Source organism: Phocoena sinus, chromosome 14 (assembly GCF_008692025.1).
Source record: "Phocoena sinus isolate mPhoSin1 chromosome 14, mPhoSin1.pri, whole genome shotgun sequence".
NCBI classification, from domain to species: domain Eukaryota; kingdom Metazoa; phylum Chordata; class Mammalia; order Artiodactyla; family Phocoenidae; genus Phocoena; species Phocoena sinus.
The window spans coordinates 614,922-734,716 of record NC_045776.1 but is presented as its reverse complement, the minus strand read 5'-3'; the positions used below and the strand labels follow the sequence as shown (position 1 = coordinate 734,716).

Sequence of the window (119,795 nt, the reverse complement as noted above, 5' to 3'; positions counted from 1 at the left end):
CCCGGCCTGAGCACCTGCCCTGCGGCAGGTCCCGAGGAGGTCCTGGAGCAGGTCAGCTCGGGACACCGTCATCACCCTCCAGCCACACGTCTCACTGACGTCCTCGGAGCAGCTCCTGTTTTTCTCTAAGGATCTGTGGTTTTCAGTCCCCGAAGGTCGTGAGGCTGCGTCACTGTCACGGTGCCGAGGCCACTCGGGAAGAGCCACCAGCTTCCTGAGGGAGGCGATGGCCCACAGGTGGTGGGTGCGTCCCGCGCGGCCACCGGCTCGAGCTCAGCGCTCCCACTTCCAGGCGCCACTTGGCGGGATGTGAGGCGCTCGTGCCCAGCAGACTGGATGGGCCCCTTGGTTCAGGCGCCACCGCCCCGATGCCGAGGACCCTGGGAGCCTGGCGGGGGCTCCGGGGGCGAACCTCCCACTCCCCGGCCACCCTGTGTCCTCGGCCCAGCCCTGAGGTCCCGCTGCCCGGCCGCCTGGAGCCCGTGCTGACGGCGGGGCTGTGAGGTCCCCAGCTGGCCGTCCCACACCCCGCCACCTCTGGGCGTGAAGCCTGTGGCGGGAGCCTCTCGGCAGGGGTGAGGGGCTCCCCCCGCGACCTGAGGGTGGCCACCTCCTAGCAGCAGGGCGTCCTGGGGGTGCCGGGGACCCCTCCTGCCCACCGCCTGCCACCCCACGTGGGCACACATGCAGGGCTGTGGATTCCGCCCCCCTGAAATCGCTGGAACATTCTGACTGATGCCACCCCGCCCCTCAGGAGTTCTCTCTGCCCCCTGACCATCCCCCCAGTTTGTGACAAAATGAGAAGAAGCTGAAATGGCAGCAAGGAGGAGGCAGGTGACCCGGGCAAGCCGAGCTCCGTGTGCCGTGCGGGTCGGGGTTCGGGCAGTTGGCGGCCGAGCCGGGTCTCCAGGTGCAGGCTGGAGGGTGTGGGCCCGGGGGTGGAGCCCACGGGGGGCGGGGCAGGTGACGGGCGCGGGGTTGGGGGGGGCGGGGCGGGGCGGGGCGGCTGCCCGGTGCCGGGACCCGGGGCCAGGCTCAGGCTGGTTGGATCCAGACGCAGTGCTCACAGGGTGACAGGCCACCAGGATGCGAGGGACGCCAGGCGTGGCCAGCGTTGCTAACCCTCCCTGGGGGCTCCCCACCCTCCCACCCCAGCACGTGGCCCTAGCGGTCTGCAGGACGTGCTGCCCTCGGCCCAGGGACCCTGCTCCCGGAACCTCCAGCTCGGGGCACCCACGTGGGTCCTCAGGAGGAAACTGGGGAAGGTGGACGGCGGGTGGACACCCAGCTGGTGAGCTTGGGGGGAACCTGCAGCCATTTCAGTAACCGTATCCCCCAGGCTGGTGGGTGAGCCACTCAGCCGCAGACCCCTCGCCCGGGACACCGGGGCCATCGAGGGCCCCTGTCACACTGCCCAGTAGGGGCAACCAAGGCCCAGCCCACCCGGCAGCCTGGTGCCCAGCGTGACCAGATCAGGAGGACACCCTGTGAGGACCACAGCTGAGAGCATGGCTACGTTCATCATTAAAGATCAGTGATGGGGGCTTCCTTGGCGGCGCAGTGGTTAGGAATCCGCCTGCCAACGCAGGGGACACGGGTTCGAGCCCTGGTCTGGGAGGATCCCACATGCCGCGGAGCAACTAAGCCTGTGCGCCACAACTGCTAAGCCCGTGAACCACAACTGCTGAGCCTGTGCTTTAGAGCCTGCGAGCCGCAACTACTGAGCCTGCGCACCTAGAGCCCATGCTCTGCAACAAGAGAAGCCACCGCAACGAGAAGCCCGTGCACCACAACGAAGAGTAGCCCCATTCACCACAACTAGAGAAAAGCCCACGCGCAGCAACAGAGACCCAACGCAGCCAAAAATAAAAATAATATAAATAAAAAATAAATTGAAAAAAAAACGACGATGACGAGGGAGGGACAGGGACAGGGAGACAGAGGGGGGCCCAGCCACAGAGCCACTCCTGACGGGGACGAGAGAACCCCCGGGTTACTTCTTCGCTCCCCCAGGCCCAGAGCCCACGAGGCTGTGGCCATGCCCTTTGTCCTTGGGCCCCAGAGGCCTTGGTTCTCCACCTGCACTGGGACGGGCGCTGTGTCTTCTTTGGAGCACCTCCAGCCTGGAGCTGACTGCACCCCAGGTGCCAGGCCTGGAGGCCCCCCGCCACCCTCCCCGCTGCCCCAGGCCCTGCCGAGGTCCGGCCACCAGCCTGGAGGGCTCACCGGAGCGCAGATCCTCGGAGGGGAAGTTGTTGAGAACCTGTCCAGAGCGGCCACCGCGACGCCACCTACAAACCAAGCACAAGCCGCTGGTCCCTCGAAGAGCCCAACTCAGAAGCACCGTAGGATCCAGAAACCCCACGTCTGGGCGTGCCGCCCAGAGACTGAAGGCAGGGTCTCAGGGGGAGTCCGCACCCACGGTCAGGCCAGCACCGCTCCCACAGCGGAAAGGTGGACACGACCCAAACACCCGTCCACGGACGAGCACGGAGGACAGCGTGGCCCCTGCACACGACAGAATCTGATTTAGCCTCCAGGGGAGGGAACGCTAAGCCTGGTACAGCCCGCTTGGACCTTGAGGACACGATGCTGAGTGAAATAAGCCGTCCCGAAAGGACGGATCCTGTGCGATTCCACTTACACGGGGGGCCTGGGCTAAGCAGGCGAGTTCACGGACCGGGTGACGGTGGGGGAGGGGCGGGGAGCCGGAGCCGCTCGGAGACCGAGCGTCAGTTTGGGAGGATGAGGAGGCTCTGGAGACGGATGCTGGTGACACTGTGAAGGTACTTAACGCCAGTGAACTATACACTTAAAAATGGTTACGCTGGTAAATTTTTGTTACGAGTATTGACACAAGTTTTAAAGGGACAAGCACAGTACAGGCTCTCTTGCTGTCTGGGTACCTGAGGCCCAAATGGGGGACAGCCAGAGGGCTGTGCGGGGGTGTCAGCCCCATTCCCCCATCTGCCTGGGGACCCAGCAGCCCAGGGCCCTGCGACAGCCCCAGGCTCTTGGGTGTGGGTTTGAAACAGCGTCGTCACTGAGGGATCACGTCCATTGACACTCTGGCAAGATGCCACTTCCTGTTTCCAAGAAGGAAAAAAGGCCAAGCAGGCTTGTAGAAAGCTGTCTCTGCTCCAACATCAAACAGCTCACCACGGCGTCTCAGTGAGTTCAGTGTAGATGAACCAGAAGCACGTGGGTTAAATTTCCCTTGAAATTCACTCCGGTTTAAAATTTAATGGAAAAAGTGGCTGGCAAAACTTGTTTAGAGCTTTATTGAACCAAAAACGCTTTAAAAATAGTTTGGGAAGCCCGGCAGCCCCAAGCCATGGGCAGATTCCACCTCGCCGCGGGGTCGGGTCGGAGCCCTGGGCCCGGGAGTGGCGGCTGGCCTGTGCACCCACCCTGAAAACTGCGCCGCCTGTAAAACGAAAGCCAATCAGAGCAGAGACGGGGACTCAGCAGCCTCCCCGTCTAAGGCTGGGGTGAAAGCGGCACGCCCTGGGTTGCTGCTTAATTGAGCAAATTTGCCGCCAGAAAACTGTTACTATCATTCCTCTTACTCTTTCACGAAAGGAAAGCTTGTGAGCTCACAGATGCAGACCCCGACACTCGCCAGAAACAAGAGGTGGGACCTAGTCCCCTCCGGCCGGGTCGGTGGCCAGAGCAGACGCCGCGACGGCCAAACCAGGGAGCTGAGTGCCCTTCTCTTCCGCACATCCTCCGACTTCTCAGAAATAAAGGACAGGGCTCACCAAGCCCGCAGCTGGCCTGAGGCTGGCAGGGAGGGCGCGAGGCAGCCGCCCGGGGCTCAGGGCAGGGGGAGCTCCAGCAGGTTTCCCAAGAGAACCGACGTGAAGCTCGAGGACTCTGCTGGCTGGGCGCTCGCAGCCTCCGCCCTCACCCATCCTTCTGCATCCGCTCCGAAGCTGCCGGTCCCTCTCGGGCCTTGCAGAGCAGGGGCAGAGCCCGGGTGCCAGCGGCGGCTCCTGTGTGACCTGGGGTTCTAGCTGAGGCCGAATCCCACAGCAAAATAGACGGAGGCAGCGAGAGAGGGAAGGGGTCTCCTCCCCTCGTGAGGAAACCAGAGTTGGGCTTTCAGGTGCCTCTGGATCCAGGTGATCAAACCGCCCAGGAATCTGCCTCTGGCCGCGCCTTCCTCACGGGCCCAGTGGGCACGGCTTCCCGGGGGGGCCTCAGAGCCGGGGGCTCACCCCCCCACGGCCCCCAGGAGCTGAGTCCCAAGGGGAGCAGGGCAGCCCACGAACCACACGGAGGGGTCCCCGGGCGAAGTTGCCTGACGGGGGTACCGTGGGGAGAAGAGGGGCCTGGGGTGGCACCATGGCCACCAGCCCGGCAGTGGGTCAGGAGTGCCCCCAGCGGGCTGTCAGCCGGGCTCCTCGGCGGGTCCTTTGGAGGGAGCGCTGGGTGGGTGCTTCCCGGGCACCCGAGGGAGGGAGACTGCAGGACATGACGTGGCCTGGGCTCCCGGAAGGAAATACACACCACCCAGCCTTTGAGTTTGTTCCCTGGAGCCGCCGAGCAAAGTACCACGAACTGGGGCCTCAAAGTGACAGAACGATATTCTCTCACAACCCCGGAAGTGCAGGGTCAGGGCACCGGCAGGGTCGCGCTCCCTCCTAGGCTCCAGGGCAGGGTCCTCCTGCCTCTCCCAGGGGCCGGTGGTGCTGGCGTCCTCAGGGGCACTCCTGTGTCGCTGCCCCGTCACCTTCTCTCTCATGAGGACGACGGCCACGTTGGGTCAGGCCACGTAATGACCCCCTCTGCAAGGACCCTGTTTTCACATACGGTCCGCTCACGGGTACCAGGGGTCAGGGCTCCAGCGCCTCCTTGGAAGATGCAATCCGGCCCAGGACGCTCTGGCTCTGAGATGTTCATCACGTTCGTTGAGCGGCTGGGGGCCGGTCACCGAGGAAAGCGGGCAGGGCCTGCTTTAACCCTCACCACAGCCCACAAGCTGAAGGCCTCGAGGACGGCTCCCCTGGGTGCCGCGCGGGGCTGCAGTGCAGACGCCACGTTAACTTCTGCGCTGCAAGCGTGAGCTCAGCTGACCTGCTTCACAGTGAAAACGCAGAAAATCATCTCACAGAAAACAACCATTTAAAGCCTCTGCAAATGCTCCTAAGGACAAAATGGCAAGTGAAACTTCTATTCAAGGAAATCTACGGAAACTGCTTTAGAAAGGAGAGTCTTTGGTGTTTGAACCGAGACTCCCCCAGCGTCCCAGCTCAGCGGGGAGGCGGCTCCAGTCCAGAGGCTGCAGCCACCAACGCGGGGCTCCCTGTCCCCGTGGGCTGAGTCCCCGGGGAGTGCGGCTGGGAAGAGGGGCACCTGCTCCCACGCAACCCCCACCCCTGCAGTGGAACGGAGGCTGTACCTTGAGAACGCCGGGAGCCCCAGAGCCCTCGCCCCCGCTTGTGAGGGTGGTTCCACGCCAGGAGAGACCTGCATCACAGTGAAGGCGCTGAGAACCACAGCGAGGAGAACACCCTGAGGGCAGCAAGAGGAGAGTGTGGTCCCTTCAAGGGGCGCCCGGTAGGACTGACCCCAGACGAGACTGGCCTTCCGCAGAGACACCGCAGGCCGGAAGGCAGCGGCTGGCACATCCCAAGTGCTCAAAGGAAACAAAGAAGCCGTCAACCAAGAATCCCATACTCAGCAAAGCTATCTTTCAAACATGAGGGTGAGATGAAGATCCAGATACACAAAAACTGAGAAGTGGCTGCTGGCAGATCCGCCTTACGAGAAGTAAAGGAAGTTCTTCAGGCTGAAAGCACACGACCCCAGACGGAAACTGAATCCGCACGAGGAAAAACAGAGTGCTGTTAAGGTAAGCAGGTCGTTGTATAAAGCAGCGCAAATGTATCGTTTCCTCCTGTGTTCTAATAACTGATTTAAAAAGCAATCGTATAAAATTACATAGATATAATGTAATGGCAGGCCTATTACCAGTGGAAATGTAATACATGTGTGATATTTTCATCAATAACAGTACCAAGGAAGTGGGTGGAGCAGAGCTGGGCTGGAGGAATTGACTACAGGTGGTAAGGGAAGCACGGCTGCAGAGTCCCCTGAGTTTGCAGCATTACTATTGGTCATGTAAGTAACATAATGCCATAAACAGGGGAAAAAGGAATAAGCCCGCATAAGATTAATGCTTATGTATATCACTGGAATTAAGCTAGTATAAATCTGAACCTGACTGTGATGTTAAAACGTAAGTGGTAAACCCTAGAACAACCGCTGAGGAAATAACTTTAGAAAGGGTGAAAGTCATTAAAGAATTCATAATGCTACATGAGACAACATTCCCTTGACATAAAGAAAGCAATCAAGGGAGAACAGAGGAACAAAACAGACACGAGAAACACAGGAAACAGGAAAGATGGGATGGCAGATGTGAATCCAACGATACCAACGATAACGTCAAGTGTGAGAGATTGTCAAGCTGGACGGAGAAAAGGTGATCCGACCTGCAGCTGGCCATACGAGGCACACTTCAGATTCAAAGGCACGAATGGACCAAAGGGGCGGGAAATGTACTGCGCAAAGAACAAGTACGGGAAGGCTGGAACGGCTGCACCGATGTCAGACAAAATAGGCTTTAACACAACAGGTGTTATTACAAGCAAAGGGGCATGTTTCGTAATGATAACAGGGCCAATCCATCAGGAAGACATAACAATTAGAAACATGTGTGCATCTAACAACCGAGCTCCAAAATACATGAAGCAAACGCCGATGGAGGGAAGGGAGAAATAGATGGTCCTACAGCAGTAGGTGGAGGCGTCGATACCCCACTTTCGATAACGGATGTACCAACCAGACGAAAGTCAACCAGCAAGCAGAAGGCTTGAGCCACACCGTAAAGCAACGAGGCCTAGAAACGTGCTCAGGATGGGCCACCCCGCCACAGCAGGACACACATTCCTCTCAAGGTCACGTGGAACGTTCTCCAGGCAGGATGTTTTAGGCTATAAAGCAGACTCATCTGTCCAAGGCCACCACACTGGACGGCGGTGCGAGGGGCTACGGAGGTGGGCAAAGATGTTTCGGACCCGGGGAGCGGGGGCAGGTAGACTGGAGGAGGGCTCTGGGCGTTGGTGGGGGTGAGGCTGAGACTCAGGGTGGGTGGCAGCGAGGTGGGGGAGGGGGAGGGACAGCAGGAGCCACGCTGAGAGCGGTGCTCAGGGGAGGTGACTGACTGATGACTGCGGCTTTAGACCCGGTGGTGGTGCTTGGAGTGTGTGCTCGGGAGACGAAGGAGGCCCCTGCACCGTTCCAGGGAAGAGGGGTGGATTAAAGAGCGATTTCACAAGTAAACGCACAGTGCAAACTTCCAAGCCCTAAATCCACGGACCTCTAAGGACACGTCAGACCGAAGCCGGACGTCCGGAGGGGCTGACACAGGTGTGCAGCCCCGTCTTTCTCAACTTCAGCCACGACCTGGAGATGCACTGCCACTGGCTTTTTGAAAACCACCTCAGCTAAGTTTACTTAGAAGTAAATACCCTCTTCACAATTCTGATTTTTAACTTCCTGCCGGTCTCCACCCTCTGGCTAGCTGCCCCCGTCCCCAAGCACACCTGCCAGCGCCTCTGTTCAGTCCGTGTGCTTCTTGCTGGCTGCAGGAAGAACGCACACCTGCCCCTTATAGAGGATTCAGATGCCCAAAGTGTTTCCAAATGGGAGGACGTTAAGCTGGCCACTGCCGGGCTCACCACGTGGACCTGGCGAGCACAAAGCATTCACGTGCAACCCGCAGACGTTTGAGGTGATTTTCACCAGCAAGAAGTGGCACCTGGGTGTGCGACTGAGGAACAGGAAGAAAGGGTGGGCCGTGGCCCAGCACCTGCCCAGGAGCCCCTGCCAGTGCAGTGTGTGCATGGAAGCTGCCTCCCTGGAGGCTGGAAAGCCCCAGGCCAGGTGGGCCAGACGGTCCCCAGCGGGGCTCCCAGGGCGGGGGACAGAGCATCCCCTTCAGGGCAGCTCCAGCCAGGCCAGGGCTTCCCAGGTCCTCCTGACCAGGTCCCGGACCGCCCACGTCACTGAGGGTGGCGTCTCCATAGCAGTTGTGCTCAAACACAAAAGCCCGAGCAACTGCAGAGTCTATAGGAAATATTAGGCAGGGTGGATGGATTACCCAAGTGTGCGCCAAGAGAGGATTTGGCATCCGAAGCGACTTTGAAAATGGTAAGCTTCTTTGGGTGTATTTGCCCCCAATAATCCACAGAAACAACAGTAATCTAAAAATAGTCTTGTTTTCTGTCCTAAGCTCCTTTTAACTTCGTTAGTCATCACCCATCCTTAAAATAAAATCCGTGTAACGTCTCTCCTAGTAGCAGCTATAAACACACTTCGAGAGGAGGCCCGAGGAGCCGGAGAGGCGGAAGGGGAGCGCGGGGGGCCGCGGCCGCGGGGACGGAGGCCCGTGGTCCCGCGGTGGCCGCAGGACCGGCCCGAGGCGGACACGGGGGCGCGCTGGCCGCCGAGCTGCGCCGCCGCCCCCGGAACTCCCTGCGCCCTGGCGCGCGGCCACCGTGGTCCCGGCAACGGAATTAAACAGAGGGAAACAGACGGGGATTCCGTCACCCGGGCGGGGGAATAAGGGGCGCGTTGAGAGCAGACAGGAAAAGAGCTTTTCTGGATGGAGTGAAAATTATTTATTGGAGGAAGAGGAGGAGGGGCAGTGGCGGCCAACAGCCCCCGGCTCGGCCCCTCTGCAACCCAGGGGCGCCCCCGGCCCCAGGCGGTCCCGCGGGCTCCAGGACCGGGAGACGGTCCCGCGCGCGTGTGAAAGCGCGAGAGGGGCGGACGGGAGGGGGTGAGAGTCTTTATTTTAATACAACTTTCCACACCCCCCTTCGCCCCCCGCAAGGACTCGGCCCCCTCCTCCTGGCCCGTCCCGGTAGTGGGGCGGGACCTCTCCACGCACACTCTCCTGGCAGAACCCTGGCACTCAGGTCTGGGGACACCAGAACGTACAGCGGCCAGATCATTTTAAAGGGAGGGGCGAGGGAGGGGCGTGGGCGGCCCGACCCTAGCGCCCCCTGGCGGCTTCCGGCTCTGTTGCCCCGGCCCCCGGCCCCCCGCCCCGCCCCGCCCCGCCCCTCCCCGCCTCCGCCCCCGCCCCCGCCCCGCGTCCAGCATCCTTGAGGGGTCCCCCCCCAGCCTCGTCGTCCTCGCGGGGTCCCTCCAGCCTCGGTGTCCTGGCGACTCCCCCGAGCCTCAGCATCCTCGCGAGGTCCCACTCTTAGGCCTCCAGCCTCCTCGTGGGGTCCCCCACCCCCAGCCCCGGTGTCCACGCGGGGTCCCCCCTCCCTTTGCCTGGGGCACAAGGCGCGTGCCAGGCCCGGCTCTCGCGGTGGGAGCAGACCCACAGGTAGTGGCACCCGAAAAGTGTCCTGACACCCACCAGACACCCGAGGGGAGACCTGAGCCGGAAGAAGGGATTTCAGCCCTGTCGGGTCGACGCCGCTGCGATGAACCGATAACCGGCAGCGGTGACGCGGGTATCGCCCCCTCCGGGCACCTTCTTACTGTTTAATATCGCGCCCAAGGGGCAGCGAAACACACAGATGGGGGTCAAATGTCGCACCCCACTTTCCCCAGGTCCCGGGCGTGAAGTCGTTGAGGGTGCCCACCCGCGCGACCTGCAGGCCTCCCGGTCCCCGCGGCAGACAAGTCTTTTGCTTTGGGTTTATTTTAAACCACATAGGGTGTCGTGCAATAGATTTATTGTTTTTATACACCAGACATTTTAACCGCCCGAACAAACACTCCAGTCCCTTCCCTCCAAGGCCAACACGAAACTACGGTCCCGTTTTGGCCGCTGAGCCGCCAAGGAGGAGAAGCAGCAGGGTCTGAAAGAGGAAAGTGTAAAGTGAAACGGGCCGGTTGGAGAGGTTTCCCCGAGCGCCGGCTCTCGGTTCTCAGACCAGCCCCCGTCGGTTGGAAACCCCGAGGTCGCGCCCGTAAACCGCCCCTGGCCCTCTGGGGCGGGCCGGGTGCCGGCGGCTGGGAGCCCGGGGAGGGGCTCGCGGTTCTCCAAGACACCCCCTCCCCCCAGCCCGCCATGCAACAGGCAATCTGGGTCGCTCAGATATTTACAGAAGAAAAATGACAATAACTCCACGTCCCGGGACTGCCGTGCAATCTGTTAGTAATTTAGCGGGATGGGAATTTCCTTTCTCGGGCCTGCCAGTGGAAGCGCTTTTCCAAATTTCCACAGCAGGGAAAGCCTGCGATTTTACATAATGACTTCAGCATGCAGGGCCCTCTCGGCACCCCCCTCGTCTCCGGCCCCCCTCCCCGCCCCCTCATTAAAGCAGAGTGAGGCTCTCTCAGGACACCCGCGTGGACGCAGGCGTCCGGGCCGGGCCGTGCGCCGGGTGCGCCCCCGCCCGCCCCCCGTTGCGCCCCGCGGGCCGGTCGAGCGGCTGCCCGGCGCGGGGAGGGGCGGGCGCTCGGCCACTGGTCCCCCGGGCCCAGCGCTGGCTCGGGCGGGCTGGGGCGTGATGTCACGGCAGGGAGGGGGCGCGGGAGCGGCCGGGCCGGCGGGGAGGCGGGGGAGGTGTTTTCCAGCTTTAAAAAGGCAGCAGGCAGAGCGCTGCCCTGCGTCAGAGCGAGACTCGGAGGCTCCGAACTCGCCGGCACAGTCAGTCACCGCGCCGGGGAGGGCGGCCGGGCGCGGGGACCGGGGCGCGGGCGCACACCTCCGAACCCCCGCCGCCCGTCAGCCTGCCGGGCTCCCGGGGCCGCCGCAGTCCGGACCCGCCACGCGCGCACACGCCCCTCACAACGCTTCTCTGGGGCGCGCGGCGCTGAGCCCGGGCCGGCGCGCGTCCGCCGGGGGAGAGGCGTCCTTCCTCGGGAGACCCGGCCCCGCGCGGCGGCGCAAGACGCCCGCTCCTCCTCCCGCTCCTCCCGCCGCCGCCGCCGCCGCCGCCGCCGCCGCCGCCGCCGCCGCCGCCGCGTGGATGCCAAGTACCAGTTTTCCAGTCCCTTCCAAGTTTCCACTCGGCCCTCCGGCTGCAGTCTGCGGGAGCGGAGAAACTTTGGGGCCCTCTGCGCCCGCCGGCGGCACCATGAAGTCGGCAGAGGAAGGTAAGCCGGAGCGGCCGCAGACCCCCGCCGCGGCCCCCGGGGGCCCCCGGTCCCGCGCCCTGAGCCCGGCGCCCGTGCGGCCCGCGCCCGTCCGACCCACGCCCGGCGGGGTCCCGGCCCGCGGAGGGGCGAGCAGGCCGGTCCAGGGTCCGCGCGCAGGGAGGGGCGCGGGCGGCCGGGCGCGCGGCGGGCGCGCTGCACAGATTGGGAAGCGGTGTCCCCCTGGTGTTTCCCCAGAGCAGCCCTGATTTCGTGCGCGCCTTCTTGCCAATAGGTGTCTCCTCTTCTCTAGCGCTGAGTGCGCGCACTTGGCCTTCGCTGGTGCAGCCTCGCGGCTGCTCCGGCTATAGAAACTCAGTTCAAATGCAGGCGGCTGGGGGACGGGGCGAGGTTAGGGCCGTCAGAACCACGAAGGAAGGACACTTTGGAAAGCAGCGAGGTTTCTCTGGGAAAGAGGGATGGCCGGTTTCTTCCCCCGTGGGGCAAGGCCCCAGGAAGACCAGCCGTACAGTGAGTTTGCGGGGGGGGGGGGGGGGGGGGGGGGCGGTGTTCTGCGCCCCTCCACGAGCTCAGTCGGTGGCAGATTCCTTCCAGGCGCTGGGCCCCGCGAACCGCTTCGTGTGGCGCTGCCCCGCCAGTGGCTCGACCCGCAGGACTAAAAGCCATCAAAGGAGCGGTCGGGCACAGCCCCTGATTCAAGACAGTTTGCAGCCTTAGAGACTTGAGAGTTCCAACCGTAGATGTTCCAGGACAGTTGGGAAAGAGACCGCCGAGTTTCAAGCTACTTGTTCATAGTCACGAAGATGGCATAAGTGTCTGCCCTGCCCTGAAGGCTGGTGATGGCGAGGCCGCCACTACTGACGGTGCGCTTGCGGCCCTCCCGCGTGCGGTCTTAGGTCCACAGTCCCCTCACCCGCACCCTCTCAACACCCCTCCCACCCCTGACCAAAGCAGCCCAGAGTTCCTACGGCGTTCCTGAAGGTGTCTGAAGATAGCCTCCGAAAGGGGTGAGAGCATCCTCGTCAGGGACCACGATGGAAGCTGGAGACACCTTTCCGAACGCCGTATCAACCCTGAAGTACTCTGTCTAAACTATTTTAAGAAAACTGCCTAGCCTGCCAGCGCACGATGAGTGCTTATACTTCGTAGGGCAGACACCCCCGTGGGGAGTGCTAGGAAGTAAATGCTGCTGTCTCCTGCACGATCTAATAAATGTGACGGCCCCTCTTGCATTACAACTGCACTTTTCAAAGACTGCCGGCTCGGGAGAACTTCCTTCTCTTTAGCAAACGTGAGCTCAAGACCATACATTCAATATAAGAACATCGGTATGGGGTCAGTGTCTTGATGTCTTATGTTATTTCTACGTATTTTCATCAAGGGAGGAAGATGTATCTCACGTTTCTCACCATTTCATCCCGGTTTAGAATATGTTGAAATGTAAACAGCAGGTAACGTTTACAGGACAAGCTCTTACTGTTAAAAAAGTTTTAAAAGTTGTCGAGATTTTGATTTTACATCCTTGACACTTATTTCAAAGTTTATTATCACTGCTTTTTAAAAATGTGGGTCTTTCAAAGTTTAGGTTTCTTTACTTCAACAGTCGGTGGTCTGTCTGCGATAGAGCATCTTTTTTCTCTTACGAGAGGAAAAGGCATCTGTGGGGGCGGTGGTTATCTTTCAGGTCTCCAGCTTAAGAAAATACGTTTGAAGGTGTCCCTGCTAAGAGGCAGCACGCCAGGCAAGATGATGGCCTTTGACTAAACAGATATTGGTGTATTTATAAGGACCGCAGAATTAGGCTAAACAGAAAGTATGATCTAATCCTTCACATAGCCAGGCACAGGGTGAGAGGCAGGGCCTGCAGGTCCACGCCTGCCGTGCTGAGGCCCTCCCCCGCAGGCCCAGCTGGGCTTTGGTGGCCCATGTGAGAATCTCAGGGATTCCCTCCAGTGTGGTGAGCGTGCGGTCAAAGCTCGCTGGGCACTGCTGTTTGGGAAGGCCCTGTGCTCCTCCTTCTGCGTGCGCAACGCAGAGAGATGCAGGCCTCGTAGGTACACCCACCCACCCATCGGGAGGTCGTTCCACACAGAGTTCCCCGGGGCTCTCCAGAACGGAACGAAGCCCGCGCTGTTCTCCTGCCACTTAACTTCGCGGCGTTGTTTCCTAATCCAGATTAGAAAAGGCCCTGCTGCTCTGTCACACCCAGGGCTGGAGTTCTGGGCCCGGTGCACACCGGCAGCCTCTGACAGGAAGCGCCAGCTAAACGTTTCCATCAAGACGGGAGTGTCTGCTGAATTAGCAGATAGCTCCAAACCATTTACAAGACGAAAGGCACGGGGGTGCAGGGAAGAGGAGCAGTCAAAACACGGCCACCCTATCCGGTTACCTCGGTGGGGGATCTGCAAGTAGGTGGGGATCAGCTCGGCCTTAGGATAAAGCAGACCCAAGTCCTGACCCCAGGGGCTCGGGTGCACCCGGAAGGGTAAACCCACTTTCTCCTGGACAGAACAGTTGAGCGAGAAGTTTTAGTCTAAACAGATGGTAGAGGCTGTTGTTTGTGTGTACATTTTTGGTGGGGGTGAGAAGGTGGCTGAACTTAAAAAAAAAAAAAAAAAACCCGAAAAGAGAGAAAATGAAATGTTGTGGCTTCTGAACGGAAAACAGAACTTCCATTTGCCTGAAGGTCAGCAAAAAAAGCAAACTAAAACGAAACAGCCCTCCAACATACATCGCAAAGATAGAACTATTATTAGAAACTAAATCAGGCCAAAGTGAACTATAGTTTATCACTGGAGAAAACCAGCGATTTGGAAAGGGTCATGAGAGGGAAAAGGTTTGGGGGAGGGGTCACGTGATTCCCAGGTTATCTGCTTCCGAAAAAAGCAATCCCCACGGGGCCAGAGGGCCTGCGGGGCAGAGAGCAGGACTCGTTTGATTAGCAGCGGAGTTGCAGAAACGCAGAAACGGACACTTGTGCACCCTCCTCCTTTCCCACTCGACCCCCCCCCCCCCCCCCCCCCGCGCGGGTCATCCTCAGCCTCTCACACCGCCGTCTTGGCCACCATTCCCTTGCTCTTCCAGATGCTGGTGTCACAGGGTGCCAAGATTCTCGGGCAGTTAGAACAAACACCTGGGAGAAAGTCCTGGGGAGAGGTGGTGCTCAGGCGGGCCTAGCTTCTTATACTGCTGTTGTGCGGACGGGCTGCTCTGTGTCCCGGCCTTGGGTTTCACACCCCCGCCCCCCCCCCCCCCCCCCCCGGGAGCTCTCCCTCAACCTGGGAAAGTTTTGGAGTCACTCACGGGCGGCTGGCAGGCTACTTGTGCGCACACAGGCGTGTGCACGCGTGTTTCAGGAATCTGAGGGACTAACGTGAACGGGGTCCCAAAAAGGAAGGGGTGCCAGCTGGGCATCAGCCTGCGAGTGGAAGGCCGCGTAAAGCAGCCTGGCCTCAAGGTGCGAAGGAGAGCGCGCTCCCAGCCCCGACCAACCTCCCACCTTCCTCTTTCGGGCTCTGGGGGCTGGAAAGCGGTGTTCCCTGTGTTCGTTGCTCTTCCGCAGCGGGTTGGGGAAGAAAGCTGCTGCTTTGAAAGCGAGCCCTGCGGTCCAGGGAACTCTACTCCGGGCCCTGGCTGCGGGGCTTCGGCTGGACGTGCGCGTTGTAGACTCGGAAACAACCGAGACGGGCTGATCCTCGTCCTACGAGGGGCCAGGCAGCTGGGAGGCCCCTCTAGGCATGTTCAGTAGGTTGGTGCGGCGTCAGTAGCAACTCGGGACGCAGGTATTGATCTTCGCGACCCGCTGCCTCCGGGTGCAGCCAGCCGGCACCGCTAGCGGTGCCCGCCTCCCCGGAGTGAGGCTGCAGGCGGGCGGGGGTCCACCGCCGGCTCCCGTCCTCGTCCGCCCCCAGCCTCTGCCCACCCGGCTCCGGCCGCAGGGGCGCTCGGGCGGCGGGGCGGACGGAGGTGGCCGGACCGACCCCGTGTCCCCTCCCCCCAGTCCCCGGCGCACGCGTATCCCCCCGAGTGCGGACCCGGGGGACACTCGGGGGTCTCGCTCGCGCGGAGGGGCGGACCCCGAGAGCCTCCTGGGGGCCCCGGGCGCGGGCGTGGGCGCCGGGAGCCGGGACACCAGTGAAAGGCGTGCGCTCCAGCTCGCGGGGAGAGTTTATTTAAAACTCGGAAGCCGGCGGCCGGCAAGCTGCTTGTTTATGTAAACCCGGAAACAGCGGGGGGAGGGGCGCGGCGGGGGAGGGCCGGGGGGAGGGGCGCGAGCGGGAGTCACGTTACCCGAGGACGCGCGGCCGAGCGCAGGGCGCAGCCGAGCCCCGGGCGCCTCGACCACAGGTGCCCGCGGCCGGGGCCCCGACCCTGGACCCCGACCGGACCCCCTCCAGGCCCCTAACCCCGACCCCGACCCCAACCTGGCATCCCGACCCCGACCCCGACCCCGGACCCCAGCCTGACTCCAGTCCAGCACCCCGACCCAGGCCTTGACTCCAGACACCGGACCCCGCCCGACTCCAGCTTAGATCCCGACCCCGGACCCCGACCCGGGACCCCAACCAGGTCCCCGACCCCCGACCAGACCCGAACCCCGAATCCGATCCCACCCCTGACCTCCGACCCCGACCCCGGACCCCTGACCTCGGACCCCGACCCTCTGATCTCTGACCCCCGACCCAACATGACGGGGCTGGAGGAGGACCAGGAGTTCGACTTTGATTTCCTCTTCGAGTTTAACCAGAGCGACGAGGGCGCCGCCGCGGCCACCGCAGGTGGGTCCGCGCGGGGCCGGGGCGCAGGGAGGGGGCGCGGGGCCGGGCGGGCCGGATCCGTGGCGGGAGGGGCGGGCCCGGAGGCGCGCCGCGGCTCCCGCCCCTCTGCCCCGGGGCGCCCCCCAGTCTCCCTTCCCCGACCCCCCCGCGGCGCCAGGGGCGGGGGCAGCGCCCATAGCCTCCCCAGCGGGTCCAGTTGAGGGTCGAGCGGGGTAGCGAGGGAGGCCCCTTTGGAGTAGGCAGATCCCCCGGCCAAGTGTGCTAGGCTAGGGGCCGCACTCCAGCTGAGCCCTGAGCGCATTCCCGCTGGAGGGGCCTCCTCTTTAGGGCGGGGCGCCGCTCCCGCCAGGGGACCGTGTGCCAGGCCCTGGACTTGGACGTCCCGGCGGGGCGGGGGCCACGAGCTCCCCGAGTCTGCCCGCCCGCTCCCTGTGCCCTCAGCGCTGAAGCCTCCCTTCCCCACCCCACCCCGCCACCAGGAAAAGTTCCAATGGAACTAGCCTCCGGTACCTCGGACCACCACGTTCCCCGGGCCTTGCCTTTCTTTCGTTTTCTCTTCTCGGTCAAAAGTAAAGGTTCTACTTAAACAGAAGATAAAGGAACCCTCCAGCCCCCTGGGGTGTGTCTCCTGGATAAGAGTAAGCCCTTGAATGATCACGTCCCCTTTCACTGGAAGACCCAGTCTGTGCCTCGGGTCGCCCTGCGTGGAGGGAACCGAGAGCCCCCTCCTTGCAGCCTGGCTCTCCCCGACCTGTCTTTCTGCCCCCTGTCGGCCCTCTTTCTGTGTCTGTCTTCAAGATGTTCTCTCTGTCCCTGCCCACGTGGCGGTGAAGTGGTGAAGCTGAGCCCAGCACACTTGGCACTGGCGGGCGCCCGTCTCTGCAATGACTGTATAATATTTTCCGTATCATTCACTGCCCCTCTTTTAAAAGTGCAACGTCCTGCTCGTTTTTGTTTTTGTTTTTGTTTTTTTTCCGGTACGTGGGCCTCTCACTGTTGTGGCCTCTCCCGTTGCGGAGCACAAGCTCCGGACACGCAGGCTCAGCGGCCATGGCTCATGGTCTCAGCCACTCCACGGCATGTGGGATCTTCCCGGACCGGGGCACGAACCCGTGTCCCCTGCATCGGGCAGGCGGACTCTCGACCACTGCGTCACCAGGGAAGCCCCCTGCTCGTTTTTTTAGAAAATAAATGTTCCAACCAGGCCAAGGCTGCTTGGATCTGTCCTCCCTAAACGTCTTCTCTTTTCCACTTCCTCGGCTGTGCCATCTCCAGGCCTTTGGGTCAGGGGGTGACAAGGCAGGCGCGGGTGGGAGAGCGAGGCAATTGTCTGAACAGATCTGGGGCCGGAAGTGGAGAAACAGGCCCTGAAGGCCTTCTGCACTTGCTGGGGTTCGGCTGTCTGTGCGCAGGTCCTGGCTGGGCTTCCTGGGTTGTTTCCAGCAGAAGACTTTCTCCCTTGGTATCCAACCCCCTTTTCAGTCTATTTAGCAAATATCTTTGATGAGAGTCTTGGTGATGCGTGGACCACGCTCCTGACCTCTTCAGGGTGTGAAAGCCAGTCCAGGACAGGGACTGCCACGCTCGTCCTGTGTCCTCAGGGGCTCTGCTGCCCGCTGGGTGCTTGGGAAGCTCCCAGAGTTGGGGAAGGCCTCACGGCCTCCCCCTGTCTCTGCATGTCTGCTCCCCGCCGACAGCAAGCTGAGTAACACTCTCAAGGTGCGTTTTCAGCCTCACTGCCAAGCATACAGCCCCCACCCCAACCATCCAGGGACCACAGTCCCATTAAAGCCTCCTGCAGGAAGGCCTCTGGGGTGCTGGCAGCTGGGGCCCAGCGTTCACCAGGCTTTGGGGGAAGGGCAGCTGGAGAGAGCTCTGGGCAGAGATGGAAAGGGCTCCTTCCCCTTGTCATGGTGTCAGGAAGAAGTTGATAGAAAACATTCCTTCTTATCTATTTATGTGAGAAACACGCATACTTTTTTCTTTTTTATTAAGACTTTTTGAGAACAGTGTTAGCTTCACGACAGAACTGGGTGGAAGGTTTAGAGATTTCCCCCTCCTCCCACAGGGACGGTCTCCCCCACTATCAACATCCCTACCAGATGGTACCTTTGTTACAGTCGATGAACCTACACTGACACATCATCACCTAAAGTCTGTAGTTTACATAGGGTTCACTCTGGGTGTTGTACATTCTATGGGTTTGGACAGATGTGTAATGACACGTGTCCATCATCATGGGGTCATACGGAGTGTTTTCACTGCCGTAAACATCCTCTGTGCTCCCCCTGTATCTCCCCCCCTCCCCCAGCCCCCGGCACCACTGATCTGCTCCCCGGGTCCACAGTTTTGTCTTTTCCAGAATGTCCCGTAGTTGGACACACAGTGCTCAGCCGTGTCATATGGGCTTTTTCCACTTAGCAACACGCGTTTACGTCTCCTGCATGTCTCTTCGTGACTTGCTGGCTCTAGTGCTAAATAATATTCCCTTGTCTGGATGGACCCCGATTTATTTATCCATTCACCTTACCAAAGGACATCTTGGTTGCTTCTGAGTTTTGGCAATTATGAATAAAGTACTTTCTTCTTGTTCTTATTAGTTACTGACATTATATTGTAACTATTAATTATTAAGTTCATGATTAAATTCTTCAGGGTGACGGGAGTGACTTCACATTATTTCCGGAATGAACCTGGATAGAAATAAATGAATGAATGACTAATTCTGAGATCGATTGTGAAGCGAGCTGACGCAGAGCCTTAGAGATGATACTAAACCAAAAGTGGGCACTTTCTCAAAAGGACACGGCCAGCCCTGACCTTGGGGTCCCTCGTCCCTGTCACGATTTTCTCTGAGTTGAGAGCGGCATCTTCTCACCTGTCACCCTGTCACTCCCGCCACCTCTTGCGCTGGGAAGCGTGGCACCCGGGTGTTCGAGGGACCATGGGTCCTGGGGTTCTTTATTTCCAGAGCGCTCGGCAGGTGCGGATAGACAGTCAGCCACCATTTGTTGGGAGAAAGAAAAGAGAATTTTAAAAATAATCTGCCCTGGGCTGGGCTGGGCAGGGTGTTGCTTGCCCTCCCAGGGCGCTCCCGGCCCCTCTAGGGAGGAGGCTGGGCGGTGGGCTTCCGTCTCTGGGGAGCAGGCAGAGGGCCTCCTGCTTCTCTCTGGGTCTCAGGAAATAGCTGCTCTGCTGTCAGCCGGGCGGCGGGCGTGGCCCTGCTTCCCGCCCGCCCGGGGCTCCTGTTTTCTAAGTTATTTTGGCCGCCGGGCTGGGGACTGTTGCCCTGGCAACTGAGGAGGAAATGGGCCTGGCCTCGGCCTCCTGGCCTCGAGGGCAGGTCCCTGGCCGCCACCTTGACTGTGCAAGACGGCGTTTCACGGCTCCCGTGTGAAAGGGGGCATCTTCTGATGACGTGAAGACTTGGGGGCGTTTTTATTCTCAGTTCCCTCCTCAGCGGTGGTGATGGTGATGGCGAGGACGCCCCAGAGGCCCGCGTGTCTGCGCAGGAGGGCGCGGGGCCCGGCACCCAGAGCGCAGGCGGCCCCTTGGCCTCTTAGCACAGGTGACTGCCCTTGCACCTTCAGCTCAGCGGCCCCAAAGTTCCAGAGATGTTTCCACCAGCGGGCTGCTTTGTCCCAGAGGACGTTTTAATTCTCTGTGATGTTTGTCAGAGGAAGGCCACAGCGACTCATGGCCACGGGGTGTTTTTAATTCCTTAAACGCGGGGCCTGGGAAGGTGAAGACCTAAGGCAGTGAGGCTGGGGCGTCGGAGCCCATCCCCGTCAGGATGCAGGGGGCCCCTGTGAGGACGACTGCTTGTTGCCTCTGGAAGTCATCTCCCTGGCAGGCAGTGGGGTGACCGGTGCCCTCAGAGCTGTGTCTGTCTGTCACCCACGGGCCTGGCTCCTGCCCTGCCCAGTAAACAGCTCCCGACAGAAAGGTCCTGGCGTGGAGCGTCTCTTTTGTTTTGTGTTTTGTTTTGTTTTTTTTCCACTACCTGCGGAGTATAATCTTGCCGCGAGGGCAGTGCCCACGGCTGGGGAGAGGAGGCCTGGCGGGGCGTTTGGAGGCCTGGCTGCCAGGCTGCTTCCAGTTCTATTTCTAGCTTCGTGTCCTACGGCTCAACCCCAGCAAATGCTGAAGGGGGTGTTCCGTACAATGAAAAACAAAGTCGCCATGACGGGCTTCCTCTCAGGGTCTGTGACGGACGGGGGACGCGGGCAGGGGCAAGGTGGCTCCCCCTGTCTCTGGTGAGACGGCCGCCGTGTGCGGGGCGAGGGCGCAGCCAGCAGTGCGCTCTGCGTCCCCCTTGAGGCCCCGGACGGCGCTGGGCAGGGGTCTGAGCGCTCGGGCACCTGCCGAGATGCAGTCGGCCGTGGTGGAAGGACACGGATCGACTTCTTCGGGGTTGTGCAGAGATGACGCGTTTGTGTGGTTCTGAAATACACGAGCTTTCAGAATGAGAGGAAATACTTCCGCCCCCTCTGGCCTTTTGAACGAGCTGAGGATGGAGCTCGCAGTGGGCGCTGGACCCACTGGGAGCTGATGCGCGGTCCGCGGGCTCCAGGCGCCCCTACTCCCCACGCTGGCGTCCATCTCTGCGCCTGCCCCCGCCGGGACCTGGAGGCGGCATGGCTTCGGAGATGAGCCGCGCTTTCATGGACGTCCACTATATTAAGCCGTCTCGAATAAGCTCTCCCCAATATTTGCTTGGACGCCTGCGCTGTGAGGTGCTGAATCTCCTGGGCAGGCAGCCAGGCTCTGGAGGCAGCAGCAGAAACTGGGAGTCATGGGTGCGGAGCTCCCCAGTGGCCGCCGATGTGCCAGGCATCAGCCTGAGCGTCTCAGGGCTGTCGGGAAAGTCACTGGAAATGTGTTCATTCCAGGTAAATGTAATCCCTTTGAGTAGTTAAAGAATTCAGATTTGAATTACGGTTTAGGTAGGAAATTGAGTGGAAGCTGGGAGGGATGAGGGGAGGGGAGAGATGCCCCCCCTCAACCCCGGCAGGAAGGCAGGCCCTGGGCAGGCCGGGACCTACCTGTCCACGTTTTGTCCGAAAAGGGAGAACTTCTCTCACCAGACTGTGGCTGAGGTCAGAATCAAGTTCAGGCGCTTAAGGCTTTTGCTGTGTAATTCCTTTAATTAAGGAAAACTCACGCTTAGGTGGTCTTTTTTGTGTTTTAATAAAGGCTTATAAAGTCTTATGTTTTTCTCTTCCTCGTTGCATCGCGCTTATTGACAGACTTTGGTTAAATAAAGGCCCCCCTTCGGAATGCCCTGGGAGTCAGCGGACCCCCTGTTCCCCATCTCCCTCGGGGGGCCGGGGGCAGGGGCGGGCACGCTCTCAGATCCCCGCCATGACTCGGGCTCGGGACCACGAATGTGGCTGAGCCCCGTGGGCAGGTGGTGGGGAGGCCCCACGCTGATTGCTAGGATTTTTTTGAATTCTTGGAATTACCTTCCTGCCAGCAAATGGTAGTTCAGTGGTGGGATCAGCTGTATCTTTTAAAATAAATGACAGATTTGCATAATATTCTCTAGCTGGGCGGGAAGTATGGGATCTGTCCACTAACCCCCCTGCAAGGCCCCCCAAGGCCTCCGGGTGCTGGGGAAGGGGCCTGGCAGGCCCGTTGAGGGTGTGTGCGGACCCGGGCCTGGGCTCTGTGCACAGTTTGTATGTTTGCCGTCGTGTCCTGCCTGGGCTTCCCTCCTGGAGTCGTGACTTGTCTTTAAAATGAAGTCCGTTCTTCGTCGAATGCCGGATGGCCTGTGCACTTCACGTGGAGGAAAGGGCTCAAAGCACACGGTGACCACAGAAGCGAGGGTGCAGGCCTGGGGCACCTTCACTGCTCCCAGGATCGGCCGGTTCTGGGGCCCTCTTTCAGCTGGGGGGGGGGGGGGGGGGGGCTGGCGCGTTGTCCCCTTGCGGACAGAACGTCAGGGAGGCACGGGGCTCGTGCCGCATCATGGCTGCTGCCCGGGGCTCTTTGTCCGCAGGAGCTGGGATGGGCCTCCTCCGTGGGCCGGGGAAGGCGCGCGTCCAGGCTGGTTCAGGCCGGCGAGTACCCTCTGGTGTCAGGGTGCAGGCAGAGGCGGGGCCCATGTGTTGGGCTGCGGACCTGCGGGGGAGTCAGGGCGGGCGGGGTGAAGACCCCACTCGCTGAGGTGGAGCTGGAGAGCCGGTTATGAGAAGCCGCCTGAGAAATGCCAGAAATGCTGGTTCCGATGCTTTAGCTCACATGGCACCTGGATGGTGGGGGGCGGAGGGTGGGGCAGGGAGCCAGGGTCTCTGTAACTCACACTTGACCTTGGAACACGTCAAACGTAATACAGCTACTGGCTGAAGTGTCGTTACTGGAATTCCTGCCCTGGACGTATGGAATACGATTGGTTCATGTTCTGCTTACTGACCACGCAGCCCTCATCACAATCACACAACAGGTGGTGCTGGACACTCCAGCCCGTCCAGCCTGCTTTTGGTCGACATCTGACTTACCTGAAGCCACACAGGTACTGGGAACGGTTTTTTGTTTCTCAAGCTGGCAGTTCTGGTTAGAATGGTTTGGAAAGTGTTGGGCCAGCGGTGAAGGGAGACCCTCTTAGTGGGAGGTCTGTGGATGTGGCTGTAATGTCCGTGTAACGTACCACCGCGCTGTGGCCTGAAGGGGACCTTGGTTCTGCCCGGCGCATCGGCCAGGTGCCTCTGGGAAGAAACACACAGCAGCATTTAGGCTCCCACGGTAACTGAGAGAAGACTGATTCCGTGTTGACACCACTGCCGCCCCTGATGGGTCCTGCCCTCGCAGAGACCCCGGGGCCTCCTGTGGGATCCGCACCAGCCCGCTGCCGGGGTCCCTCTGGACAGCACTGGCCCGGCCTCCTCTGCGTCCAGGACCTCTGCTCACCCAGGCACAGGGTGGGGCTGAGGCAGGGGTGTCCGCACCTGTCCCGAGGGGCCACCGCGTGGCGGGCGGGGCCTCAGCGGCCTGGCCTGCAGCCCCCGTGCCCCCCTCCTTCTGAGCAGTCTTGACTGTCTCCTCTGGCCATGCCTTTCCAGGCTTATTAACCTCCTGTGTGATTTTTGCAAAGACTGTCCTCCGATTTTTAACATTCTAGTACGGTTTTGGTGCTAAATGTGTCCGTGGGCCTGCGAGGGTGTTGGTGTGAGCGGGGGACCCGGCAGTCGAGGGGAGCTTCGCCCAGCAGCCCCAGGTGGGTCGGGCGCTGGCGTCGGGGTCCGGCCCCTGGTCGCGCCGCCCGTCCTTCCCTCTCGGGCTGAGGGGGTGACGAGGCTTGCAGGGGGCATATCCGCGGACCCGCCTGGCCCCCCTCCGCCCAGGCGCCGCCTCCCACTCAGAGCTTCTGGTTCCCTCCGCTGCAGTTTCGCTTCTCTCCCCCTCACGGCTCAGTCTCTCCCTGGGGCCGTTTGCAATCTGGACGACACTGATGCTTTCTCCCTAGAAGCCAGCCCGGCCTTGACCCCCGGGGCCTGTGTTCCCTCTGGGCCACTCTTCTGGGGAGCGGCAGAGAGCAGGGTTTTATGGGGCAGGGGGTTCAGAGTGTAAAAGCCAGAGCTTCTCGATAGCAAAGACGTAAGGGTCTGGGTTACCGGAGGGAGGTTGTACGCTCCTTCTGAAATAAGCCATAATGGAAATAGATATCCCCCTACTGGGGGAGCTGGACCCACTTCTGTTAACAAATCCGATGGGATGTGAACCTGTACTTTGAGGCCCTTGATTCTCTGGGGTCCGCCCAGGTGGGTTTCTGAAGCCCAGCGGAAGGGCGGCACTGTCAGTGGATGAAGCGTCTCCGGGCTGGTGCGCTTGGCCCGGGAGGTGGTGTAGGGTTTCCACGAGCAGCTCCATTATTCAGAGACCTGGGGAGCCTCAGCTCTAGGCACACGATAATGAGGTACCCACATGTTACAAAGGGTCTGTTCAAATTGGAAATCCAGACGTGTGGCTTTGCTGCTAAAAATGACTAATTACACTAGTAGTGACTTTTTTAAAACATATTTTACTGAGACTATAATCAATATCTGATGATTTAGTGTACGGCTGTACCTCAGTATCGTCTGCTTCGTTTTTCCTGTAAAAGAAGGATTCTTAGGCCATGAGCCACCATCAGAAGGTACACGAGAGATCCCGGAACCGATGTGTTCGTCCAAAACCCTTGGGGTGTTTTCTCTGTCGCTGGCGATGAGTCTGTCACAGCGTCTTTAAACGTCCAGGGCCCCGTGTCTAAAACCCGCCCGCCCGTCTCTTGGTTGGACAGATGGAGCACCATTGTGGACCAGGCACAGGCCTGGGCCCTGGAGGCAGGGGTGGACCAGGGTAGACCTGGGCGGGCCCGACGCTGCCCTCAGAGGCATGGGTTCTGCTGGTGCAGGACGTGATGGGGGAGATGGTGAACGTGAGGAACAGAAAGAAAGTGGGGGAGGGTGACACGCCTGTTGGGCTGGGGGCTGCGACTGGGGTAGGGCAGGTGGGAGATGTGATTTTTGAGAAAAAGCAGAAAAAAGTAAGGGGACCGGCGCTGCGGCTCTGCGGGAAGGATGTTTGCGCAGAGGGAAGCCCCGGTGGGCGCGTGTCCAAGTGAGAGGGCGGTGGCTGGAGTGGAGAAAGGAGGGGCCCGGGAGGGGCGCAGGGACCCTGCTGGAGCAGCAGTAGCGAGCCCATCTCGGAGGCCAGGCCCGCGGGGTGAGGGGTGAGGCCGGTCCCGGATCGCGGGGTCCCTGAGCGTGTGGGTGGCGGTTCCGTGGCCAGCGCCTCACCCGTCTCCCCCTCCCTTCCAGAGCACTACAGTTACGTCACCTCCGGCATCGGCTCCGGCCTGCCCCTCTCCTCCGCCCACCCCTCGCTGCCAGCCCCGTGCCACGGCCTGCAGACCTCGGCCCCGGGCGTCTCCACCGCAGGCTACGGGGCCGCCCTGGACGGCGGGCCCTCGAGCTACTTCCTCTCCTCCGGCGGAGTCAGGCCCAACGGGGCCCCGGCCCTGGAGAGCCCTCGCATCGAGATCACCTCCTACCTGGGGCTGCACCACGGCAACGGCCAGTTCTTCCATGACGCGGACGCGGAAGACGTCCTTCCCAGCTCCAAGCGGTCCCCGTCCACGGCCACCCTGAACCTGCCCAGCCTGGAGGCCTACCGCGACCCCTCGTGCCTGAGCCCGGCCAGCAGCCTGTCGTCCCGCAGCTGCAACTCCGAGGCCTCGTCCTACGAGTCCAGCTTCTCGTACCCGTACGCGTCCCCGCAGACGTCCCCGTGGCAGTCCCCCTGCGTGTCCCCCAAGACCACAGACCCCGAGGAGGGCTTCCCCCGTGGCCTGGGGGCCTGCGGCCTGCTCGGGTCCCCGAGGCACTCGCCCTCCACGTCGCCGCGCACCAGCGTCACTGAGGAGAGCTGGCTGGGGGCCCGCACGTCCAGGCCCTCGTCCCCCTGCAACAAGCGGAAGTACGGCCTCAACGGCCGGCAGCTGTCCTGCTCCCCCCACCCCTCGCCCACGCCGTCCCCGCAAGGATCGCCACGGGTCAGCGTCACCGACGACACCTGGCTGGGCAACACCACGCAGTACACCAGCTCGGCCATCGTGGCCGCCATCAACGCCCTGAGCACCGACGGCAGCCTGGACCTGGGCGACGGCGTCCCCGTCAAGGCCCGCAAGACCGCCCTGGACCACTCGCCCTCAGTGGCGCTCAAGGTGGAGCCAGCCGGGGAGGACCTGGGGGCCACGCCGCCCACGTCTGATTTCCCACCCGAGGAGTTCCCATCCTTCCAGCACATCCGCAAGGGCGCCTTCTGCGACCAGTACCTGTCGGTACCGCAGCACCTGTACCCGTGGGCCCGGCCGAGGTCCCCGACGTCCTACACCAGGTAAGCGGGTCCAGGCGGGCGTGGGCCGCGGCAGCGGGTTCCCGAGGCCCGGGTGCCGGCAGGGCTGGTTCCTTCCGAGGCTCAGGGAGGATCTCCCGCTCTCCACGCCGGGTCTGCTGCTGTCCTGGCGTCCCTCTGCCTTCACACCCCTCGGCCTTCTCCCGGCCTGTGTCTGTGTCCGAAACTCCCTCTGTCGGGACCCAGTCGTGTTGGTCGAGGGACCACCCCGAAGACCTCACCTTCACGAATTCTCTCCTTTTTAAAGGCCTGTCTCCAGGTGAGGTCATATCCGAGGTGCTGGAGGCGGCAGCGGGGTCAGACCTTTGGGGATAGGAGTCAGCCCGTCACAAGGGTTTACCGACACGTGGGCTCAGTTTTTGTTTTGTTTCCTATAAAACCAAGTGACGCCCGTGTCTGTGTTTTTGGCTTCCCTGCTCACACCTAACTGCCGTCACTGCACTGTCGGTGCAGATGGGACCTCGGCTCCGCGATTCCCCGGAGTAGCGCGCCCGCACCAGCCCCGCCCGCCGGCGTTTGGAAACAGCGCAGCCTTCTCCTCCCAGGAGGCGGGCTGCCTGGCGGGAGCCTCAGCTCCTCCGAGCGTCGGGGCTGCCGGTGCTCTGTTGGGTCCACTTACTCAGCCCGGGGTTTTTATTTTTAACTAAACAGCTTTCCCAACAGGTGGGCCGCTAATGACCCCTGGCAGAGTGCTTTCTGCTCCAGGATTTTTATCAGGCGTAGACTGTGCACACGGGCCTTCCCAGGAGGTGCACGGCCTTTGCCGTGGGGGCTGCGGGGGCCTCTCCAGGAAGAGGCGTGTGTGACAGGCATGCAGGCTTCTGCCTGTAGATTCAGGTATTCGAGGCTCAGTGTTTTCTTGTCCCTGCTCCCTTTTTTGTTCCGGCGGCAAGACTGCATGGTAGGGCCCAGTGCCTTCCAGCCATTGTGCCCGTTAGATGAGGAGAGCAAATCGGTAGGGTTTCATTTGTTTCAGAATTTTCTCTGTTGTGCTCAGACCCTCTTTTTCTCCACGACTAAAGCACATGAGTTAGTTAGAGCGCCAGTGGGTAATGTAGTTCCAGGCGCCAAATGAACACAGCTGAACCTTTTTGGAAGTTTGTGGCAAAGAAACAGTATGAGAGATGAACGTTTCTAAAGCGTCGGACGGTGAATACTTCCTTTCTGGTGGCACATTTAGGAGTCGAGAGGTAGAGAAGCAAGGATTACCGTGGACTGGGAATCAGAACCTGGATTTAATTCATAAATGTGGGAATTTTAAAAGCCCATTTGGAGGCATTTTAAAATATAAAAACTGTTTATGCAAGCTGTCCTCTCTTTATAATTATTACTTAAGAAGAAGAAGGTTTTGAAGCTCACCTGCTCAAGCACACAGGCCCACACACAGTTTAGGACCTTCTCATTTTCATGGACCGTGACGGGGCGTCAGTTAACCCACATCATCACTGCAGGTGCAAAGGTAGCTACCGTGTCTCCAGGAGCTGCTGTGACCAAACCCCACAGACGGGGCGGCTTAAACAGCAGGCCTTTATCCCTCAGGGTTCTGGGGCCTGGAGTCTACGATCCAGGCACCGGCGTTGAAGTCCTTGGACCAGGACCACCCAGGGGCCTTGCCCTACCTTCACGGCCCCTGTAAAGACCCCACATCCAAGCGCGGTGGCCTTCTGAGGTCCTGGGGTTAGGACTCCAACCTGGGACTTTTGGAGGGACCAGCTCAGCCTGTGACCCCCGGTGGCAGATGGGGTGGCTTCCTCAGGACCTCAGCAACGGGGAACCTGCGGGAACGCGGGTGTTTCTGGGGGGTCGTCCTGCGTCAGGACGCAGAGCTGCTGCCTGCTGTCTGCTCCGGGGTCTCGGTGATGATTCCCTGGTTGAGTGCCCTGCTCCATTTATCTCTTGGTCCCAGAGCTCCGGGTGAGGTGTGACGCCCCCGGCGTTGCTGTGAGTTCACGCCAACAAACGCTGTGAAGGCACCACACTTCCCCCCCGAGGGTCTGAAGTCAACTTTTCCCTCTGTTTTGGTTCCACATCAAAATATGTTTCCTGGTCCCTGGCGATGTGTTTCCGTGTGATCCCGTCAGCTGGTGCAGGGGGTGGGCGGCTGGAGGCCACGGGAGAAGAGAGAGGTCGAGGCACTCACCTGCCGGGAAGGTGGCCAGACTTCCTGCCCACGGGGTCTCGGGCTGCCCAGCTGGGGTGCCCAGTGCTGCCAGGCTCCGACGTCTGGGGTGGACGGCTTATTGGGGCAGATCCACTTCCCAGCCTGTGGTGCGGCACCTCTGGGCACTTCTGCTCCTGTCTTGCCAGTGAAAGGACCTTTTTAACGAGAAGCGTGCAGTGTTATTCTCTTCCCAAGGAATTTGGGGGCCGTGGGCTCACTGCCCTTTTGGGGTCTTTTTGTCTGTGCAGCATGCGTGGCTCGCCCTGTGTGCAGAGCCTTCTGATGGGCCCACGGGGTCACGGAATGATGCTAACTTCTTTCCACAGAAGGTTTGTGAAACCAACAACAGTGTTGGATAGAAGTTCATGGGTTTTAACTAAGAGTTTAGACTTATTTTAGAGCCTCAGAGAATGACGCTTCTGCTCTTAAAGCTTTTGGGAAACGCAGGCGGCTAGTTTTAGGTGTCCCCTGCGCTCACGTCCGACAGGCCATGAGCCTCTTCAGGAAGGGGACGGTCTTCCCACCTCGCTTCTTTCTGCGGACGAGAAAGCGATTCCGCCAAGGAGGGTGCCACGCGGCTCCCACGATCGGCCGTGGCAGTGAGGGTGGAGGTGACCGGCCGATTCCCGCTCCCGGTGGATTGCTTCTCCGTGGTGGCTTTCAGAGGACGTTGTATTGTCCCAAAGGAGCTAAAGTTTAAACGTCCGTTGGTTCAAGCGAACGTACTTGAGCGTCTGCCCTGGGCGAGGGTCCATATCCAGGGTCCTCGCTGTGTGTGTCCAGTGAACTTGTGTTTCCTTTAGAATAGGCTCGGGGAAAGCCCCAACTTTTGAGGTCTTAATGTCTCTGTTTGTGCCCGGCATAACCTCTGGATTTGCCTTTAAAGGGGCAAAGTTACACGAGGAATGTATAATACTTAAAAGGAAACTAGTTTTGGGAGTGTGGAGCATTTTAAGGTGAGTCTTTTGTGACATCAACAGCACACGTGTTGAATTAAACTCCTGTAGACAGACTTTGCTTTTGTGATTTGAGTACTTAAAGAGTAGACTTTCTTCAGGGGCGAGGGCACGCGATGAACAGGGTTACTTGGGGCTACTGGGTTCAGTGACCCGAGGGGCTGCGTGTCCAAATCAGTATTTCAGACGGGGTTTCTTTTAGGTTGTTGGGTCCGATCGATGATTTTAATAGCATCCATAACCTTTCTGCTGTGTCTAACTGTTAGTTTCCAAAAGTCCCATGAAACTACTGCTGACTCTGACTGCATTTTATAAGTTGTTTGAATATTTCAGAGTGTATCCTAATTTGGAATAAGATTAAATGAAGCTGGAGGCTGGTAACAAATCCAACTACACGTCGTTCCGCTGGGGCACCCGTGGCCCCGGCCCGTCTGCACTCGGTGGTCTCCATCGGGCCAGCCCACTCGGGCTTTTGGACCAGTCAGTCACTTCTGGGTTATCTTCTCTTTTCTGACCTGGCAAAGGATCCCCAGCCACATCATCTGAAGATCACAAGAGGAAGCTCACTGGGGACTCCCCTGGTGGTCCAGCGGTTAAGACTCTGCGCCTCCACTGCAGGGGGCTCAGGTTCAATTCCTGGTTGGGGAACTAAGATCCCATATGTGGCACGGCCGGAAAGTTAAAAAAAATTTTTTAAAGATTACCAAAAAAAAAAAAGGAAGCTCACTGATAGTGAGCTTTAAAAAGAAGACAGTTTGTGGGGAGGTCTCTGCACGGTCCCCCTGAGCACTTGCTTACAAGACCCAGCGCCAGGGTCACGTGTTCAGGCCCCACTAATAAGGGGTAGAGCTGGACTCACGCCGTGATTAGCTCACCCCAGAGGCGCCCCTGGCTGGGCCCCTGCTCCCCGTAGCCCTGACGAGTTTTCCCTCTAATCGGGGGGCGTTGGGGAGCCTGGGACCTTTCTCTGACGTCCGCGTCCTGCTCCCAGGATGCTGGTGGCGCTCGGGGAGGGTGGGAGCCCCGCAGTCAGAGGTCCTCACGAGGCCAGAGGCTGACCTTGGCCACAGGCCTGCAGAGGCTCCTGCAGGTGAATTTGGAGTCTGAGTGCAGGACCCGGGCTGTGTGTTTCTGCAGTTGTGCTTTCTTGCCGCAGGACTATGTGGTCTCAGAGGCCCAAACCCTCATCCCCGCGGGGCAGGCTCTTTCTGGTTTCCCAGAGTTCAGAGCTGACGCCAGAAAAGGTGCTCTGTGTACTGACTTCCAACTGGAAAAATTAGCCTTGCAGATTCAGCTGTGATTTGTGGATTTGTGGCAGAGGGAGAGGCTTCTGCTCCACCTTTAGGGCCCTTCCCCTAAGGTGTACATGGAGGATGTAGGCCCTGATTTCTTTTTTTTTTGCGGTACGCGGGCCTCTCACCGCTGCGGCCTCTCCCGCTGCGGAGCACAGGCTCCGGACGCGCAGGCTCAGCGGCCGTGGCTCACGGGCCCAGCCGCTCCGCGGCATGTGGGATCCTCCCGGACCGGGGCACGAACCCGCGTCCCCTGCATCGGCAGGCGGACTCTCAACCACTGCGCCACCAGGGAAGCCCTGATTTCTCTTTTTGATGTTGTTCTATGAATGTCTATTTTTAGCCATGAAAAGGAGAAAGAGGATCTCAAGTACTTCTGCGTTCCTGGAGAGGATAAAATAATTTGAATCTTTGTGGCTTTACACACAGATGTTTAAGTCTAGCCATTGAGATCTACCATGTTGGCTGATTTTGTAGATAATCCGAATGCCCGCAGAGTTTCGGCTACGAAACCGGTCAGCTCCTGGCCTGGTCCTGCTCCCGCCGGGCCGTCCACCCATGTGCGTGTGAAGGCGGGGCTGCTGCGCTCAGGGGTCTCCTATCCCGGGGCCCCTTCCCGGGTCTCCAGTCTTGAGATTTTCCAAACCGTGAGGAGACTCGACCAGGAGCAAGTGTCCAGTGACGACACGCACGAGTGACCACAGACACAACAGAATTGCTTTCTGCTCAGACATTTTCCCCCGAGGAGAGTGTGGGGTGCTCGTCGGGGACCCCGGGCACCTGCAGCACACCTGGGCCGGGCCTCCGGGGAAACAAGGGAACAGTCCTGCCGGAGACTGAAATGTAATCGTGAGGCAGCTTTAAAACTCGGCCTTCCGTGAAAATTAATGAGCAAAATTGTATTTATATGTCATGATGGGCTTTGCTTTCTAAATAAATGCTTCTAAAATACCTTCTGGGGCTTCCCTGGTGGCGCAGTGGTTGGGAGTCCGCCTGCCGATGCAGGGGACGCGGGTTCGTGCCCCGGTCCGGGAAGATCCCACGTGCCGCGGAGCGGCTGGGCCCGTGAGCCAAGGCCGCTGAGCCTGCGCGTCCGGAGCAACGGGAGAGGCCACAACAGCGAGAGGCCCGCGTACCGCAAAAAAATAAAATAATAAAATAAAATACCTTCTGGAAGCTGGGGCTTGACCCACAGCATTGAGCTAGCTGGTTTTCGGTAAAGAAAGCGGCCCACATGTTGTTTTTCCCTCTGAGGTTTCCCGTCCAGGTTCGTCTGTGCTCTGAGCGCCCAACAGGCACCGGCTGCGAAAGCCCTCACGACTGGAGCACGGAAGCGGTGCGTTAATTACGCGCTGCGTTCCAGTGCTCTCAGCGACGGTGCCTTTGTCCCTCTGGCCACGTTGTTTTACAGGCTTGTTGAGGTGGACGGTTCTGTCCTCTCCCTGCTCAGGCTTCATGTAGCGGGCTGCTTCCAGTATCTGACCGTTCTGCTCAAGCCTTGGAAGCCCCGGGGCCCCTGGGAACGCCTGATTTTCTTCCGGGAGTCACTTCCCACAGGCGAGCGTACCCCACCTGCAGGGCAATCACACCGTGATGATGCCTGTTTCCCCTGAGCCCAGAGCTCTGCAGGGCTGTCGGGACGTGCGTGCACTGTGGCCTCAGCATCCCTACCCGGGGACCTGGGCTCGGGGCCAGCGAGCTCACGGGAGGCGTGGTTGGGTCTCACTTTACAGATGGGGAAACTGAGGCACTTGGAAATTGCTAGACACAAAACGAAAGACAAAAGGCTGCAAGGCTCCAGTTGCCGAGTCTGGGGGTGCGGGACGTGTGTGGTCACTGCAGGGCTCGAGGCTGGGAGGATCCAGTGATGGCTGTGAGTCCCCCACTGCGGGGGCACGTCTCGGGGCTGGACATGCACCTGTAGGTGGTACTGGCGTCCCACTGTTTTATTTCAAGTCGGATGTTACGGGGGGTGGGGGGAGGCGGAGTCCGGGGTGCTGCGGTCACTCGCTCTTGGTGTCCAGAGAGCACGGCAACGGGCGCAACGCCCAGCGGGCTGTGCCTGTTGGGCACGGGGTCTCCTCTGGCCTGACCACAGGCTGAGCTCTGTTTCAGCGAGACCCTCGCTGGGGCCGTGATCTTCTCTAGTCCTCAGGGAGCAACGTGCCTGATACAGGTACATTCCTGTAGATGGTCTGAGAAGCTTATTTATTACGTCCTGAGCCCCTGAAGTCTGTTTTAAACTTAGAGTTTGGAAATGGAATGGTTACTAGTTCATGACTGTCCAGGTTTTCCTGTGGGTCCCCTATTAAAACAGATTAAGGGTGAACTCTGGGAGCTGCCCCCTGACGGTCCTGGCATCTCTGGGTAGAAATCAAATCCCAGTGTCAGTTTCATGGCTTATTTATGCCCCATCCTACACTAGCTTGGCGATTCTGTTTCTCGGTTTTTATAAGCAGTGTGGCAGGTATCATCTGAGCTTTCTCAAGCTCTGTAATGACTGGTTAGCAGCAGGCTCTAGCGGCATCTGAAAAGGCATTTGGGGCCCAGGAGCAGTCACAAACTCGCTGGCATCAGCCCCCTGTAACAAACATGAGGGTCAGTGGAGAAGCAGAAGGACCACCTAGAGCTCAGCTTCCCACGGGGGTCCTCACCAAGTAAACATTCCTCCACCCACCCACCCACCCTTCTTTCCATCCACCCATCTATCCACCCATCTACCCAGACATCCATCCACCCATCCAAGGCATGGGCCCTCCCTGTGCCCTTTGTTCCACTCCAATAGTGGACGTGAGGGAAAGGCGGCGTCCTCCCTTGTCTAGACAGTTCTGGTCCCCGGGGACGGAGGAGCTGGGTGCAAATGCAGTTGTCTAGTCTTGGGTCAGGAGGAGAAGCCCCAGTAGTTTGAGAAATTCCTCCAAAGTAGCTTATTTTCCACCTCAGCTGGATTTCTGGACAAGAGCTCTTTGTGTCCCACTGGGCTGCCCCCACATTGAGTTGTAGAAGCATCTGGTGTTCTTAGACATGTCTTCTCTCGGGAGAGGTTTTAGGAGTTGGAGGGCGTGTTTTCCTGGAGAACAGAGGGCCGGCTCTGTAAGAGGAGGGCCCCGCAGCGATGCTGCCCTCTCGCGAGCCGAGGAGGAGACCCCAGGTGGCTGTCCGCCCGGGAGAGGGGCCAGGTCCAGTCTGCCTGGGGGTCCTGGAGGCTGCCTGGCTCCCCCCGTGCAGGTGCAGGGCGGTGGGAACTGTCGGGATGCAAGTCTGGACGGCAGGGCCTGAGAGGCTTACGTGAAACTGGCCTGTTTTGGGGGGGGGCGGCGTGGGGATGAGTGGTGCAGAGTAAGGATGACGGCAGTTTTCCGGAAAGCTGGAAGGAAGTCTTAGCCCCTTGGACTTCTCCACACCCTGTTCGGTGGAGCCACTGAAAGCAACGCATTCTTACGAAATTCCTGAATTGATCATTACGAAAACAAAAAGAATCTCTCCACGGTGGCCTTGCTGTCCTTGTTCTGAAAGTGCCAGGTCCATGACTGAGTTTGAATTGGATTTCTGAGCAGACCTGGGCCTGGCAGAGCCTCCGAGAGGGTGGAGAGCAAGCAGGTGGCCCTTCCTGGGCTGCCCGCCTCCCAGCACGCACCAGGCGCTACACCCCGTCCGTGCCCCCAGTCCCCGGGGCGTGGGGACAAGTTGGGGACCGGCCGGGAACAAGTCAGGGCCGAGGTGGCAGCAAGGAGGCATCTGGCACTGGTGTGACCCAGACAGGGCCTCTTGCGGGGGGGGGGGGGGGGGGGGGGGATCCTGGGCCTCAGGACAGGTCACTGGCCGCAGAATCTCGGGGTACGGGGGCGCTGCCTACAGCACCCGACGGGGGGCTCCCTCCTCTCGCCTCACCCGCCTCCTTGCATTGTACTGCCCGGCTCTATCTCTCGGGCCCCTGTTCACCCACCAACGTCTTTGTAAAAGCACTTTTCCAGCCTCCAGGAGTGGTCAGGGCATCTCCTCCAGGCCACCATCCTCCTCGTGGCCAGTCCTGTCCCCGAGTCCCCTCAGTGCCATCTGAGTGACAGTGCAGAGGAAGCCGGTCCCAACAGCTGGGGGTGACCACCCAGGACCGCCGGGGCGTGAGTTCCTGTCTGAGGCCCGCCCCCCAGTCCCATCCCTTCCAGACCCATCAGACGTGCGAGGCCAGCCCCGAAGGACTTTGGCCTTCCGTGGATCACAGCCAGCCCCTCCCCAAGGGCTGTTCCCTGGGAGGGTAGGTGGGTGGGTGAGGATGCCACCCACGGCCCGCGAACCTCTGGGGGGTCATCAGCGGAGAGGTCGGCTTCTCCAGGGCGCCCTCCAGGAAGGCCGACCTTTCTGGCATGGGAGGAGCTTTCTCACCCATGCCTCTCGGGGGCCCCGGGGGGAGCCGGGTGGACCTTGGGGCGAGGTGTGTGGTCCCGGCCAAGCCTTGGCCCGCGGAGCCTTTGGCGGCCCGGAGACCCTGCTTGATTAAACAGCCAAGAACTGAGCTGATAACCTTTTTTAAAATTAGAGGGGAAAAGACAAAACAAAGCTAGTAAGTTAGGCGGCCATGGGCTCCCGACCCTGGGAAGACGTGTTACTTTAAAGTTGGGGTGATGTCCCTCCCCTTCTTCTCTGGTTCTCTCTCTCATTCGGGCGGACTTCAGTCCTGCCAAGTTCCGAGTTTGTAGCTTCAGCTCTTTTAGAAACAGAAGAGTCCTGAAAGCTTTTACAGTTTTCTTCTAAGTGATAATTCCATGTGAGCCTTAGGTCTCAGAAAATTCAGAATTGAAAGGATTCTACCCAAACCATCTGAACCAAAGAGCAGCCACCCTTCCCGGGTGTCTACACGGAAGGAGAACTCCACAGCACAGGGGCTTTGCTGAGGCTCTCGTATGCGGCACCTTGCGGTGGGATGTCCAGTGCACGGTGGTTCTCTGACGTTGAGTGGACAAGGCCTTTTTTCCGGGAGAAGGTTCCAGAAGGGCTCCAGGCTCAAGTGCGGCCAGTTTAGGGAAGTCGCTGCCTCTGACTCAGTCTCCGAGCTCGCCAGGGCGAGAACAGGAAGGTGAGAAAGTAGACGATTTGGGGAGTTTACAGTCCACATCCTTCAGGGTGGAGACTCTTCAATGCCGATAAACAGAGGGAAGTGAATCCCTGACAGCTCCCGGCCCTGGAACGTCACCGTGGTAGCTTGAGTGCCTGTGTCTCAGCTTTGCTCTTTCGCTCTGTATCACAGAAAACCAAACTGTACACGAGTCAGAGACTAGTCGTGGGCCGCCACGCCCACACCCAACTGACTGATTACTTGTGGTCCTCTTGCCTCACCTCATCACCCACACCCGTTACTTGGCGGTAAATCCCAGACCTCGTGAAGTCTTACCCATCGATATTCAGCGTGTCTTTCAGAGATGGGGGCTCAGTTTTAGAAACGAATCATGACACCGGTAGATACCGTACCCGACACTGATACATGATTTAAGAGAATCCCTTGGTATCACCGAGCAAGTGTCCAGACTCCCCTGACGTACTTTCTCCGAGGTGGTCAGATTCCAACTCCGGGCCTCCCGACCGGCTCAGGTGCAGAAATCTCTGTTTCCCGCACTCAGCTGCGGGGGGCTCGGCAGGCCCCAGTCCGGGGCGCCTGACGCACTCCTCTGTCCCTGGCGTTCGCGGTTTTTCCTTGAATTGCTGCAGAATCGGGGCCTTGCTGGGGTCTGGCTCCGAGTTTTGGCGAAGTGGTGCGTGCCGTTCCCTCAGAGGCGGGTTCTGGCGTCTCCGTGGTGGTAGCAGTGGCCGATGAAGTGGTTTAAATGGAGAGGTCTGGGGTGAGCAGGTCCGGCCCGAGCCCCGCCCCGCTGGCCATCAGGAGCACAGAGGGGTGGCGGGGACTGACCGAGGCTCTCCGGAGCCCTGAGCCCTGCGATGACCTTGGTTTCGAATCAGTGCGAATGGCCTCCGTCCGTCTGTGTCCCCGCGGTCAGCCGTGCTCCAAGCCGGGTCTCCTGTGCTGGAGAAACATGTCATTGGCAGGCTGCACCCGCGGAGACTGGCAGGTCGGCTGGTGTCCCTGGGTCCTGCTCAGGGGCGGGTTTGGTTGGTATCGAGGCGTGTGCAGGCGGTCGGTGGTGCCGAGGTCAGGGCTGCGGTCTCATAAACACCTGCTCCGGGGCGGCACAGCTTTTGCTGAAGCGCGGGAGGCTGTCTGTGAAATCCTTTGTGTGCTGGAAAGACTGCCCCGGACTCGCAGGTACCCAGGGAAGCCCCGAGCAGGTGACCACAGTGGCCGGGCAGGGAGGAGGGGCCCCGGGAAGCTGGGGCAGGGCCTGGATGGGGGCGGGAGACACGGGCTGAGAGAAGTTCGGGTTCGTCTCGGGCTCTGCATGCCCGTGGGGAGGTGGGCTCCAGGCTCCAGGCCGTGAACTAAGCGTCAGAAAAGATCCTTCACCCTTTTCCCGCATGAAGGAAGCACAGAGATTCAATAGGACACGAAAGGCTTTCTGGTGGGAAGTGGATGGTGGCAGCAGCTCCAAGAGCAGGGGATTCAGATTGGGGCCCAGGGGGCTCCCCGATGGAGGTCGCATGACTCCCTTCCTTGTGTCACACGAGCCGGCGTCTCCAGCCTGGAGGCCAGGCCAAGCCAAGCCGCTTAACACCTACTCACAGTGGGGCTCCTGGTGGCTCGGGGGGGCCGTGGGCCTGGTCCACCCCTCGGCCCTGGGGGCGGGGTGATGGTGCCAGTGGTAACGGGTGGAAACCGCAGGCACTCAGCGCCGACGCGGCACCAGCGTCGCTCCTCGGTGGGCGGGGGGGTGGGGGCGTGAGACGCGGCCTCCAGCCTCTTCTTTAAACGGGAGCAAAAGGAACGTGATTCAGGTCCTTACGTACCAAGTGCACAACAGCCATTTAGAAAAGCCTTCTATTTGCAAGAATTCCAGACTCACAGAGAGTTGCAGAGAGATCTGTGTCCTCTTCAGCCAGTGTCCCCAGCAACGACAAGTTGATATTAAGGACAGTGGCCGTCATCCCGGAGTGGCCTTTGGAGACCCCGAAGGAGCCAGAGTTGGGGTGTGGGAGGCCTGGAGTCCCACGTTGCCATTAGTCAAATGCGTGTAAGAGGTCAGGGGACGTTTGAGAGGCCTGGAGGCTTTCAGAGATGTTACCACTGGGGGTTCAGAGTGTCTCAGTTTATCGTTACCACGTGATGGGTGCGTGTTACAGGAAGATGCAGCCTCAGAGCGCCCTTCCCTGTGTGGTTTGGCAAAGATTAAATCCATCGGGCCCTGTGTTGGCGAGGCCGTGCAGGGGACCTGACCCCCGGGAGGTGTCAGGAGCCCCAAGTGTTCATGCTCTTTGACGGAGGCTGTGGATCTGTGCTGAGGAAATGACCAGAAAGGCCACCAGGATCTCACGCTGGATGTTCACACCTCTGGTACTGATAAGAGCAACAAATTGGGAGCAACCCACAGGTCCACCCACAGAGCACTGCTCAGTCATCTCCAGGGCAAGATGTGACGCTGAGATCAAACCATTTTTGAACAATGTGCAAAAATGCTCAACATGTGATCTTTACGTTCAAAAAGGCAGGGTATCACACTATGTATTTTATTTTGTTAAGATCTATCCCTTTCGTGTAAAAATACTTACAGATATACGCCCAGCTGTGGAGGCAGTTTCTCTGGTTGATTATGAGATACATACGTGTGTGTGTGGAGAGAATGAAAAGTAGCTTCTGTTTGTACAGATCAGCGGGATCTTAGATTCGAATTTAACCGCGTGTTGTCTTGGCTGCACTGAGTGTGGCTTTTTAAAAAATCCAGTGAAGTTGGAGGTGAGTTTGAAGTTATTCAGCAGCCCTGGGCTGAGGCCATGAGAGAACTCTCCTGACGTGGTCCCCGTGGCGGCTCCTCTCCGGGTCATTGGTGACCCCCAGGAATGACGCTCCGCTGCGGGGCCCGTGAGGGGGTTGGGCTGGGACAGCGCAGCCATGAATCACCGTCCTCGCAGCCGGGGCCGCTGCGTCTTGGAACATTCCTTCCAGTCTTAGGCCTTTTCTCTGAATCAGAGATACATTTACATTTTTTGTGGAGTTGCCAAACTCATGCTGAAAATTTCCAACCCCAAACAATAATTTAAATTGTCTGTATTACAGTATTTATTTTGTGGACCATTCTAACTCGAAACTGTGCTCACGCTGTGTTGCTGGCTTTGTCCGTGATTCAGGAGCCAATCATTTCCCCAGATCTATTCCTCTGTGGTGTTCAAGTGCAGGGCGGCTCAGAAGATGCTTGCCCTGCGCAGACGGCGAGGGATTGCACTTTCCATCCTTCCTTTGCTTCTCTTTCCGTCGCACACTCTCGTTTTTTAATTTCCTGGGAGTCAGATGAACCTAACTTTTATTTTGTTTTTCATTTGTTTCTTTTCTGTTTATAGCAGAGGACAGTGTTTTCACTTAGATCAACAGTATGTATAAGATAACAGAACAGATTAGTACGTTGGATATTCTAAACGGAGACGTGGTCCGCTCCCTCCGGGCGGGGTGTGCTGAGCTGGGCAGTTTGTCTGGGGGTCGGGGCAGCTCCCGTAAGATGCTAGTTACCGAGGGCCGGCCTCGCGCTCAAAGCCCGTGGCTCGCTGGTCCTTCGTCCTGGCGGTGTGGCCGCATGTGTCGCTGACAACACGTCAAGAAAGTGCTTCTGAGCACCACAGCCCGGGAGACTGCTAAACGCATCGCGGAGCTTCGCCCACCAGGAAAACTCCCATTCGATTCTGCTTAGCGTTTCTCAGAAGCCACCTGGCATTGGGGGGGCGGCGCTTCTCCGCTCAGCCCGTGACTTGGGCGTTTCCCTTGTCTGGGCATCTCGGAATCTCCGCGCACACACATGTCCGCCCCATTCTTCTTGGTCACATCGTCTTGAGTTTTCCGAGGCTGTACTTAGTGAGAACCGGGGGGCGGGGGGCATCTTGTTGCCATGGAGTCAAAATGTAGACAGCAGACGGGGGCCTGGCGGGTGGGCGATGAGCATCCCACCCGCCTGCGGTCTCGCTTCCTGAAGAAATCTGGGTTTAGGCTGGCCGTTGAATAGAGGGTTTTCAAGTGCAAGTTGGCCCTGGAATCGGACACGTAGTCTGGAGGAGGGGCTTCCCAGGGTTGGAAGGCCTCCCATGCAGACGGTGATTTTAGGGCCCAGCAGGGTGGACACGGGGGCTGAGGCACACACTCCAAAGTGGCCTCCGTGCCTGCACGGAGGTCCTGGCCCCTGGGGGGCGCTGGTCTTCCCCACCTCCACTGGTGTCTGACTGTCGGACACGCCCACTTCACTGTATCTGTGGCGGATTCCAGTTAGGATTTTACATTTCTCGCTGCGTCTACACAGATGCGGCCTCTTCTCACGTTCGAGCCTTTGATTTGCTGCTCGAAGGTCGAGCTCAGACCCACTGGGAGGCCCGTCCGCCCGGGTGGCATCGGGGCTGGCGGTGTCCCTGGAACCCAGTGAAGACTGTATAGTGGGATGTGGTGTGCGCGGCCTGCGTCCCGCCAGGCTCTCAGCAGCGCCGTGTGCTCTCAGAGGAGCCAGCGGGCGGGGCTGCAGAGCCCGAGGGTGGACACGGTGCCCGCAAAGCGGATTCAGCGGTAACTGACGTGCGTGGCGAGATGATTCCGTTTCTACCGTCACTGGAAAACCACGAATGCCCCGAAATATACTGTCCTTTCCAGGAGTATTTTGCCCGTGTTTTAGAAATTGCATGTTTGATTCCAGTTCAAGCTGATTTCTGGGCTTTCTCTCCTTTCAAAAAGTACCTTTATTCTATCTATTGTTTTGTGTTTTAAAAATCACCCTGATTCATAGTCTGAGATGAGGCGGAGAAGCTGGGGGACGTTTCGGGGAAGCAGTGGACCGACTCCTTCCAGGCTGAGACGCCACGAGCACTGCGTCCGTGTGTCTGGGCCTCTAAACAAAACCCACCCTTCCCAGCCACCTGTTCCAAACAAGCCGCCGGCACGCACGGTCTCTCTGCTGCGTGCACGGAAACGGACGCATCAGCGACAGGCGGAGCGGGGCGAGGGGACAGTGGCGCCCAGACGGCGGAGACTCTGGGAGCGAGGGCACCTTCAGCGCTGTGTGTGGAGGGCGAGACCTGGGCGCCTCCCGTCCACCTCTGCGGGGGCAGGGCGTCCTCACACTGCTCCCGCTCTGCAGCCCTCCTGGCCGGCCCGGGGTTGGCTTCCAGACACCTCTGAGGTCCGACGAGCAGCATCTCTGTTGGGTCAGGTTCTGCATCCGAGAGGGGAGGGGGAGGGGCTGTCACCGTGGGGACCAAGAGCCGCCACCCCCCTCACTGGGCTCTCGTTGTAGAAAGGCAGTGGGTGGACCAGACCCCAGCTCCTGTGAGGGCCTGGCGGCCTCTGCCTGTGGACTGTCCCTGAAGCATGTTCTGTAGGGAGAGCAGGACCTTTGGCCTCACGTGGACCTGGTTTCAGGTGGCAAATGGCCTCCATCTCCCATCTGTACAGTGAGGCTGTCAGTGCCCCAGAGATCTGAGGTTGTCGTGGGCCTCGTGGACCCCTCAGGCAGGGCCCGGCTCACTCCACCTCCCCTCTTCAGCCTCCAAGTGACAAACCCACCTTGCAAATCTGCCTTGGGCCCCAGGGCCGCTCCCTTGGTTCTGTGGATCTTTGTCTGCAGCTCACTCGCGCCCTGGGTGGGCGGCTGCCCAGGTGTCGTGCACGGAGCACGGGATGTAGGGGGCTGGGCGAGATTGCCACAACCCCGCCATTTTATCAGGGGCCCGGCGGCACCCCCGACGGTTCACTCCTGCCCGCAAACAGCGCGCGTGGGACAGAGGGGATGGGAACCAGGCCGCCCAGTTCTGAGGCCAGGCTGATAGAACTGTGATTCTGAAAAGGTCTTTAATTCTGGAGCCTATCTTATTAGGGAGGTTAAATAATTTATAGGCTTATCGTGAAGGAAGGAAAATATTTTAAGGTCGTGTGGGAAAATGTTTCCATCTTATTCAGAAGCTCATCATGAAGGCCTGACAAGGCTCTGGGCGTCCATCACGACCGGGTTGCTGGTGGCTGTGTCAGGCCGTTATCCTTATCGATGGGAATTTCAGATACAAGCCCGGCAGGATGAGCTGCTTCTCAGGGCCCCAGGGTCTTAGGTGGGTCTGTGGTCTGCGGGAAGCCGCGGCATGAATGTTTAATGCTCTGTGTTCCATTTCAGCCCGTCTCTCCCTGCCCTCGACTGGCAGCTGCCGTCACACTCAGGACCGTACGAGCTGAGGATCGAGGTGCAGCCCAAGTCCCACCACAGAGCGCATTACGAGACGGAGGGGAGCCGGGGGGCCGTGAAGGCGTTGGCCGGAGGACACCCCAGCGTGCAGGTATCCACTCTGCTCTGACTCCAAGTCCTGTCCCTGCTGCAGGGGCAGCAGCTGGGGCTGGTTTAATCCAAAGGCCACTTTGCGGTAACAGCTAACAGCGCCTTTCATTTTCTGTCTTTTTTAAAAAAATATTCTTATCTCCCAACCAGTTTAGCTAAATATCTTATACACAGTCAAGCCCCAGTTTTCTCCTCAATACATAGAGTGGTACAATGGTACAGTATACAGTGGTATAAAGGTACCAAGCTCTGCTTGCCTCTGGAGCTCATAGACCAGCTGTACTCATTACACCTGAGGCTCCTCTTCGGTGGAACTGCTTTGGGGGAGCAGGCGATACCCTGAAGATTGTGGGGGCGCGACCAGCCCGGCGGGGTTGGGAGGACTCCCCTGGACGGTGTTGCCAGCAAGCCTTTATTCAACGGGGAGGCAGGACGGCTGTAGCATTTGCTTGTGTCTCCTGGTGGGTAACTGAGGGGACCTCGGTACAGCCCGGCTATTGCTGTGTTCTGGTGGACAATGCCCTTTATCCCCATGTGTCCCTGAGCAGTCATGTTCCACTCAGAACAGACGGGAAAGAGGGAAGAGAGAAGCCAAGGGGAGACAGTGTGTCCAAGAAGATGCCCTGGGCCACCTTGAGGGTCCATCTCGCTGCCTGGATGGTGGCCAGTGGGCAGTGTGGCCTGGGGGCTGCTGTCTAGACCTCTTAGTAGACTTGACCTTGGTGCTATTTCGTTTTAAGGTGTCCTGGAATAGGAAAATTTAAAAGAAAAGAAATATACCTTTGAAATAAAAGTGCTTTATTTTTGAGGACCTTTTCTTTAACAAATCTGTAGAAGTAAGTGTTCAGGGTTATTAGAACCAAGGACTGAAGCTTCTGCTGAGAAGCGCCCCCTCGATTTCTAATCCAGCTGCGTTTTGTCCATCGTTCCTGCTGCAGACGTTCCACAGCGTACACCACACTCTGGGTGCCGTGCACGCCACACACAGACGGGCAGAGGACTCCTCCTGGCGCCCCTGCTCTGGGGAGAGTCAGAGAATCAAATCCAGGGGCCCTCTGCCCTCTCCAGCCCCGAGGGGAATGGAGCCCACCTCTGCCCAGCCCTCTGCTCAGAAATAACCCCATCTCCCAGATCACGGATGGGGACAGATGGGAAGAGCGTGCAGCCCTGCTCTGCCCGCAGCCGCTGTTCCCCTCCTGCGTTGGCCGTGGCCGCCCACCTCCTGGGGCTGCTTCCCCAAATGTGGCCACCATCCTTGTAGCACGTCTCCCCACGGCCGTCAACAGAGCCTCGACCGAGGTCTCCTTGGGCCACGTTAAGATTTGTCCAAAGCGAAGTCCGTCTGCACGGCAGCTGCCTCTGGTTTGGGGTTTTCAGAGGCTACTTTTAAAGACTCCATCCTTTCCTCTCTGAAGCCTTGGACCCTTTGAGCCAGTGGTTCCCAAAGTAAACCTCCCCAGGGTCCCTTAGAGATGCGATTCTCTGGCCCACGCGCCCCACTGGGCCCTGGGTCTGCTCACCAGCCCCAGCACTGGAGTGCCGGCTGGGACCCGCCACTTTTCTTCTCAGCTGGGGACAGGAGGAGTGGGGACCTGCCGTGGGGTGTCGGGGCCGGGGCAGCATCGGGGAGGGGCTGCTCCGGCCTCACGGGGAGCCGGCGGGGCTCTGTCGGTGTGGCTCCGGGTGCCACTCCCCGGCCTCACACACCCCGGGGGAGATGGGTGTACTTGGCGTCAGAGTCAACGTGTTCAGAGCTGGTGTCCAGGCCGCGCCTGCCATCCCAAACCTGTCGCTCCCCTCCAGCCCAGGAGGTAAAGGTGAGCTCGCGGCCAGGCTGTCCTGCAGGCGTTGGCATTTGGTCACACGTGTCTCCTCATCAGCCCAGCGTCTCCCACCAGACCCCTGTGATGTGATCTGTGACCGTCCCCTTGGACGTGAGCTTGCCCTCTTGCCCCGGAACTGCAGCCGTACGGCGCTGACAGAGACGGTTCTCCCCCGTCTAGCTACGCCTCTGCCTGTCTAGTCCGCTCCCCAACCCTGTCATTTAGGGAATGGTGCAAGCCGGAAGGGGAAGCAGCAGGGCACCCCGTGTTTGTATTTGATTCCATTTAGATAAATAAAAATAAAGCTTGCGAGGGCAGGAGGGCGCAGAGACAAGTGCCGGTCCGCCGACGCGGCAGTCAGGGCCTGGAGTGTGCGGGGTGACACTGGGGCGACGTCGGAGGCTGTGCGCTCGACGCCGGTTAATACCCACTTGGTATTGGTTGGCCGCTTGACTAGGGAAACGCAGAGCGGGCTCAGCAGTGCCCAGCGGCCCTTTCAGGTCCCCTCCCGGGCAGAGGCAGGTCGGATAATGCCTGCGCTTAGCCAAGTCCGTAAACGGTGTTTAAGTCCCTTCCTGCTACGGTTTCCACTGGAAGAAAGTACGTTGCTGCTGAATGGAAAAGACATTACAAAGGTGAGGAAGTAGGCTGTTCAATAAGGAGAAATGGAAATAAAGCAGCAGAGAAATAATGGCCCAAAGCCCCCGTTTCTTGTCAATTACATTGGCGAGGGGCGCTGGCCCTGGAGGGCAGGGAGCCTTGTGCCACGTGGACACTCCTGTCGTGACATGCAAAGCGCGGGGCTGAGGCCCTGAGCGAGGGCCGTCCCTGTCCTTGGCCTGGTGGCTGTGGCCCTGGGGACAAGGGCGTGCCCCGCCTCTTCTGGGAGCCCAAGGAGCCCACCCCCTGCAGGGTCCCAGCGCCGTGCTCCCGTTCCCACCGGGCAGGTGTCTTGGGCACAGGGCGGTGTTGATCTCTCAGTGTAGACGAGATGGAGAGGACTGAGACTTGTGGAGGAATTCTGAAACTTGAAACCCCATTGGAAATACCTTAAGAGTGAATCCTCCAGAATTATTTCGAGGTCAGTGATGGCAGGATGGGAGAGGCTGCTTCTGGGTTTAAGCAGAATGAAGGCCCCTCCCCCTGCCGCACAGCTGAACCGCCAGAGGAAACCAGGCCCAACAGAAATGTCAGCCTCTATCAGCATTCCTCCTGCAAGAGGGTTAGGACTGGAGAGTTCTCTGATCTGTCTGCAGTAGAGGGAGTCTGTGTGCAAGGTGAGGTGAGCAGGTACAAAGAGGGGCTTTGGGGTTTGTTTTCTTTTTCAGTTAGTGGAGCACAAACTGGATAAAAATAGAATTTGCACATAATTGTAAAACAGATGAAAACAGAAAGCTCTCTCAGTTGCCGTGAAAGCCCAGTAACCACAGAGTTTTATTCTGCGCTGTGAGTTATTTTAGCACATCCTCCGACACCAGCGGCTCCCCGGAGCTCGGCCACAGGCTGATCCACATGTTGGGGAGACAGCCACTCCCACTGGCCGTTCTGCGGTCAGCTGGTCAGAGGGAAGCCGGGTTTTGGTTCCGGGGCGTCCAGGCCGTCCCTCGGAGCCGCCGTCACATGGAGCTCAGAGGAGGCCAGCACCCGGGGCTTTTGCTGCCCTTCTAGGACAGCCAGCTCATCGACCTGCTTCTGCATCCCCAAGCTTGTCGTGAAGTCAGGGGCAGTGGCCTTGTGTAGGACAGAGGCCCTGCCAGGCCCAGGGAGGACTCCTGCATTTCCCGAGCATCCAAGACGCAGGGGGAGCTGCCTCCACCTCCGCGGCCCCTCCTCTGAGTCTAGGAGACGCGACGAAATGCAGAACCTTCCTTCCGGGCAGGGTCAGGCTGCAACTTCAGATGAGGAAAGGACCTTGCGTTCACGTGGTCTTGTCCCCGTTTGCATTTGGGGACACAGATGTGTACGGGGCTTGCCCAGCATCGTTCGGGGGCTGGTGCCGGGAGTGAGCGTTCCAGACCGTCCACCACCCAGACTCTCCAGAGTCCTTGACGGCCCTGGTGGGTGTGCCCGGCGGGCGCGTCTGGGCCCCCGAGGCTGCTGTGATGGCCCTATCGGGTGCTGGCTCCCCTTGCCCGCGGGCTGGAGCTGGGTGGGCGCGGGCCGTCCTCCTCGAGGCCCCCGGCTCCACCGGCGGGTGTGCGTGTGATGCGGCCACAGCGAGCACCAGGGGCCCCGGGTCTGCGCTGGCCTCTGCTGACTTTGTAATGATGGGACCAGGGAGGAAGGGAGTGTGGGTTTCCCTGAACTTTAAAATTGTACCTTTTCCCCTACTGCCAAAGGATTCAGACACACGTAGAATCCTCCCGGGCGGGAGTCGTCCAGCTGGGGGCAGGGTGGAGTGTCCTGGCTCCCAGCACCCAGGGCCCCTCTTGTCATCGGTCCAGAACTTCTGCCACCAGCGCCCCGCGTGTGTGTGTAAATCCGTGGGCCGCTCTCTGGTTTAAGATGCAGGAGCCCCGAGAGCTTCCGCCGGGGATGCAAAGGCCTCTTCCAGCGGTGCCAGCAGGACAGACCGACCCGGAGCAGTCAGAGCGGGTGCTTCACACCGTTGTTCTGTGTCTCCTGAGCTGCAGGGCTCACAGCGACTCTCCGGTGGGATGAGTGCGGGGCCCCTTCGCCCCGGGGGCCAGGTGTTCTGGGTGCGTCTGGGGGCCCTCCCTCCAGTCCAGTCTCCCAGCCCGTCCTGCTGGCACCCCGCCCCGCGTCCGCGCCCAGCGCCCGGACGGCAGCCGCAGCTGGTTCCCTGCCGTTGCCGTCAGTGGGTCTGGGCTGAGGAGGGAGAGTCCCCCGCCTTCTCCCTGGGGAGGGAGAGCAGAGAGCCGTCGGGCTGCGTGGAGTTTGCCTTTCCAGTGTTTTTGCCGATAACTCAGAGTACGCGTCCCCAAAGGGGCCCCTGGGTTCCTGTGTTCCCTCTGCCTCCGAAGAGAAAGCTGCAGCTCTAGGAGGCCGTTTCCGTTCACTTCGTTTTTCTGCTTTTCTTTCCTGCTGTGTCCCCGGCTCCCTTCTACCCTCCTGGGCTGTTGACCAGGCCTGGCCGTCACTCTTCCCTGCCCGCTGCGCTGCATCCCTGGTCCCCTGTCCCGAGAGCAGAGGTCCCTTCCGGGAAGGTCCCCGGTTCCTGCCGCCCCGTGGGGGCTGGGGGAGTGAGCTGGGGGTCGTCACGATCTCTGACCCGGGGGTCAAAGGATGAAGCTCTGTTTACCCAGTTACCAAAATAACCTGCTCGATAGCATCTAGCCCGTCACACAGGAGGCCAGGCCTGTGTGAATAATTAATAGGTCGCAGAAACGTGAGACTCGGCGGGGGCCTGTCAATTCCTAAACAGCAGTTTAGGTTTGTAATTTGTGTTCCTGTCAGTTACGAGTGACCAGTGTAACCCCTGTCAGGCCGGGTGACTGGCGGGGGGATGCGGGGACCACCCTGGCCCAGGCAGTGGGGACCGGGAGGCCGGGCTGGCCCGAGGGGCGTCCCGGCCCCGGCCTGGTGCCCTGCGTGGTGCAGGGGCCTCTCTTTAGGGTGGTCGGCTTTGAGGCTCACGTTTGCCCCCGTAGGCCAGGACAGGTATTTTTCTATTATGTAAGACGTTCGAGCTGGCACTGAGGAAGGAACACGCCAGGAACCAGTCATTCTTTCCAGATCGTTACAATCAGCCGGTCGGCTGTTATCACTTTTCATTTCCTGTAGCACCCCGCACCCCTGGGTCCAGAAGCATCAGCCTTTCAAGAAACAGGCTTCCTGGGGGTGTCTGAATGCTGCGGACACACAGCAGTGCTTTCTTTTATCTGGTGTCCACAGCACGTTCTGTTTTACCCAAAGCTTTGCTCCATTCTTTCTTACGGAAACTGGATTGAGACAGGATCGTTAACCTGGAAGCCAAGGTTTTCACAAAAGCCAGAGAAATAGATGCTAGTGGAAGAAATTCCTTGGGCCCAGTGAGGAGCTGAGGGTCAGAACTGCCCTATAGCAGCAGCCCTGCTCCAGCCCAGACCCCACCCCCTACCCCAGGAGCTGAGACAGCGCTCGGACGCAGGTCTGACCCTAGCCCGGACCCCGGTCGTCCGGCAGCCAAACACCGCTGACCTGCCCGTGGGGCGGATTAATCTTTCATGGGGCAGCTGGGCAGCGGACAGCTGCCCTCTGCTCTTCCAGCAGCGTCCGGGCAGGTGGCCGTTTCCCTCTGGGCCGGCCGCGCACACAGGCCTGGACGGTCTCACTCTTTGTAGACACACCTGTGTCGCGGGAGCCGCTGCCATTGTTCCCACGACACAGTGGGCTCTGCGGAAGCTCAGGGCACCGAGCGGGGGGTTTGCCATTTCTGTTCCCCCAAAGCAAAGAGGTGCCTGTGCCTGCGTGGTCTCGGTTAGGGTGTCCTGTCCCTGCGTGGTCTCGGTTAGGGTGTCCAGTGGAGTCGTACCGTGTCAGCATGAGAATACAGTGAAGTTGCCAGTGATAATAATAGGAAGGATAGCTGGGATTTTGTTGCTGTCTGCTGACACACGGCACAGACACTCGATCTCAGGTACGGCACATTGGTTTTTAAACACCTGTTTTAGAGTTTCATTGGGCAGCAGAACTGAGGACAGCGCAGTTCAAGTTTTCCTGCAGCCGATACAGTCACTGGGGGATAAAGTCCGCGAGTAGCTCAGCAGTGGAAACCTTTTCAGAGCAATAAACAACACCGTCAGCCTCCAAAAATCTTCTAATTCAAGGGCTTTGGCTTCTGTGTTCCAGGCTGCGGGAATTCTAGAATAAAAGTCACCTCGGGCACAGAACCTCTGATGACTTTCCATAATTCTGCTGTGCTTTCTGCATTATCCCAGGGTGTTTTCCTGATGTCTTTTGAGGGCAGAGCCATGTGCCGGACCGTTTCAGTTCAGAGCTATGCGTCGGCACTGCGGCCCCATCGCAACTGTCAGAACATTCACACGTGGTGCAGGTGGGGAGGGGGGGGTGCCAGACGGTGTAACGGAGATAATGGTGAGAAACCACTGTCTTTGATAAAAATGACAAAATAGGAAAATCCGTGGCCCTGGCCGGCCCTCCCCTCTGACTGGGGGCTCCATGGTCTCCTGGGGGCCGCACCACGGGCGGCTGAGTCACAGATGCCCAGTACCCATGGCTGGGGGGTGGCCCGGTGGGAGGTCCCCGCCTCGTTTGCTTCGGGACCGGGTCTCCCTCCCACTGGCAGCCCCCAGCCTGCTGCCCCGTGCAGAACCCTGTCCTTCGCCTTCGGGCCAAGCTCTCCCCAGGGAGGGTCTTCTGGGCGTCGTCCTCCTGGGGCACCGCCCAGCACAGGGACGTAGGGAGGTGCGCCCGCTGCGCGGCCTGCCCTCCGTGGGCAGAAGGAGGATGAGAGCCACGGAGGGCACGCCGGCCCGAGCTCTGGGGCCCAGTGTCTACGCCCGGCTCGCAGGTGGGTGGCTCCCGGCAGCGACCCCATGTCCAGGTCCTCCTGGGCACCCCTTCCTGCTGTGCTTTGCAGACTGCTCTGTCTCCGGGGGGCGCTCTGGATTTGGGGTGTGCTGGCTCCCTGAGCGCTGCCCCTGCCCCGCACGCAGCTGGGGAGCCGTGAGCACCCCGTCTGCACACTCGAGGGTGGGGCGGCCTGGCCTTGCCGAGCCGGACTTCCAGTCTCCTCCTGCACGGGATGCTGGGCTCTGGCCAGCACAGGTGGCCAGCTCGGCCCTGCTGTGGGCCGGGCCCCGCCCAGCGGGACTCATGATCGTGCCATGGCTGGCGGCGGTGGCCGTCCCCTCAGCAGCAGCTGGAGCCAGGGCAGGGCTGGCCCGACGGCAGGCCGGTGACCGTCGCGTGGGCATGTGGGTGTCTGGCGGGCAGCACCCTCAGCCCACACAGCGCCTCCGTCAGCCCTCGTCCGGGCCCTGCCCGAGGCCGCCCTTTGGGCGCTGGTGATAAACACCAAGGGCCAGGCCCTCTGCCTGCCCCGTATGCCTGGGGGGTGGCCACTGCCCCTGTCCGTCGTGCAGTGCTTCCAGTGAGTTCAGAGAGGCCGTCCCGGGGAAGGAGGGCTCGGGAGCACAGCCTTGGCCCTGCCCGCCTGAGGTCTGGTCTACTGTGAGCTGACCGCATGCCCTGGACCCGTCCTCCCTCCCGGGCCGGCGCGGGGTCGGGGGGGCAGGCGGCGCCCCTTGGGGAAAGCTCTCCTGTGGTTTTGGAGACCGAAAGCTCACACAACGCAGTCTCTTAAGTTAATCCAGTACTGGGAAAGTTGGGGTTGAAAGAAGTGGAGGCAGCTTGAGCGCTGGATTCTCTCCTTCCTGCAGAGTCCCTCTGGGTGTTGTGTAAAGACGCACAGTTTACATCTGGGTTAAATGCGTGATTTCCCTTTAAATTGCCTGCTGCGCTGTGCGCAAGGATCTCTTGCTCGGTGTATGTTGGTCCCATCTCAAAACTTAGTGGAAAGTACTTTCCCTCAATTAACTGGTCCTTCGTACGACGCTCCTGCCACTGGGCTTGCGCTGTGGGAATTTGAGCACCGAGTAAATTTGGCGTCAGTCATTCCCTCTGCCCGTCATCCTGCCGAGCAAGTGCGAAGGTGAGCAGAGCAGCTAAAAACAAACATTTTTATGTGTAGGAAACTCACCAGGTCTTACACCTTGAAAATGGAATAGCACGTTTTGTTTAGTTTAGGTTGAAGCAAAGAGAGGTCATGGTTATGACAGGTAATTTTATTTTATTTTATTTTTGTGTGTGTGTGTGCGTTCAAAATACTGATTTATTTTAGGTGATGGGATGAAGGGTGATTGTTTCTTTTTTGCTTCTCTATCTACTTTTTTTTTTTTTACATCTTTATTGGAGTATAATTGCTTTACAATGGTGTGTTAGTTTCTGCTTTATAACAAAGTGAATCAGTTATACATATACATATGTCCCCATATCCCCTCCCTCTTGCGTCTCCCTCCCTCCCACCCTCCCTATCCCACCCCTCCAGGTGGTCACAAAGCACCAAGCTGATCTCCCTGTGCTATGCGGCTGCTTCCCACTAGCTAGCTATTTTACGTTTGGTAGTGTATATACGTCCATGCTACTGTCTCACTTTGTCACAGCTTACCCTTCCCCCTCCCCATATCCTCAAGTCTGTTCTCTAGTAGGTCTGTGTCTTTATTCCTGTCTTACCCCTAGGTTCTTCATGACTTTTTTTTTTCTTAAATTCCATATATATGTGTTAGCATACGGTATTTGTCTTTCTCTTTCTGACTTACTTCACTCTGTATGACAGAGTCTAGGTCCATCCACCTCACTACAAATAACTCAATTTCGTTTCTTTTTATGGCTGAGTAATATTCCATTGTGTATATGTGCCACATCTTCTTTATCCATTCATCCGATGATGGGCACTTAGGTTGTTTCCATCTCCGGGCTATTGTAAATAGAGCTGCAATGAACATTTTGGTACATGACTCTTTTTGAATTTCGGTTTTCTCAGGGTATATGCCCAGTAGTGGGATTGCTAGGTCATATGGTAGTTCTATTTGTCGTTTTTTAAGGAACCTCCATACTGTTCTCCATAGTGGCTGTACCAATTCACATTCCCACCAGCAGTGCAAGAGTGTTCCCTTTTCTCCACACCCTCTCCAGCATTTATTGTTTCTAGATTTTTTGATGATGGCCATTCTGACTGGTGTGAGATGATATCTCATTGTAGTTTTGATTTGCATTTCTCTAATGATTAATGATGTTGAGCATTCTTTCATGTGTTTGTTGGCAGTCTGTATATCTTCTTTGGAGAAAATATGACAGGTAATTTTATAAATATTATTTTGACAGATAGTAGAACGTGCCAGGGGCAGAAAACCCATGCAGTAGAATATGTGAAGTATTTAAATTACTTCTCTTAAAATGAACTTCATGTTTTCAATAATAGATGTTTATCTTCCAGGTTAGACCTTAAATATTCCCATTTTCACTGAAATGGCATGTTTTTAAAAAGGCAAAGTTACTCCCACAGTCCGCTGCATCCTACCAGCCGTCAGAGCAGGGCCCCAGTGTGAGTCCCGTGGGATTTGGAATTGTCATTTTCAAATCGTCTGACCCCGGCCAGGCCATGTGCCGGCCTGGGGGCTGGGAGGAATACGCCTTGGCCACACAAGAGACAGTCTTAGCCAAAGACTCATTTACATATTCTTATATTAAATGTCACAAAATGGAATGCTAAGAGGCAGAATTTGTTTCTTCATCAGTCTCTGATTTTATTTTTACGTTTCCTGTTTTAAAAATGTAGGTCAAGTCTAGCACAGAGTACAGGTTTCTTAGGAGGTTCGTTAAATTGGCAAAAGACTGGACTCACGCTCCCCAGCAGGGAGAAGTTGGGTGGACCCAGCAAGCTGGTCTCGGTTCCCCCCTAACTGAACTCTGTGTGTGTAGAGATGCTCGTGTCCACACAGGAAAAAAGCTCTTCAGTTCAGACAGGAGAGGCATCTTGTTTCTGCAGAATTAAGCCACGTGAGCAGGATCCACCTTGAAATGAGCATCAGGCACTGGGTGGCTCCTGGCAGGTTCTCTGTGTGGCGGCCTTAGAGCAGGAAAGGCTCTGCACTGGCCTCGAGAGGGGCACAGCAGGCCAGGAGGGCAGCGAGTGGGTGGGTGGGTCTCTCAGCAAACGTGACGCTTCCTCTAGTCCTCTGCTCACCACGGCCACTCGGGTTCAGCCGCAGGCCTGAGACCGACTCCCCTCCTCTGTGCACGCCCGTCAGACACTCATCTGGTCCATATGGGCCAGACACCTGTGGGTCAGTATGAAAGCTCGATTATTTTAATAGGAAAGAACCACTTTGACCATGAGCACATCCACGGGTGCTTGGGACCACGTCACAGATGAAAACGATAAAAATTGGGAGCCTGGCGCGTGAAACTCCTGCTGCCGCCAGGAAATAAGATCTTCCCAACCAACCACCGAATTCCAGAGCAAGTCTGGAGAGCGCGTGCGGGTGCGCGTGTGTCGGTGTGTGCTGCGTGTGCGTCCGTGCACACCTGTCCTACGTGGAGCTCCTGCTTGTCTCCAGAAAATCTCAAGGGTGACGTCCAGAGCCCCCGGGGGCCACTCCACAGCCTGTGACAGACACGGGCTGTTAAATATTAACCGGGTGCTACGGAATGCTCTGGAATGTCCACAGACACCGGACACCCGTGGTGAGCTCGTGTGGGAGCCTCAGAGCTGCTGGACGTTCACCTGAAGCTGGAAATTCATTCATCGGGGGCTGCGGCCCAGCAGCGGTCAGTCCTGGCTCATGGCCTGCGGTGTCCTGTCCATAGTTGCGACACCATGCAGACCCTGTTGGCCGGGAGACGGGACGGGGGGGGGGGGGGGGAAGGAGCCGCTGACCCTGCGGGGGCCCCGCCCTAATAAGGCGCCACCTGGATCCCTCGTCTGGCCCGGCTGTCAGCCCCACCAGCGGCCTGGCGCCCAGGCACATCCTTCCCGGGGGCCCCAAGCGGGTGGCGCGCGGGCCCTGGCCCTCTGCTTGCTGAGTGCCCGTGAGGCTCCCGTGAACGGCCTGTCGTCGTTTGGGACTGTCTTTTGAGCTCTGTGAGGCTCCCGTGAACGGCCTGTCATTGGGACTGTCTCCTGAGCTCTGAAAATTTATAAGTGCTTCTTCAGCTCGTAATTAAGTGAAGTCAGCGCAGTAGCTGGTCTTTGTCAGCGCGGCTTTGATGAACGGTTCACTGCTGATTTGAACCACACTTGAAACAGCAGGCGCTCGCTTCTCTGGGTTGAAGAGACATTTGTTCCCAAACGCAGGGACGGAGGAGAGCTCGGGGAGGCCACAGTGCGGGGGGGGCGGGACGAGGCGGGCGCTGCTAACTGGATGTCGTAGAAGGAAATGGAAAACCAGCCAGAGCAGCATATAGTCAGTTCTCTGCACGGAAGACAGAGAGCGAGACACCTGGGCAGGGAAAGCGCTCAGCTCCCAGCACTGGACCTTCCAGCGGAATTCCGACTTACTCATCTGGACGGAGCTTCAGCTTCCATTCTAACGTCCCAACTTGGAAAAATGACCCGTAGAGACGGAAGCAGGATCTCGGTCACCGCGGTCAGCTGCAGCTGGACCGGAGGTTTCCCGTTTCTTCGGGTCACTGACACATGCCCCTCTTGTGCTCCCTCGGTCACCTGGCAGCCTGGCCCTTTGCGCTGTGCCCCGGCCCCCTCCGTGTCCTGAGCCAGTGCGGCTTGGAAGGTCTTGGTCATCCAGCCTGAGCTTCTTCCCCATGGGCTGTGAAGTGACCATCAGGGCGCCTTCCCACAGGGCAGAGACGGAGCCCGGACGGGGCTCACGGGGCGCATGGACCCGACCACACCCCGCTGCGGGGCTGGTTCTTCCGTGGCTTCCACTCGGCCGCAGGGCTGGCAGGGGCTCGCGACCCCCTGAGAATCCCGCAGGGGAGCAGGCGGGTCGGGGGCCTCCAGGTGGCCTCGTTGGCACTGCCGTACCCGGGTCTCTGCTGCTGTGGAAGCAGTGACAGCGCTCTCGGGGGCGGCACTAGTTCGGCCCATCAGACTGTGTTACAATTGCTACCTGTTGTCAAAGCGGCTAAAATTAGTCCAGGGAGAGCATGACCACAACGGGAGAAGCAGCAGAGCTGTGCTGACTGAGCCTTTCTGCTCGTGGGGCTGCCCCTCTCGCGGGGGTCCTGCGTCGGGACCCTTGGGGGCTCTGGCTGGACACAGGTCGCCTGCCTCTGCAGGAGGAGGGGGTGAGCCCCAGGGGTCCTGTGGAATCTGGGCCTGGGCCTCGCCCTGAGATGCCTGCTTTCTTCAGGATTTGCCTCTTGAGTACGGTCAGCTGTGACCTGGACGGAGAAGGCGAGTCAAGTTCAGTTCTGAAAAGGACTCACCCCGAGGGAGGCAGCGGCTGGAGGTGCAGGGGCACGAGGAGGGCTCTGACCTGCGCCCCTGGTGGTCAGCCCGGGTGCGGCCAGTGTAGGTCCTGAAATGCGGGAGCAGCGCTCTCCCATGGGCTCCTGGTGCACGATGGGCTCCTTCCGGTTCCGGGGCCCGAGTCTCACTGGGTTTTGTGCCCACACACGATCTTGTCTTCGAGACCGTGCACCTAGCCGGCTGGCCCACACGATCGGAACGGCCACGCGCGGCCGCCCGTGTTGGGTCTGATGCTGGTGGCAGATGGACCACGACCTGGGGCTCCCCGCAGCCGGTCCAGGGGCGCCTGCAACGGGCACCAGGGCAGCCCGTAGCCCCCACCTGCCAAGCCAGGCCGAAAAGGGCCGATGCTGTTTGTATCTTGTCTGCAAGCATCCTGTTTGCTGGTTCGGACTGGACTGAGCAGGGGAAAGTGGATGGCGTCCTCTTGGGCGAGTGTCTGAATTCATCAGGGGAGGCTTGTGCGGACGGCTTGGCACTGGCCCAGCTTCGGGTGGGGCCCCACGAGCTGCTTGTGTCACCCGCGTGTGGGAAGAGGGGTGGCCTGAGGAGGAGGCAGTGGCCCGGAGAGACTGACTCTGCTTCCCATCTGCCTCCTCCTGCGGGTCCCCGTCACTCTCCTGGGCACGGGGCACGTGTGCTCCTGGGATGCAGGTACATGCGTGCAGGTGTGCACTGCACGTCTGTGTGCGTGTGTTCCAGCGTGGGCAGCCAAGCGTTCAGAACCGACTGTGGAGCAGAGGCCCCAGACTTTGGGGCCCGAGGTGCAGGAGGGGCCGGGGGACCAGCCTCGGCCCGCGCACACTCCCCTCTGAACCGGCCTCTGCACGGGGAGCACGGTGGGTCTGGGCGTGGTGTGGCACGGCGCTCACAGGCCTGTCCCCCTCTCTCCCCAGCTGCACGGCTACATGGAGAGCGAGCCACTCACCCTGCAGCTGTTCATCGGGACAGCGGACGACCGGCTGCTGAGGCCCCACGCCTTCTACCAGGTGCACCGGATCACGGGCAAGACCGTCTCCACCACCAGCCACGAGGCCATCCTCTCCAACACCAAGGTCCTGGAAATCCCGCTGCTGCCGGAAAACAACATGCGAGCGATGTAAGCTGCACCTCGGGGGCTCGGGTGGGCGCTTGCACGCCTGCATGTCTCCCCACATTTCCACAGCTCAGGGGCCTTGGGTGCCCTGGGCTTAACACCTCAGTAAACGTTACAAATATTTATGACGATGGATTTGTTTCTTCCTGGGGTTTCAGCCCCTGTGCATGTTGCCACTTCAAGTATCTCAGTTCCCAGCTGTCAGTACTTCCTCCGTGTGTGAACGTGGCACCCATGTATTTCTGTGACTGCACTGTGGAAGTTAGAGCAGTGGTCAAAAGGCAAACATTGAAACATTAAAGAGGCCGGTATGTCTGGGTCGTATTTGCACTGAGGGTTTCTGCATCTCCGATGTAACCAGCTGGAACGTGCAGGTCAGATCTGACTCGGTAGTTTAGAGGTGAATTGGTTAACAAGCTGCAGGGCAATCTTCTCGTGTCCAAGTAGGGCTTGTGTTCGTGGCTTCCTGAACTGAGTGACTGCTACATGCATTTCACTCCTGAGCTGTGAATGCAGCAGAGAAAGGGGACACGGTTGTCCCACAGGACTTGCCTTCTCCTGGGGGCCTCTGGGGCGGGGGACATAAGGCAGGAACTCATTAGCACGGGGGGCCTGTTGGAGACTTCGGGGGCGAGTGTCTGTGGGGGGGCAGCACAGAAGCCGAGACTGACCCTGCAGGAAGGCAGCAAGTGCAGAGGCCCCAAGGCAGGAGTGATTCTGGGGCATCCGTGGGGCAGCGAGGAGCTCAGGGCTGTGGCGAGTGAGGGAGCGGGTGTGGAAGCCACATCCTGTAGAGCTTTGCGTGGGATTTGGATAAGTTGTTTGTAACTCATAAACCCTCTAAGTCAAAAACAAAGGGAGGGACTTCCCTGGTGGCGCAGCGGTTGAGAATCCACCTGCCAATGCAGGGGACACGGGTTCAAGCCCTGGTCCCGGAAGATCCCACATGCCGCGGAGCGACTAAGCCCGTGCGCCACAACTACTGAGCCTGCGCTCTAGAGCCCGTGAGCCACAACTACTGAGCCTGTGAGCCACAACTGCTGAGCGCCCGTGCTTGCAACAAAAAAAAAAAAAAAAAGAGAGAGATAAAAAAGGGAAGTCCTTCTCTCCATGTTGGCTTTTCATGGATTTGGGGGAATTCATTCTAAATCCTTGGGTTTGCTTCAAGAGCTGTTATCACAGTTCCCTCGGACCAGGGCAGATGGTTTGAGAGAACTGCTGGTTCCTTCAGCAGCAGCCGTTCCTTCGGTGGCTGCATTTACCACAATACCAACCAACCCAGAGACGGTGTAGACACCACGGGACCGGGACTGGCCCCGGGCTCCAGGGCCAGGGCTTCCCTGCTGCTCCGGGCTGGGCTGTGGTCCTGACCTAGAGGCGTCATGCGGCCTCGTTTCCTTAGCTTCCGACAGAGGGAAAGGGCTGGTTTCCATCTGATGAATGACGCCTGGGTTGTTCTGCTGGAGTCTGGTGTTGAATGGAACTGTTAAGTTAAATGAAATTAAGTGAAATCATATGAGGCCCTAGAAAACTCAGGATCCTGAATTAAGGGGGACGCTGCCAGAATCTTAAGTGGAAGGAGGTTTTTGGAGCAGCCGGGGGAGCCTTCCCTTGGACGCCGCATCCTGCTCTGGGGCATTCACACGAGCCCAGGGCAGTGGGGCTGGGGCTTCTGGAGCCCTGAGCGTGTGGCAGCTCCTCCTGCTTGGGATCCGGGCTCCTGAGGCCGGGGCTGGCTCGTCTCCCGCTGCCTCGGCCCCAGCTCAGTTGACGGGTGGGTGTCTGGCCGCCCCGGCCCCTGGGCAGGGCCGCAAAGACCCTTCGGTGAGCGGTCGCCCGGGCTGGGCCGGGGGTCCGGGGCTGAGCGTAGACTCTTGTTTCCGGAAGCATCGACTGCGCCGGGATCCTGAAGCTCAGAAACTCTGACATCGAGCTCCGCAAGGGGGAGACAGACATCGGGAGGAAGAACACGCGGGTGAGGCTGGTCTTCCGCGTCCACGTCCCGCAGCCCAACGGCCGGACGCTGTCGCTGCAGGTCGCCTCCAACCCCATCGAGTGCTGTGAGTTCCGCCCCACCCCACACCCCCGTCTCCAGGCTGAGCGGGGCCAGCCCCTGCCGCAGGTTTCCTCTCCGGTAGCACCCTGGTTCTCGTGCGCAGCCCCTGAGCTGTGCTCGTCCCACCACAACACCCACACCTTCCCGTGCAGTCACGGAAACCCCTGCACCCTGGCCAGGGCGCCCGCAGCTCCTGTGCGTGCGTGGTGTGAGGGCTGCCGCCGGCTCCCGGCACCTACAGGAGGGCCTAAGAGGGAAAGGAGGCTTTGTCCCGAAGTACCGAGATGTTTGCCGTGACCGAATTTGACTTAATCCCCTCACGATTCAGGGAACTTGAGAAAGTGGCGTTTTGGCCTTGAAATCTGTTGGGCTGAAGGGACCTAAATTTGCAAGCCTGCCCGTATGTAACTCGGGTCTCTGTCCCTGGTGGCCCTGGATTCACTGCCCTCGGTGTGCGTGGACGGGCCCCGGCGCTGAGACGCTTCTGGCTCGGATGCCCGTGACCGCGCAGCTCCTCCAGGAGCCGGGACCGCCGCGGCCTGGGGTCAGCTTCCTCTTGCAGTGACTCTGTTCGTTTTTGTTAGCGAGTCGGGTGACCGGTTCAGCTCCGCATGGAAACCCCGCAGTGCCCGCCCCTGACCCGGCATCCGGACCCGGGGCGGGGACCAGAGTCTCCACTGGCCACTGCCCCAGCGAGAGCCTTTCCACCCGCCCTCCTCCTTCTCTCATCTCTGAAGCACCGCCCCACCCCTCCGGTGTGGGCTGTCTCAGGACACCCCCGACCTCGCGGCTCAGCCGCCCACCCGTCTCGGCGGGAACGTCCTGGCTCGGTTCCTCGGCCTCTGAGCTGAGCGTCGGCCAGACCTCGGCGACGGGACGTCCTCCCCCGCAGCCCCTTCTCCTTCTCTGCTGTGTGGTCTTCACCTCCGTCCCAGCCCTCCCCCCTGCTGCTGCTGGACCCTCCCGTCCAGTCTCTAGAAGTCCATCTCCAGGCCGTGGGGTCTGCCACGGATGGCTCTGCGCCCCTGCCCCGAGGCCCCCGCCCCGTGAGGCGGAGCGGGACCCTCCCTCTCGGGTCCCCTGGCTGTTGGGTGACCGTGTCAGGACCCCTGGCTTGGCCTCACCACCTCTGCAGCCACACTTCTGCCTCCTCCTGCGTCTGGTCCTTTGCCCGTCCCGCCCTCCCCGACAGCCTGAGCTCGGCCACCTGTGGCCTGCCAGCCCCTAAGCCGGAGCCCGCTTCAGACGGGTCCCCACATCCCACCTCCTAGCTGGGGACGCCTGCTCTTCAGGCCGTGGCCTCCCCATCACCAGCAGGGCTCCCCACGGCTTCCCCGGGCCCTTCCCACTGGCAGTCAGTCTCCCTGGCAGAGCACGCCCACTCACACACACGCGTGTGCACACTCGTCACTGAGAGGTGAGCTGTCTCCACGTGGGCAAGTCAGAGGCGTGGCTGCCTTCCCGTGTCACTCTAACCTAGAGTAGGCTGTGAAGACACGGACCACGCGTGGTTACTCTTCTGTTCCGTGTACCAGGGACGGGTCGCTCTGCTCACCCAGGAACTCTTTGAAAGCAGGGTGTAGTGGCCGCCCCTGAGAGGGCCAAGCAGAGGGGCCTGGGCGTCTCACTCCCGTTGCTCTCCTGCCCCACACAGCCCAGCGCTCGGCCCAGGAGCTGCCCCTCGTGGAGAAGCAGAGCGCGGCCAGCGGCCCCGTCCTCGGTGGGAAGAGGATGGTCCTGTCCGGCCACAACTTTCTGCAGGACTCCAAGGTCATTTTCGTGGAGAAAGCACCAGGTATCTTCTTTAAAAACCAACATCGAGCCCTTGCTGTTTGGGCGCCGGTGGAGGTTGGCTGGCAGGAGGTGGGTGTGGGCGGCCACGGGCGCCGTGCGCAGTCCTGGGCCACTGCACGCGGTGCCGGCCGTAGAGGGGCTGCAGGCGCGGGGCCTCCAGGAGGCTGTGCTCTGCTGAGGGGCGGCCCGCGTCTGCCTGGCTAGCGGGTGCCTCCCTCGTGGGCTCCGACCAGCTCCTGCTGCCGGGCCTGCCCGTGCGGAGGCGTCTTCTCGTTTCTCAGAACCACAGACCGTCCGAGGCAGGCGCCTGGGCACGGAGCGGCCACGGTAGCTGAGCGGAGCCCCGCTGGGCCCGGAGACCTTGCTGTACCTCCGTGGCGCGCTTCAGGCCCTCGCCCTTGTCGGCACAGACCCTCGAGATGCAAAGGCAGATGCTGTTCCTTTAGTGACGGCGGCCCCTGGGCCGCTCCGTGCGTGTGTGCACGCCTGTGTGGACCCCTGCACGTGTGCTCGGGAAAGGGGGCTGCGGGTTGGAAGGGGAAGGGTCTCCTCCCTCTGGTGTCTGGGGAGCCAGGCAGTGAGCCTCTCGCCGTGCTGCAGGGGAGACGCAGGGGCGGCACAGCTCCTGCCCCGGGACGCCCGGCCCGACCACGTGGCCACGTGGCAATAGGGGAAGCGTGTGGACCTTCTGTCTCTCTCAAACTCCGGAGTTTGTTTTGGGGGCGGGTCCTTGCAGGGAGCTGGCCCCCAGGCGGGGGAGGGGCTCCTGTGGGGTCCGGGCCTGCTGCCTTATCCCTCGCCTTCTCTTTCCCAGTCACGGTCCCCCTCCCGAGCGCCGGGGCAGGGCTCGTGCTGAGTACCGCAAACCGCGGAGGCACTCAGCCTCCGTAATGGGGTTGATTTTGTACAGTTTGCAGGAAACTTAAGTACTTCAGTGAAAATGGGCTTAAAAAGTCTCACGTTTAACGCGTTCTGCCTGTACGATCGCGCGTGTGATTGGAAACTGTTTTAGAGGATGGAACAAACCCGACCAGTACAGTGGTAGGGGAGGGATCTGTGCTCCCGGAAAGCCCCCCTTTGGACCAGGTGGATTCGGAAACAGTGTAAGCTTCTGTGCTTTAGATGTGTGCCCACGCGCGGGGCGGGGCGGGGAGCCCAGGCCTGGTGCTGCGTCCTCACCGCGCCTTCACCGCGCACAGAGACGTCTGTGGCGGGAACCAGCCGGCGCCCCTCGCTGTTTCCTCGACCAGTCAGCCCCGACTTTGACCTTGGTGCCAGGATGGGACTGTGAGACGTCTCCTGACCCCCTCGGCTCGTCGTGGGTGCCCGTGGGGCTCCTAGGTTGGCGTGGCTTACCGTGGCCCGGTCACGGGGTCTTCACAGCGGCCACCCGCCTGCGGGCGGGAGCCGAGTCCTCGGATGTCTGGCCGTCGCCCTCACGTGGCCTCCGGGCCGCCCCGGCCCCGTGCAGGCCGAGCGCCGCCGTCGCTCGCTGTCACGTCGGGGCCCATCCCCAGCCCGCTCGCTCCTGCGGCAGGTCTGCATCTGGCAGGCAGAAGGCGAGAAACCAGTAAGTGGGTGGAGGCCAGACGGCCCGTGAACACCGTGCAACAAGGGAGACGTGAAGACGCGGCTGTGCGTCCTGTCACGTCGTGCTTGTGTCCGAGCAGGGTTGTTGGCACGTCTGTGTGCGCACTTGTGCCAGTTCTGTGTTTGCAGGAGGGGCAGCTGTCCACACGCTTTCTGCCTCTGCCTTCATTCTAGCACAGCGCGTGCCGACGCTGCCTGGCCGGCTGAACTGTCTCTGGGCTTCTCTTGGTTGATTTGCAGGGGGAGAAACCACTGAAGTCAATTTAGATTCCAAGCCTAATCCTCCTCTAGCTTGCGAGGAGGCCGCCTGGTCTGCTTGAAGGTTCTTTCACCCCCAGCTCGGTGGCAGCAAGGCCGGCGCGCACAGTGAGCCTGGTCTCTGGAGCCGCTGGACGTGGGCAGTGGGCCCCGTGGCAGCCGCTGCAGGAGCAGGACTGTAGCTGCCGCGAACGTTGCCACGTCAGGCACCCGGGAAGCCGAGCTCCGCGTCACCATGTCCCCTCGGCTGCACTGGGCCGCGCTCGGAGCATCCTCAGTGTTTCAGGGTTCCTCCTGGCTGAGGCCCCGCCGTCACCTGTGTCCTCATCGTGGTGACTGAGCACGGTCCCCGCGGGAGGACGGCCCTCGGGATGTAGGAGCAAAGCCCCGTCTGTGGACAAGGGGCCCGTCACAAAGAGCCGTGGACCAGCCACGCTCAGCTCTGGCTGCATAAGGTGACAACTTTCCGGAACCGTCCTGTGATTCTCCTGAGGTCTTTGTGTCCAGCAAGAGGCTTCAGGGCCTGGCCTTCACGGTTGACAGCCGTGGGCTCCGTGTCAGATGACACCTCCCACGGTGGCCGTGTGTGTGCGTGGACACCGGCACAGGCTCACATAGGGGGCACGGCAGGTGCGGGACGCCACGGCAGGGCCACCTGCAGGAAGTGAGATGCTGTGCCCCGTCTCCCACTGAAGATCTGGGGGTCTCTCTTCAGACCTGTGCGCGGGGGACATCTCTGTACGCATGCGTGAGTGTTTGAAACAGCCTGACAAATACTTGAGAACACAGAGAGAGCGCCCACGTGGAGGGGAACTGCCGCTTCTGGAGACAGGAGAGAGGGAGGCTTCAGAGGTTCAGTTGCCGTGAACGTTATCGTGTTCTTGATGCCGACGCTGAAAGTCCCCGCTGCGTGCAGCCCCGGCCTGTTCTCTGCAATTCCCGGAAACTGTGTGAATCCTGTTTGGGCTTCTTCTGCTGCACGACAGACCTCACCAGAACTTGGCGGTTTCAACAAACAACAGTTTGCCGGCCCTCGCGTGTGGCGGACGCAGCCGTGGCCCCCGGGTCTCCTCCACAAGGCGCCGGGCACCCTCCGTGGGCTCCAGGCCTCCTCAAGGCCCAGACTCAGAGGGGCCGCACCGCACTGGGGCTCACCGGGTCCCAGCCTGCCCAGACTTGAAGGTAGGACACCCAGGGTGTAGACGGGGAGGGTCATCGGACACAGCGGGACCGCCCGCCACACGACTAGACCACCTCCTTGTCAAACCTCTTACTAAGGCCCCAGAGCCAACAGAGGCAGACCCCAGAAGAAAAGATTGCGTCCAGGGTCTCCTGAGACCTTAAAACGGAAGCAGGACTTGTTTCTTGCGGGGAAGCGTCTGGAGCCGGAGTCCACACTGAACTAGACGCAGACGTTGCCCATTTTACGGAAGAGGATCGGAGTCGGGTCGTCATGGGGCCACCCCGGCTGGGTGGTGCCCGGCGGTCCTTTGGCTTTTGGGGTCTGGCCGCTGTGGTCGGCCTTTGCCGGGCGGCGTCTCGGGTAGGGCCTTGCGGGTCGGGTGTCACTCGCCGGTTGTCCAGCTGGCACTCAGGCTGCGGCCCCGCTGACCCAGGTGTTGGTCCCAGGGGTTCTGGAACTCGCACAGAACGGACCCCGCTGGCTGGTGCGCCGCTCACACCCAGAAGCCAAGACTTGGTGCGGGGGAGACGCTGTGTTCAGATGCTTCTGGCGCTGACCCAGGAAGGCGGGCGGGGAAGGTGCTGCGCGTCCACGAGGACGGCTGTGGTCGTGGGCGGCTGACCTCTGCGGGTGGGGTCTTAGGGTAGCCCTGGGCCGAGACGCCTCCAGGTGTGGGCTCGTGGGGCGGCGGGGGCGTGGGAGCTGCTGCCCCCTGGTAGCCCCAGCCTGCGACCTGCCTGGCACTGACCGTCCGGGAAACGGCCTGACCCCCAGTCAGCAGACAAGAGCAGCGGCTGGGCCCTTCTTGTCCTCAGAAGGCTCTTTCTCACGCTGCGGCCTCGGAATTCAGTGATCCTCCCATGCTTCTAAACTACACAACATCTTGAACAGGCTTGGGAGGGATCACGCTACCCCGGCGCCTCTCCGCAGAGATGGGCAGACGGGCAGGGCCCTGTCAGGTGCGCAGGCTCTGTTGGCGTCAGGGGCTCGAGGGCCCTTCTCCTCCCGGCTCCGAGCTCTCCCCTTTGTCGGTGTCCCAGGACGCGCCCTAGCCCCTGTCCCCGGGGACCTCCCCTCCCTGCAGGGCTCTCCTCGTGGGTGTGCACGCGACAGGCTGGGGAGGGGAGTGGGCTACAGCTGCTGGAGCGCGCGGTGGGCTCAGCGTGACCTCTGCCCTCCCTGGCCTTCACAGCCCCGGCTGCACCTCTCCCTCCAGGGCACGGCCACCTGCAGTGGAGGGTGCGGGGGTGTGAGGCCGGCTGTGAGCCTTGCGGGGGCTGCAGTAGCCAGAGTGGAGTCCTGTGCACGCGTGGGTGTCACCAGAGAGCCCCCTCGCCTTGGCCAGGCTCGCTCGTCCCTTCCTCCGGGCACCTCCCCAGGAGGGCTCCAGAGAGTGGGCCCGGGTCCCTCCCGGGGAGGGGCAGCGGGGTGGGAGTGGGCACGGCGGGGGGAGCGGCTCCAGGCTCTGGCCTCTTCCGCCTCTTTCAGGACCATGTGTGGCGACGCCACGTGCGGCCGTGTGGGAGGATTCATTTTCCGTGTCAGCCACGTTGAGCTGTAACTCACAGACCGCACAACTCGCCCGTCTAAAGTCCAAGGGCTTGGGTTGATTCAGAGCCCAGCACATATATCCCAGGACATTCTCCTGGCCCCAAAGAAGCTTCACCCGCTAGCCGTCACCCTTGTCCTCCCGCAGCCTGGCAGCCGAGGGCCGCTTTCTGTCTCCACGGACTTGCCTGCTCAGGGCGTCCTGTGGGCCCAGCTCCTCCACCCAGCGAGGTCCTTGAGGTCCATCCGCGGGAGCATCAGGACATCACCCTCTGAGGACCGGAGAGAGAATGTCCTGGTCATCGTTCGCCGTGCACGGCCGTCGGTGTCACGCGTGACCCTGCGGTGGCTCCGTGCGCGGGCTCCCGAGAGCACACGTGTGTTGCTCCCCTGGGCGCTCCTGGTGGGGGCGTCGGGCCTCAGAGGTGCCGCAGCGGCTGGACCTTCCCTCACTCTGGAGGTGCATCTGCTGGTCCATGGGGCTCCGACGGCCGGAGTGTGCCACCACGTGTGGGTCAGAGGCGGCACCTCCGCCCCGGCCCTGCGGAGGGCCGGAAACAAGTGAGGCTGCTGGGGACCCTCGGGCCTCTGTCGGTGGCGCCCGCTCAGCCCTGTCCCACGGAGGCAGCTCCTCCCGAGGCGGCTGTGGCAGCCTCCTGGCCGTGGGTGGGGTGGGGAAGCCTTCCTGATGACTCACGCCGCAGGGAATTCCCTAATGATTCGGAATAGTTTTACTTCTGGGCTTGCGTGCAGTTTCCTGCTGAGAAAGCCAGCAAGTTCCTGATAAGGCTGGAACACAAAGGGCCGTTCAGGGCCGATCGCTTCCCTTCCTGGTAGAGGCTGAACTTGCGCAGGACGCCCAGCCGGGCCTGTGCAGAAGAGGCCGCCCAGAGGCCGCGTGGCCTCCCACCCGAGGGAGGCCAGGGCAGCTCTGGGGAGTCAGCAGCCAGTGGGGCTGCGGGTGCCGGTGGGGAGGGTCCCCGTGTGACGACAGAGCAGGCAGTCACCAGCCCTGGGCGGCTCCTCCTGTCTTGGCCCTGAGCAGGGCTGCGTGTGCACTTCTGACCAAGGAGACATTGGCCTCTAAGAGCTCACGCTGCGCTTGGGATCCCCAAGGCCGGCCCCTCGGCTGTGACTCAACCACAGAATAGAGACCTCGGGGCCAGAGCCCCCAGGGCCAGTGTGGCGGGGACACAGGGAGCCCTGGGCCTGTGAGTCGGGCTTTAGTGGTGTGGTTTGAGGGTCTGTACTTTCGGAAACCGTGCCGGTGGCCAGGCCCGGCTGGCTCGCAGACCTGGTGCGCACAGTGGGACCGCCGGCCCCCAGGCAGGCGCTGTGACAAGGACGGTGTCCCAAAGGCCCGGGAGGCCCTGGAGGGAAGAGACCCCTCCCGCCCTGCGTGTCCTCAGCGTGCACACCCCACCGCCCGCTCCACTCCATGCCTGTATTTCCCTTAATTTTTGTTCCACGGGTGAACCTGCAACGGCATTCCTGGGAGGCTGGTCTGGTCTCGGGCCCCTCCTGGAGGGCGGTGGTGGTAAGGTGGACGCCGGGTAATGCTGGGCGGCCTCAGTCTCCCCTCTCCTGATGGGAGGCCCGTCAGCCTCTGTCGACAAAAGACTGAGCGGCTGCCGACAGTTCAGGTTTTAGCGCTTAAAGCTGTTTTGGGGGAAAGGGACAAAGATAGGCTTTGTCATGAGAAAACTTGTTGATCTTAAAAGGCACCAAGGACACGGGAGCCTTGGTTACAGGAAGAGTAACTTCGATCTCCTCAAACCGGTGGGGGGCCTGACAGTACGTCCACGTGCGCGGCAGGTCTGGGCTGCGCCACGGAGCAGCCCGCGTCCCGTAGCGCTTTGCAGAGGCGCTGGGATCCCCCCTCGTTTATCGGCCCGGAGTCAGAGCACGTCGTTCACCGAGTCCTGTTCTCACAGGGCTCTGGAGCGTTTGCTGCTTTGCAGAACTCCTGATGCCTTTAAGGGCGGTGGGTGTTCTTTCCGTTTCCTGTTATTTTTTCCTAGAGGAGAGATGGATGCGGGTCCCTCGGGCCTCCGGCCCATGTCTTATCACTGAGTGGGTCCATCTGGTGGATACTCAGCATGGGCACCTCCGCGTCCCGAGGGGCTGGTGTGGTCCTGGCACGTCCCAGCCTCTCTGTGACTCACATTTCCTCTCTGCTCCACCCTCCGCCCCTGCCCGGCCAGCACTGCCAGGGAGAAAAAGGAGATTTTGTCTAATTTATTTATAATTTAGGATTTGGAACACACACACATTTCTTCTTGGAAAACAGAGAATAAGCAGCAGCTCAGCCCATCCAGCTGTAATGGTTTGTCTGGGGAGCCGACTTTATACAAGATGCAGAGGAAGGAGGCCCCTGGAGAGCCTGACGTCTGTTAATTCAAAGTAACGGCCAAACGTGGTCCACAAACAGCGTGCCACCCCGAAGTGCTTCCCAGCTCCCAGAACAGGGCTCCGCTCCGTCACCCCGGAGGGCGGGCTTCCAGGCTTCGGCTCCCTCGAGGGCCTGGTCCGGGGACAATAAACCCTTTCTTTCACGGCACTGGAGCCTTTTCAGTTTTTTCAAACATGCAAACGCCACAGGGTGAGGTTAAAAATACCTTGTGTTGTGCATTTCTGTATCCTGATGCGCCAAAGCAGTCACAGGGCGGATTCTCTTGTTCACCCGGCAGTCCCCCTGAGCTGGGGCAGGACCCAAGGCTCCCGGGCCCCTGCTCCCGAGACACCGAGGGCTCTGTGGCCCCAGTCGCGAGGCCCCGCACCCCCCTGTATGCCGCAGGCCAGACTCAAGCCGGGTCCGAGTCCCCAGACAGCACCCTTCTTACCCGGGTCATCCGCGCGCCTCCCGGGCTCGCTCCCCTTGGAGACCCGAGCATGGACCCCTCCCGGGGCTGGCGCCGGGAGTGCTCGCTGGCACGTGGCTCCTTCCTGCAGAGCGGGGGTCTCCAGGCCCCACCAGGTCCATGCTCTCGGGTTTGGGTTTGAGCTTCTCCCCAGGGCCTCGTGGCCTCTCTCCAGCCGGTCAGTCAGGTGTGGCATCCCAGTCTCACCAGCTGCTAGTGGGCCGGCCGGGCCAGGGTGGACCCTCTCATCAGAGGGTTCCCGCCCCGAGTCCCGTCTGCTTGCATCCAGGTGTGATTTCGGGGCGGTGCCCGGTCAGGACAGAGTAACGAACTTCTCGCGCCCTTTCTTGCAGACGGCCACCACATCTGGGAGATGGAGGCGAAAATCGATGGAGCCCTGTGCAAGCCGGTGAGTGCGGCTGGTGGCCATGGGTGGCGCTCTCTGGGCGGGGCTTTTTATCGGCGGCTCCTGGCCCAAGGCACGTGGCTTCTCCTTTGTTAAAACGAACCACTGATGAACATAACAGACAGAGCGAGGAACAGAAATGGTTGGGAAATGCCTCCCGACATAAGCGCTCTCGGGATTTGCAGCACGGGCACGACTCGGACGTGGGGCCACCAGAGAGGACAGGGCGCCTCGTGCGCTGCAGGCCCCCCACCAGGAAGACCAGGATGCACTCATACCCCCGGGGCCTGCTGTCCCCTCTGGCTGCCATTGTCACCAGGGCCCCAGGGGGCCCGCTGCCCCCCCCCCCCCACCCCGCCGGAAGGACCTGCTGTCCGGAAGGAACCTAAGCGCACCTTCCCCGCTCCCGGGCAGGTGGGCCTCGAGGTTCTGCCAGCATCCTTGACAGTGACCCCTCACTGCTGTCCTCCCCGGGAAGAGCCGGGACACAGACGTGAGGTCAGACCTCAGTGTGCTCAACCGGCTTGTCCGTTGGCCGGCAGCTGGGGCCCCTGCGGGGACGGGCGCCCGCTGCACACGCCTGACCTCTGAGGGGTCGCTGCGCTGGCCCAGGGCCTGCCTGAGCCCGTCCTTACGCGTGGCCTCCCGTGGCCCTCGTGGTTGTTCACGCACGGAGGGACCTGAGGCAGAATGATTGTTTCTCGAGTTGTCGATGGAGGATGTTTTCTGTGTGAAGTCACTTAGCTGCTGCAGCTTTCTCTGGCCCGCCTTTCAGTCTGTGTCCTTGTGTTTTAAGCGGGCCCTTGCAGACAGCAAAGAGCCGGGCCTCGTGTTCTTACCTGCCCTCACAGCCTCTGTCTTCTCGTTGGGGTGTTGAGACCATTGTGTGTGAAGCGATTATTGCCGGGGTTGGGTTAACTGTGCACCACTGAGTGCATGTGTGTCCTACTTAGTCCCAGAAGAGCGGTAGAAACCTTCAGGTAACGTAAAGTACAGGCTAGCAGGTGACTTTCTGGAGACGTTCACAGACCTTCCAGGCTCTCTGCCTCGGCCCACCAGCCACTCCTGACGCAGGTGTGTGGATGCAGGGAATGGGGGTCACGGTTCAGAATCTCGTCCAGGTCAAGGACTGAATTTTTTCCTCAGGCTCCCCCGTGTGAACAGGGGACCTCGGGCTGTGGGCTTTGCCGAAGGGATCTAGGCGCCCTCTGCGCGGTGGCCGGGAGGACACGTGCTGGGAAGGAGGCCTGGGGCCTGCACTTCCTCCGCACGGGTGGCGCCGTCAGGAAGAAGCATCTTTCACCTGCGACTTAAGCTTTCTTTTCCAAGCACCGACCCATTTACCAGAAGGCTTTTCAAATGGTATCAGAAGGAGATGCTTCCTCCCTGGCCCAGGGGCGACACCTGCGTCCACGACCTCGCTCCCCTCAGGGTGTCCAGGCCTCTAACCTCACACATCCTCTTGGGCTCCTCCTGGCTCCCCCGAGAAAGTGCCCCGTCTCAGGCAGCTCCACTTTCTGACGGGGACTCTGGGTCCCGCAGGCCCAGCAGTCGCAGAGCCGGCCCTCGGGTTTGCTGTGACAGACACTGGCCACCAGCCGTCACCCCGAAACGGGGGCCCTCGGCTCCCAGTTCCAGCCCCACCGCAGGCCCGAGTCCTCTGCCCCCAGGCCCCAGTGCCGCCCACCCCTTCTCCCTGGGCAGGAAGGAGAGGCCTGCAGAAGCTATGCATCTGTTGGCATCGAAATAATTCTGCCAAGTTTGCATGTTCAGATTTTCCGTTGTTGAGTTTCCTTTTCCACTGTGAACAGCGCATATATTAAAGAAAGCTTAACGGTTATCAGTCGTGTGTTCTAAAAGAAACGTAGGACATGTGAATAATGGTGTGCTTTACGTTCACCATTTCATCTTTCTTATCTCTTAAATGAAGTTTACTTTTATATATTTTTTTCTAACTATAAAAGAGTGTCATATTCACTGTGGAAAATTGGAAGATATAGCAAAGTATAACCAAAGAAAACGCCTAGTGTAATTTCACCACTTGGATGTGGCCACCATTAACATTTGGGCGTATTTCCTTCCATCCTTTTCCTGTCACGGGTGTGTATCTACATGTGCACACACATATATACATGTACCTTATGTCGTGTGCATGTTTAAGACAAGGTCGGATTGTGCTGTATGTATAGTTCATGTCCTATCGTGAGCAAGTTAGACAACGGGTTTTCTTTTTTTTTAATTAATTATTTATTTTTGGCTGCATTGGGTCTTCGTTGCTGCACACGGGCTTTTCTCTGGTTGCGGTGAGCGGGGGCTAATCTTGGTTGCGGTGCACAGGCTTCTTCTCGTTGCGGTGGCTTCTCTTGCTGTGGCTCACGGGCTCTAGGCGCGTGGGCTTCAGTAACTGTGGCTCGCGGGCTTAGTTGCTCCGCAGCCTGTGGGATCCTCCCGGACCGGGGATCGAACCCGTGTCCCCTGCACTGGCAGGTGGATCCTTAACCACTGCGCCACCAGGGAAGCCCCCAGACAGTGGGTCTTCTTAAAGCAGGTGACATGGATGTACTGAGTGCCGTCTGTAACCCTTACTCTGTTCCTGTCGTGACAGGTTTTCCTGTCACTGCATTTTCCTTCCCACCTCTACCTTACTGTGTATTCAGCATTAGTGCTCCCACGAGGACAGAACTTTGTCACAAAATTTCATAGTTTGTCTAGCATATCAGTCTGTGCCCACATCAAAACACAACCCTCCAGCCTCTTAGAAGCCACAGAAGCCGACCGCGTGACGTGGAACCTGCTCAAGGCTCCTTGCCCTGCCGGACGCATCCCGGTACTTCCTGCAGCCGCTCCTGTTGATGCCTCCCCGCTTTGCCTCTGGCCTCGGCTTAGGCAAACCCTCCTCCTTTCTGTCTCTCGTCCTGGTTCCTCCTGTAGAGATCGGGCTCTGGTCACCGTGGGCCGCCGTGTCTGCCGTCATGGCGCACCAGCTGTGTGCCGGGTGCCAGCGTCACCTGCAGGGTCGCCTCATATCATTGAATTCTCAGAAAACAGCCCCCAAGGAGTGTCTTTCTCTTCCGGTTCCCTGTGCAGGTGGTGGAGCTAAGACTCAGAGATGGCAGAGCCAGGGCAGAAACCCAGACCCGTCGGGCCCCAGCCAGGCTCCCGAACACGGGCCGCGTAGCTGGGGTGCAGACTCTCAGCAGGGGTCTGGCCGGGCTCACACCCTCACCCCCACTGGGTCCATCCCCTTGGGGTTCCTCTGCTCAGGCAGGAGACCTGCGTGCTTGTGGCTTCTTCCAAATGGAATGGAGCTGTTAGAACAATAGGGGCACATTGCCTGACCCAAGTGTGGCCCCAGGGGACGGAGCCCAGAGGGGGCTGCAGCCCGGGTCCCGGCCCCTCTGGCCCTGCCACTCGTGTGCCCTCAGCAGCAGGCATCTGAGCCCCATTTCTTCACCTGGAAAGGGAAGAGGTTGCCCTGAAGTTCTCCTCAGTTTTGGTTAGACATTCTTCAGATTTCATTATTAACAGGATTCAATCAATTTTGCTGTTAAATTGGGTAACAGGCTACAGTTACTCTAATTTAAAAAAAAAGGGATGCCATGGATTTTTCTTATACATTTTCCTACTTGCTAACCGAAATCATATGACAAAAAGCCTTGAAGAAACTTTCTGGATGTGAACTCTCCTCCCCGCTCCCTAAATCAAGGGCACCTCTTTGGCGCCAAGGACGGGCCCTCATGTGGACGCCCGGTCTCAGCACACAGACCCCAGCCTGCTTCCTTCTCCCACACGCATGCTGCCCCACGGCGACCTGTGTTTATACCTGTACTTGAAAGGGCACACTTTTATAAACGTGTCGCTGACTTTTCATTGAAAACATGGAAAGGTAACAGCAGCTTCCGCAAGCCACCCTGATGCATCCATGCCTGACTGTCCGCCCCTCCCAAGTTCGCTGAGTCCGACTCTCCCGTCCCCTTCGATTTGAGAGGGTCATGGCTTGGGCTTTGGGCCGTCGGCACAGAACGTCTGCAGCGAGCACTTCCCCTGGGTCTTCGTTGCCAGTTACCTGAACTGCTGCTCCCGGCTTCCCCAGGAGCACCAAGTCGGTGAATGTGGGCTTAGTTTTCTGAAGGTCATGCCTTGGCGAGGGGGCAGAGGGGCGTGGGGTCTCGTGGAGACTTCCCTGCCCGATAGCGGGCCCGCTCTTAGCATCTGTGCTCATGGCTTCTCTCCTGGGCCAAGTCAGTGGCATCGTAGGTGAAGCCCCCCGCCTCCCTACCTCGCACACACCCTCAGCCCACCTTTTGGCTCTGCTGGGAGGAATCAGGGTCCCTGCGGGCTCTCAGGGCGGCCTCTTTGAAGGGGAAACCTGCCGTGTGTTTCACACTCCGGGAGGGCCTGGGTGTGTCTGTGCGTTTGCGAGATGCTCACCGCCCCCTCCTTCTGCCGCTTTCTCATAGAACTCGCTGGTGGTGGAGATCCCGCCTTTTCGCAACCAGAGGATAACCAGCCCCGTCCAAGTCAACTTCTACGTCTGCAACGGGAAGCGGAAGAGGAGCCAGTACCAGCACTTCACCTACCTGCCCGCCAATGGTAACGCTCTCTTTCTAACCCTAAATGCTGCGAACCAACCCACGGGGTGCTTTTCCTGAAAGAAAATCAGGAACCCTGACACGTGGTGGCTTCAGACCGTGTGGCCGCGCTGTACGCCCGAGCTGTTACCGTCCTGTTAGCAAGATCACGTCATCGGTTCCTTCCAGAGAAAAGTGAAGCTTTCAGTGTATTTTCCTTTATTACTCTTGGGGCTGGGGGCTGCATTTGGGGATACTTACTGATCATTTTGCTAGCTGCTTGCAGATATACAACCGCCAAGGGGGAAAAGGTGCAGCTCTTCTGTACACAGAAGCTGAGGTGGCCTCGGTGTGAGTTTAAGTTCTAGAGCTGTTGTTTAAGGCGGAGAAGCAAACAGTTATAATGATTTTGCAGGTGCCTTTAGAAATAAACCCTTGTATGAAGCCTGAAGGCTGGTGGCTGGTGTGATCATTAACTAACAGTAATGATTTCTGTCCTCGAGCTAACGTCCCACAGAAAACTCTTGGTTGGATAATTGCATCTCCGGTGACCAGGAGGCTTGCACTCCCAAACACCCTTTACTCGACCAAAAAGCACCTCGTTCAGATTGTCCGCTCACACGCTCTGAGGATGGTTTCTTGGCCTGAAAAAGACCTGTTTACCTTCTCCACTTTTCAGGCTGTTTTCTGAAGGAGAACAGCGTCGTGTGTTGTTTCGCTTCTGAACTAGTAGAAAGTTGTTTCTCGGTGTTGCCCAGACCCGAGGCCTGGCGCCCGGGGCCCGTGCCACCCTCCTCCAGGCCGGCAGGGTGTGTGTCCAGAGAGGGCCGCGTCCTGATTCACCTGTGTCACGTAAGCACAGCTGTGCCAACAGTCTTGTTATACTGTGACGGCTGTTTTAAAAACTTGAGATTCATGTAACCTAGGAGGGAAACCATGCACTAGGACTGATTGCAAAAGCAGCCACGTCATCATCTTAGTAAAAGCAAGACGTTTTTGAAGGCTTCGGTCTTCTCCTAGTGTGAAATGTCACGTACGATAGACTAGGTGATAGAAAGCCCTGGAAAACCCGAGGGGATAGCAAGTAGAATCAACTGTTTTTCGGGCAGACGCTAGCCACGCCTGTCCAGGCTTGAATAACGTGGTCTCGTGCTCATCACGTCACGAGCGTGTACGTGAACGGACCTGCAGGAGTAGGAGTGTGCGTTGCCGTGGGGCCGTCTGTGGGGGGCCCCTCCGGGACTTCTGTGATGGGTACTGCACACTGCACTAATCCTGCCTGTTCTCGGGTGTGGTACTACATTCCTTACAGCGGAAAATGCTCAGTCTTTGTTTGGAAATGTAATGATCGTGTCCTGATTGAAATTCAAGCATGGTTGACTAAAAATTGAATACTTTAAAGAAAACCTAGGCTTATAAAGAAGAATTCCTCTCTAAAGCAGTTTAGAAATCAGCTCGAACGTCGTTTCCGGCAGTTCCTGCTCGAAGTTCATCTCCCGCTTAACACAGACACCCCCAGTCAGAGGGAGGGGGTCCGCACGCAAACCGGGTCCCCCTTTCAGGGGGGGTACCGAGGCCCCCAGAGACACGTCACTGAGATCCTGGGGCAGGGCTGTCGAGGGGCCACCATCTCCCCCCAACCCTACAGCTGCCGTTCAGTCCTGCAGGCTCCCTCCCGCCAGGGGCTGACCTGCCCCCCGCTCCGCACCCCATCACCCCCGTGTCAGCCCAGCACACCCATCGCTCATGCTGTGCGGACCGTCACCCGGACCCCCTGGTCCCTCGAGCTGGTGACCCAGCCCCGCCCACAGAGCCATCCGTCCGTCCGTCCGTCCGTCCCTCCGGAGCATGGCTGTCTGGCTCTGCGGCCTGTGCTGCTCTCATCAGGCCCTGGTCTCCCTTCACTTCTCTCCTGGAAATCTGCCCCATCCCAGGGGGTCGAGGGGTCCGTGCCACCCACGCCCGAGAGCCCCGGCCCTGCCCTGCCTTCCTGGGTGGCCGTGCCCCGTGGGGCTGTGAGCTCCCTGGGAGCAGGGACCCCAGCCGGCCCTGACTCCGTGCCCGGATCGTGGGGACCGTCGTCCTGTGCTTTTCTTTTGTAAACAATAAATGCACCAGTGCAAGACTAGAACTCGAGCTCCCAGCTTTAGGTTCGGTGTTTTTTCTCGCGGTCGCTTCTGCCCCCTGCAGCTTCGGGCTGAGCCTTCACGTGGCTCAGCGGGTGGTGTTGGTTAGGGGCCTGGTGGGCCGGCCACCTCTCTCGCCTCCTTCCCACGTCTGGTCTCAGCCTGTCCTCACCGTCCGAAGCCTCCGCCGCAGAGAAGCCCACCACCCCGTCGCCCGCCGTCTCAGGCATCGCTAGTGTCATTGTTCAAAGCGGAAGGAAGCCCGGCTGCGGGTCTGCGCGGGGCCTGGGCGGCTGGGGCCGCTCCCCGTCTCTGGGGGCCGTGTTTGGGGGAAAGTCTCCAGGTGCGTGTCGGACACCCTGAGCGAGCAGAGTGTGCACAGCGGGGGTTCCCGGCGGGAAGGTCAAGGGCAGAGCAGAGAGGACAGCCGGGCCGTTGCAGGAGAGGCCACGGACCCACCCACGTGCAGCCAGGGAGGTTTTCCTCAGTTTCTTGTTTGTCGCTGTCTGGGTTTAACCGCAGTCTCCCGAAAGAAAGCGTCCGCTCTCTCCAGCGCTGTGAGCTGAGGGGCCCTGGTACCTGTCACGAGGCCGAGACCCCGGGGAAACAGCCCCAGTTAAAGAGGGAAAGGAGCCTGCTCTGTGGGGAGCGGCCCCTGGGTTCGGGGGGACGACGACGTCCACCCTGGCTGTGTCCCCAGGGCTTCTGCTTCCGACGCTGCCCAGGGACCCCGGGACGGGCAGGCAGGGGCGGCAGCTCACACACTAGGGGGAATCCCAGCCAATGACTTCAGGGTCATGGGCCAAAGTCAGCTTGTTCCTAAAATGAGGAGGCCAGTCATGACAGATCCTCGGGCCTGGAGGGGCTGTCTGTCCCCCTGAGATGTTTCTAGCTGGTCCCCAGGAGTGCCTGCGGTGGCACCAGTCCCCCTGCCCACCTGATGCTTGGGGTGAGGGTCCTGGAGCTTCACCAGAGTCAGCCAGGGAGGCCCTGGGGGCGTTGATCCTGGGCCTAAAGCCCACCCGACACTCCCACCTGAAGGCTGAGGGGAGCCGGGTGGGTCCCGGTGCAGGCCGGCGGGAGCTGGGACGGGGCTCCCGCTGCGGCTGGTGGCACGGCCGCTGCCCGTGGGCCTTTTGGAACCTTCCTGAGTCAGCTCAGTGGTGTGGCGACCGCGTGGCGGTGAGCGTGCGTTGGAGGGGGACGGTGCACAGCTACGCATGTCGGGCTCATGCAGGCGCTGTGATGCGCCTTCTCCTGGGAACTCCCGCGTCCTGGAGGCCGCTGTTAGTAAATTGCCAATTTTACGGGCGCTCTCGCTGTTCCAGCAGGAGAACGAGGGACCGATGTTTTCATTTCTTTCCACGTTAAACCTGCCGCCGCAGAGAGGCGGGGAATTGGCTGCCCCACCGGGCCCCCCGGGAGGGACGAGTCAGGGCCGGGCCGGGGCCCGTGGGGAGGGTTTGGAAGCCGCCCTTCCCCGCAGCGCTCTCCACGGGCCTGAGCTCTTCACAGTGTGTCTGGTTCGCACGCCGCTGGCCTTCCCATGAGGTGTCCAGACCCGGTGGCAGGAGAGCCCAGGTGTGTGAAGGGGAGGGGACTTCCCCTCTAAAGGCCGCCACGGGGTCAACTCTGTCGACCGTCCTGACAGACACCGGCCTGAGGCCCCCGACGCGGCCTTGAATCCGCAGGGAGGGGTTTGAGCTTGGAAGAGAGTAGGACGAGGGGGTGAATCGTGGGGCCTGAGCTGCTGGGAAAGAAGGCGGGTGCCCTTTCCGCGGGGGGGCCACACCCAAGGCTCCCCCACCGAGACCGTCACCCGTGGCGGAACAGCGAGGAGGCGGGTGGCTTTGATCAGATACCTGAGGGCCACGGCCACCGACCGCAAAGGCAACGCGAGTCGGGAGTGAGGCCGGACCCCCAAGACGTCTGAGCACAGCCTTGCGGAGGGGAGACCTGGTGACTCCTTCCCCCGGGGACCGGGGCCTGCCCACGACAGCGCGCGGCGCGGGGGCTAGCCCAGCACGGCCCCCCGCCAAGTCACAGCCCTCGGTGCGCAGCTGCTCGGGTCAAGCCACAGGAGAGTGAATCACGTTCCCTTCGGACGCAGCGCTGGCAACAGTGGCTGAAGTCCTAGCAGCGCGTTTGCTGGCTCGTGCGGCCTGCTCTGCCCGGAGGCCGTTGCCAGCCTAGCTGCGGGGAGCCGGAGCCCCGGGTAAGGGCCCTGGAGCCACGGGGCTGGCGCCACAGACGGCGAGGCCGCCACACCCGCTCACAGCCCGCCTGCCGCGACAGAGCTGTGAAGCCGGCCGTCGCTCACTGTCTGGGCGCCCTCGGCCTCTGTCTCCCGGTGTCCACTCGACGCTCCCGCAGAGGCTGCCAGGCAGCACCCCCAGAAAGGCGGGGAGGACCCGAGAGAGGACAGGCCGCCCCGTCGGGCTTGGCGGGCACTGCCGCCACCGCGGAGCTGGGGTCTCAGCGGAGTCTGTGGTGTCTCGGTCGGGAGGTTCCTGCCATGCGCCCAGAGCCTTGTCCTCTGGGAACCCGAGGGCCTGGCGCAAGTGCTGGCTGTGCTGTGGGGGGGCAGGAGCTTGTCCCCAAAGGAAGAAACGCGGTCCCTGCCGTCACGCGGCGGTGGGGTCTGTGAGTCCCCTCCTCGCCCACCGGTCCATCCGTCCCCCAGGCCCCTCTTGGCCCTGGACGCGGACGTGGGTACCCGCTTGCTGAGGGTCGGCGATGCAGGAGGCTCCTGTCGCCACGTTTCCTGCCTCAGAAAAGTCCTGCCCTGAAGCTACCCTGCTGGCGTTTGTGTCAACGGCTCAAATGCCGCGTAACAAACAGAAGACAGTCGTTCTCCGTTCCCCGGGGCTCAGAGCAACCTCTTCTGCACAGGGCGGTGGCCGCAGCTGAACCGCTGAGGCCTTGGTGGGAGGGGCGGGGAGGTGGTCACAGGGGGAGTCCTCGCCTGCGGGGGATGCTCAGCGCCCGTGATGTCACCAGACGTCTCTGCAGGTCAGGGGTGCCTCCAATCAGAGATGCGTGCTCACAGTCTGGCGGCTGCTGGAAGCAGCGCCGGGTCCGGGGGCCCCTTCCTGGCTCACAGACACCCCCTTCTCGCCATGTCCCCCATGTACAGCGAGACCCTCTCTCCCTCTTAAGACCACAGCCCTACGGCATCAGGGCCCCTCCAGCCTCGTTGAACCCGACTCCTTTCCTGATGGCCCATTTCCAAACACAGTCACCCTGGAGTTAGGGCTTCAGCCTCCGCGTCTGGGGGACAGTTCAGTCGGCAGCAGCATCCCTGGCCTGTCCGAGGCCAAAGAGCTGGGCTGTGGCCCCAGGCCTGACCCCTGGCCCCACTGCTCCCTGTGCCAGCGGGTTGGGAAGAGGGAGGGCCCTGCACCGCTGTCCCCATGCGGGGGAGGCTCGGTGCCGCTGCCCTTACGGCTCATGCCACGTTGGGTCCCTCACCACCTCTTAGGTGGCCGTCACGTCTGTGTTACTGCTGGAAAAGCGAGGCCTGTGGGTCACGGGATCAGCCCCAGGGCCGCGCAGCCGGCGGGTGCCTGCCTGGGCTCTGAGTTCATCCACCTGAGAGCAGTGCAGACGTTCGCCCTCGTCCCAGGTGTGGCCACGTCTGTGCGTCCGTCCGTGTGTGCAGGACACTGGCTGTGCGTGTAGGAGGAGTGCCTTCTTTTCTCTTGGTGCAGTTTCGGGTTGGCCTGCTTTTCTGCGTCCGTTTTGCCTTTATTCTTCATTCGCCTGCGTTTGGACGCCGTGCGAAGTGCCAGGGACACGAATGTCTGTAAAACCCTGAGCTCCGGGGACTCACAGAGGAGGTTGGTGTGTCACAGGCGCATAAAGTCTTCTGAATAAAACAGTTGGGTTCCCGTGGTTCTGATACTCAAGAAGGCCGAGGCCCAAATGTCTCCCCAGTAGCTGCCAAGCAGTCGGCCTTGGCCTCCCCTGGGTCAGAGGACGGGCGTCCTGTGGTCGGACCACTGGGCCGTGCTCTTCAGGTGGTGGAGGGCACCCAGCTCCTCCTGCTTCGTGTGAGGGTCCTGGTCTGGGCATGAGCCCCAGGCGCACAGGTGTGAGGGGAGCCCGAGACGGCTGCTGTGCTCCACCTGTCTGCCCGGGGACGGTGGGAAGGTGATGGCGTGATTCACGAGAGACGGCGTCCTTCTGTGTAACGGCCGGCAGGCCAGGGTGTGAGCCCCGCTCCCCGGCAGGGGTCGTGTCACACTGCCCCCTGGCTTCTCCGTCCACGTGGGATCCTGGGGGTCAGGCCGAGTTGAGGACCCCAGGCCTCAGTTCTGCCCCGGGTCCTGGTACCGGCCCAGGGCCGAGTGGCCGTGAGCCGAGGGCCTCTGCTGCCCTTGTCTGATCTGCCAGTGAATCAGCCATTTGCAAAATCCACTGAACCCCGGGGTGAAGGGCAGGATGTGGGCGTGGGCACCCATTTCCACAGATGGATGTGATCTGAAAGGCGTCGGGAGGGCGTGCGGATGGGATGGGGCAGCTGTGCCTGGGGGCCACGTGGCCACCCCACGCCCTGTGGACAGAGCAAGGCTCACACTGCTTGGCCACGTGAGTGACACGGCAGTGCGGCCGCGTCTGTGAACTGTGAGGACCTGGAGAGCGTCCACCCGAGGAGGTGCGGGTCTGGCGGGGGATCCAGAAAGGCGGCCGGACCTGCCTGGGCCTCCCCGATCCCACTGGGTGGCCAGCAGGCGGGCCCACGGCCGGGCAGGTCCCCTTCGTCCCCAGAGGAGGCGGGAGGCACCCTCTGCTTTCGGTGCGTTTAGACTCTGTAGGTGCCCTGGGGGTAGCGGGCGCATGTGCCCCGGGCCCCGCGTCTGCTCCACATCTGCCGGGAACTGCCCCCACCTGGCACTGAGGCGCTGGGGTCTCTGTCCTGGTCACTGTCCCTGGGCTGTGCGGAGCCCTCAGGGCAGGCAGGGTGGGGATTATCTCCGTTAGGTGCAGAGGAGTCTGTGCCCAAAGGGAGTTCGCAGTGGTGGCCTCGTGCTGGGGCCTCCAGAGGTGGGATCGGCCCACCACGCGGGTGCGGAGAGGCTGCAAATGCAGGGGAGGGCGTCTGAGCCGAGCAAGGAGGCCCAGCTCGGCTGGGTCACCAAGGACTCGTGCGCCCGCGAAGGCCCGGAGGCTGGGGTGGGGAGGGGTCCCGCCCGGGTCGAGTCTCCACCCGACCGTGGGAAGAATCCGGTGGGTCCCGACGCCACGGGAAGGTGACGCATTTCCTAAACCCTCGTCTCGCGCCCTCGGCCGGGTCTGGCCCACAGAGGCCCCCCAAGATCGTCTTGCTGAGACTTTCCCAGAAAGACCCCCAGGGCGAAGAGGGAGTGAACGCGGGTGCCACAGGGCAGCTTTAAACAGGTCGTAAACCACAGACATTGAAGCGGCGGGCAGCACAGACGCCCGATCGCTCCTGCCCTCGGGATCGCAGGGCCTGGGCTGGCCACGTGGCATGTAAATCAGGCCCACGGCCGTTTCCCCGGCTGCACCTCCAAAGCCGGCGGAGCAGACGGGGTGAGGGTTTATAAAGAGCTTGGGGGACCCTGGATGAGAGGGTCGAGCTGGCCCTCGTGCTGGCTGAAAATCCAGTGCAGGAGAGAGGCGCCCAGCAGGGCTTTAACTTAACCTGCTAGACACGTATTTCCGTAAGGTCGAGAGCTCTGAGCCTCAGTGCGCTGGTGCAGAACTTAACCCTTGCCATTCTGGACGCCACAGGCCACACGGGCAGCTTTCGAATCCCCCCCCCACCCCGCCCCGGGTCATATGGGTTTGTCAGGGCTGTTTTTAGTGGTAGCTGTGCCCACTGGCCGTTTCTGGATGATTCTGGCTGGAGGCTGCCCCCAGCTCTCCCCCAGCTCTGCAGAGCCATCCGCAGAGCTATATGTCCTGGAGCCATCCGCAGAGCTATATGTCCTGGAGCCATCTGCAGACCTATATGTCCTGGAGCCATCCGCAGAGCTATATGTCCTGGAGCCTGAGGCTGTAGGACCGGAGGCGGGGCCGCTTGCCCCTGGGAGAGGCCGTCTTGCCTGTGCTGGAGCTGACGGCCACCTTCACACCCTGGGCGTTGTAGCGGGAAGCGGACGCCGCACATCACATGTTCTCTTACATGCAAGGACGTGCATCTGTGTCAAGGCTGCCCCAGGCCGCTCCCCTACCCCCAGCCCGCCTCCCTGGGATGCCCAACTCGGGGCAGGAGCCCGTGTCGGGCTGCACACAGAGCTTGGACCCAGCAGAGGCCCCTCCTTGAGGTGGGCTTCCACGCGGGGACCCCAGCCAGTAGGTGCTCGCGGCAGAAACCCCAGGCTGGGACTTCCCTGGTGGTGCAGTGGTTAAGAATCGGCCTGCCAATGCAGGGGACACGGGTTCCAGCCCTGGCCTGGGATCCCACACGCTGCGGAGCACCTAAGCCTGTGCGCTACAACTACTGAGCCTGCGTTCTAGAGCCCGTGAGCCACAACTGCTGAGCCCACGTGCCACAACTACTGAAGCCCACGTGCCTAGAGCCCGTGCTCCACCACAAGAGAAGCCACCGCAAGGAGAAGCCCGCACACTGCAAGGAAGAGTGGCCCCTGCTCGCTACAACTAGAGAAAACCCGCACGCAGCAATGAAGACCCGACACAGCCAAAAATTAATAAATAAATTAATTCAAAAGAAAGAACCCCTGGGCCGCTGAAGCTGCTGTCACGGGCGTGCGGGTCGGGAGCGGAGAGGCCCTTGGTCCTGAGGGGCCACAAAGCTACAAGTGCTTCTGCACTCGCGCCGGGCCACGGGGCCACGGGCACGCCGAATCTGGGGGCCTGGCCTGGGCTGTGAACAGCTCCTGTACCGAGTGCCCGCCCCTCCCCTGGGGCCTGCGGTCCCTGCGTCAGGGCACGTTCACGTGGGGAATCTTCACACTCTTGCTGCGGAGGAAGCCCTCGGAGCCACGGGAGACACACGCGGCTGCTGCCGGGACCTGTGGGCGTCTCCCCCGTGTGTGAGCCACACGGAGATCAGTGCCACCCGAGGACGGCGGACAGCGGCCCTTCTCAGTGTCCTGCCGGCAGCCAGCGACACTTGCCCTGGAATCCAGTCCTGCAGGGACTCGACCCCTCACGCAGAGCCCTAGCTGGCTGTGAGAGAGAGAGGGAGAGAGGTCCCTTCCCCAGCAAAGGACCGTGAGTGTGGGCACCGGGGCAGGCCAGGCCCTGTGGGTCATCGGCCTGGCTGGTGAAAGCAAACCCACACCCCCGCGGAGCACCCGGGGTGAGGACGCCCCGTGCGCCCTCCGCGGGCTCGCCTGCCCCCGCCTGCACTGCCCACACCCGCCATGCTGGGTGCGTCCTGTCCAAGAATGCTGGACACACCGGGCTCTGGGCGTCCAAGGCGCCGCGCCCTACAGCTCTCGGCCCGACGTGACTTCGGGGACGAGTGGCCGACCGTGGCTCGGCCTGCAGGCGGCAGGGATACTTCCCGTGGCAGCCCCGCAATGACCATCACCCGCGTGTTTCCTCCCTGCCCTCCAGCTGTCAGCGCCGCCCGGGGACCAGGCGCCTCCCTGCCCAGCGTGCAGACACGTCAGACGCGGGAAGAATGATGGGAAGCAGGGGCTGGGAAGTTGGCACAACGAGGGCAAGACTAAAGGAAACAGCTTCTCTGGGAATCCGGAGTCGAAAGCCCAGGGCCTGGAGATGCTCAGCGGAGTTACGTGCTCCTGCGTCAGTGGGTCTGGAGTGTCCCCTGGGTCCCAGCCACGTGGCTACCGTGCTGCCCAGGCGCCCCACGGACAGGCTTCGCAAGAGGCCGTCTTCCTCGTCACGGCTCCTGTGGATTCGCAGGCGCCCGGCTGTTACGGAAGAGATGTGCATCCTTGCTGGCTTGAGACCTTTGTTAGAGCAAAGCTGCGTTTGGGAGAGAATCTTTATTTACTTAAGGAGGAGGCTGGGATTGCGAGGGGCGTTCCCTCCGTGTGGCTGCCCCGGCCGCCGGGAATCCAGCAGCACACACACGAAGAGGTGAAAATATGATTAGGGGGGATCTGATGACAGCTCATTACCCATCCTGCGTTTGCTACGGCAGCGCCGGGCATCTGTTATGAATTTAACTGCGCTCTTACCAGTCACTCGCGGGATAATCTGACCACCGGGATGTCTCCTGCAAACTGGTGTAGGAGGCAGGAACCAACGAGAAAACGGGACACAGGAAGTAAGCAAGGGCGGGAGTGGAGCCCCAGCCCCTGTGCAGACCCCACGGCACATCTGCTCACCTTCTCCCCGGCCCTCTCGGCGCCTGGTCGGGCCCACGGCCTGGAGGGGAGTGAAGGGGACCCTCCAGTGCCCATCGTGCCCTCCTCCCAGCCCGGTTCTCTGCACCGCCGGCTTCCTAGCGAGGGGTGGACAGGGCAGTGGTCTGGAAGCCGTCTGGGGGCTTCCGGCTCTGCCCCAGGAGCCGCGTGATCGCTGGTTGTGTGTTGTCTCCAGTGGAAACGAAGCAGCAGGAGGGAGGGGTGGCGTATTTGCTCGTGTGGAACTGGTTTCCTTGTCGAGCGGCTGAAGGCTTCTCTCCTACAGCAAATGGACACTCATCTTTCCTGTCAGATTTTTACTGACTTCCAAACGCCATCTTACCGTTCAAGTTTACCAAATATCAGACGTTTATCAGATAGGGCGTCAGTAGCAGCAGAAATGCAGTAGTACACCCAAGTTAAAAATGTCCCTTTGATTACTACAAATCCGCGGGCCCTTGGGTCCAGGGCTTCTACTGCAGTTTGCGAATGGATTCTTACAGCCCATTAGTGCTGGGGGAGATTCCAAGGAAAACAGTGCTCTCGGTATGAGAACCAGCTGCAGCTTTCTGGGCCGATGACTCACACCCTCCTTTTAATCGGGTGGGAGAAGCAGGCAGGAGACACACAGGGACTCAGTCAAAGCGCTGTTTGTTTTCGGAGGGTATCCTAGCCACAGGCCCGCCCCACGGCTCCCATCTGCAGCTCATGTTTATTTAACTTTTTCTTCTTTCTCACAGTTCCAATCATAAAAACGGAGCCCAGTGATGATTACGAGCCTGCCCTCACCTGTGGACCAATGAGCCAGGGCCTGAGCCCGCTCCCCAAGCCCTGCTACGGCCAGCCGCTCGCCCTGCCGCCCGACCCGGGCTCCTGCCTCGCGCCCGGCTTCCCGCCCCGTCCACAGAGCAGCGCCAGCCCCGAGCTCCACGACCTCTCCTGCGCCCCCTACGGCCCGGCCGTGGCCGGCCCGGGCCACGGCCCCCTCGGACTTCCCCGGCCAGTCGGCGGGGTCCTCGCCGGCCAGGAGGCGCCGAGACCCGCGGGCGTGCCTCCCGGGCCCCCCCAGCCGCCGCCCCCCGCCCCGCTGCAGCCACAGGTGAGTCCGCCGTCAAGTGGTAGCTGCTCCCCGGGGTGCCGGCCAGCGCTCTGTCCCCACAGTCCCTCCTCTCCGCTGCCGCCCGGGACCCAAGAGCCGACCCGCCTGCAGCCCTGCGGCCCCGCGCGCCCCCCCGGGACGGGCCACCAGCAACAGCAGCCGTCCGAGGTTCCGAGCAGCGCGCCTGCAGCCACCCGGCCCCTGCCAGCGCCCGAGGTGCGTGAGGACAGTAATCATAGTCTGGCCCCCATTCCCGTAACGGTCAAGCGAGAGCCTCAGGAGCTGGACCCGCTGGACCTGGACGACGGTAAGTGCTCGCGGGCAGGCGTGCGGCCGGCCCGGCGCCGTGGGCCCGCTGCGGCAGGAGGGGCGCGTGCACCAGCCGCCCAGCTGGGGCGCGCCTGGCGTGTGTCCTGCGGGACGCCCCTGCCGCCCTCAGTGGCCCCTGGCGGCCGGCAGTGTTGCCGCCAGCCAGCGGGGTCGCGCAGCTCTGCCCGGTGGGGGCCTGTGGCTGTCGACCCTCGGGTACGCTGTCCGCGGGGCGACACAGGGAGAGCTCGGGGCGCCCGGGTGTGCCGGCCCTGGCCATGTGGAGCACAGCGCCCCCGGGAGCTGACGTGCCCTGTTAGGAGGGGAGACCGCCCTGGCCTCGGCCGCGGCTCCAGCTTCTCGATTCCTAGTGTCCGAACCGCTTCTCTAGTCGCGTGAACCGTTTTATGTATTCGCGCAGCTAAAAGTGAGCGACTTGCACCCTGTTTGGCTCGTGAGAGCACTTTAAGCACGTGACAGACTTGTCGGAAGCTCAGTGATCAGACGATGAGGTGCCGGTGGCTCCCTGGACCGGGGCTCGGGTCCCAGCACGGCACCGGACTCCACGGAGACACGTTCAGGGTGATTTGGAAACCAGGCGTCCTCGAGACACCTGCAGTCAGGCTAATTCGTGTAAAAATCTGAGCCCCAAGGTCTTCCTATAAAATGAGAGCAGAAGGCACCTCGTCGAAAGATCTTCTTTCTCTTTCCTTTGGGAAAAGGTGCCTGGGGCCCCGTGATCTGGTGGGTGAGAGGTCACCCGGTGCTCTCGTGGGCCCTGCGTGGTTGGTCCGTCCGTGTGGGCACACAAAGCCAGCCTGGAACAAGGCAGAGAGAACCCGTCCCCCAGAGGAAGCCGCACTGGGCTGGTCTCAGAACCTCTGCCTGAGGGGCCCCGGGACCACACGTGTGCCCCGAAAACAGCGGGCAGACGAGCGCCGTCGGCGGATGCAGGGCCGGGAGAGCCCGTGGGGGACGGGGGCCCAAGCCCAGCCGTCTGCTCTCGCCCGAAAGCTGTGAGGCGGGGCAGGGCCTGGAGGAGGGAGACGGGCGCCTTCTGCGACCCCCGCTCTGACTCCAGCGGGACCACGGTGGAGCTTGCTGATGCAAAGCAGACGTGAGGGCCAGTGTCCAACCTCAGACACAGGGGCCCGTCTCGGCCGGACCCTGGGGTCAAAGGCGGAGCCTGCCCTCGCTGCAGGCGCCGGGGTGAGCGGGGGTGGGGAGCAGGGCCTCCCCCCGTCCTGACCGCCGTCCCGTCCCCATCGTGAGCACAGGGGTCTGGTTAGGTGAGCCTGGCACCTCCTGGGCCGTGACCAAGCCCCTAAAGTTGCTGAGGGTCCAGCACGTGGTCCTCAAGGGAAGAGCCCCTGAACTCCGGGCGGTGCCTCTGAGCACTTCTGAGGGTGGGAGGGAGGGACCCTGGCCTCTCTAGGATCCCACCAGCACACCCTACAGAGGGGTCGCCTGCTTTGAGGGTGAGCGATTACAGAAGAAGAACACTTGAAAGCATGTGGCCTTGATTCAGGAAAGAGCAGGGGAGGCCCTGGGAGGGACCTCACTGCCCCCCGAGCAGACAGGGACCTGTGAGACCCTGAGGTCTGGGGTGGCCAAGCGGACGGGGTCCAGCCCTGTTGCTGGGCTGGGGGCTGCAGCCGGGCTTTCACCAGCAGGAAGGCCCCTGTGCTCCAGGCCCGCCTGCACCTGAGCGTCAGGTGGGGCGGCGAGCGGGGGCCCCGGGGGCACCTGCGGCCACTCCTGGGACAGCAGCTCCAGGGACTCGGTCCTGAAAGGATCCTCGTGGGCCCTGGTTTGTACTCAGCGTCCATCACCCGGGCCAGCTGTCAACGCGGCCTTTCGGTTTTGGCCACGAGAGCAAAGTGACGTCGGTTTTCTTGGTCAGGATTGGGGTCACGGTGTGAGGCTTCCCCAGGAAGCGGTGAACACGTGTCCGTGAATGTGCGTGTATCTTCACACCACCCCCACGCGTGACGTTTCGGTGCCACCCTGCTCGTCCCCACTTAAAGCCACGCCAGGGTGGAGCCCTGAGCGGCAAAGAGTAAACGCTGACCTGGCCCCGTGCAGAGTGGCCCCGACATGTCCCTGTGGGTGGACATCCCCTGCGTGGGCGCTGCACCCAGCGTCCCCCCCCCGAGCGGTCTTTCCCAGAGGGAGACCCCCGAGGTGGAGGGAGGCCTCGGGTGCACACGCCGCGTGGCCGGGAGGCGGCCTCGCACGAGCCCGGCTTCCCTGCGGTGGGGCTCTCGGGCCCGCGGGGTCGGTCTGAGCACACAGGCTGGGGGAACGGCCCTGGACGTGGCCACTAAAAACTAAGGCTGTGGGGCTTCTCTCCTGGAGGTGGAACCACACGCCTTCCGGCCGGGCGTCCGTCCCCACTCAGGAAAGCAGCTCGTGTTTGTTGCTCTGAGCGGCTCAAAGACTCCCCGCGCCCACAGGCAGTGAGCATAGAGACGGGGCCCAGCTCTTGCTAAGGTCTTGTGCTGGAAGCAGCAGGAAGCACGTCTGTTCTCGTGAGCAGGTGGCCGGAGCTGTCAGCTGCGTGCCGGGGGGCTCTGGGGGGACCTTCAGGCCGCGTTTCTCCGCCTGGGACCCGCTTGCTCCCTTGCTTACAGGAGCTGCGACGTAGACACAGGTCAGTCCCTCGCGAGTCCTCGAAAGACCGCCTAGTGCAGAATAAAGGCCCACGTGGTGGGCGTGGGGACCTGAATCCCCAGCCTCCCCGGCCCAGGGGCTGAGGGGCTCCGGGGCGGGTTCTTACTGGTCCCTCCTGACGGGGATGGTGGGAGGGGTACGCCGGTGTCGTGGGGTGGGTGTGGGCCCCCGAGGTTCCTGTACAGCTTGGACGCCTTGAGTTGGCACCAGTGACCTGATCCTTGGCCGGTCCCACCGTTAAACGTTTGTGGTTGAGGGGTTTGAAAGTTAGTTTGTTAAGAGGGACGATGTCCACACTCCCGCTTGTTCTGGTGGGGAGGATGGCGTGCCTCGAGGGCTTGTGTACAGAGCGCGGCCCCCGAGGCCCGGGTGGGAGAGGGAGCCGGTCGGCCAGGCGGATCCCTGGTTTAGAAAAGAGGCCCCTGTGAAAGGTCTGGAAGGGGGCCCGGGGAGGGGGTCATCGGCCTCACTCTAAGGCACACGCGACTTTCCTTGTATGTCTGGGTTTTAATTGGCAGCCCAGCCCAGGAAGGTGCAGAGAAGAGAAAATGGAGACGAGGGCGAAAAACTAAATCAGAAAACTAGACGCCGATTTTAAGTGACCTTGACGTTAAAAGGCAAAGACTTCGTCGTTGTCATTTACACCCAGGGAGAAGCGAGTAGTTGCGGTGGCTGACGACAGGGACCAGGGAACAAGGACCAGGAGGGGGGCGCAGGGGGAGGAGGGAGGGGGGCGATTCAGGCTGTGCACGGTGGCCCCTCCCCAGGCCTGGTCTCAGCAGGACGGGGTTGCTGGCGCCGGGGGCCGCTGGCGGGTACGAACTGCTTGTCGCCTGGGCTTTGCCCCGAGAGCCGTGGCGCCGTTCCCCCGGGGCAGGAGGGACCAGCCGTGCACCACGGCTCACACAGCGAACTCAGCCCCATGTCACTTGCAGGCACGCAGAGCCGTTGCGCGTCGCGACCCCAGGGTGACGGGTTAGGTAACATCCCGCCCGGCCTCGCCCCTCACCACCCCCGCCCTCAGGGCTCTCAGAGGCTGACAGGAGCCGAGGCTGCAGTGACTCTGGCCCTGGCTTGCTTCGTGGGTGCAACCACTGTGAGTCAGGGGGCGATTGGGGTTCCTCGGGCTTGTTTGTGATGCTAATGGCGCCAGGTCTGTGAGGGGTGAGAGCTTATCTCACATGTGTTCTGGTTTTTTATTTGGGTTTTTTGCTATCCAGGAACGTAGAATGAAAAAGGCAATAATAGGGTATTATGTCCAGCTCCAGAGAGCCTGGGGCATTTGGGGCGCGTAAATGAATCACTTAGAGACCGCAAAGCAGCCGTGCCTTACGCGGGAGCCACCCGCCCAGTCTGCGGAGTGACTCCCCAGATGTGGCGGGCTAACGCACGTCCCAAGTCTCCATTCAGCTCGAGGAGCAATCCGAGTGCACGAGGACTCGCCTCGGGTGAACCCCAACTTGTCGATAGGGTTTCTTTTTTTTCTAGTTGTTTCTGCTCTTCGGTTTTGTTTCAAAAGTGTCTGGACCATAAATAGTTCGCATTATGATTTATTCTTTACTTCAACAGTATTCGTGAAACATGCTCTCCACTCGGACTTCTCGATCGTGGCAGTACCACAGCGTAGCTTTTCTTTTACAAATTAGCTTCATGGGCCTCACTGATTTGGAAGGTAGATGAAATGTGTCATAAAAGCCACACGTGAGCCATTCCGTGGTGTGACTTTTGGGACCTGCCCCTCGCAGGGCTGAGCTACGCGACCGCACAGCGGCACCCCTCTCCGGGTGATGGGCTGTCCTTGACCGACACACGTGTGAACGTGGGCGGCTCACACACACGCGCACGGTCGTCTGTGTGCCGCTTGCGTACCTCTGCTGGAAAGCCACTGTGAACGTCCCTGAAGCTCGCAGTTTACCCAGCCAGCGTTAACGTGAAGCGGCCCCGTTTTGCTGACGTGGGGATCCCCCTTTGCGACCCAAGCGACGCCTCCCGGGGTGCCGGTCTGTCTGCCACCGTAGCAGCCCCTCCGCGTCGTGCCCCCGCCCTGCGGCCTCGGCCGCGGTCGGCGCTTTCGGTCCCCTGCAGGGGCTCTCGGGTTTCCACAAGTCTAGATGTCACTAGAACAGCAAGCAGGTGGAGCAGGCGGCCAGGACCGTGTCTGCCCCGCGTCTGGCTGTGCGTCCCCCGCGTCCCCCCTTCTTTCCTGAGCCTGGGCTGCTCTGGGGGAGGACACGGTGCTTTCCTCATGGAAAGTCTTACTAACCTGGCCCAGGGCCCGGCTCTGAGGCCTTCCCCGCTCCTAGTGATGATGGAAAGAGCCTGCCTTGCAGGTCAAACGCACGGGCGTGTTAACACTGCGGACGTGGGCTGCTACCCGGGGGCGGGAGGACGCACTCAGCCGTGCACGCGGTTCCTGAGGGTCAGTCCTCAAGGCCCGGGCCCCTGGCGTGCCACCGGAGGCAGCGCATGCTGGTGACGTGCTGACCCGCAGGCTTTATCTCCCGAGGTGGAGTCCACTGGGGCCGGGCTGGAGCCGCCACCCGGAGGAGCGGAGCCCCCGCCCGCTCACTTCCACCGCGCGCCCCCCAGCGGCGGTGCGTGCCTCCCGGGCGCCGGAGTCCGTGTGCACGCGGACTCGGGGCTGAGCTTCCAGGGCCGCTGTGCCTCCAAGTGGGTCAGACCGGTGTGCAGGCTTGGGCGCGAGTCTCTGCCTCGTCCCCAACCGGGTGGACCCGAGCGACAGCCAGTGAGTGGCGGGAGCGGTCGACCCCTGCCAGCCCGCCACGGGCAGCGCTCGAGCACCGTGCGTCTGCTGCGCCCTGGGAGGTGTGTGCTCGCCGCTGCGGCCACGCTGCAGGGCAGCAGCCGTCAGGATCTTCCTCTGGCAGAGGAGGAGGGAAGGCAGGGACTGCTCTGAGGTGTCCGCTGAGTCAGGGCCTCTATAAATAGGGCACTGCCTTTGGCCCCGGGGACACAGCTTGCTAGGCTAGGACGTTTGAGAGTCTCCTGCAGCTCGTATGACACTGCAGCTTAGGTGTCCGAGGTTCGGGGCGCCTCTCAGTTGCAGGATGTAGACGCTACCTACAAGCGTGGACTGCTTTGACTTTCTAATCAAGTCTTCTCCAGCCCAATTATTTTCTGTGCACTTGGAGGGGAATTGGTGGTTTGCTTTCAGCTAACATTCACCTTCTCCCTTAATCCTAGGTCTTAGCTGATTTCCTTCTGTAGATGGGAGAGCTGTTTGACGTTCTTAATTGGAGGGAAAGAAACAGGGGAGAAAGCAGAGGGAAGAGCTAGAAAGGTCTTGTGGAACTAGAACCACTTAGGTCTACTTGGTGCCGGAAACACTGGCGATGGAAGCTGGCGCTCAGACCTGGCTGCGTGTGGGGCACTTGGGCGCCTCGTGGTGCGTTGTCTCCAGTCTCGGGCAGGCTGTGAGGGTGGGAGAGCGTTGGCAAGTGAGCGCGTCAGGACTGTGACGCAGTTTTCCCGTGTGGCAATACTTCTGCAGAGGCGAGCATCTCTCCAGGGGGATTTAATCAGCTCCGTCTCCGTTTCAGACCAGGTTGCACAACCTTGGCCTGGTCTCTGCGTTTTCTCCCTCTGATGCCATACATTTCAAAGCGCTTTCTCGCTGAAGAACAAGCACACCTGACAGATCCTCTCAGATCTGTGAGCCACACCTAGCACACGGCTGTACTGTGTTCACCAGAGCCTGAAGCCAGAAGGGAGGGTGTCCAGCAGCACAGGAGCCACGTTCAAAAGCCCAGGTGATGACGGACCATCAGGGCTTGGCGTCTCTTTGGGGAGAGTGGTGACCAGGGCCACAGAGGGCTACGACTCCCTCTGCGGGGCGCCTGCGTTTCCACGAGAGCAGCCAGGCGCGTGGCGGCCCTGCCCTGGAGTGCCACGCACAGGGTCGGTGGCGTGGCACTTCTAAGTGACCCCTGATACGAGTGCCCTCTTCACGTGGAGTCCTGAGGGACAGAGAGTGCCTGGTGCAGCCGTCCATCACGTCCAGGCAGAGAAGAACCTGGATAATTGCTATTGGAGTAAGCGTCTTCCCATCAGAGCTGAGAAGGCTGTTCCCAGTCCAACCTGACACATCATTGCCAGCACACAGAAAACCCAAATGGCGAAAACAGCACCTGTGTGTGGCCTTTGGCTCCTTCCAGAGTGACTTTTACATATAGTCTCTGTTGACGTATTCAGCCTCACAGCAATCCCGTGAGTGGGCAAAACTGCCGATTCAGCCCCAGCTGACAAAGACGGAGGCTGAAGCTTAGAGAGAAATGTCACTCGACCTGCTCAGGACACAGCTGGTGAGTGACGGGACCAGGGACGCCACCTTGATCCGCCAGCCCTGATTTCAACACTGTCTGTCTACTCTCAAGGCTGAGCTGTGTTATTGAGCTTTTTATTTTAGCCCACTAGAGACGTAGTGAGCAAAGGCCCCTGCTCAGAAGTCTAGCTTCCAAGTATGAATTGGCCTTGCAAGCCAAAGACAAGCTGGTATATTTTTTTCTTCATCAGAGAACCTCTGGTTATTTACTGAGGCACTTTTGATGACCCAAGAAGGACTGGAAGACAGGAAGGACTTCCAAAATGGTGGAGAGAGGACCTCACTGAGAGAGCACCCCCTAAAAAGCAGCAAAAACAGTGACGAAACTTTCAAATCAATTATCCCAGAGTCTGAACATCAACCAGAGGCAGAAAAAACTGAAAAGCACTTATTCAAGGGAAACTGGACCTTGGTAACGAACGTGGGATCTGTGGTGCTGTAATTTGGGGCTACTTCCGTCCCGCCTCCCCAGCTCCATGGAGTGTAGCCGTGAAAAGCCAGCAGCTTCACTGACAGTGAAGGAGATTGGCCTCTTTGGGGCTCTGTTAAAAAACCCCATCCCCACAGCACAGTCAGTCCTTTGGTCGTGAAGCTCCCTGGAAAAGCCTCGTTCCCAGGGCAGCATAAAAAGTAGCAGATGGCTGGGGTCATGCTCATTGGAGCTGCCCAAGGCTGCGATCTCAATTAGGGCAAAGGAGCCTGGCCAAACTAGGTGACCACGGGGGATTCTGAAAAGCCCTGACATGCCCCTGGGGGTCTGGAAGGCTGCACACGTGCACATGGATATGTGCACACTCAGGAAGACCGCACACATGCATGTGGGTGTGTGCACACTCCGAAGACGTGGGCGAGGAGAGGGCCCAGCCGTTCACCTGTGGCTCCTTCACCTCGCGACCGTACGAACAGGAGTGAAGCCCAGGCTGACTGTGAACTGAGGGCGTGTCAGAGGCGGCCTTTGCACACATATCTCCTCGACAAAACAGGGAGGCCTAATGGTTCAAGGCATGCAGAGAAACCAGACTGATCCTTGAAGGATGCTAACCTGAGGGTGACCCCAGGAAGCCAAGCTTAAAAATAAAAGCAAGACTTTTTTTAAAAAAAAGTGGAACAGAGAACTTAGCAGCTACACACTGCAGAGATACAGAATCTCTGGAATTAGTCCAGGAAGGTCACTAATCAAATAAGCAACAACTAAGGGAAGAAAAGAATCCAGCAATAACAACAAATCCTGGATGGGGGGGTGGGGGAGGGAGCTGATTCCAGAGTTGCTACGGTGTACTATCGCTAACGTCCAGTTTTCAACCAAAAAGTTATGAGACATGCAAAGAAACGTGAAAATATGCCCCATACACAGGGGAAGAGGCAACCCGCATGCAGTGGACAATGCCCCCGAGAGGGCTCAGGTATTGGACTTCGTAGCAAAGGAAATCAGCCACCATAGAGATGCTCGAGGAACTAAAGGGAACTGTGTTTAGAGAATTAAAGGAAAGTGGGACAACTATGTCTGACCAAGTGGAGATACATTTTCTAAAAGAGCCAAGTAGAAATTCTAGAGTTGAAACGTACAATAACTAAAATGGAAACACATCAGAAGGGCCGAACAACATTTTGGAGCTGACAGAGTACAAGAATCAACAGACTTGAAGAAAAGTCAATAGGTTATCCAGCCTGAGGGATAGAAAGTAAAAAGATGAAAGAAAATTGAAGAAGTGAAACACCATCAGGCATACAAATGTGTGTATAATAAGAATCCAGAAAGAGAGAAGAAAGGGGTAGAAAAAGTATTTGAAGAAATAACGGTTAAAATCTTCCCAGATTGGAAGAAAAACATTGTAGACATCCCAAAAGGTCAACAAATTCCAAGTAGGATAAATTCAGAGATTCACATCATAGCCAAACTGTCAAAAGTCAAAGAAAAAGAGACAATTCTAAAAGCCACAAGAAAAAACCAAGTCATCAGGTACAGTACGTGGAATCTTCAAAAAGATCAACAGCTGACTTCTCGTTAGCAATCATGGAAGCTGGAAAGCAGTGGGACAGCATCCTCGAAAGCGCTCAGAGAAGACGACTGGTGGCCAAGAAGTTTCTGTCTAGCAAAACTAGCCTTAACAATAGAGGAGAAGTAAGCAAAGACGCCATAAGAGAATGTAGTGCCATCAGACCTGGCCTACAGAAAGTACCAAAGGGAGTCCTTCAGGTTGACAGTAACTCAGATCCACATGAAGACGTAAAAAGCACTGGTAAAAATAATTACATAATTTAACAAGCATTCTAAGAAAGCGTAAGACGATAATTACAAACCTGTGCTGATGGGCTTATATAAAAATGTCATTCTTGTGACAATGACAGTAGAAAGGAAGGAGTAGGGAAGGAAGCTATATTGGAGCAGTTTCTATATATTATTAGAAATGAGTATTAATCTGAAATAGATATTAAGTATATTGTAACCTCTAGAGGAGCCACTAAGAAAATGTTAAGAATGTATGTAGTAAACAAAACAAAACAAGACCAAAAAAAGCATTTAAATGATACACTGGAAGAAGTAAACTTAGACCCTTACCTCTCACCTTACACGAAAAAGTTAACTCAAAATTGATCATGGACTTAAATGTAAGAGCTAAAACAAAACTTTTAGGAGATAACATATGAGAAAATCTTTGAGACCTTGGATTAGGCGAAGATTTTTTTAGATATGACACCAAGAACACAGTCCATAACATTTAAAAAGTGATATATCAGACCTCATCAAAATTCAAAATTTTTGTGCTTCAAGAGATACCATTAAGAAAAAGAAAGACAAGGGAGTTCCCTGGCAGTCCAGTAGTTAGGATTCAGCGCTTTCACTGCCAGGGCCTGGGTTCTGCCCTGGTCAGGGAACTAAGATCCCACAAGCCATGCAGCATGTCCAAAAAAGAGACAAGCAACATACGAGACGAACGTATGATAAAGGGCTTATATTTAGGAAACGCAAAGAACACATATCTCAGTAATAAGACAAAAAGCCTAGGGCTTCCCTGGTGGCGCAGTGGTTGAGAGTCCGCCTGCCGATGCAGGGGACACGGGTTCGTGCCCCGGTCTGGGAGGATCCCACATGCCGCGGAGCGGCTGGGCCCGTGAGCCATGGCCGCTGAGCCTGCGCGTCCGGAGCCTGTGCTCTGCAGCGCGAGAGGCCACAACAGTGAGAGGCCCGCGTAACGCATAAAAAAAAAAAAAAAAAAAAAAAAGCCTAGTCAAAAGCTGGGTAAAAGATTTAAATAGACATTTCTCCAAGGAAGGTATATGAATGGCTAATAAATACATGAAAATATACTCGACATCATTAGTCATAGGGAATGCCAATGAGATACCATGGCATACCTATTAGAGTGGCTGTAAAAACTAACAGAGACAATAGCAAATTTTGGAGAGGATGTGGAGAAACTGGAACCCTCACACATTACTGGTGGGGATACAAAACGGTGCAGCCACTTCGGCAGTGTCTCAAAAGTTGAACATACGTTTGCCCTAAGACCCAACAAGTCTGTGCTTGGGCATCTACCCAACAGAAATGAACACATATGTATGTGCACACAAAAACTTGGGCACAAATGTTCTTAGCAGCATTATGTATACTATCCAAACATCTGAAACAACCTAAATGTCCAGCAACTAGGGAATAGATAGAAAAAGTGTGACATATCCATCCAATGGAGTATTATTCAGCCAGAAGGAGGAATGAAGTACTGAGTCATGCTAGGACATGGATGAACCTTGAAAACATTACACTGAATCAAAAGGCCAGACACAGAAGACCATGTATTATGGTTCCATTTGTATGAAGATGTCCAGAAAGGCAACTCTCCAGAAGCAGCCAGCAGCCTGGCTTGGGGATGTTTCTGGTCTGATCTCTTATGCAGGTTCATTAAGTACAGTTTTGTTAAAACACAAAAGGAGAAAAGTGCTTTTGAAGCGAAGGCTTGTGTGTGTCGTGCATGTTTCCCTCTGTATGTGGAACACGCGCAGCCGTCTTTCAGGAGTGTTGGGAGAAAATTCTAATTCTGTGTTTATATGACACAAACATAACGCTGATGGGAGAGCTTCTCTCATGGAATAAAAATGTGTGTGCTTCTCGTTACTTACCTGTTTAGTTAAATTAAGGATTCTCTTCATCAAAACGTGGGCCGCATGCAGGACCAGCCCCAGACGTTTGCTGACCGTGGGTGACGTGGGTTCTTCACGTAGGCTGGGCACACAAAATCTTGAGTCCCTTTACCTTTTTCAGTTTGAATTTTGACACAGCGTCCTTCCTTCCTTCCAGATTATAATGTGGACTCTTCCACACAGTAAAGAACAAAGAAAGTCTATTCCCCCTTTTAAAACATCCGCCCTTATCAGGCCCGGGGGACCCGGCTAATCACAGCCTGGTCCTGGGACAATGAGCCCAGCTGGCGGGCCAGGCCCACCCCCCTCCCCAAGGACGCGGATGCCTATCGCTCCCAGAAGCCGGTGGCCAGTTTTCTTTTGTTCCGAAGCAGGGATAGACAGTGCTGGATGCAGTCCTTAGCCGGGGCCTGGGGGGCTTTATCGGCCCCAGCCTGCCCTCCCTCCCCACGAGGTGAAGGCTGCCCCATCTCTGCCCTATCAGGCCCCACAGCCTGTTATTTCAGATACGCAGGAAGGGTGCCTGGAAGAGCCCTGGGCGACAGCTAGAAACGTCTGTGATTCCCCCAGGCTCGTCAGAGGCCTGGCAGGAGGGAAGAGGGGGAGATGCCGCCGGGGTGTCTGCAGCAGACGGGGGCCTCGGCTGTGAACCGCTGGCCCGACGGCTCCCTCTGCTGCCCTGCCGAGGGTAGGGGCTCCGGGGACAGCCCTGTTTTAAGGCCTGCCCCGTCCTTTCTCCATAAGGCGGCTTGGCTGGCCTGCTAGTCTCGAGTCTCTGCAGAGAGTTTCAGCAGATATGAGAGCTGGGCCCCAGCAGAGGCCTCAGGACTGACATCTCGCCTCTGACTGCGTTTGAGGTCGGAACGTCCTGTGCAGACACGTGCGGCGTCTGCTCCGCTCGGGGACCAAAGTCTAGGGAATGAGAAGGTCACCTGGTGAGGGGCGGGGAGAGCACCCTCCTTCCCCCTCAAGGGTTTCCTCTGGAATCGGTTTTTAGGGAGGAGCCCAGGTAAGACAGCTGGCATCCTCGAGTGTTTAGGGAGAGAAATGAGACTTAAGGGCATTTCCTCTTAATTACTGTCCCTGGGCGAGATTGGTCAGGGAGGGACACGGAGCGTGGCCACGTGTCGGGGCCGCTGTCCGGAGGGGGAGGCCTGCCGTGTGCTGCTGTTGGCACGGCTCCTCGCTTTCACAGCGTCAAACTTAGAATCGCCTTTGTATGCGCGTTCCTTCTTTTTCCACAGTAGCTGTTGCCAGCAAGCTGTAAACTACCCTATATCACTCAGATTTAAGAACCTCAACTTTAAAGCAAATTAAACTCTTGTTGACATTGTAATAAAAATCAGAATGGAACCGGGCAGCTCAGGAGAAGCGAAGTTCAGTTATTTTTGTGGATTTAAGATTGTTTTCTGGGATTCGCAGGCTCCCAGCACAGCGGAGTGATTTCCTCTTGGCAGACGGTCAGAGCAGAAGAGGCGGTGGATGTGGCTGGAGCGAGGTGGCCGCGCGGGGCGTCACCTGGGTGTTTGCTCTGGCGTCGGCAGGGGTGCTTGCAGCCGCCCTGGAAAAGCCGCGGCCGGGCGGCTGGTCCGCGTTGGAGGCGGGGTGCTGCACAGGCGGTTTTAATGCGCTTTAGTCTGAGGAAAGAGCTCAAATCCTGTTGTCAGAGTCTGTCTGTTAACTCGGCCTTCGTGCTGGACAGAAAGCCGCGGCTGGGAGCACAGGTCATCGTCCTTCAGAGCTCGTCCACCGATCAGGCCACGAAACGCGGAGCAGCCGCCGACCCCAGCTGTAGCCTGCGATGTTCTTGTGACAGCGTCCTTCCCTCGCTGGAAACGGTGATTTCCACTGGATCACACGCCAGCTTTCCATCCTGCGAGCAGTTTCCTGCCGTGACGCTGCGGAATCACAGAGCTGCAGGCAGACGTGTGGATAGAAACTCCGCGATGGATGAATGTGACAAGCTGGGTGGGCTCCCTGTGGATGGGCTTTGACCTGGGCTCGCGGGCAACCTCTCCCCAGCATCGCACCCCTGCCCTCACCTGCCGTGCCCTCTTCGGCGTGGCGTCCTGTTTCTCTCTGCTTTCAAGGCCGGGTCAGCTCACGACCTCTGACTCATAAACAGGCCGACATCCACCGGCCACCACAGTCGGCTGGAGCTGTCCGATCGCCACCGTTGCTAAGTCTTCAGAGCCGGCATTGGGGTCACCCAGACGCCCCGGCTCCTACCTGCCCCGCCGGGACACGGCGACACAGCGGGCAGGAGCCGGGCCATGGGGCTCCTCGCTCCGCAGGTGGCGACCAGCACTTAACTAAGTGGTAGGAAGATGAGGAGGAGACTTAAAAATGCAGGATGACATTCCTTCACGGATCCCTTCACTGTCACTGGCTGGTTAGAGGACCCCCTGGATTTAGAAACATGTCCTGCTCCCCACGGGAAATTTTACAGACGCTTGTGGGATTTTTTAAGGAGTTTTCATCCCTTTGCTTGTATCAGTGACCTCCGCTGGACCAGGGCTTGCTAAATACACAGTGTTTTGATAAAACGTCTTGCCTGTGCTGTTGTGCAGGAAGCTTGTCCGACAGCTCATGGAGCAGCGGACGGTGGCCAGCAGGGAAGGCGCGGAGCTCAGAGCCCCAGCTCCTGGCCTGAGACTCCTGTCCCTTCATCTCGGATCTCTTCATGCCCTGTGACGGAAATGGGCCCTGATTTATCCTTAAGCTCACTCTGAATCCCACGTGAAAGTCCAGCACGGCTCAGGCGTAGCGATGACCCCTCAAGGTGCCCCCATAAGGCCTCGTTTATCTTCAGTCTGAGTTAACACTTACTGTGAACTAATGTTCTACATAGTTTGTTCTCTACGTACTATTTTCTTTTTTTTTTTTAAGGACATTATTTCAAGGCTTCTTCAGAAGTCAAATTTAGATAAACAGAGAAGGAATTAACGCTAAATTTCCAAACACACAGCTCCGCCCCAGGGACAGGAAGATGATGTGCAGGTTACTGTGGTTGTAACTTCGCAGCTGGGCAACAAGTGCTCTGAGGCCTGCGGGGCAGACCTTGCCCAGACTCAACCTCGGTGAGGCTCCTGCAAGGGATTAATTCAACCTTCAAAGACGACGGAACCCAACCAGTATTTGCAGATTGCTTGCTCTGCTCTGGCATTGCAGGGCTGTCGAGACACGTGATTGGATCAGACTCCTGACCCCTGCGAAGTTAGAGTGGGGTCTGGGAGAGCAGGTTAAACAGCTAAATAGTATTTAAAATATAAACAACAATTCAGGATGACAAAGCAGGGCTCCAGACAGCACCCGATCAGCTGCCAAGTAAATTACGGAGGCCAGTGATTCCAGCGCTCTTGCTTTTAGGTTTGAGGGACTTAGAGATCATTTCAGGAAGGACTTTTCAGAGATGGGAGCTAAGCCTCAGAGGCTGTCTTCTCTACCTCAACTGGCATCTCTGTTTCACGTGGGAAATGCAGTGTCACTGGGCCTGAGGCCTCTGAAGGACACATTTCCAGCCCTGGAGGTTCCACGTCTGTCGAGTTCAGGAGCGGTCAATTATAGAGCTTCCTCCAGAAACCGGCCTGTAAGACCCTTCCCATGGGGATGTGCCCCTGGTGCCCCCCACCCCCCGGTGGTCCCCGGTCCACAGGCCTGTGCGTCCTTTCCGGGTTCTTGCAAGTGTCGTTAGAGCGGCTGTGCCATTTCTCAGGCTGAGAAGTGGACTTGGGGCAGGGTAACTCTGCAGGGCTGCTCGTTTGGGTAAGCACCAGGGGCACGGCGTCATTACATAAAGTCGATTAGAGTGCGTGCATGCCGGTCCTGTTGATTTGATTTAGAGCTAAGGAAAGCTCCAGTAATCTGCAATTACAAGAAACTAAATGGCCCTTTATGCTGAAGGCAACTTCCATGGCACCTAATATACTTTGATGAATTACTCATTATGTGCAGTGTTGGAATAGCTTCTGTAAAGAGTCATAATTGGATAATCAATACAAAAATGCAGTCTTGGTTTTTGCCTTTTTCCTACTCCCAGGTCAGTATGTCCTGAGGGTTATGGGGCCTGTCTCAGTTGCCCGAATTTTCGGACTCCTCGCCTCCCTGTCTATCGGCCTGTTTTTTCCAAATTAGCAGTTCTGAGTCATTTGCCAGCTCGGCATTGCACACTTTTTTCACGCCGTCTGTGGTTTTTCTGTTCAGATCTTTACCGAGTGAGCAAACAGGATCTGCCGTCGGTTACTTTTGTCAGCACTCAGAGGTACAGCGTGACCCTCGCGGCGGCCTCGGAGCCGTGGGGAGGGGCAGACTGGCCGCACGGAGGCAGCGGCGGGAGTGGGCTGGCGTCTGGTCTCGGGGGAGTGGTCGGCACGGGCTGGGGGCTGCCCGGGGGGCAGGTGGGCTGCAGGCACGGGCCCTGCGCACCCTCCGTGACGTCCGTCCTGCGCCTACTCGCGCCGGCCGCGGGTGGGGCGCTGGGCGCTTGGCCGGCAGCGGTGCTTGGTGCGCAGGTGACCCGTGCGAGCAGGCGGACGGGGCGGCCGCCATGTTCAGGACCCGCGCGGGGCTCGGCAAGATTCGGGCCGGACGGTGGAGCCCAGGAGAAGGCCGGGGCCCTGCTACCGCGTGGCGGCCGTGTCTGAGTCCGTAGGGACGGCGTGGGAGCCGGGAGCGTGCACCCGCACCCCTGACGGTGCGCGGGGGCGCACAGGGCTCCCGAGGCCATGCTTTGGACCTTTTGCCGAAATTGAACTGGAGGCACTGCCCTGTGAACGGCCAAGGTGTCCACGCCGCGCCCCCGCTGCTGGCCTCGCCCCGAGCCACCGGGCCCCGAAATTCTTAGTTGTCCTTCCAGAGCCGCCCCGACGATGCCGGGCCCGGACCACACCCACGCCCGGACTGCCCTCCGCAGCCGCGGAGGGCGAGTGCTGCTCTGGGCAGGGACGCGGGAAGGGGCCAGGGCGGCGTCTGCTCCCCACAGCCGAGGCCTTGCGGTCCCAGCGCTCGCAGAGCTGGAGCCCTGACGGACGCACGGCCCTGGCGGGCCTGAGGCCCCGCGCATGCGGGGAGGACGGCGGAGGATGGTGCGCTCGCGCGACCCCGCAGGAAACAGCGAGGCCCGGTCGTCGGATCGCGGCCCTCTCCCCTCCGCCCGCGGCTTGTGCAGCCTAAGTGGACGTGGTCTCGCAGGAATCAGTCTAGGAAACGGGGAGTTGCACCAATAATAATTTAAAATACTACTTTAAAAGCAGTATCGCCTGCAAACTATACCGATACAAGTGAAAATCTCTGCGTGTTACTTTAGTTCTTTTCTCAACGCCCCGGAGGAGCCGGGCTGCTCCCAGTGGCCGAGCGCAGCTGCGCCCTCCCTGGGCTGCCCAGGGCCTGTGGTGCAGCATCTCTTCTCAACGATTTGAACGATAGTTTAGAATATTTTGAAGGTGAGAAAAGTGTGCTTTTCTGTCCACCGGGGTGTAGGCGTGGCCTTTACGGCAGCAGCTCTGGAAAATTGTCTTTAAGGTAAATCTCTTCTGTGGTACCGAAGGTTTCCTGTCTGCCCCCTGTCCATCCTCCAACTAGCCCAGGGCCCCCCAGACTCTCGTGGGCTCAAATCCAGTCGCTGGGGATCTACTTAGAATGTTCAGCGGGTCTGGGTGGGCCTAAGCGTTGGCATCCTCCCAGCTCAGGCGGCACGAGGACCCGGCCTGGGCAGCGGGGCATGGCCGGGGGTGGGGAGCAGGGGGTGATGGCCGGGCAGAGCGCGGGGCCCTCGTGTCCCTGTCACCGCAGGACCGTGGATGCTGAGCCAGCCCATCCCCAGCTTCTCTCTGATCGTGGTGCTGTTGCTGAATTATGAAAATTCCAGATGTCTGCTGGGGCAGAATGGACAGCGTAAAGGGTCCCACAGCCCCTCACCCTAATTCAAGGCCGGGTGCGGGGGGGTAGTATGGCACTGTCACTGCATCTGCCACCTCGTGCCAAGATGTTTAAAAATCAGTCCCGGACTCACATCTTTCACCCTGTGTCCCTCAGACACAGGCATCCTTTTCGTTTTTTTCATTTGTTTTGGCTGCGCTGGTTCTTCGTTGCGGTGCGTGGGCTTCTTATTGCGGTGGCTTCTCGTTGCGGAGCACGGGCTCTAGGCATGCGGGCTTCAGTAGTTGTGGCTCGCAGGCTCAGTAGTTGTGTTGCACGGGCTTAGTTACTCCACGGCATGTGGGATCTTCCCAGACCAGGGCTCGAACCCGTGTCCGTCGCATTGGCAGGCGGATTCTTAGCCACTGCGCCACCAGGGAAGTCCGACAGGCATCCTTTTAAACGGCCATTTTTTTACACGATCACACCTAACAAAACTGATGATGCTCGGGTGAGGTGAGGGTTTAGTTCAAGGTCACGTTTAGCTTTGAGGTGTGGTTTCTTTTCCTGTGGACCCAGGGTCTTCCTGTGCTTCCTTCACAAGCAGCATCTTCTGACCAAAACTGGCGCCAGGTGGGGGGTCGGGTCCCAGGTGGGCCCAAGTGCCCCAGACTCGGAGTGGGCGTGTTTGACCTCACTGTCCCTTCTGATGCCCCACAAAGTAAGACCAGCCACGTGGTGTGTGTCTTGGGCCTTAGGGCGCCCTGACGTCATGTGCCCGCCGCCAGAGCAGGGCCTGTGCTCCCGTAGCGGGGTGACGGGGGCAAACCTGCCAACCCACGGTGGCTCCTCGTCCACGTCCATTTATTCTATTTTATTTTTTAATTAAAGAGTGCTTTTAAATTTGTTATTTATCCAATTCTGTTAATCGTTGGAATAGGAATTTCATCACTGGGGCAGTGTGTTTTCTAGCGGCACAGAGCAGGCCCTGGAAAAATGCTTGTTGGTGATTTAATGACCCCAGCGAGTAAAGCAGAGTGAGTTTGGCACAGATGAAATAATGGCGCCGGTCACATGGAAAGCATTCACTGGCACACACCAGTGGGAGGCCCGGGGACGAGCCAGGGACCCTCCCGGTCAGGTGGCCGCCCCCTCCCCACGGGCCCTGGAGTTTCCACGCGGGGCGTTTGCATTATTTGGCGTGTTCAGGCTAAATAAGGAAGCAGCCACGGAGGTAGGACAATTATTCTGTTTTAATGGCTGGCAGCTCCACCTAACAATGGTGTCCATCAGAGCCAAGCCTGCATCCAGCTGGGAGGGTCATATTTTATTAAAACCGTGACTTGTCGTCATGCAGTCCCTCCGCTGTCCCATTCTCTCCTTCCAAAAATAGCAGGCCCCGTGGCAGTGGCTTATTATGATTAAAAAGATAAAAATAAGTGAAGGCTGAAATAGGTCCAGGACACCCGAGGTAACACGAGAACTTACTTTTTAATGAAACTTGAGAAACTGTTTTATTTTCCACTGCTTCACAAAGCATCTCTGGAAAAAAAAAAAAAACAAAACAGAAAAGCAGAAAAGGACTTTAGTGATGTTGCAACTCTGCGTTTTCAGAATTACGGCAGTTGTGATGCGCTCGTGGCAAAATCACCATTTTCAGCCCAGAGCCTCTTTCAGCCCGAGATGGGTGGGCAGGGGCTGCTGGTGGACCAGATGCGGCCACACTGTGGACACAGAGGCCACCGGACCTGGGAGACAACTGACCCGGGCCCACCTGTGGGGAGGCGGACTTGCCAGGAGGCCGCCTCTTCTCAAGACACTAAACACCCACACGGGAGCCAACACCTCGCGTCTCCTGCACCTGAGCTGACGCCCCCTCCCAGTGGCACCGGAGCACATGCTTCCCTGGCTGTGCCCTGATCTCTGAACTGCGGCTTTAATCGCGTTGAATCTCGGCTTAGCTCACGTCCGCTTTGCTACCCTGAGTGAGAACTGAGTGTAAGTGTGCAGTGCAAACGGGGACGGTGTGTGTCCATCACCTGGGGGCACATGCGTCCCAGCGGTAACAGAGTCACAGCAGTGACAATCCGTACATCCATTAGGATTCTCAGCCACCGTCAAAGGGCTTCCTTATCCAAGAATCATTAGATTTGCAGGCTTAGCACAGCACATGGCATCTGGAGACTTCCTAGAAGTCAGCTCTTTAAGAAGAGATTTGGCCTGAGACATCTTTACTTCTGTCTACTTCAGCCAAAGGTGTATTTTCTGGGAAAGTTAGCAAATAGTTTTTTAAATTATCTTTTAGTTATGAGAATGGGAAAGAATGTCCTTCCTGTTTCGTTTTGCTCTTCAAAAAGCTATTTTGGCTTTCCCTTAAAAATAAAAATGTTTTTGATGACTTGTCCTCTGGAAGAATATGCATTTTTCTGTCCCTCGGAGGACAATGGAGCGGGCAAGTGCCATGCGTTTATTTCTGTGGTGTTTAATTTGATGGTGAGCTTTGATGGAAAGAATCGTGGGACCTCGTGCAGCATGTGGTGGTGTGTCGGAACGGGGACGGGGACAGAACTCTACGGGGCCCGCAGTGGAATCGCCAAGGCCTTCTTTGTTCCCTGGATTGCTCTTGTTTAAAGGACACCGATGCTTTAAAGAAAATCGTTCTCTCCATAAAAGCAGCATCGCAGAACGTTGTAAAGCCATAAATGGAAAAAATGACAGTATCCCTGCTGGGCTGGCTAGTTTACTAAGTAGCAGTAGATAAATACTGTTAGTTTTTAAAAATTCATAGCACAATTCATTTCCTTATTGGAACTGACATAACTATTGGAGAAGAGAAAGATGCTTTAAAGTGTGTTGTATGTAGTTAAGTATGTAATCATGGAATTTGGCTAATGTGATAAGCTATATCAACAAATATGTTTTTTTTTTTAATTCACACAAAGGTATTATTTGTAAAGTATGGTCCTTATCCGAGTTAATTAAGCTTTTTTTTTTAAGCGAGGATTAAACAGTGTGGCTAGGTTAACACTGCTGAACTAGATTTCTTATTCTCTAACCTCAGGCCCAGGCCTGAGAAACTAGGATGATGTCAGTGTGAAGGCCAGCTGGAAGATTCTAGCACCTGCTTCTCCTGGCCCTTCCTTCCCCAAGCCCCGCAGGCAGGGCCGCGTCTCTGCTGGGGTCCCGACAAGGGAAAGGGACAGAGCCCACCGCCCGCTCCCAGCCTGGGGCCAGGCACAGGCAGCTTTCCCGTTGGTTTTCCCGGTCGTCACTCACAGCTGTGTCCGATGAGAGACTAGCGACACTGCCGGTTCTCTGACCAACGAAAGGACATGGCTGATGTTCTCATTAACCTGAAAACCCTACACAGATACTGGTTCTGATAATAAAGGGATCCACACACACGTTGTCAGAAATAAGGAAACTGAAAGAGTGGAGGTGGCCCTGTCCCTCATCCCGCTTTGTGTCTTGTGGTTGAACCCAGACTTTGCATTAACTTCAGACCAGGGCGGCTGCCACACACGCCCAGTCGTTTTCTCTTTTTCCGACAGTTGGTAGATTGAAAGTTCACCAGAAGGTGCTAGAGCACTTGTCTTCCCTTTACCCATGCAGGATGGCGAGCCTGCTGATGGAGGCTTCTCAGCGGCCATCCTGCCACATTGAGACAGACCGAGGGGCTGCCCTGTCGCCAGCCCCTCTGCCCGGGCTGCCCCCCCAGGGAGGCCCCTGCCGTCCCCGCTGTGTGAGCACTGGTGTGTCTCCTGCCCTCTCTGGTCCCATCCAAAGTAAGAATCAGAGTAGTAGCTGCCCCCCAGAGCTGGGAAGATGCGGGGGCATGCCTTTCCCAGCACATAGAACTCTAACCCAGGAGGAATCTGTTTCTCCCTCTGACATGACTGAGGAGTTCCCTGATCCTTGGGGCAGAAAGGGGCCTTAGTCAAGCCTCCTGTTTTCACAGAGAAAACCTCCAGGCCCCACAGGGGCAGGACAGTCTCAGGGGGCCTTTGGAGGCAGAATGAGGACAGAGGACAGAATGAGGAAAGGACGGTGGCCTTTGTCCAGCACTTTTCCCACAGCGTGTTCAGGGCGAAGGCCTTGTATCAGGTTTTCTAAAGGAAGGTCACAGGCTGCTCACACGTCTCTGAGTGATGGTTTGAACGATACAACGTGGACATGGCAAGAACTTAGGTCTGAGAGAAGTTGAAAAAGTAAAGGATGCTTGGCTTCGAGGTTGCCCACTGGCGTCGGAGGAGCCGGGGCCCAGGTGCTGCCCAGGGAAACCGGGCCAGGCCGTCTTTAAAAACAGCTCCACCTTGAAGCCCTCTTGTGGCTTCTGTCGCTCCGTAGGGGTTGCTTTATATTTTGACTCTGACCACGTGCTGTCCTATATTTCCTGGGGTGTCGGGGACCTGCTGGGTGTCAGGACCCTGGGCTTTCCATCGTAGTCATTCTTTCCTCTCGCAGAGCAAAGTGATATTATTATCACTGTGTTCCAAGTCCCGATTATTTAGAGTCGAGCACAGAAGTATTACTATATCGCTTCTTCACTTAGAGTAAGGGAAGCGGGACTGTTGCTGATAAAGTCCTGGGACCGATAAGGCCGTGACACTGGCTGTGAGGACCCGCCTCGGGGCTGGGAGGGTGAGAGGCCCCCCGCAAGCCACGGCCCCCGCGCTTCAACGGCGGGCCGCTGCTGCTCGGATGTCAAATCTGAAAACCAAGTCAAGTCGGGTAGAATGGTGAGAAGAGAAGAGTGAGAAGCTCGCCAGGCCCCTCGGCGCGGGGCAGCTCTCAGAGCCTCCCCCGGCTGCTCATGTGACAGGCTGGCGCTGCCGTGGCGTTGGGGTGACGTTCCTGAGACGGCGGCCAGCATGCCCCCTCCTGGCGCCGGTACCTGCGCCAGCAGGTTGGTACCGACCAGCTCATCTGCCGTCGGTTTTAGAGCCGGGGCCGTGCTGCTGGCGTGTGGCTCCCCCAGGGCAGGGGAAATAGTCCTCGGTCACCTGCAACTTGTCCTCCTTTTTTAAAAAAAGTTTCTGAAGCACGTAAAAGCTATACAGGAAAAATGACTGAAAGAAAAGGTCTTTTTAGCTCAAACACAGCACTGTGTGTGTGTGGTGGTTGGTGGGTGTGTTGATGTTTTGTTCTGTTGAAAGAGAAATGTGCACAGAAAAGGAAAGCAGTGACTGTGCCCTCGCCTCCCCTCGCGTCTGTGTGCTGACTGGCTTCGCAGCGGAGGACGTGAGGACCAGGGACAGAAGGGACCTGGGGGTGGGGGGCAGGCCCAGGAGGAGGGGATGAACAGGCAGGGGTCCCGAGGGCTGGGCTGTGCCCGTCCACCTTTCCCCTGCGCCTTCCCGACTTTCCCAGTAAGCACTGAGAAGAGAGCAGTTCACGCCGGCCCTGTGGGTCTGCCCGTGGAGCCGGGAGGGAGCAGCCTGGAAGCTCCCAGAGCCGCGGGGCGTGCAGGTGGGGAGGAGGGCGGCCCCGAGTCCCGATCTCAGCTTCTCCCCTGTCACTCAAGGGCAGCGGCCCCGTTCCCACTGGCCAAGCCTCCATCGTCACACTGCCTGCCTTGTCTTTCTCGAGGGGTTGCTGCGGAATCAAGAATGATGTACATGCGCGGGCTTAGAAATGAACACTGAAGGCTGCGTAGGTGTTGGGTAAATCCGTGGTTTGTTCATTCCTTAAGATTTGTCTCGAGATCCCTAGTTTAGCATTCAGAAACGTGGGAGCACTTTGCTTAAAGGTTAGGCGTCGAGAGGGGAGAAATACATAAGAACTGTTTGGACTCCCAGTCCCTTTTAGGTTTGCGCTGTTCTCAAGATAGTCACACAGAACCCACACGTGAAACCTGAGAGATGAACCATGGATGTTTCACTACAGCGTGAAGCTCTGACGCCAACTGTTCTCCAAGTGCGGCTCAAAAGAAGAAACTCAGATATGAAAGTACAAATATTTGACTTTAAAAAGGACGTTTCCCCTTATTAGTTAATTTACATGCTCATTTACGAATAGCAGAGACATCTTTCTATAGTGTCAGGAAGGATATTTACAAACGTCATGCAAGTACAGGTGAAAAGCTATGCCTGTACTTTGTACATGCTAGTTTGGGTATTTTAAAAAATGCTAACTTCCTTTTCTCTCAATTCCAGATTTATATAGAGAGGTGGATTTGTGTGTGTGTATCAGATATACACATAACACCCTGCGTACATACCCCAGATTGAAACAACAGTTCAAACTGACACATGAGTTTTAGAAAAAAAACAAGAGTTTCCACCTTAGGAGCATTTTAGAGAAAAATTAAATATAAGGGAAAAAACCCTTCTTATTAAATTGTGGTATAACAGCTCACCACATCCTGTTGCAAGGACATCTGACGTGAGGCAGAGCAAAGGTTCCTCTTTCAGGTTCCTGACGATCCGTGAGGGTCACATGTTACCTGCAGTTCAAGATACTTCTGTAAAGATAAAAAAAACCTCTGTGTCGGTGGAAAAGCTGAATAAGAAGATGGAAATTATCAGTAGAGAGAAGACATTGTGGGAAATCGTAGGTGTCATCGGCACAACCATATCAGAGAGAGAAAGCCACCCCCAAAATCACCCACACAGAGCCCCGCGGCCGGGACTGATACGGGCTCGGACCCATGACCTCACGGAGGGAAGATAGGATGTGGCTGGGAGGCGGCGGGGCCCCAGGACCCTGTGCTTCGCACCCTCGCCCACCGTCAAAGGCCCCTCCACCTCGGCAGCCCTTCCCTGATGTGGTCTTTCTTTATCCATCTGTGAAATGGGACCGTCATGGCTTCCCTACAGGGTTCCTGTCCAGATTGTGTCTCTAGAAGAGAGTGAGGTCTGGGCGTCCACTCTCAGCCGTGTGGACGCTTGTGTGAAGCGTCATCTGCCATGGGGCTCCTGGCCGTCCAGCTTCACTTTGGGCAGCTGCCCGGCTCAGGCCCTGCGGCGCTCAGGGAAGATGCTGGAGGATGTTTGTGCGTGTGGGGTGGTTCTTGAGTCTGTTCCTAAAAGGAATGAAACCCTGTGACTCCAGCCTGACCTTGCCAGGTGTGGACAGCAGTGGGTCCAGCTGACAGGTTGTCCTCAGGGAGGCTCGTCAGATACCACTGGCCCACCGTGATGGGCAAGAGCTTCGGCTGCCCTGGCGCGTCCCATGCCGCTCTCCTGAAGGCTCCCGACGGGGCCAAAGGAGGACAGGGCCGAGCCTCACTCAGAGAGTAGCCACGCCACGGCCTGCGTCTGGGCCCAGAATGTCCAGGACACATCGAGCGATGGTGCCGCCTCCTACCACCCTGGGCGCCCCCTCCGAGGTTCAGGTGCCCCAGTGGGTAGTAGGGGGAAGCCCACTTCTGAGGCTCCTTCCCCTTTTCTCTTGTCAGACAGATGTTATTTTTCCTGTGGTCTGCATAACCCTGAGTAACTAAAAGATTCGCAGCTACTCTGCTGCTGCCTTACTACCCCTCAGGCCTCCCTCCCAATTCCCCTCATTATTACTCCTCAGGCCTCCCGCCCAATCCCCTTCATCATTAACCCCTCAGGCCTCCCTCCCAATTACCTTCATCATTACCCCTCAGGCCTCGTTCCCAATTCCTGTCATTATTACCCCTCAGGCCTCCCTCTCAGATCCCTTCATTATTACTCCTCAGGCCTCCCTCCCAATACCTGTCATTATTACCCCTCGGGACTCCCTCCCAGTTCCCTTCATTATTACTCCTCAGGCCTCCTTCCCAATTCCCTTCATCATTACCCCTCAGGCCTCGTTCCCAATTCCTGTCATTATTACCCCTCAGGCCTCCTCTCAGATCCCTTCATTATTACCCCTCAGGCCTCCATCCCAATTCCCTTCATTATTACTCCTCAGGTCTCCCTCCCAATTCCATTCACTATTACCCCACAGGCCTCCCTCCCAATTCCCTTCATCATTACCCCTACAGCCTCCCTCCCAATTCCTGTCATCATTACCTCTCAGGCCTTCCACCAATTCCTGTCATCATTAACCCTCAGGCCTCCTGCCCAATTCCTGTTATTATTACGCATCAGGCCTCCCTCCTAATCCCCTTCATTATTACTCCTCAGGCCTTCCTCCCAATTCCCTTCATTATTACCCCTCAGGCCTCCCTCCCAATCCCCTTCGTTATTAACCCTCAGGCCTCCCTCCCAATCCCCTTCCTCATTACCCCTCAGGCCTCCCTCCCACTCCCCTTCATTATTACCCCTCAGGTCTCCCTCCCAATTCCTGTCATTATTACCCCTCAGGCCTTCCTCCCACTCCCCTTCATCATTACCCTTCAGGCCTTCCTCCCAATTCCTGTCATTATTACCCCTCAGGTTTCCTCCCAGTCCCCTTCATTATTACCCCTCAGGCCTCCCTCTCGGATCTCTTCATTATTACTCCTCAGGCCTCCTTCTCAATCCCCTTCATTATTACCCCTCAGGCCTCCCTCCCAGTTCCCTCCATTATTACTCCTCAGGCCTCCCTCCCAATCCCCTTCATTATTACCCCTCAGGCCTCCCTCCCAATTCCCTTCATCATTACCCCTCAGGCCTCCCACCCAATTCCTGTCATTATTACCCCTCAGGCCTCCCGCCCAATTCCTGTCATTATTACCCCTCAGGCCTCCCTCTCAGATCCCTTCATTATTACTCCTCAGGCCTCCCTCCCAATTCCCTTCATTATTACCCCTCAGGCCTCCTTCCCAATCCCCCTCATTATTACCCCTCAGGCCTCCCTCCCAATCCCCTTCATCATTACCCCTCAGGCCTCCCTCCCAATCCCCTTCATCATTACCCCTCAGGCCTCCCTCCCAATTCCCTTCATTATTACCCCTCAGGCCTCCTTCCCAATCCTCCTCATTATTACTCCTCAGGCCTCCCTCCCAATTCCCTTCATCATTACCCCTCAGGCCTCCCGCCCAATTCCCTTCATTATTACCCCTCAGGCCTCCTTCCCAATCCCCCTCATTATTACTCCTCAGGCCTCCCTCCCAATCCCCTTCATTATTACCCCTCAGGCCTCCCTCCCAATCCCCTTCATCATTACCCCTCAGGCCTCCCTCCCAATTCCCTTCATTATTACCCCTCAGGCCTCCTTCCCAATCCTCCTCATTATTACTCCTCAGGCCTCCCTCCCAATTCCCTTCATCATTACCCCTCAGGCCTCCCGCCCAATTCCCTTCATTATTACCCCTCAGGCCTCCTTCCCAATCCCCCTCATTATTACTCCTCAGGCCTCCCTCCCAGTTCCCTCCATTATTACTCCTCAGGCCTCCTTCCCAATTCCCTTTATCATTGCCCCTCAGGCTTCCATCCCAATCCCCTTCATTATTACCCCTCAAGCCTCCCTCCCAATTCCCTTCATTATTACCCCTCAGGCCTCCCTCTCGGATCCCTTCATTATTACTCCTCAGGCCTCCTTCTCAATCCCCTTCATTATTACCCCTCAGGCCTCCCTCTCAGATCCCTTCATTATTACTCCTCAGGCCTCCCTCCCAATTTCATTATTACCCCTCAGGCCTCCCGCCCAATTCCTGTCATTATTACCCCTCAGACATTTTTCTACCCCTCTTGCTGGTCTTACTAGAATCAGATTTCTGCTCTGGGACTTTCACTGTCCTCAACCCTTAGTGGGAAGGCAAACCCCAGTTCTGTGTGGTACGATTGAACTTTCACGCCTCCTCTTCATGTGGGACCTTGTTTACCACTGTTCCCACCGTGTAGGGCCTGCTTTGAGGTTTTGACTCTAACTTCTCTTCTGGGTGGAGGTGGCCCCGCCGCCTCCCTTCCCCCCTCCCAGTAGCACCTGCCACCTGGTGGGAGGGACTCTGGCCTATGTGTGGCCCCAAACCTTTCACTTTTCTCAGAACCAGTTAGGAAGCCCCACTGGGCCCACGACCTAGGCTGCTTTAGGACAAACGCGACGGTGGCCACGAAAGCACCTTGTAAACCGTCGCTCGCTGAGTGATACAGGGCGCAGGGCCCTGTGGTTCCAGTGCTGTCACACCTCGTGTGTGGGTCCCCCCGACACACACCCTGTATCTTTCTAGTGCGTTCCACACGTTTGGCCTGAGACAGAGACACCCTGCGTGCAGGTGTGGCCTGTCCTGACCCAGACCAAACCCCCAAGAGACGGGACGTGTGAGTGTTCTTGTCAGAATGTTCTTTCATGGCGACGTTCTGCAAGGTGTGGACGGGGCCGTGCCTCTTAGGGACACACAGGCTGGACCCGTGACGTGGGGGAAACAGGAGCTCTGGCCCTGGTGGCCCGAGTCCCGCCACCCCATGCCCCGGGCGGCCGAGTGGCACAGAGACGGCCCACCACCCTGGAGCTGCCCGTGCCCTGGGCCTCGTCCTGGCCTCCTTGGTGGCCGGGGAGGCACTTGGCCGGGTGAGCACAGTCCCTCCGCTGTTTACCGTGCGAGGCAGGGCCGGCTGCAGAGGACATGTGGTGCACGTCAGGTGGCCATGTCGGTCAGGCGTGTCCCCTGCAGGCCGCTGCCCGGCTCCCCCTTCCCGCGTGCTGGCGGCCCCTCGGGAGGAGCCCGGGTCTGGGGTCCGCAGGGCGGGCTCCTGACTGAACCAGGGCCAGCACGTTCTGTTATCAGTTCCCGTGACACAATTCCTGGTTCCCCCGCTGGGCCTTATTATTGTTATTCTTAAAAATAGGTGGGGGGGGTGTGTTGAAAGGCAGTTTAGGGAAGGGAGTGGGCTCGGGAAACGCACTCCACTAATTGCTCCAGGAAGCCGCCCTTGGCTGGGTGGGGGCCCTGCAGAAACACACGGTTTATCTGGCAGTAGAGGGAGCCCAGGCAGTTCCGTGACGCAAGCACGTCCCCACCTCTGAGCCCTGCGAGCGGTGGTGACAGCCTCTGGGCAGCATTTCCCCATCTGGTGCCGTGATGGGGGGCAGATGCCGTGCAGGTCACTCCCGTGGCCTTTGCCAGCTCCTCTCACTTCCCCTCCGGCTGCCAAAAATCACAGGCCAATCGTGGACACGAACAACGGGACAGACGTGAAGGAAGAGCCCCGAACAAAGGGAGGCCCAGGCCCGGGAGACCAGCGCTCCTCCCCAAGCTGCCCTGGCCCGTCTGACCACGAGGCCACGGAGAGGGGCCCACGGGGCGAGGACTTCACCAGGGTGCTTCCGCTGCGGGGATTATCTTTTGGTTTCGCAAACCTGCGGGAGCACAGGCTGCGCACCGGCACCTGGGTCAGTCGTCGGGACCTGAGTCCTGCCGGCTCAGGACACCGCATCCTCTGGGGACACCTTTTCACAGGCTGAACATAACTGACTGATGGAATTTCTGGTGATTTATGTAAGCTCGTATGCAGAGTCCTGTCTCTCTAATGCTCTCTATTTTTGTTTTCTTGCAGTAAACGAGATAATACGAAACGACCTCTCCAGTACCAACCTCCACTCGTAGTCGGCAATTGGGACTCTCAGAAGCTGCGTGGTGTTGATTCGACGGTGACAACTGAGTCAACAGACTGAACTCACACCTGGTACCACTCGGAACTTCCACCTTAGTGAAGGCTTAGATCATTCGTATGAAGAAGTAGCTCAAGGAAGGAAGGAAGGACCACTCCATCTTCTGAAGGAAAGTCATCTCAATAAGGAGACGAAGGTGGGTGGGTAGGGGAAGCACAGAAGACAGACCGTGTGATGTGCCCCTCGTGACCGCAACCCGACGTGGCAGCCTGACCCCAAGCGTACCCTTCAGGCACCCCTGCATTTCATACTGGAAGTGCCTTATTTAAGCAGACCGCAGCAGCAGGGCATCGTGGAATTGAGCATTGAACTGGCTACCAGGAGAGTATTTGTGAGAGCAAAAGCTGTAGAGACATTTCGTCATGAGGCTTCATCCTGTGTATAAATTAAGAGAATACTGGCTAGCCGGGCACGGTGAGGAGAACCTAACACGTTAGCCGGGCACGGTGAGGAGAACCTAACACGTTAGCCGGGCACGGTGAGGGGAACCTAACATGTTTCCTACTCTCTTCACCTTTTCCTGGGCTGTAATATACAATTCTGTTGCCTTACTCGGTGCATTTCAGGACTCTTCCAAGGTGTCATCTCAGCTCTTTCATGACTGCCTTCCCTACCCTGTGTTACTCAAGCCTTAGGGCTGTTCATTATAGCATGTTAGGATTTTGTTTTTAATCTGGCTTCGAACATAGCACAGGTAAGTTGAATAGCACAAGGTAGGTTACTGGACAAAAAAAGAAATCTATCTGTCTCGGGATAGATCTTGCATTTGCATGTGTGTACATCTATAGCCGTGTATTTATGTATGAACATAACGGAGGTGGTGATACTCACTCTTCGCCCAGCAAGGGCGTCCATGTCAGCAATAACCAGTATCCATTCTGGAAAATTCACCTGGGGCTCCAAACCCAGCTTCCCAGCCACTTCCGAGGGGGCGTCACCCACCCCCCAGGAGGTCTGTGTGTTTTCCTCTCCTGTAGTTAACCAAGCACTTTAAAAGCCGGGAGAGGTGCGTCCACAATACCGTCTGTTACCAAACAGCAAAATTGGAAAGAAACTATAAATAACGTTACAGAAGGAGTGTAATATATTTGTTCAGCTGTAAGATTATTATTTCACAGAAGCCTTATAACTCTGCTTCATCTAAGGAAACGATAACCAAAAACAGCGTTTAATATGTGGTGACTGTAGTGTGTTTCCAGACTAGTTACTGTTACCAGATAGGTTAGTGTGAGCTTTACTACTGCATTTTGTACCCTTAACAGCTTATTACGCATTATTGCTAGCAGTGACCTGTCGTTTCACGTAACCAAAAAGCATGGTTTTAACGAAAACATGTTTAACCTGATAACTGTGCCTTAGGAGCTCACGCCCCACTCCTGGAACTCCGCTGAATCGAATGGCACCCTCGGGGGAGGTGACAAGTACTGTCACCAGACTCGGCGTTTTGGTGGGGAAAGCGCTCTCCCACAGAAAGAATTATTTTGAAAATGTTCTTCTGTACGATCAAGTCTTACTGTTTTTTTAAGTCACAGAACCGAAAGTCTGAAAGCCATATCTGTAACATTTGCGCATTACTGTGAAGAGCTGAAGATATATGGCTTCGTGTACATATGACCCTGCCTTCCCGCCTGAAGCCCTGCCCTGCATTTAGCCTCCTAGGAGTTGCATGAGACATTTCTCGGGAGACTGTCCTATGGAAAGGAAGTGTTTGATACTGTGTTAGCTCTCTTTGTAGTTAGAAAATCGATCCAATAAAGCAATATTTTTTTGCTGGACAATCGTAGTTTGAGAGTGATTCATTCTGCGTGTGGAAACTCCTTCTCTGTTCTTAAGCGCGTTCTCTGCTGTAGGTCCGTGTACTTCTGTGTCTGTAAGAGGGGCTTCCCGCTGAGCAGTGTGAGGGGTGTGTCTTTCCTGCTTCCACGTCGGGGAGGCCGTCAACATCTCTGCCCGGAGATGGAGCCTGGCGAGGCCTCCCACGCTCACAGGAGACCCGCCATCGCCGTACAGGACGAGGCGAGTGGCCGCCTGGCTTTGCCGTCTCCTTCTGCTTCTAGCAGCACCCTCCCTGCCCCTACCCCCAACCCCTGCCTCAGGCTTGGGTGGGAGAATAGCATCTAGTTGTTGATAAAGCAAGGGTGACACCTGGAGCTTCTCTAGGGATGAGTGCCCTGAATTATGGAAACAATATTTTGCATTCAGGACTTTCAAACCGCAAGAATTCCTGTTTCTCTGGCCAGAAGGTTTACAGATTGAGGTAAAGTCCTAGAAGAATCTCATCAACGCAGGTAGCAACAGACTCTCCCAGCCCGTTTCTGTGCCGACGTGTTTGAAGGGAACCCAACGATAATGTCCACGGGAGCTTGGGGAATCGGGGACACACGCAGAGGGCCTGGTGGGGATTGTGGACAAGGTGCCCTCGAGCCCCCAGGTCCGTCTGGAGAGCTGGGCCCCAAAGGGAATCCCGGAGCCGGGGGTACAGAGGAGGGCAGACCTCCATCCGCCTCTCTGAAGAGTGTGCTGGAGGCGGTTAGTTCCAAAGTGAGTTTTTACAAGCCCACCCCCGTTCCCAACAACAGCATTTTATATTCCAGAAATAAAAATGTACATTTATAAAATGATGGTTTCTGCAGAGGAGGCTGGGCTTCTGCGAATACCCATTTACTTAGTTTTTGTTTCTTTTCTGTTGCTCTTGAATAATAAGGAAAGCATCCCCACCAGCTTGTTTCCGGCAGGCAGCTACTGTGTTTTGCTCAAGCATATAGACCCGGAGCGTCGGGTCACCTCCCGCCCGCGACGTCCGGGGTGAACTCGGCCCTGCAGGAACCGGGCAGGTGCGGCCCCAGAGCCGCTGACGCGGGACAAGCGGGGCAGCCTCAAGGGGCTGCCCTGCTGACCTCCCCTCTCTCCCCCTCCCGCGCTGCCTGTGGTTCCAGCCCAGCCCCAGCCCAGGACGGGACAGTGTGAAGAAAATCTGCTAAATGTCAGACCAAGTGCGGCCTGAGAAGAGCTCGCCGTGGGAGTACCCCTGTCTGTCCAAGCGCGCCCCTGACCTGAGGAGGCGGGTCCCGGCTGGTTGGAAGACTTCCTGCGGCCCCCCGACCCTGTCACCCAGACAGGCCGCTCCCTCCCCGCCACCTAGGATGTGTGGGCCCCGCCCTGGCTTCGAGGAGGGACCCGCGGGCCCAGCTGCTTTGATCCCGTGGATCCCCGCCGTCGGCCCCAGCCAACGATACTGCAAGGAGGGGGTCTCTGCGCCACTCTCATTACATATTCCTTCAGAAATATGTTCCGCGTTGCAATAAATAAACTGCATTTGAGTTGATGTGTTTGGGGAGAAGAAAGAAGAAAGACCGGAGCGGCTGAAGCGGAGAGAAAAGGGCCAGATGTGGGAGAAGTCCTTGCTCCACTGTTTTTTTTCAATTAAGGTAAAATTCACAGAAGATGAAATGAGCCGATTTAAAGCGCACAACTCGGGGCATTTGGTACATTCACAGCGTTGTGTGACCACCACCTGTGTCCCCCAGAAGGAAACCCTGTGCCTGTGAGCCGTCACTCCCCACCCCGTCTCCCAGCCCCTGGGAACCACGTCAATTCTGCGCGTGGGTTTGTACGTGCTGGATGCTTCATGGCCTCTTTCGCGGGGCAGAGTGATTTCAAGGTTCACCCACATCACGGCGTTTATCACAACGTCATTCCTTGTGGCCAAATACTATCCACTGTGTGGATGGACCACACTTGGTGTCCATCATCAGACGATGAACATCTGGGCTGTTTCCACCTTTTGGCTACTGTGAGTAGCACTGCTCTGAACATTCGTATGTGAGTTTTTGTTCAGCCCCTGTTTGCAGTTCTCCGGGGTACACACCTAGGAGTGGAATTCCCGGTAATATTGTAATTGTGTGTTTTCCTTCTTGAAGGACTGCTTTCCCTTGTTCAATTTTTAGATTATCAGTCCCTGAGACAGACTCTGGGTCACTAACCCAATCTGGAATCCCATATGTGAAGCACGTTGTATTTATAATTCTTTGTGCCAAAACAATTACGCTAACTATAAGACGACTGCATGTTCGTTGATGCCCAAGTAGCATGCAGCTCTCGCCCGTGCCCTCTACAGCCTCTTGGGTGGAATCACCCTGTCCTGGTTCCTGCCAGGAAACTGGGGCCTCTGCCTGTGAGACTGAGTTGTCCAGGTGGTGCCAACCAGGCCCCAGATTACACGTGTGTCTTTCGCTTCACACGTCCAAATTCCAAGAGCGGAGAAAAGCGCCTCACGGGGGCCACCGGTGCCTCATCCCGTTTCTTAAAGAATGGAGCTGCTGCAGGCATTTCACACGACCTCCCTGCTGACGGTGGGATCTGCCACAGGGCCCTTCTGCAAACAGAGCTGCAGATACCCCCCTCACACACACACACACACACACACACACACACACACACACACACCCGTAGAATCTCCCATCCTCCAGCGGCTGCTGTGTTTTGGAGGCTGTGACCACAGGTCTTCAAGCATCGTGACCTCCGCGTGGCTGCAGGGCTGCAGCTCGTGGTCATGACCTTAATTACCAGGGCACATTTGTCCTCGGCAGCCACTCCTCGTTTTTTCCAAAAAGGAGGAGGAAAAACACTAATGAGCATCTGTTGGGGTGGGGGGGGGAAGGTTAAGTCACATGCGGGAGGTGGGAGCTGGGGCGTGTGAGCCCCCATCCTCAGCCGCCTCTGCCCTCACATGCGTGTCGTTTGTGCTCGGGGTTTGTTGAGCTTCAAGGATCCGTGGCTTTATGGTTTTCATCAGAAGTGGAACATGGCAGCCACGATCCCGTCCAATGTTTCTACCCCGCCTTCCGCAGCTGTAGTCACGCACACGTGGCTGCGTGAAGTCGGTCCACAGTCCACCAACGCTCAGTTCCGCAGACTTTTTCTGTTTTGCTTTCCTCAGTTTCTCGTGCTGTGTCCTCTTCCACGGCATCCAATCCCCTGTGGCTCTAGAGTGTTTCGGTCCCGACACTGCAGCCTTTAATGCGAGAAGCTTGGTTTGTTAACATGTTCACTCATTCCTCTGACTTCCTGAACGCGTAGGAGGTAATTATACCTGTGTCAATATCCTCGTTTGCTGACTCCGTGATTGGTGTGATGTTTAGTTGATGTTCATTGACTGATTTTTCGTCTCATTTGGATTGTAATTTCCTGCCTCTTTGCATGATCAGAGGTCAGACATTGTGAATTTTGCCTCACTGAGGGCTGGATATGTTCTGTGTTCTTAATGAATGCGTGTTCTGGGATGCAGTTTAAGTCACTTGGAAAGTTTTGATCCTTTTGGGTCTTTTTAGCTTTTAAACTTTGTTTGATGGGACCAAACCTTGTTTGATGGGAACACTTAGGCTGAGGCTAATTTTTCCCACTCTCAGGGCAAAACCCTTCTGAGGACACTCCTCGATGCCCTGTGAAGTATGTTCCACCGTGTGTCAGCCTTGTGTGGGGACCGAGCATCTCTCCCTTTAATCCTTTAGGACCACCGCTCTTTACTAGAACTTGAGGGGACTCCCTCCCATGCCTGTGTGGGTCAGGACTCATCCACAGCCTGAAGACAAACCCTCTGCAGGTCTCCAAGCCCCCTTCTGGGCAACCCGCTCCTCTGCAGTAACGCCCCTAAGCTTTGAGCAGCCTTGGCAGCCCTGCCCCGCCCTCTCGTCTCCTCAACTGTGGGAGGCTCTGCTGGGGTCCATCTCCTCACACCGGGGACTGGAAAACCCCCTGCAGGCCCCCGCCGGCTGCCCCTCTCAGGCATCACTGTTCTTTGTTGCCTGATGGCTAACGTCTAACACATGTTTCATATATCTTTTCCATTTTTCACCTTTTTGGGTGGGAGGGTAAATCTGGGCCCTGTTAGTCCATCTCGGCTGAAGGCAGAAGTTCTGACGCTTGATTTCTCAAAACTTCTTTGGTAGGCCAAATTTTAATCAGAGAAGTAGTCAATCTTCCATTTTCCCTGCGTTTTATATCATATAACAATAATGCTATTCACATAAAAACTACACGTCTAGCCAAGAGAGTGGCTCGTGATCACCAGACATGCCTCGGGGCCTCATATAATTTTAACCGGAAGGGAAGGCGTCAAACAGAGGCTGAAAAACGGCCTTAGCTGCCAAGTATGCTTTTTACTTGGAGGAAGAACAAAAGAGTCCTGGTCGTGGCTTTTCAAAATGCAACAGAGAAGAAAAAAACGTATCTGTGTTCAGGTGGCGTGAGACCCTTCTCACACGGCCCTGGTGTCCTGCTGTCCCTGTGACAGGAAGACAGGAAGCTCACAGCCGCGGCCTCTCCCAGGTCAAAGCCGCTATCAGGCTCATCCCAGACGACACGGACCCAAGACTAACACAGTGGGCTGTCGGCGAATCTAAGCTTCACACCCAGAAATGAGGGTCTGTGAACTTCATGGGCGCAGCTACCTTTTGTGTTTTCATGTCCTGTGCCTGGAAAACAATATCAGCTGAGACTTCGTCCGTTTGGAATTTGGAACAATTAGACGTTAATGGTTTTGGCTGGTTCAAGTTCACTTTTAGACTTTCTAGTGAGAAAGGGGTTTGCGAGCAATTTAATCACTTAAAAGAAGAATGTAAATGGCATTAAGGTCTTTGGGAACATTCGTTGTTTGCATACAGATAAGGCTGCTAATTATGATTTTTTTCCTATTCATTGTAGTAGGCCCAGCAGGACTTGGACTTGAAAATATACCATTAGTAATTAGTTCCTGTAACTACATATACTTGAAAGGAATAAAGTAAATTTTTTAAAATTATAGCCTCTAATCCAAACCTCTCACTAATTTCTACTCACTCCACTTAATCTAGATAATAACAGTACAAGGTGAATTCCCTGGCGGTCCAGTGGTTAGGACTCTGGGCTTCCACTTCAGGGGGCACGGGTCCGATCCCAGGTTGGGGAATTAAGATCCCACAAGCTGCACGGCACAGCCTAAATAAATAAATACTTAAAATTTTAAATTAAAAATAAAAAGAAACAGTACATGGCTCACGTACATGATTCAGTGACACTTGCCAAAGCTATGTCCAAATGCGCTCGACGTCATTTGATACTCAAAGCCATCCCGTGAGGGAGGTGAGACAAATCAAACCCCCGGTCGACAGGTGAAGTTACTGAGGCCTCGGGGGAGGAAATTGTCTCTGTTAACTTGTGGCTTTCTCCCTGTGCTTATGCTTTGAGGAGAGAGAACTGACATCCATCCACACATCCACCCACCCATCCATCCACCCATCCACCCACCCACCCACACATCCACCCACCCATCCATCCACCCATCCACCCACCCACCCACCCATCCACCCACCCATCCACCCACCCATCCACCCACCCATCCATCCACCCATCCATCCACCCATCCACCCATCCACCCACCCATCCATCCATCCACCCACCCACCCATCCACCCACCCATCCACCCACCCATCCACCCACCCACACATCCACCCACCCACACATCCACCCACCCATCCACCCACCCATCCACCCATCCACCCACCCATCCACCCACCCATCCACCCACCCACACATCCACCCATCCATCCACCCATCCATCCACCCATCCATCCACCCACCCACCCATCCACCCACCCATCCACCCACCCACCCACCCATCCACCATCCATCCACCCATCCATCCACCCA

At 58.6% G+C, this 119,795-nt stretch overlaps 1 protein-coding gene across 5 annotated transcripts; it reads left to right on the top strand.

The window, feature by feature from the left end:
- Window positions 1-10,636: 10,636 nt before the first annotated feature.
- Window positions 10,637-113,887, top strand: NFATC1 (nuclear factor of activated T cells 1). 5 transcript variants are annotated; one of them, XM_032654600.1, is made up of 10 exons: window positions 10,637-11,133; window positions 24,713-25,790; window positions 41,452-41,611; window positions 55,287-55,489; window positions 57,374-57,546; window positions 59,197-59,337; window positions 67,130-67,185; window positions 71,643-71,775; window positions 82,926-83,500; window positions 111,995-113,887. In XM_032654600.1, the coding sequence occupies exons 1-10, from the start codon at window positions 11,007-11,009 to the stop codon at window positions 111,995-111,997; spliced, it is 2,649 nt and encodes an 882-aa protein (XP_032510491.1). In that variant the 5' UTR covers window positions 10,637-11,006; the 3' UTR covers window positions 111,998-113,887. The 5 variants fall into 5 exon arrangements, with proteins under 5 accessions (XP_032510491.1, XP_032510488.1, XP_032510492.1 ...); XM_032654597.1 differs by having other exon boundaries at window positions 82,926-83,591; XM_032654601.1 differs by having other exon boundaries at window positions 10,640-11,133; window positions 82,926-83,284.
- The last annotated feature ends 5,908 nt before the right edge of the window (window positions 113,888-119,795 follow it).

Coding starts and splice junctions, on each gene's coding strand:
- NFATC1 (XM_032654597.1), top strand. CDS start 11,007: ATGCCAAGTACCAGTTTTCCAGTCCCTTCCAAGTTTCCACTCGGCCCT. Junction 57,547..59,196: donor CTCCAACCCCATCGAGTGCT/GTGAGTTCCGCC, acceptor TGCCCCACACAG/CCCAGCGCTCGGCCCAGGAG. Junction 71,776..82,925: donor CACCTACCTGCCCGCCAATG/GTAACGCTCTCT, acceptor TCTTTCTCACAG/TTCCAATCATAAAAACGGAG.